Here is a 141015-nt window from a genome sequence, read left to right as displayed (position 1 = left end):
AATTAAACATGTACTAGCTATGCATGCAAGGCAATAAGTACATAGACGATGCACGAGTTAAACTAGATTTTAACAAATAAAATCATAACTCAAATTAAATATCCATCATTCATCAATAAAACATGTAAACACATTTACATAAGGTTCACATAAACATAATGACGAAACTTGATCATTTAATTAAGCATCTAAAATAAATAGATAGAATTAAAATTCCATCTTCACATAAACAAGATTATCTAGATATTAAGTCCAATCTTAAACAATCATACATTATTAGTTAAAATAACGTATCTTGATTATTAGAATTACCTTTTAATACTATTAGGATTTACTTAGATATAATTAATCCATCATTATCCTAAAATTAATGTCTAGGTGTATATCATAAAAGATTAGCTAAGTCTTAATTTAAAATGCCCACTTGGATATATAAATCCACATTTATCCAATTAAGACTAAATCCATTTAAAACACACCAATTAAATTCGAGAATTAAAATTTCTCATAGCTTTCAAATAAAATCACATGACAAGAAGAATCTTATTACATCTTTAATTCAAAATGATGTTTTCTAGATGAAATAAAAATTCACCTTCATCAAAATTAAAGACAAAATTCAACTTAATAAATAATTAAGGATTTTAATAGCAAAATTAATGCTCTATGAATTCTCATACCTTTAAATCACATTTGATGTTATCTAGATGAAACAAATTCACCTTCATCAAAATTAAAGATAAAATTCAAATTAAACTAGGAATTGAATTCCAATTAAAATCCAATTAATCATTTAACACTTTAATAATTTAGGATTTAAGTAGCATGTTAATGCCAAATGAATTTTTCACTTCTTTAATTAAACCGATGTTATCTAGATGAAATAAAATTCACCTACATCATATTAAAGACAAAATTCAAACTAGGAATAGGATTCCAAATAAAATCCATCCAATTATTATATATATGTAATTTTCGAAAATTTTAAGGCTTTAAACAATTGAAAAACTTATGTCTTTTACTTAGGTATATTTCTAGGAAATATTTCCATAACACACCAATTAGACAATTTTCAATTAAACCTTAAAATTAAAACATGAAAGCATATTAGGAGAATATTCTTTAAAATTCCATTCTATTATGGAAAAGCCAAAATTTTAGATCAATCAAAATTGAATTCCCTTATGTTAATTATCATGATATTATCTAGATGGAAAGAATCCATCAAAATCAACTAATTAACAAATTAAATCAATTTATTTGACCTAATTATTCTAATTGGCAAATTTTCAAAGAAGACAATTATTCTCATTTAAATTAGAATCTTGATTTAATTGCAAAATCATTCTAATTCCCACAAGATATTTAATTATTCTAGGTTTAGGATTTTAAACCACAATTATAAATAGCTTGTGCCTTAAGAAACAAAAACACGAAAACGAAAAACGAGACGACGCGACGATGCAACCCAAAACCCTAATTAGGGTTTGGGCCGCCACGGGCCTCGCAGCAGCCGCTGCTGCCGCGCCCGACCTCCGCTGCCTCCCGCGGCTGCTCCCACTGCAGTAGCCGCCGCCGCCGCTGCCTGCCGCCGCCCGAAGACGGCGCCGCTGTTGCTGCTGCGAGCGTCGCCACTGCCCGGAGCAAGGGCTGCTGTCACTGCAGCGTTTCCGCCGTGACGCTCCCACTGGAGTGGCCGCCGCCCGCTGACTGCCTCCCGCCGCCGCCCGAAGACGACGACGCCGCTGCTGCTGCCCGGAGTCGCTGCTGTCAGCCGGAGCTGCTGCCCGGAGAAAGATGACGTCGCAGCTGCCTTTTCTGGAGCTGATCGCCACTGCCGCCGCCGCCCGCCGCCGCCCGAAGACGACGACACCCCAGCCACCGTGGCTGCCTCGCTCAGCCGGATCTGGATCGGCGATCCCCGACAAGGCAAGATCCACAGCCCGGTTTGATTGAACACATCTAGGGTTTTAGCCCATGTAATTTCTTGATTTATCGCGGTCGCTTCGCTTGACCGCGATCTTAAATCTTAATTATTCGTTTCTCAATTTGTAACAATTCTTTTATGTTCATCACATATGCATATTTAAACATCTAGCTTTTTAGCAATTTAAATAGATCTAGCATATTAAGAACATAAAACTATAGATCTATGAATACTTGCTTAGATCTAGAATATTCTTGTGAAAAACTCAAATAAAATTCGAGATTCATAATATTCTTTCATCGATCCAAGTATTCAATCATGGACCACTTTATTTCTTGATTCAAAAACATATATTCACTTAAACACATACATATATGTAATCAACAAACATATAATCTAGTATATATTACTTAGAATATATAGATCTAATGATGTTCATCATAGATCTAGAATATTTTTGTGAAAAACTTGAATAAAATCCAAGATTCATAATATTCTTTCATCGATCTAGAACATCATATCATAGATCCAAAATTAAAATCAAGAAAAACATAGATCCAACACATATTGCATTATTTTCGAAAATCCCAAGTTTTAACACTACAATTTTCGAAAAATTCAATTAATCAAATACATAATCAGAGCCTAAAAATTGGCTCTGATACCAGTTGTTGGGACTACCGCAGCGGAAGACACGGAAACCAAACAGGTCCTAGAACGGATCTATTTAGGTGATTATGCATTCGACTCCAATTTCATGCAATTAACATAGATCTATAGATATAACATCAAATAAACATATAATCATGCATATTCGATGTAGATTCGATTGTTACCTCATAATCCATCATTGGATTGACGTTGCTAGCTGCACCACCCGGAGATCCTTGGTTTATCGACCACGAATCTTCCGTACTATTCCCTCGTCCTTGGTTCTCCATCCGTGTGGGCGGATCTTAGAAAACCAATTAAATAACTTTGAATGGATCTAGGGAAAACCAATACAAACACCAAATTGTCTAGATCTAATCCTATGAATTAGGATAGATCAAGAACAATAATCAAAACCCTAATTCTCCCACAACTATGGCTCGAAAATCGAGACCAAGAGGAAGAGGAAGGAGGCGCCGATTTCTAGGCACTAGGGTTAGGGTTTTGTGTTGTCTTGGATTGTGTGCTAGGGTTTCCCTTTCATTCAATATTTATAGTGGACCTTATTGGGCTAGTAAGGGGATCCATGGAATGACTTAAGTGTTGGGCTCACCCATTAGATAAATTGCTAATTAAATCAAATGACCATGATTTAATATATTATCAATGGAATATTATTTTGTTCCACTAAAGAATAATATTGCACTCCCACTTAAATCACCAAATTACAAATAACTTGGGTCCATTTTATTTTATAATATTTCCCGCGTTTAAGATTATCTTGATCCATCAATTTAATTCTTTTGTCTGCTATGTGACTAGAATTAAATTAATTCTCCAAAGAGTTTTTCTAGTTTGAAACTTTATTTATTATTTGTGGAATAAATTCCAACTGCGCAGATTTCTGAATAATAAATTCCTCTTTCAAACACCTCATTGGGGATCACCCTTTTAGGGATTTAATCATACCACACTGGGCACGCGAATTCTATGAAATAATATTCCAATACCTTCATGTTATTCAATTACTACCACCCAAGATATCATGAACTTGAGTTACGTACAAACTCTCACATATTGATAAGTCAAAGTGGCGTTTGATTGAATAAACAATATTGATATTAATATCATAGACTAGAAAATACTAAACTTTCTGAAATATATTCTTTCAGTAGATAGCAATAAAGAATACATTTCGGATTAGATCCTTTCAGTGCTTTACCACACCGGTGTTACTAATCTCTTCTTAGGTAAGAGAGAATTATCACAAACACCGCAACCGTTCCAATAGGTAGCCAAAGCCTATCTAGGTTGTGAATACGTTTTTCTTCTTACTAGATCTGGCCAAGTCCCCTACTGGAAAACTCATGAGGAGATTCATCGAATTTCCCTACTTGACCTTCTTAGTAAAAAACCTTAGACTTGTTTATTATATTTCAATAATAAACCATTATATTATATTATTTATTCTCATAATTAGGTAAACAAGTGGACGTGGCGTTTCTCGTATACATGCACAAGCTGACTGTACAAAGGCATGTACGCTCGAAGCATCTTTCAGTATACAAACCCCAACAGCTAGGTTATAGCAACACAACATGAATTAAATTTCATTTTTTAATGCATTTAAGATTTGGTACAGTATATAATGTACCAATAGTATTTAATAATGTGCACGGATCATTGAATAATGTACAGACTGAATAGAATAATGTTGAAAGGAAATTGAATTCATGCCCTTTGAGTTTAGCAATCCATGGGACTAGGTTGTAGTACCCACTCACAAACGGAACCATCACAAAGGGCAGAGAGTTTGAATCACTCCCCTTGGGTTTAGCAACCCATGGGACTAGGGTATAGTACCAACACATGAATTAAATTTCATTTTTTAATGTTTGATTTAGATTTGGTACAGTAAATAATGTACCAATAATGTACATTCGTAACAGTGAATAATGTACTGATTACAGAGAATAATGTTACAAGGAACTTGAATTTATGCCCTTTGGATTTACCAATCCATGGGTCAAACGTATATAGTAAACTTATAACATAATAATAGTAGAGATAAAATTATAAAGTAGGTCAACTCCAAAACAATGTAATACTTAACTACTAAATAACGTACGACTTAAAGCAAGTATAAAAAACAATATATCTTGAAAACAAACTAAAAAATGTCAATATTTTCTCTTCCACGTATGCTTCTCCTTGTCATTCTCTATATCTTTCAGTGTTGTAGAGTTTCTCGAATCATGGTGGCCCATCTGATCACAAACAGAATTAGAAAACCATACATTAAAATACTATATTCGTACATTACTCAGTAAGAAATATACATTAAATAAATATAGTTGTACATTACAACTATAATAAATTGGATTATTAGACACGACATTAACAATAATGTACAAAAGCAAGCAAATAATGTACGAAAGCAATCGAATAATGCACAAACGAACTAAAACATCCACTCCAATGCAACAACACAACTCGGGGGCACAGAAAATTCAATAGAATTAATTGCATACTATGCAACCAATAGTTTCACCATATAAAAATAACATAATGTACACAACCGCCTACCACAATGTACAACTACTCCATTACATTCCTCACCTGCATTCTGGGTTGGTTGGCTTTTGAACAGTCTTCCTCTCTTAGACATTGTTTGTTCTGTGATACAGACCAGGAACTACAACACAATAAGACTTCCTCAAAAAAATCAAGCAATACCCAATTGTAAAGCAGTAATTAACTATTAACTTCAATACAGTCAAGTTGAAGTAGATGATTCAAGGAAAAACATAAAAATATTACCAAATGCTATTTCATTTTTCATGCAAATCAGTTATGTACCAACAAGTCCATATAATGTAGCATAAATTAAATCTACCACAATGGCAGATCTAAATGATGCAGCAGATAGAGTTCAATAATGTAACAAACGGTATATATAATGAATTTGTTACAACAGAGAATAAAACCCCAATTGAGAAACCAAAAATCAGGAACCCTACCTTGTTGTTGATTGCAAGTCTTCCACCGATTAAAACGTTGCTGCGTCGAGCGAGTGAGCAAAATCCCGCAGAATTCGTCTTCTCCGTGTAGTTGCTCCGATTTAGCGAACTAATCAATCAATACTGAAGAAAAACCCAATTGAAAAACCCAAAATCAGGAACCCTACCTTGTTGTTGATTGCAAGTCTTCCACCGATTAAAACGTTGTTGCGTCGAGCGAGTGAGAAAAATCTGGCAGAATTCTCTTCTCCGTGTAGTTGTTGATTTCCGGTGGCTTGGAGTGGCGGCTAGGGTTTGGAAATTGGGGAGGGGGGAATTAGGGGAGACGATGTTGAATCGTGGGTTTGAGGAGTGAGAGAGAGAGTGGGTAGATGGAAGGTCTATGAAAATCTCGCTGAAATCTCGCTCCTTCCGTTTTAATGCAATGTTGTTTTACAATTATACCCGTATAATGCACAGAATTAAACTAATAATGCAACACGGGATAATTTTGTGATGCTTCATCAAGTCCGTCCATCCTACTAATCTAATGGTTGATATTAACAAGGAAAAAGATACTAAAGGGGTAATAGGACCCTAATGCTGCCCTATATATATATATATATATATATATATATGGAGATGATCAAAATAAGAATGCATTTAAATCAAGAAATGCAGCCCAAATCTTGGCCCTAGGATTAGATGATCTAATGGTCAATAATTAACCAAAAATATGGAAGGTCATAATTAAGTAGTTTACGGTCATATTATAAGATTTGGGTTTATGTCATGTTAAGATTATTTTGGGTCATGCTTTGTTAGCATGACCTAAAAATAAACTAACTATGACTTAAAAATGCCCTACGTATGACTTTATTCTGCGTTTCTGCATTTAAAACCCTATATATACACATGACCTCAAGCATCGTGTATGTAGACATATTAAAACTTCCCACTCACTGCACTTACTCACACATGACTTAGTAAAACCTCCCACTCACTCCACTTAATCCCACATTTAATAGCTTTTAAATATATATATATAGGGGCATGTTAGGGTGCCACCACCCCTTAAAATAACACCATACCACCATTCCTAGCCAATCATTTGTACACGTGGACGAATAATAAGCTGTCACGTGGCAAAAAAAAAATCTGGAAAAAGACGGGCAGCAATATGCTGGTCTTTGTACATCAATTTTTCTTGAACAGCAATATCCGACCACTATACAACAATCTATAGATTGCTGTGTAGTGTTTGTAATATTATTGTGTAGCGTTTATAATATTATTGTATAAGCGTTGTCACGTTGTCATTTTAAGAGGGGTTGTCATTTTAACACAAACCTATATATATATATATATATATATATATATATATAGAGTCCCATTATCCACAAACCCACTCTTAAAGACCGAACCACCGAACCATACCAAATTAGGATTTTTAGATCTAGTTTTTTATGGATGAGATTCAAAAATTTATAAATTATTTTCTCCTTCATCACAAGTCTATTTTTATTCATCCGAAGGTAAATAAGTCATACTAACACGTTACGAATATTTAACTTCATTCCAGAATATATTACTTCATTCCGGTAGGTTTTTACTTCATTCTAATAGGATTATTACTTCATTCTAGTACGTAAATGCAGTTTCGCCGTCGCGTGCCGTTCTTTCTCTCTACAATATCTATCACCACCGCTACGACGCTGGTATGGTGTAATAAACACATGGAATAATATAATAAATTATATGAATGAAGTATGTGTAGAAGCATTTGAAGTCCTACTGGAATGAAGTAAAAACCTTATCTAATGAAGTAATAACGTTTCTGAATGAAGTAATAAATTCACTTGAATAAATTGCATTTTTTAATGTGAATAAAGTAAAAACTCATGTTAATGAATTCGAACGAAGCATATGTTGAATCATTTCAAAACCTACTTGAAGCAAGTAAAAACATGTTGTAGTTTCAATGTATTACGTACAGAATGAAGTAATAAACCTATACAATGAAGTAAAATTGGCTTGTAATGAAGAGCGAAAAAAATTTACACAGCAACATATCTCATCAAAAAACTAGATCTTATGGCCCAGATTTGTTCTCTAGTTCGGTCTTTAAGAAGGGTTCGACATTGATTACAACTCTATATATATATATATATATATATATATAGGGGAGCATTAAACTCCTTTTACCCCTTTAGATACTATTTCCTTCTTAATTATATCCATTAGATTGATGGAATGGACGGACTAGATTAAGAGGATATATATGATCCCGTGTTGCATTATTAGTTCAATTTTGTGCATTATAAGGGTACAATGGTAAACCAACAGAGGATTCCACACGTTTCAAACGGAAGGCGCGAGAATTCAGGGGGCTATTCATTGCTACTGATTAACATTCCATCCTATCACTCTCTCTCACACACAAAACCTCTCTCATCCCTCAACTCACGATTGAAACCCTTTCTCTCCCATTTTGAAAACCTAGCCGCTGCAAAATCATGGAGATTCCTCTCTAAGCGACGGTTTGTGTTGGAATCACGCCCTACGGTCGATGCACCAACGTTACAATCGGTGGAAGATTTGCAATCGACAACAAGGTAGGGTTCCAAATTTCCGATTTTTGGTAATAGAGCAGTTCCCGATTTGATTTTAGCCATAAAAATTACCTATAGTCGACAGTTCGGAGTTTTCTACTAAATACGGTCACTTTTTTGGCAAACATTTGGACGATTTGATTGTTAAATCAAGAAAGCTTGTTCATTTGTTGTAGGTTTATCTTCATTATTCGCCCCTTTCAGTTCATTGTGGCTTTAGGTCGTTGTATTGGTCGATTTTAGTTATTGAAGTTTCGATTGATTTACATTTGGTGTCGATTTTTCAAAACCGGTGCCATTTTTGCTAAGGTTCTGTACAGTATTGAATTTTTAATGTAGCGGTTTTCATTTGTGGTTTGTCTCACAGATCTATCATGACGAAGAGAGGCCGACCTTACAAAAGCCAACCCACCACTGCAGGTGAGCAATCTTTTGTTATTTGCTTTTTTTTGCATTATATGTTGCATTTAGTACATTAATGTAAGAAGTGGTGTACATCATGAATGTAATATTTTTTGGTGCATTATCTGTTTCCATTTGTACATTATACAGCAAGTAGTATGCATTATTGTAGGGTGTGGTGTAGATTATGTTGTTTTTTGAAGTTACATCAGTTGGGTTCTTAATATGAATGTAATTGAGTGAATATCGTACACGTTTGTGCATTATTTGCTGCATTGAGTATATTATTGTAGGAAGTGGTGTACATTATATATTTTTTTTAATTTAAATAATTCGGTTTTATAAAAGGTCAATAGTTGAGAGAATGTAATATTCCTTGGTGCATTAGCTGTTTCCATTTGTACATTATACAACAAGTAGTATGCATTATAAAATATTAATGCGATACATTACTGATTTTTGGACAGCAGCGAAGCAGCCAAGGTTGGGAGACTTACTTCGGGGAAAGTGAGAAAGATTGGGAGTGCGGCCTCAGCGCCAAGGGGACAAAGAGCTTGGAAATGTTCCGAATAAAGTTTGCAAAGACTTTGTTGACTTATCCACATAACTCCAGAGGTGGCATCAACCAAACTCATGCCACCAGGTATTGGAGAGAGCGGCCGCCAAAGTTCAACTTCGAGAAGTGGGTCGATGATTATGGGTTGGATTGATCGTATGGATAATAATTGGAAACGTTGTTTATATTACTTTTAACCCCATGTTTTTTTGGATAGATCATTTTGGTAGGAAAAAAAGACTACTTGTTGCTTGGTCTGTTTTGAACCATACAGAGTATGCGGAACATCTTGCTAACAGAAGCATATTTTGGTACTAGTGTCTGATGTCGTAAACACAACACAGATAATGGATGTAAAGAACCGTGTAATGTCAATGTTCTTATGTGTAATGTATAAAATGTTTCTAATAATGAACTGTAATGTACAACTTCGTTACTAATAATGAACATTAACAGACTAATAATGGATGAAATTAATCGAATAATGGACAAGATATGCTTATTAATGATGAACTAACCCGGACAAGATATGCTTATTAATGATGAACTAACCCGGAAATATAATCTACATCAACATAAGTCATTGCGTACATAATGTACATCTTCATGAATAATAATGTACATTAACAGTGTAATAATTCAATGTTCTTATGTGTAATGTACAAAATGTTTATAATAATGCCCTGTAGTCGAATTAAGTTAACTACTTGTAAACAATAATGTACGACTTCGTTACTGATAACGTACATTAACAGACTAAAAATGCAAATTTAATAGGCATAAATTGTTGATAGTTGTTAGGATTAGTAACACTAGGATAACGAAATGAATACTAAGACTTAACCGAAAATGAAAACTAATAATGTTTTTAGGTACAAAATACATCAACATTTTCTCTTGCCCTTACGAAGTTCTTTCTCCTTCACCATCTCCAACAGCGCGGGCATATATATCGTAAAACGCGAAAGCAAAATCTAGTGATTGAAACTTTTGACCAACGACGGGCTTCAAATCTGGAGAGCAATCAGGTACAACCAACACTGTGAAAAAATGACAAAACGTGCATTATTTATCTACTAATTTACATCATACAGTACTAAATGTACATTATTTGTAGCTAATAACAAAACACCCTAGTTTAATTAACGTGTCTAAACCGTAACCAAGACAAAATAAAAAGTGCATTATCTATCTAATAATTTACATTATACAGTACTAAATCTACATTAATTGTATCTAATAACACAAGACCCTAGATTAATTAACGTGTCTAAACCGTAACCAAGCCAAAATAAAACATGCATTATCTATCTAATAATACAACATCCCAGACGCCACTTTTCTAAACCCTAGCCCATGCTAACTAAACTGTAAACCCTAGCCGACCCCTTAAGCAAACTCATGCTCCTTGTTAAAGTCAGTTATGGAACAAGTTTTAAATAACACATACAGAAAATCGAAGAGGGGTGCGTTAATATGTGTGATTTGGGACTTAATGAAACGTGGACACAATAATCTATTAATTTTCGAAAATATTTACCCTCGTCCATGGTTGAATCATAAGCTTCGTCCATTATTGAAGAACCACCTTCATCCATTGTAGTAAAGAAAATCTTCCCGGAACTCTCTCGAAAAAAATTGTACACACGATAATTACAACCAACGCACGAACGCACGATTTGTTAAGTTCCAGAATTCTCACGGTCGAATAACAAAAAAAGATAAGAGAGAAGAAATATGACAAGAGACGACAAAATTCTGGGAGATTATGAAAAAAGCGTTGCAAGATTTAGAAGGGGAGAGAATCATGGACTTTCCATAACTACCGATATTGCTAATACCTTAAAAGCCCTTTTTTGATTTTTTTAATTAATAAAAAATACTTGATTAGGCCCTAATTTCAGCCATTAGATCTTAAGAATATATGGTGGGGATTAAAAAGGAAAAAGCATATAATATAGGAAAAGTATATAAATACATCCCTATATATATATATATATAGGGTTTTGATCTATGAAGACCGGATTTAAATACAGAAACGCAGAACGCGGTCATACGTAGGGCATTTTTAGGTCATAGTTAGTTTATTTTTAGGTCATGCTAACAAAGCATGACCTAAAATGATCTTAACATGGCATAAACTCAAATCTTATAATATGACCTAAAACTGCTTAATTATGACCTTCCGTATTTTTGGTTAATTATTGACCATTAGATCATCTAATTATAGGGCCAAGATTTGGGCTGCATTTTTGGATTTAAACACATACTTATTTTGATCATCTCCCTATATATATATATATATATATATATATATATATATATATATATATAATATAATTTTATAAATTAAATGATAATTTTGTAAATTTCTCCAAAACTCCATTTTTATATATTATATAAATAAGAGTTACATTTCTATATAAATTAGCAAATTAAGCTAGTTAATAGCTTAATTGGCCCCTACTAATATTGTATTAAGGTGATTGATGTGAACAACTAAACCATGCATTTATAGCTTAAAAAAACTAAAAGCGCATGGTGAAGTTAGGGCACTACAATATACATGTATGCCGTCTCTAGTCCTCAATATATATTCTTGGTAAAACATATTTTTGACAAAATAGGGTCATGTTAAAATGCATATAGTACTCCAACCCAAAACTAATTAAGACCAATCATACATCATTGGATCTTAAAACGAGTGAATAAGATCAAAACTCACGGATTTTAATAAATAGCAGACAAATGTCAATAAAAGGATAAAATCATCAATTTGTCATAATATAATAATTTTCATGGTTTTTCTGGCACCAACATAGTGTATTACAAATATCAACACAATGAATGAGGTGTGTTAGGGTCCTTATAGCTTCTTAGTGTAAAACACAACACAAATCATAGCCCTTGGATCTTTAGATTGGATGGTTGTGATAAACTACATTGTTATACTCGATATCTACATTATTAGCCGAGGTACATTATTAGACTGGATATCTACAATATTAGACTAAGAATCTACATTATTAGACTAAAATGCTACATTATTATCCGAGCAACATTATTAGGCTAAAAATATAGTACAATATTGGATAACACATGGCATTAATCTACTAATCGTTAGATCACAAGATCCAATGGACGATAAGTGTTTTGTGTTTTCCTAATATTTAGTATTAGGATATGATACATCCCCACAATGATATAGATATTTCAATGTACATACACGTAAACTTCAATACAGTTTTATATATATTTTACATGCATTGTATTGAAACTTTTTTGATGTATTTATTGATATAAAATCTATTTATCACATATACGATAATTGAAATAAATAAAATTTTATCATCAAATTATCGTCGGAACATACGCAATTGAGATCTCGTTAGAATCCTTATAGAATTACCTCTAATTTGATATATATTTAACGAAAAAAAAATTTAAATCAAGAGAGTTATGCAAATTTAAAGTTTTAAGATGATTTTTGAGGAGAAGATAGATCATAAATACTACAAAGATTTGACATTAATATACTGTAATTTTTAAATTAAAAATTATAATATACTTGACATTATTTCAAATCTTCTAGTCTAATAATAAAAAATTAATTTTAGTTTGAGATTATTAATTAGTTAGCCATTGGTCATACTTTTAATAAAATATTCATAAATTTATTAGGCTTTTAGCGCTACTGTTGCCATATATTTATTAGGCTTTTTTAGCGCTAGTGTTGCCAATAACTTCTTTAGGTATTACTTTTGACAAAATGTACTTGATATATCAAGTTGAAATGCTAAAAATATATTGAGAAATGTACAATGTTAGGCTACTTTAGGATATAAGTTGAAATGCTAAAATTAAATTGAGAATTGTACAATATTAGGCTACATGAGGATATAAGTTGAAATGCTAAAATTAAACTGAGAATTATACAATATTAGGCTACTTGAGGCCTAGAACTATTTGCATTAAAAATATATCAAAGCATGCTTGCATTATTTGTAAATATGAAAAATGAGTCGTGTTAAAAATTAGTGACTAGGCCCTTTTAAGTTAAAACCTCGTGTTCACTCAACTGGCTGACAAAACTTTTTACGAAAATTATGTTTCGGCAATGTGCCCACTGAGTATATCAAATCCTCAGCCCTGCATGTTTCTTTTCTAATGTGCAGGTTGAACGTGTACGAGGTGGTGAAGGTGTTGGGAAATGATCATTAATAAGTAGTTAGGTAGCCCAAAATAGTATGTCTTCATACATATTATTTTGTCTTGGACTCTTCCGCAGCAGTAGAACTATATTCTAGAAACTTATGAGTTTAGCCTTGATACTCTGATTCCCTTTTGACTATGTACCCATTTGCCTTCGGAACTATTACCTCGAGTTGAATCATTGCTCTTATGTTTATTTCACGATTGATGAGATTAGTCATGAAATAACTACACTCACTAGTAGTAGGGAGATGTGGTCGTGACAGTCTACTTACCTAAAATAGAATAAAGTAAATGGACTTTACATCACGGACATCCAAAAATGGCAATATGAGACTCTAAATTATGGATGGAGAGCTGTTACGGCGTGTAATAAATCTTGGAGAATAGTACACCCACCATCCCGTCATAGTCGAAGCGCTTCTTTTCGGTATAAAGATTAAGAAAAAAATGTTTGTTTTGTTGAATGGAGGGAGAGAAAAGTGACAGAGTAAAAGGTAGAGAAAAAAAGGTAAGAAAGATAATGTAGTAGGTAAGGAAAAGTGAGTTAATTATAGTCATATACTTTCTTCTTTGGTGCCTCAACTCCATTGACGATCGTGCACCGCGCCTCCATTCACGACTGCTTTCTTCTTCGGCCGTATAGCTATCCACTATTATTGGTAAATGGACCGGACCAAAAATGAAAGAATTTTTATTTTTAGGAATAGAAGGAATATTAGATTCATTGTGAAATGCGAGTATAAGATTTTAACGGAATGTTGGTCCAGTACCTAAAATGGAAAAAAACAAGTATGATTTAAAATTGTGGACGTCCCAAAAATAGCACATTGGGACGTTATTTCATGGCCGGAGTGAGTAACAATTAAATACCACGAAACATGAACATATGAGGATATACAAGAATGATTTGCATAAATTAAAGTACAAACAACGAAGCAGTTGACAATACAAAGATTGAATTATTGGATAAATTTGGCAGCGCCTATTGCCTAAATATAGGAGGCTATCACATGAGAACTAATGTTGCCAATAACTCATCTTGGTATTACTACGTTTTACAAAATGCATTTGATGGAAAAAATACTCCATCAAAGTATGCATCCATTATTAGTAAATATGAATAATTAGAGTATTTAATAATGAATAAATGAATTTCAAATTCAACGCATACATGTAAATAATACAACAAGATTTATTTAATGCCAAAAGAAAGGGGGAGCAAATGCTCTATAAATAGTAGTGCATTCCCTTATATTGAAACACAACAAATCAGAACAGAAACATAATTAAAGATTTGGTGATAGCAAAGCAATGGGTTACACGCAATCCCCACCTTGATTGTGGTGGCTCTCCTCCTCTTGGCCACCGCGGCTCCTCTTGCCTATGGCCAATTGCCAGGGAATCCTACTGGCTTCGTCACTGGTGCAATCTGCTGCACAGCCAACGGAACCTGCACGCCTGGGGCAGTTGTTGGATATTTTAGTGTAATTGGATTAACTTGATTGATCAATTATTGTTATAATGATACATCATTTAAGTATGGAGGTGCGGAGTGCACGCTTATTTGAATTCATTATGATGTTAGGGGCGAAGCTCCTTAATAGATGAACGGGGGTCCGGGGGCAGCGCCCCCGGCTAGCGGGGTCCAAGGGGCAGAGCCCCTGGCTAGGGTCGAGCTGTTTCGAAAATATAATTTTTTATTACCAACAAAGTTGCTGTATCAAAAATGCATCCGAAAATATAATTTCTGAAAGTCAAATGACTAATTTGCAATTTCGGAAAATCTTTTGAAAATCAGTTATTTTCGGTTAATATTCTCAACGGATGCACTGTTTCGTCAGCAGCTACACTGGTTCGTCTTCTTCATAATCTGATCAATTCTTCTGGTTCAATAATCTCGAATACACATATGAATTTTCTGACTTCTCTGAATTTTATCCGATCAAATAAGTTTGGTAGAACCACCGAAATTGATTTGATCTGAAAGTGATTATCACGACTTTCAGATATCCTTTTTTCTGTTCTATATATTGAATCTCCCTAACAAAGATCAAATCAATTATGTCGAACAAAGCATGAAGGAAGGAGCGAAAGGTTTCGCGAAGTTGGATAAGTTTGCTGGCCAGGATTTCAGACGCTGGCAAAAGAAGATGCATTTCATGCTGACAAATCTCAAGGTGGTGTACGTTCTGAGTACTCCCATACCCGAGGCTGTTGAAAATGAAACTCTGAAACAGACGAGGAGGCGGATGAAGTGGGAGAACGATGACTACATATGTCGTGGTCACATCTTAAACGGTATGTCTGATTCCCTATTTGATGTGTATCAAAATGTTGAGTCTGCTAAGGAATTGTGGAATTCCCTCGAAGACAAATATATGGCAGAAGATGCCTCTAGCAAGAAATTTCTTGTTGGTAACTTTCTTAACTATAAAATGGTTGATTTGAGACCTGTCATGGAACAATACAACGAATTGTTGAGGATATTGGGACAGTTTTCCCAATATGATATGAAAATGGATGAATCCATTTCTGTCTCTAGTATTATTGATAAACTGCCACCTTCTTGGAAGGATTTTAAAAATAATCTGAAACACAAGAAGGAGGAATTGAACTTGGTCGAACTTGGAAGTGATTTCCAAATTGAACAGTCCATACGTGATATGGAAAAGAGTTTTGTTGGTAATACTAAAAACATGGTTGGTTCTTCTGTGAACATGGTGGAAGAGGGTGAATCCTCAAAGGCTGGTAAAGAGAAACGTAAGTTTCAAGGGAAACGGATGTTTCAAGGGTATAACAGTAAGGATGGAAATAAGAAGCCTAAATTGACTTGCTGGAAGTGTGGCAAATCCGGGCACTTCAAGAAGGATTGTAAGTCTGGAAAGGGTGGAGGAAAAGGGAAAAACGAGGCTGGTTCAAGTGGATCCAAGGATCCTGAAAAGCAATCAGGTTCGTTTTCTTTACCTAATAATCATTCTGTTGAGAATTATTATGCATCAATAATCTCTGAAGCATTTTATGTGCAGGATGATGATCTGTCATGATGGATTGATTCGGGTGCAACATGTCATGTATACAAGGATCGTCAATGGTTCAAGGATTTTAAACCAATTGAAGATGGATCTTCGTTGAAAATGGGCAATGTTGCAACTGAACCAATCAAGGGAATAGGAACTGTTAGCCTAGTATTTACTTCTGGAAATTCCTTAATATTAGAAAACGTTGTATATGTACCTGGTATTCATAAGAATCTAGTATCTGGCATTGCATTGAATAATTGTGGTTATAAACAAGTGTTAGAAAGTGACAAATACATTCTGTCAAGGCATGGTAATTTTATTGGTTTCGGTTATCTATGTGGCATGTTTAGGTTGAATCTAGATGTCTCTTTTGTTAATAATTCTGTTTGCATGACTTCTACAAGTATTAGTAATCATATTAGTAAATCAGAATTGTGGCATGCTAGACTTGGACATGTACATATAAGAGATTGAAAGATATGTCGAAAATGAGTTTAATACCAGCATTCGAGTTGAACAATGAAAAGTGTAAAACTTGCATGTTAACTAAAATAACTAGACAACCTTTCAATAAGAATGTCAATAAAGTTACTAAGGTTTTAGAACTTATACATAGTGATTTGTGTGATTTTCATTCAACTCCATCACTTGGTAATAAAAGGTATGTAGTTACTTTTATTGATGATGCTACTAGATTTTGTCATGTCTATCTCTGTCATTCAAAAGATGAAGCTCTTGATAAATTTAAAATCTTTAAAGAAAGTGTAGAGCTTTATCATGGTGTGAAGATTAAAACTCTTCGCACTGATAGGGGAGGTGAGTATTATGATCCAGCGTATTTTGAATCGACTGGTATAGTACATCAAACGAATGCTCCATATACACCACAACAAAATGGTATAGCTGAAAGAAAGAATAGAACGTTGAAAGAAATGATTAATTCAATGTTGTGTTATTATGGCCTAAGTGAAGGATTTTGGAGTGAGGCTATGTTAACAGCCTGTTATTTGTTGAATAGAGTTCCTAATAAAAGGAATAAGATAACCCCTTATGAACTTTGGCATAAGAAACCACCAAAATTGAGTTATCTCAGAGTTTGGGGTTGTCGAGCAGTGGTAAGACTAACTGACCCTAAAATGAAAACCATAGGTCAAAGAGGTATAGATTGTGTGTTTCTGGGGTATTCACAAAATTCTATTTGTTATAGGTTTTATGTCTTAGAACCCAATGACTATGTATCTGTGCACTTTATTATTGAGTCAAGGGATGCTGAATTTGGCAATGAGGATAGATTCACGTCTATACCTAAACCTGGAGGCATGATTGCAAGGTCTAGTAACTCTGATGATGCAACTAGAAAAGTGATGGATACACCTCCTGAGGCTAGGAGAAGTAGTAGAGCAAGAAAAGCTAAGTCTTTTGGAAATGATTTCCAATTGTACTTACTTGAAGGATCAAGAAATGAAATTAATTTTCAATATCAATATTGTTTTACTATTGGTGATGATCTAAGGACCTACAAAGAAGCTATGGCTTCAAGAGATTCTGCATTTTGGAAAGAGGCAATCCAAGAGGAGATGGATTCTATAATCCAAAATGGTACTTGGATACTGACGGATTTACCACCGGGTTGTGAAGCTTTAAATAGCAAATGGATCTTCAAAACGAAGATGAAGGTGGATGGAAGCATAGACAAATATAAAGCCAAATTGGTTATCCAAGGCTTTAGACAAAAGGAAGGCATTGACTACTTTGATACCTATGCTCTTGTTGCTAGGATTTCCACAATTAGATTATTGTTAGCACTTGCTGCTATACATAATCTTGTAATTCACCAAATGGATGTTAAGACTGCCTTCTTGAATGGTGAATTAAATGAAGAGATTTATATCAAACAACCAGAAGGCTTTGTCATGCCTGGTAATGAACATAAGGTTTGTAAGTTGGTAAAATCTCTTTATGGACTAAAGCAAGCCCCCAAGCAATGGCATCAAAAGTTTGATGATGTGGTGTGTCGAATGGTTTTGTATTAAACCAAGCAGACAAGTGTGTATATAGCAAATTTGATGCTACCGGTAAAGGAGTTATCATTTGCCTATATGTACATGACATGTTGATCTTTGGTACTGACCAAGATCAAGTTGATAAAACAAAGGAACTTTTGTCATCTAAGTTCGAGATGAAAGACATGGGGAAGGCTGATGTGATTCTTGGAATTAAGATCACACATGGAGAACAAGGAATTTCCATTTCTCAATCACATTATATTGAGAAGGTGTTGGAAAAATTAAACTTCAAAGATTGTTCTTCAGTTAAGACTCCTTGATCCTAGTGCAAAACTCGTGCCTAATAAAGGAGTTGCTATGAATCAGCTTGAATATTCAAAGGCTATTGGATTACTAATGTATGCTATGATTAGTACTAGACCCGATATAGCCTTTGCAGTTGGAAAATTGAGTCGATATACTCATAATCCAAGTTTAATCCATTGGCAAGCAATGAATCGAGTATTTAAGTACTTAAAAGGAACCATGGATTATAGGTTGACTTATTCTGGATTTCCTTATGTTCTTGAAGGTTATTCGGATGCAAGTTGGATCACCAATATGGAAGATCATTCTTCCACAAGTGGTTGGGTATTCCGGCTTGGAGGTGGTGCTATATGTTGGGCATCAAAGAAACAAACTTGTAGCACGAATTCAACAATGGAATCGGAGTTTGTGGCATTAGTAGCAACTGGTAAAGAGGCTGAATGGCTAAGAAATTTAATATATGAAATTCCATTGTGGCCTAAACCGATATCACCTATATCTATCAGATGTGATAGTGCAGCTACCTTGGCTAAGGCATATAGTCAAGTGTATAATGGAAAGTCAAGACACTTAGGTGTTAGACATAGCATGATTCGTGAACTTATTATGGATGGTGTGATATCTGTGGAGTTTGTGAGAACTCATGATAACTTAGCCGATCATTTAACCAAAGGGTTATGTAGAGATCTTGTGTACAAATCGGCTATAGGGATGGGATTAAAGTCCACCACAAATCTTTGATATTAAGATACCCAATTACCATTTAGTATGATACTAGATGCAGAATTCAATGTGGAAGACTTAATATTTGAAGATTGGAACACATTTGAAAATCGTCCCAAGGTATGTGTTCGAACCTACAAGTTAAGGAGGTTGAATGTATATATTCTTAATAGTTCTTTTGAAAAATTGCAAATGTAGGTGTAAGAATAAAGGAGCTATCTATATAAGCATGAAGTTTAGCCGCTTCAAGAAGCGGGACTTGGTTTCGACATGTTTATGAAGGATAAGGATATAGGCTAGTAAAATATAGTGTCAAGATAGAACATATTCGTATGTAAACTTTTGTGTACATTATCTTCGTGTATTCAATGTGAGTTCCCAGGGTTCAATCCTTAGAGACACCCGGGGTATTCGAATATTTGGAATGTGTAATGTACTAATATGGAATTCAATCGTTACGATATTTCATTTATGCAAAAGTTTGAATGTTTGAGATGACTTGTTTTAGTTAATCAAGGATTGCACTAAAATAGGGGAGGATTTTTGGATATTTTAGTGTATTGGATTAACTTGATTGATCAGTTATTGTTATAATGATACATCCCAGGAGTGACGGTGAGGCTGAACTGCACCACTTTCCTGGGAAATGTGGTGACGCTCGCCTAGGGCGTCACCAATGCCACTGGTGCTTTTAACCTCACTGTGCCAAATTTACTTGGCCCGTTGGGCCCTGTCATCAACACAATCCTACCATGTAACGTCGTCGCTAACCTTCCTCTCAATTCCACAGTCTGCCCCATCCTCAGCACCGTCAATGGCACCCTTACCGGCGTTCCCATTCTTCTGAACACCCTCCTTACCGGGTTGCCCGGTCCGATTTTTAATTTTGTTGTGCAGGTGTTTAGCATCGTGAGGGTTAGTTAAGGAGTGGTATACTAATAGTCTTCTCCATTTATGCACCAACTAATAAAATAAAATGTACGTAGATGAACAAGCACTAAGCATGCTTATATGCATGCATATACTATTATAGCTTGTTTTGATGCTTCATTTTGTATAGGTTTAAGTCCTATGATAAATAAATCATGGAGAAGATTATTTGTATATGCTATTCGATTTACAAAGACTACTTCAATGAATTGCATGCAACACCTATTATTTGGATGTGAAACTGTGAAAGCATTCAAGACCATAATTTAAGAATCGAAATAAAAGTTCAAAGCTTAGGATTCAACGATTTTGTAAAGTAATTTTCAAATATAAATTAATTTGACTGTGTTTTTAGTGGATTATAAAAACAATTTACAAACCAAAGTTTGTCCAAGGAATAAAATCACCTATCAAGAGTTTCAAAACATTTGTTTTGGCTAAGAAGTTAATTAGTTTTTGCGTTGGTTTTGTATATTTTTTTTTTCTATCTTGGTTGTTAAACAATAGCTCGCCTGCTACTCTAGCATTTATCTCATAAAAGAATGACATTCCAGTATGTCCAATTGTATTTCTTGTCAGCACAACATTAATAGTTCATCAATACTTACTATACATTTTCCTGTGTGTATTATTATATTTTAGTCAAAATAATGTCATTTTTAGTATGCCTTGGGAATGCAAATAAAGCAAATATAAGAAAAACGAATTTTTATAATATGAGAACATAAAATAAATTACTGAAATTAAATAGTTTTGGGGATTTTGAAAATCGCCCCAAAATTTAGTTTTTGTAAGAAATAAGAGTCATTATTAAATATTTTAATAAATAAACTAATTAAATAGAAATAAATTAAAATATTAATTCAGTGAGTTTGATTAAAGGCCAGAAAGTATTTTGCGGAAGAAATAATGATGCAAATATAAGGCCCAAATTGTAGTCCAATTAGAAAACAAAATTAGAATTTCTCATTTCACTAAATAGATTTTTTCGTGATGAAATAATGAAGTCATGACCAACGAGTTGTAGCGCAGTTGGCAGCGCGGAGTTGTGGTGATCTTGAGGTCACGGATTCGAACTTCACCACCTGTTGGAAGACTTTCTGCCTTTATCCCGGATGAACAAGATTAGTCGGATTGTGCCAAAGGCGAGTTCGATACACCTGTAGTCAAACAAAAAATAATAATAATGAAGTCATGATTCAATGTAAATCGATACACCTGTAGTCAAGAAAAAAAAATAATGAAGTCATGATTCAATGTAAATACTAGTATGGGTTACTTTGATATTTTTTCGTAATGAAATAAATTAAGGAAAAGTACTCAACTTTCTGTAATGAAATAAATTAAAGAAAATACTCCGTCCATAATGAAATAAATTTAAGAAAATACTCCTTCTGTTATAATTACACTCTGACTTAACACGAGTTTTAAGAAACATAAGGAAAAATGGTGAAGTCCACTTTTATATACGCTCTATGTTTCCTAAAATTAGGAACTTTGAAAACAACACGAGTTTTAATATAAAATTGGTATATTAAGAGAGAGGAAGGAAAAAATGGCTAAAGTAAGAGAGATGAGCAGAAAAAGTAGTGGAATTCGTGTTAGTAGACTGTGGGCTCTATTTCCTAAAATGAAAATTTTCTATTTTTAGTAAACAGACCAAAAATGAAAGAATTTCTATTTTAGGAAAGGGGGAATATTAGATTTATTGTGAAATACGAGTATAAGAATTTAGTAGAATGTTGGTCCAGTACCTCAGATGGACAAAAATAAGTATGATTTAAAATTGTGGAAGTCCCAAAATAGCACATTGAGACATTATTTCATGGCTGGAGACATAGACACATATGATGTGGATATAAAAGAATGATGGTATATTCACATCTAATATCATAAAATTTTAAAAAAGTTGGATTTTTCCCACGAACTTTAAAATTGGCAAATAATATCACGAACTTTACCTCATGTTTGTTTTTTCACATGAATGAAAAAATCCATGTTATTTTAATAGATTGAAGAACAATTTTAGAGGGTGTGCTACAAGAAAAACTATCTTCAAAGATTGAAAAACTTGAAGCTCTCAAAATTGTAGTCGAGAAATTACGAAAAAAAATTCCGTATCATAATATTATTTTGGGGAATTTTTTCATTCGTGGGGAAAAATAAACCCCAAAGTAAAGTTCATGACATTATTTGCCAATTTTAATGTTCGTGGGAAAAACTAAAGTACACCCTGTACAAGCGACGGCCCAGTTGACAAATACTTTAGATCCAATTATTGGATAAAATTTGGCATTGCCTATTGCCTAAATATAGAATGCAAGTCTTACATAAACACTAATGCTGCCAATAACTCATTTTGTTATTGCGTTGTTTGACTAAATGCATTTGATGAAAAAAATATTAGCATTTAATAATGAATAACCGAATTTCAAATTCAACGCATACATGTAAATTGTAAATAGTACTCCTAATACATGAAAATGGAGAGAAAATAGCATTATAAATAGTAGTGCATTCCCATAGATTGAAACACAACAAATCAAAACACACACAATTAAAGATTTGGTGGTAGCAAAGCAATGGGTTACAAGCAATCCCCGGCCTTGATTGTGGTGGCTCTCCTCCTCTTGGCCACCGCGACTCCCCTCACCTACGGCCAAACATTACTGCTGAATCCTACTGGCTTGGTCACTGGTACAATCTGCTGCGCACCCAGCGGAGACTGCCCCCCTGGGGCGGTAGGGATCCCAGGAGTGGCAGTGAGGCTAAACTGCACCACTCTCTCGGGAATCGTGGTGACGCTCTCCCAGGGCGTCACCAACTCCACTGGTGTGTTTAACCTCACAAGTTTACTTGGCATTTCGTTGTAGCGTGTCTTCGACACAGAAATACCATGTAACACCGTCGCTAGCCTTCCTCTCAATTCCACAGTCTGCCCCATCCTCAGCACCGTCAATGGCACCCTTACCGGTGCTCCCGTTCTTGTGACCCGCTTCTCTGGCTTGTTGTACCGTCAGATTTCTGATATTATTGTGACTATGATTAACTCGGTAAGGGATAATTCCCTTAACAAGATTCCGACGTCGCGATTGCGATCGGCGGAGGAATAAAAGGTAGTCGAGGTAGTCGCATGAGCTTTGCCCGTCAATTAAAACAAGAACAATACCGAATTGAAGTAAAAGCGTAAAAATAAAATAGGATAATTGTATTTCTGATTCATTGAGAAGGATACAAATACTCCTATTTATAAAATTCTATAGATATATCCGTATCAAAGCTACAATTAAGGGGTGGGATATTACTCTTTACTATTTACTCACCAACTAATAAAATAAAATATTAGAAATGGATCACTCACCCCTTAAAAGGCCTCATAAGGGGAAGGGTTATCCACACTTATATAGGTGAGCTAGGGTCGCTACCAAGCCGATGTGGGACAAGATATTAGAATTTTAACACGCTCCCTCACGTGTAGGCCGGAATGACACATCGGACTTCCATCACGTGGATAGGCAAGAGAAGAGATAGAGAGATAAATCCATCATCGGCTTGGGCCCGCTCTGATACTATATTTGAAATGGGCCACTCACCCCCTTAAAAGGCCTCATAAGGGGCAGGGTTATCCACACTTATATAGAGAAGCTAGGATCATCACCAAGCCGATGTGGGGCAAGGATTTGGAGAATTTAACACGCCTAACACGCCCCTTCACGTGTGGGTCGGAATGACACATCGGACTTCCATCACGTGGGTAGGCAAGAGAAGAGATAAAAAGATAAACCATCATCGACTTGGGCCCTGCTCTGATACCATATTAGAAATGAGCTACTCACCCCTTAAAAGGCCTCATAAGAGGGAGGGTTATCCACACTTATATAGGTGAGCTAGGATCGTTACCAAGCCGATGTGGGACAAGATATTAGAATTTTAACATTAAATGTCCGTAGATAAACAAGCACTAAGCATGCTTATATGATTGCATATAATATTATAGCTTGTTTTGATGCTTCATTTTGTATAGGTTTAAGTCCTATGATAAATAAATCATGGAGAAGATATTTTTTTTGTATATGCATTTTGATTTACAAACAACTACAATGATTGCATGCAACACTTATTATTTGGATATGAAACTGCGAAAGCATTGAAGACTATAATTCAAGAATCGAAATCAAAGTTGAAAGCTTAGTTAGGATTCAACGATTTTGTACAGTAATTTTCAATTGCTATAAAATTTGAATATGTGTTTTTACCGAATTAAAAACAATCTTATGAACCAAAGATTAAGAATATCATTATATTATTATTATCAATTTTACCACACACTATATAATCACAACGATCAATGAAAATGATATTTTATAACATTGGGGCAAGAGTAGATTGTCAGTGCAGAGGCACGGCAAGGATCGAGTCCTACGTACTTTGGAAGCAGGGAGGATATGAATGAACCGAAATACATCTAAAAAAGAGGAATTCCAAGAATATGCAGATACATATTCGAGGAGGGATTAAAAAATTTATTGGTGCTACTGTACCACCTAATTACATGCATCTAAATCTCATAAGATCTTCAAGGTTAAGCATGTATGGGTTGAGGAGATTTTGAGATGTGTGAGCCCAAGTAATTTGTTAGGGAGCGTGTAAGTGAGGAGACCGCACATTCGAAACACTTGTGCTAGCTAGTGGGATAGTCGTTGTTGAGTATGAAATTAATCTCACACCAAGTACCGTATTGCAATGACAAGAGTTCTATGAGTGTAGAAGGCAGTGTTATACAAACACGATACTTTAAATATAAAAGTATACTTTGGTTATTTTACTCACATAAAATTCACAACTAAATATAACGGATTTAGTTAGATATAGAGTAATATTATTATTCGAATAAAAAATAGCATTAGATCGATTTTAAAAAGTCTCATTGAAATTAATTATAAAGGTTTAAAGTTCTATTCTATCAATAACAATAACAACAACTACAAATATAATAATAATAATAATAAGAATAATAATAATAATATTATTATTAATAATATTAATAATAATAATAATAATAATAATAATAATAATAATAATACTTCATCCGTCCCACAATAAGAGTCACATTTTGCCATTTTGGTACGTCCCACAATTGATGTAAAAAACTTTGTTTTTGTTGTAAACTTTGTAAATAGGATGTGATCAATTGCTAACTCATTATTTAATCGTTAACTACAACTAATTTAAGATCATAAGATTTTAGAAAACTTGTGGTCTATAATTTGTCATGTATAATTTCGTTTTTCCTTTTCTAATATTAAAAAGATAATAACAACTATCAAATTTAGGGTTTATGAACTCAATGTCAATATAGTGTATAAAATATATCAACACGAAGCTATGAGAATGTCAACACAATTTTGTATTGACATGTGCAAACATTATATTGACATATTATGTAAGCTATATTGATATTACCTGCTTTATTAAAATATGAAAATTTATTAAAAAAAATTCAATTTTTGACATCGAAACATATGCATGTAGGATCACATTGGAATCCTTATAAAATTATCTTTAATTTGATGTAAGATGCGAAAAAATAATTTAGATCGAGATATTTATATCCATTTAAAGTTTTGAGATATTTTTGAAAATAAGAGTATTTAACGTTTACTATTTCAAAATGTTCAAAATTTTGGACCGAATAGCCCGAAAACCCATCAGTGGGTTACGGTTATGGTTGAAAGTTAATAACCCGAATAACATGCAGTCAAAAAGCCCGACAATCCGAGTGGTTGACCCGAACTTGAACTGGTTATTCCAATTGGCATCAGCATCATCAGCGGTGCACATCCACCGGAAACTGCGGCCCTGGGTTAGTAGGAATCCCTGGAGTGAGGGTGAGCCTGAACATCACCACTCTTCTTGGCAGCGCGGTGACGCTTGGCCAGGGCGTCACCAACTCCACCAGAATTTTTAGCTTTCGTTTGAGTAATACACCGTCCTTGATCGGCCATGTCTCGCCATTTAAAGTAGTCGTTAACCTTCCTCTCAATTCCATCGTCTGTCCCATCCTCAACACCGTCAATGGCACCCTTATTGGCATTCCCGTTCTTCAATTTGCAGTCGGAAACTCGGTCATCGGTCCCATTTATTGTTTTGTTGTGAAGGTGTTTAAGATGTCATGAATAAGAAAATAAATTGCAAAATATAGCGTGAATGTGCTCAATTATTCCTCTTTTGATATGAATCTAAAAATTATATAGAAAAACGGTATCATGGAATTAGCCTCGAATTGAAATTGGGGCCTTCAATTTCAATTCCTCCCAATCCACAATTTCAAATCTATATTAAAAGTTATAAATTGAAATTCCAAATATTTATAAGATTGAACACATTCATACATGTGACAACCCAGTCCTTATAAAGCTTTTATAATCATGAAAATAGTGTCTTAAAGAATTTATATGAAATTCTTTGTGGAATATTCATTAGAGCCGAACATGTAAAACTTTTCATTGAGTTGATTTGTTATGATTTAGGAGTAATCGAAGCATCGTCAAGAACTCGAGTAAGCACAATAGTTATATAATAATAATCCCAAACTAGAGATGTAATGTCCAAGTACATGCAATTAAATAAACTTTTGATTCTTAAGGAGTTGGTTCAGAATCGTGCAAGTCTTGATGAACCTTTTGTCCGATGAATATCCGAGTAGCAGCACGATACACTTATCATTTCCTACACATAAAATGAAATAAAATATAATTTCTTATAATACATAGTATAAAGTATATGCCAAGATATTTGTAACATCCCGAGTTTTCGTGCACTAGTTTTAGAGTATAAAAAAAAAATTTACGAAAGGACGATTGGAATTAAAGTGCAAGAAATTTAAGTTTGTAAACTACAATTATTGGAAGAAGAAAAAGAGAATAAACTAGCACAATACTTTATGAAGAGGATTTACATATATTGAAGAGATTAATGGTAAAGGGCTACACAATGGAAAAGGACTATACAATCTTATTGAGAGGTGTGAGATTTTGCTACATAATAGTTACATTTAGAAAATACAAAAGTGGAAGCTACAACTTAGCATTTCAAAGATGCCAAACTACAATATTCGGATACTAGCCAAATAGAGCAACTAAATCTAAGTGTTTCCCTCATTCCCATCATTCTCGATTTTCGGCCTCCACAAGCTCCAAGAATGCCTCCATGTACCTACAAAGTTTACACCAAATTGGGGTTAGAAAGTGCACACAAGTAAAGAGAGAGGGAAGCACAAGCTAAATAAAGAGATGGAACATTTAATGGGTAATATAGCTAGAAGAGCTACAAGATAGAGCATGAGGTAAGAAAATCTTGGTCACCATCTCTTCTAACATCAAAAGGGAGTCGAGACAAGGGGGCATTGGAGAGCGAGCTCCTACACAAGCCCAAAAGTAGAAGATGAGACAAACTCTCATCTCCCCGTCGATCAAGGCCGAGAAATCAGCCAAGAAGATCAGCCACCATCACCAAAACGGCAAGAATCTCACAGTCATCAAGCTCGAAAGTAAGAGAGCTAGCAAGCCCAAAATAGGAGCCTTTGGCTCCAAGTCTCAAACCTAGCTTCCAATAGCTTAGCACTATATAGGAGCCATCTCCTCACCTCCTCCACCATCACTTTCATCATCACAATTCCACACAACACCATAAGGAGAGCAGCGAAGGAAGAGGGAGAGGGGCAGCGAGTGGTGACGGCAAGGACAGCCACCACCGAGGAGGATTCAACTACGTTAAGGTAATCCCCTCGATACCATTCTCGGCATCACGTTAGAACGCCACGAAATTTCCAGAACTTAGAATCATAGGCAGCATGCTCACGTAGGACAAATCATAGCGATAGGATCAACGAATAATCAGTTGCCATAGCTACTGCCCAAATATCAAGTATAAACATGTCAAGTAACTCCCCTACCAAGAGCTCATTCCAGTGAGCTAATTGTTTCCCAAGATCAAAACTTTAGAACATCGTGATATAAAACAATTCCTCTACTGCCTTCAAGTAGAACAACAAAGCAAATCAGAATAATTAAGGGGTTAGGGGGAAAGAAGACTTAGCTTTATTGCGAGGAAGCGGCGACGCCGCTGGAGCAATAGCACGAACGACGGTGACGCGCCTTGAGTCTCGCCCGAACAGCAGCAGCAGTAGCAGGAGCCTTGAGGAGCAGCGACGGCCTCCGCCGGACTCCGGCAGCGGTGCCGAGCGACCAGGGGCGGACGCGAGCGGCAGAACGAGACGACTGCTCATGGAGGAGCGACACTTCTCTGTCGGTGATTTCGCCGAGCGAGAGAGGGAAACCGACGGAGGGAGAGGCGACGCCTTCTCCCTAACCGGTACTTCACCGGATAGAGAAATCAACGCAGAGAGCAATGCAGGTCGCTGGCAGCAGCGACGGAGAGCCGCGACGCAGAGGAGCTTCTGCCCGCGACGCGAAGTAGAGGTTGGTGCGAGAACCAGCACGCGGCGGAACTCCGAGTTCCCGTCGGGGTACCGACGATCTTCGCTGGAGAAGGGAGAAAGGAGGCGCTGCCTCTCGAAGTCTTCGATCTAGGATCCCAGAATCAAATTTGAGGATGAGTCGAGAAGGGGAAACTGAGAAAGGAGGCGGAGCGGTGTAGTTTTCGCCGGAGGAGGCGTGAGAGAGAATGAGGAGGTGCCGCTGATTTCCTAACTTAGGGATTTCATTTGGGAAGAATGAAGGTGATTTGGGGGAGAAATGCCGATGGATAAGGAAAGGAGTATATTTGGGTCCTCATTAAATTTTGATGGGCCACTACTAATTTTCAATTGGGCCAAAAGAATTAATCCTACACATGAGCTGAAATTAAAGAATAGGGCCAGTAAGTAACTCATGATTTGGGCCGAGAATTATTTATGTTGGGTTGGAATTTATTTAAGGATTAAGTTGGAGCTCAATTAATTAATTCCCGAATAATTTAGTAAGTTCCCAAAGATGGAAAGTGACGAAGATGGAGATGCGAAGGGCCGAACGGTGACGCCCTGCGACGCCATGGGCGGCCTTAAGAAAATTCAAGGAAAAGATTTAAGAAAGAATTTTCCAAGAATCCATATTAAATGCTCAAGTAATTATTTTAAAGATATTGAACTTCTCCGAATTTAGTTTAAGTGGACAAATAAATCCTACAACTTAATGAAGCCCGAGAAAGGACTAGAGATCCTATGAGACAAGACTAAGGATATAGGTGCTATGCCATAGGGTACATGCATTCTTTCTAAGGAGAAATAGTTCGAATACTAATTAGCGCGTCGCGCTATTTATTTTCAAAGGATAAAATGCTCAAAGGGCAAGTGAGGTCAAGGCGAATAATTGAATTGAAGAATAAGCATATCAGGTGGGCTTTCTTTATCCAGCACACTAGTGTGGATATAAATCAAATACTTGTGAAATTATGAAAAATCATATTTTCTTAAAATGGAGCTATGATTCTTTTCAAATTGTTGTCATACCATAAATGTTTTGCTTTGATGATTGTCATTGGATTGTCATGGAATGATGGGTGACCGATGGAGCGACACTTGACTGGAATGAATGATGAATGATTAATGATGAATGATGAATGATGAATGATGAACGATGAATGATGAATGACGAATTCTCAAGTTCCAGCCCTTTTCTTTCCCCCGCTTCTTTAATCCCTCCCATTAGTCGCGGTTTACCCGCTTTCGCTATCCTTAGCAAAATGCGGTCGTGACAATATTTGAGGAGTGTCCAAGTAAGGACACTTGTCAAAAAAGGGATTTTTGTCAAGAATTCTAAGAGAATATATATAGGGTTGGTGTTAGAAAATATAAATAAGGGTGTCGGTCGTTTATACTTGAGATCATCCAACAACATGTAATGGTGAAGGTTATAAAGAAAGTCATATATATTTACAACAACTGCATAAAATGTACTACTACATGTATGCTGGTCGTCTAGTGCTGAATATATTCTTGGTAAAACATACATATAAGAAATACTACATATTTGTATTCTAAGGAATAGTAGGACTTTTGAAAGAAGTAAAGGATTTTTACGTTTGACAAAATGCACTTGATACAAGTTGAAATGCTAAAATTAAATGTTACTACTATTGTATAGTAGAATTTTCCTCCCTTTGTTCCTTGTTAAATGAGACATTTCTTTTTGTTACGAAGATTAAGAATAATTTTTTAAGTGGATGGTGAATAAAGTAAAAGACAATAAAGTAAGAGAGGAGAGTCCATTTTGTCAAAAATAGAAATAACTTAATTATATTGAAACTTCCCAAATTAACAAAAAATAACTCTAGTAACATAGAACAGAAGGAGTACAACATTAGGCTGACTTGTAGCTTAGAATTATTTGCATATTGAAGTAAAAGATAACAAGGCATGCATTCATTATTTTTTGATATGATCACTGGCAGACCCAGTAAGGCCCTGGGAGGGGGTTAAGCCCTTCTCTAATTTTTTTTTTTTTCCTTTTATCCTATTGCTAAAATCTTTTAAATTTTTTAAAAAACAGTCTTAAGTCCTTCCTAAATTAAGGTTTTCGAAGACTAAATTGTGTGAAATTAATGTTGAGAAGGGGCTGAAGTCGTTGAGTTAAATATGATAAATCAAATTTGTAGAAGATGGTTGTTACGGCTGTTTTGGAGAAGAAGATGACCTCTAAAATATTTAATTATAAATATACTTGAAATAATAAGGCCTTGAAAGTAGCGTCAGTTGATTTCAATATACAGTAGCTGTATAAATAATTAAATACTAAGTGGATAAAGGTTTTTACTGCTTTACTTTTTTATTTTCTTTTCTTTTCCTTTTATTTCTTTACAATTCTATTATACAAATATTTATTTGTTTCAAAAATGTTTGTTTAGAGTTTTCATCCTATAATTATAGTTTAAAGTGCTCATATTGAATAATTTGAAGTTGTCTCAAATAATATTTATCTTCTTTTACAACTACTTAGGACAACATTTTGAATTACTCAGTTGGAATATTTTGTTTAATAGGAGTAGTATCTCCTTTGTATGTGATTAATCGTCTTACTATGATTTAATCTGTACTTAAAAAATATATTAAAAAAAAAGTTAGTGCATTATGAGTTACATTTTCATATATTACTATAATAAATTGTGATTGAGACGAGTTAGTGAAATGTGGAGTCTACTTATCGAAATAAAAGAGTAAATGAGACCAATACGCGACACGTACAGGAAATGGAAATAAGAGACGATTATTCACGGATGAAGGAGTATATATATTTCAGCCCCTACCACGATTTATTTCTGCGTCCGCCATTGGATATGATATAATTGCTCTAATCAATAATGAACAGACGACTTTCAAATTCAACACTTAGATGAGTTTCAAATTCAACATTTAAATCAAAACAGTAACATAATTAAAGATTTGCTCATAGCAAAGAAACAAGTTACAATGGGTTACAAGCAATCCCTGGCCTTGCTTGTGGTGGCTCTCCTCCTCTTGGTCACCGCGACTCCTCTTGCACATCCAGCGGAAACTGCCCCGCTGGGTCGGTAGGGATCCCAGGAGTGGCGGAGAGTCTGAACTGCACTACTCTCCTGGGAAGCGTGATGACGCTCGCCCAGGGCGTCACCAACTCCATTGGTGTTTTTAACCTCGCTTTGCCAAATTACTTGGCACGTTGGGCCCTGTCATCAGCACAGTCCTACCATGTAACGTCGTCACTAACCTTCCTCTCAATTCCACAGTCTGCCCCATCCTCAACACTGTCAACGGCACCCTTACCGGCGTTCCCGTTTTTGTGAACGCCCAACTCTTTACCGAGTTGTTCGGTTCGGTTTTTATTAATTTTGTTGTGGAGTCGCTTCGCATCGTCACGATTGATTAGGGTGAAGAGGTTGGCATCGGAAGCGCTCACATAAATCAATTACATAATAATTTCGATCTATTTAGCGGATTATTTAGACAAAATCTATTCGCGTAATTATCACATGTATCATGCTCATAACTCAAATAATAACATGCTTTAAATTAATTGAAACCTAAAACATGCTTTTCTAAGGTTTAGCCATTATACCTTGTTGATTCTCCAAAGAATCGAAGATAGCTAGCGCCTTCTCCACGTGAAGATCTTTAGTACAAAACCACGGATCTTCTGACTGGTTCTCAGACTGTGGACTGATATTAGGGTGGGCTAATCTCACCAGTGCACTAGGACTTATATAGAGAAGACAGAAATCCGTTCCCTCGAAGGAGAGAAAATTCGACCACTACTAGGAGTAGGGGGCCGAAAATTTTAGAGAAAAAATAAAAAAATATTTTATGTCTCATTTATTCTCCTATTTATAATAAGTCACATATTGGGCCCAGACAGGGATCTATGGAAGGCTTTGGATATGGGCTCCTCCAATTAGCTTTTTACTAATTAAATTAAACCCAATTTAATATAAGCTTAAAATTGGAATATTACGAGCAGCCACTACAGAAGTAATATTGCACTCCCCATCCAAATCCGAAATTATAAGTACTTCGGGTTTCCAATACTTTATATTTATTTCCCGCGCTTAAGATAGAAACATCCATTAATTAATTATTGTTTGTTATGGACTTAATTAATTAATATCTTATTTATTCCAAGAGAGGACTCAACAAGAAAATCTTATTTATTATTCATAGAGTAATTAAACTCCAACTAGCTAGGTTCCGAATAATAAAACCTTATTTCAAGCTTCTCTTGAGGATGTTATCAAACGAGACTCATCTCGCGCACGATTCAACATAATAGCAATCCTAGCACCGCTAGATATTAATCACCACTACCCAATATACCAGGCTTATTGGGTTGCGAAAAACCCGCACCATTTGGTAAGTCAAAGTAGTGCATAATCAATACCGTATGCTCAATGCTAACGTACATTGATTGAGAAATAATTTACGAGACCTCGTCTTTCAGTAGATAGCATAAAGACTGTCTCGCTGTTAGATCCATTCAGTGCTATACCACACCAACGTCATCTTATTTCAGTAAGGCTTAGAAATAATCGGACTGACATTGCAACCTTTCACGATAGGTAGTCTAAGCCTATCTAGGTTGTGAAATTATTCTTTTTCTTTGTTTAGAACTGATCGTGTTACCTTAAAGTGAACGACGCCCACAACCGGTCTACTAAAACAAAGACTTAGACTTTGTTAAGTTACTTATACATTTAAATATGCAATAAACATCCATTAAATGTAAAACATAACAACATTATGACAAAAATAATCTGTTTATTCCTTTGGAAAATAAAATAAGAGTTTTAACAGTATTCAATCACTCGAAAGGTGATTTCTAGTATACAAACTCTAACAATCTCCCACTTATACTCAAAACAGCTTTCGAGTATACAAAAAAAATGTGCACTACGTCTAATTCTCCCACTTATACTGAAAGCGAGTTGAGGTCTCGAGCGAGTCGAACTCCCATTCCTTCTACATGGCGTTCGAACGGTTTGACCGCCAATGCCTTAGTAAAGGGATCTGCCAGGTTGTTCTCTGACGCAATCTTGACCACTTGTATGTCTCCTCTCTGCACTATATCTCTGATGATATGATACTTCCTCTCAATGTGTTTGCTCGCTTTGTGAGCTCTTGGTTCCTTCGAATTTGCCACAGCACCAGAATTGTCACAATAAATGGTGATGCTCTTGGGCAGATTCGTAACCACACCTAAGTCCATAAGAAAGTTCTTGAGCCATACAGCCTCCTTTGCAGCCTCCGAAGCGGCCACATATTCGGCTTCCATGGTAGAGTCTGCAATGCATTTCTGCTTTACACTCTTCCAAATTACGGCTCCACCTCCTAAGGTAAACACATAACCAGAAGTAGATTTCCTCGAGTCTTGATCAGCTTGAAAGTCTGAATCAGTATATCCCAAAGGACATAGCTCGCCTGCTTTGTAAACTAGAACATAGTCCTTAGTCCGTTTAAGGTACTTGAGTATGTTCTTTACTGCAGTCCAATGTCCTTGGCCCGGATTTGACTGATATCTTGCTACCATGCCAACAGCAAAGCAAATATCAGGCCTTGTACAAAGCATAGCATACATGAGACTACCAACTGCCGAAGCGTATGGTATCCTTCTCATCTCTGCTATCTCAGATGCTGTCTTAGGACACATCTCTTGAGATAAATGGATGCCATGTCTAAAAGGTAAGAAACCTTTCTTGGCATCTTGCATGCTAAAACGACTAAGTACAGTGTCGATGTAGGGCTCTTGAGATAAGCACAACATCCTTTTCTCACGGTCCCGTAGGACCTTGATACCTAGAATGTGTCCCGCGTCTCCCATATCCTTCATCTCGAACTGGTTTGACAACCACGTTCGTACTGATGACAACATCTTTTTATTGTTTCCAATTAGAAGAATGTCATCTACATATAAAACTAAGAACACCACATTCCCCTTCTCAACCTTCTTGTACACGCAGCTCTCGTTAGGGCATTTTTCGAATCCAAACTTATGAACAGTTTGATCGAAACACTGATTCCATGATCTAGATGCTTGCTTGAGGCCATAAATGGCCTTCTTAAGCTTCCAAACCATGTGCTCTTTGCCCTTGACGGCATAACCCTCGGGTTGTTCCATGTAGATGGTCTCCTCAAGACTACCGTTCAAGAACGCAGTCTTAACGTCCATCTGCCACACATCCCAATCCATGTAAGCTGCTATAGACAATAGTATCCGGATCGATTTGAGCATGGCCACTGGGGAGAAGGTCTCGTCGTAATCGACACCTTCCTTTTGGGTATACCCCTTAGCCACTAGTCTTGCCTTAAAGACTTTAACTCGTCCATCGGGTCCACGTTTACGTTTGTATATCCACTTGCTCCCAATGGCAGTACAGCCTTCGGGTAGGACAGATAAATCGTAGACGTCTTTGTCTATCATAGATTGTAGTTCCGAATCCATTGCACTTACCCATTGGCAATGATCGACATCCGCCTGCGCCTCTGCAAAATTCCAGGGATCTAGTACATTGCTGTCCGAGGAGTGATCCATAGATTCTCCCAAACCAATGTACCTTTCGGGCTCATGAGAGACCCTCCCACTGCGGCGCGGCACTACAACATTAGGTGTAGAAGTTGAAGGTTCGGGAATTGGTTGTACTATAGGTACTTGTTCTTGGTTAATGGAACTTGTGACTGAAGTGAGCTCTTCAAGAGCCACCTCACTGCTGGGTTTATGATTCATAACAAAGTCTTCCTCTAAGAACGTCGCGTGAGTACTCACTATGACTTTCTTGTCTCGGAGACTATAGAATTCATAAGCTTTCGATCCTTTGGGGTATCCTATAAACAAACATACCTCTGTCCTTGAGTCCAGCTTAGTTGGATCCTTTTCCAAAACATGAGCTGGACACCCCCATATCTTGAGATGCTCTAGATTGGGCTTGCGCCCATTCCACAACTCATATGGAGTGGCAGGAACAGATTTTGACGGTAAATTGTCTAAAATATGGCTCGCGGAAAGCAAGGCATGTCCCCAAAACGAAATAGGCAGTCGTGCATAACTCATCATCGATCGGACCATGTTTAACAAGGTCCTGTTCCTTCTTTCAGCTACGCCATTCTGCTGGGGTGTGCCCGGCGCAGTCAGTTGGGATTCAATTCCCTCTACCGATAAGTAGTCCAAAAACTCGGCACTGAGGTATTCGCCTCCGCGATCAGATCGCAGGCTTTTGATACGTTTTCCATGATGCGTCTCAGCATAAGCCTTAAACTCCTTGAACTTGTCAAAAGCTTCAGACTTAAAGCGCATCAAATAAACATATCCAACTTTCGAGTAATCATCAATAAAAGTGATGAAATAGCGAAAGCCGCCTCTTGCCTCGGTTGACATTGGTCCACACACATCAGTATGAACGAGTTCTAGTACTTCCTTGGCCCTATTACCTTTCACCCTAAAAGGTCTCTTAGTCATCTTGCCTTCCAAGCAGGATTCACACGTGGAAAATGATTCAGTATCTAGCCCTTTAAGAAGGTCTTGATCCACGAGAGTTTGAATCCTCTTTTGGTTGGCATGACCAAGTCTAAGGTGCCATAAGTACGTTTCGTTCATTGAACTTGAAGGTTCTTTTCTTTTCTTTGAAATTTTCGATGCATTATTGAGTTCTAATTTGCGATTATTAAATTGTGTAGATATGATTGTGTACAGATTGTTTTCCATGATACCACGACAGATATAAGAACCATCTTTCTTAATAACACAACTGTCATTAAAAGAAATCGAATATCCATCAAAAACCAATTTAGAAACTGAAATTAAATTTCTTCTAAAAGAAGGTATCAACAAAACATTCTTCATAACCAAAAATCTATCACTACTAAAACGCAAATAAACGTCTCCCACTGCAACGGCCGCCACTTTAGTAGCGTCGCCCAGCTGGACTTCGATCTCTCCATCATATAGCCGTCTTGTCACCTGCATTAAGTCAGGATCAAAACAAATATGATCAGTAGCTCCAGTGTCTATAACCCAAGTATGAGATGAAGTCGAAGCCAAACATGACTCAACAACTAGAGCTTGGTGCATACCTGTAGCCTTGCCCTTTTTAGGGCAGTCTGGCTTCCAATGCCCCTTCTCTCCACACTTGAAACACTTTCCGGTTTGCTTCTTTCCCGACCTCCTCTTTCTCTTTCCCTTAGCTTCCTTAGGTGCGACCTGGTTTGTCACTTTCTTCTTTCCTGCGCCAGGCCTAGGGCCAGAGGAACGATGTGACGAACTGACCATCGCAGCCTTAGCTTGGTTCATGAGATCCTCTGCCGACTGAAGTTCAGTCAACAACTCAGCCAAGGTGTAATTTCTCTTGTTCATCTCAAAGTTGAGCTTGAACTGCTGAAAGCTAGGGGGCAGACTCTGAAGGATGATAGTAACTTGGGACTCGGCATCAATGACGCCTCCCAAAACCTCAATTTGATTGAGGTGGCTCATCATCTCGAGGACATGGTCCCTCACAGACGAGCCTTCCTTCATAGTCTTGCACATGATACTCCGAAAGGCTTGAGACTTAGCCGTTCGATTCTGAGTACCAAAGAGATTTGTGAGATTTTCCATAATCTCGGTGGCAGTTGCCATGGCGGCATGCTGATGTCTAAGCACTGTTGACATGGAGGCCAACATATAACACTTAGCCATCTCATTCGCCTTATGCCACCGTCTATGGGCATCTCGCGCTGCCTGCGCGGCGTTAGCCGCCGGCACTGGGGGCCGTGGAGTAGTGAGCACAAACTTGTACTCATCAGCCGTGAGAACGATGTCCAAATTTTGTTTCCATTCTATGTAATTTTGGCCCTCGAGTTTGTTTTCTTTAAGAATTGCAGAAAGAGGATTGAGTGACATGTTGACGATTTAGTTTGCACTGCAAAACAGAATATTTACTATTTGTCATAAACTTATGTGATGAAATTGAGTAGATTAACCATAAAACTTTTCAAATTCTCACAACTGTAAAATTAAAATTTTGTACCCTCAAGCAGAGGTCAATACGCATTAAAATTTTAACATTTTTACTGGTCACAACACCGACGAATAGTCCAGAGACCGCAGCACGGCATGGCCGCCAAATGTTGCCTAAGCACGACCATCAGATTTAGCATTACAGAATCTCGTTTCTACAACACACTCCCATAACAATGCTCATGCGTTGATAACAAGACCAAGCTATCTCGTAAATTCTGTTTGAACTTCTGAAACTTGTAATTTCTTAGGATTATTGTCCCCACAGCATGGGTGGCGATAATATTGGAAACTACTTTCTAGTCCATACTATTTACATTTGAGAAGTCCACCTATATGAACTCGCTATTTCTTAGGATTATTGTCCCCACAGCATGGGTGGCGATAAGATTCAGAAATTAGCTTCATAAGTTGTGGACCAATCGATGGAGACCATATACAAACTTAGTTCGTAATTATCGCTTAGATATTTAAGTTATGGTTTTTCATTAATTATCCTTAGCCTTAGTGCAGATTAAAGGCTTAATTAAATTCTGTTGGTATTTAATTGACTGGATAATTAAATCTTTTATAATCTTTTAAACATCTTATTAAAGGATAATATATTAATTACTAAAGTTTAATCCATATTCATGTCTTCTATAAGATTTATCTAAAATAATTAATTATTTATATCTTTGACTGACATGAATAAATAAACTTAAATTAATTCCTTATTAAGATTGGGAAGAGAATAATATATTTTATTATTTAATGAAATCCTACATATCTATCCTTATTAGGATTCTAGATATATAATATAATTAGGAAACTATTAAATTATTCTTGTCCACATCATCTAGGATTAAAAGATATCCCTAGATATGGTCAATAATCTAAATATTCCTAAAATCTAGGGAAATCTTCCCAAAATATTTTATTTCAATTAAATAATAATATTTTAATGATATCTTTTAATTTAGGAATCAAATAATCAAAAAAAAATATTTCACCGTTATCGCGTCGTACAAGGTTGGCACGGTTGCCCAGCGCGCGGCGAGAGCCACGTTTCTCTGGCGAACTCCATCCCTCCTCGTTCGTGCTCGCCTGAACCAGCCGCCACAGCAAGCTGCGTCGCAACTCTTGGTTCAGCGACGATCGGTTAGGGTTCGACTAGGGTTAGGGTTTAGGCTAGGGTTAGGGTTTCTGGTTTGAAGAACCGCCGCTACTCGTCCGAGAGCAGCGGTTTCCGGTCAGCCTCCCCTTCTGTCGAACGCCGTCTGATCTGGGGTGAGGGCCGCCGCGGTCTCGCCGACGGCGTGGACGAGCCCTTGCTCGTTTTCACGTCGCCGCGCGATCGCTCGCCTTCTCCCACTCGACAGCCGCGATTCCCAAGGCATTCCGGGACCGGTGGTCTCGCCGGCGGCGCGCACGAGGCCACCCTCGTCTGCGTGTCGCCGACCGATCACCTCCCTCGCTCGACAACCCTAATTGCATGTCGCGCGATTCGTCTCGGCGCAAGCGCCGACGAATCCCACGTCTCTTGCGTTCAAATATTTGAGTTCTTCGTTTCGATTGTTCTTAGTTCATCATGCATAAAATATAACAACTAAAAACAAGAACATGCTTCGAAAACAAAAACGCATGCATACATTAATTTCGCGAAATTTAAATCCAAATAATCAGAGCCATAGACTGGCTCTGATACCAATTGACGGGGTTGGCAGCGGAAGCGCTCACATAAATCAATTACATAATAATTCCGATCTATTTAGCGGATTATTTAGACAAAATCTATTCGCGTAATTATCACATGTATCATGCTCATAACTCAAATAATAACATGCTTTAAATTAATTTAAACCTAAAACATGCTTTTCTAAGGTTTAGTCATTATACCTTGATGATTCTTCAAAGAATCGAAGATAGCTAGCGCCTTCTCCACGTGAAGATCTTTAGTACAAAACCACGGATCTTCCTCGATTGATTCCCGGATTGTGGACTGATATCAGGGTGGGCTGATCTCACCAATGCACTAAGACTTATATAGAGAAGACAGAAATCCTTTCTCTCGAAGGAGAGAAAATTCGACCACTACTAGGAGTAGGGGGGCCGAAAATTTTAGAGAAAAAATAAAAAAATATTTTATGTCTCATTTATTCTCCTATTTATAATAAGTCACATATTGGGCCCAGATAGGGATCTATGGAAGGCTTTGGATATGGGCTCCTCCAATTAGCTTTTTACTAATTAAATTAAACTCAATTTAATATAAGCTTAAAATTGGAATATTACGAGCAGCCACTACAGAAGTAATACTGCACTCCCCATCCAAATCCGAAATTATAAGTACTTCGATTTTCCAATACTTTATATTTATTTCCCGCGCTTAAGATAGAAACATCCATTAATTAATTATTTTCTGCTATGGACTTAATTAATTAATATTTTATTTATTCCAAGAGAGGACTCAAGCAAGAAAATCTTATTTATTATTCATAGAGTAATTAAACTCCAACTAGCTAGGTTCCGAATAATAAAACCTTATTTCAAGCTTCTCTTGAGGATGTTATCAAACGAGACTCACGGATTGTGGACTGATATCAGGGTGGGCTGATCTCACCAATGCACTAAGACTTATATAGAGAAGACAGAAATCCTTTCTCTCGAAGGAGAGAAAATTCGACCACTACTAGGAGTAGGGGGCCGAAAATTTTAGAGAAAAAATAAAAAAATATTTTATGTCTCATTTATTCTCCTATTTATAATAAGTCACATATTGGGCCCAGACAGGGATCTATGGAAGGCTTTGGATATGGGCTCCTCCAATTAGCTTTTTACTAATTAAATTAAACTCAATTTAATATAAGCTTAAAATTGGAATATTACGAGCAGCCACTACAGTAAGTAATATTGACTCCCCATCCAAATCCGAAATTATAAGTACTTCGATTTTCGAATACTTTTATTTATTTCCCGCGCTTAAGATAGAAACATCCATTAATTAATTATTTTCTGCTATGGACTTAATTAATTAATATTTTATTTTTTCCAAGAGAGGACTCAGCAAGAAAATCTTATTTATTATTCATAGAGTAATTAAACTCCAACTAGCTAGGTTCCGAATAATAAAACCTTATTTCAAGCTTCTCTTGAGGATGTTATCAAACGAGACTCACCTCGCGCACGATTCAATATAATAGCAATCCTAGCACCGCTAGATATTAATCACCACTACCCAATATACCAAGCTTATTGGGTTGCAAAAAACCCGCACCATTTGGTAAGTCAAAGTAGTGCATAATCAATACCGTATGCTCAATGCTAACGTACATTGATTGAGAAATAATTTACGAGACCTCGTCTTTCAGTAGATAGCATAAAGACTCTTGCATTGTTAGATCAATTCAGTGCTATACCACACCAACGTCATCTTATTTCAAAGGCTTAGAAATAATCGGATTGACATTGCAACCTTTCACGATAGGTAGTCTAAGCCTATCTAGGTTGTGAAATTATTCTTTTCTTTATTTAGAACTGACCGTGTTACCTTAAAGTGAACGACGCCCACAACCGGTCTACTAAAACAAAGACTTAGACTTTGTTAAGTTACTTATACATTTAAATATGCAATAAACATCCATTAAATGTAAAACATAACAACATTATGAAAAAATAATCTGTTTATTCCTTTGGAAAATAATATAAGAGTTTTAACAGTATTCAATTACTCGAAAGGTGATTTCTAGTATACAAACTCTAACATAGGGGGTGGTATATTACATATCACCTTTAATATTCTTATCTTCTCCATTTATGCACCAACAAATAAAATAAAATGTACGTATGTAGATTTAAACAAGCACTAAGCAAGCTTATATGCATGCATATATAATTATAGCTTGTTTTCCTGCCTCATTTTTTATAGGTTAAGTCATATGATAAATAAATCGTGGAGAAGATTATTTGTATATGCATTTTGATTTACAAACAACTACAATCATTTCATGCAACACTTATTTTGGATGTGAAACTGCGAAAGCGTTGAAGACCATAATTCAAGAATCGAAATAAAAGTTGAAAGTTTAGGATTCAACGATTTTGTACAGTAATTTTCAATTATAAATTTGACTATGTTTTACCGGATTATAAAAAATATACAAACCAAAGTTGAAGTATCATTTTTAACACACACTATATAATCACAACGATTATTGGAAATGATATTTTATAATATTGGCGCAAGAGCAGATCGTCAGTGCAGAGGCACAAGCAAGGATCGACTCCTACTTTGGAAGCAGGGAGGATATGAATGAATCGAAACACGTCTGAGAAAGAGGAATTCCGAAAATATGCAAATACATATTCGAGGGGGCATTAACAGATTTATAGGTGTTCTAGTACTATACCACCTAATAACGTGCATCTAAATCAGTGTAATTTAACAGTACTATACAAATTACCACCATGAGTATAGAAAGCAGTGTTAAACAAACACAATACTTAATTGCATCAAGTTTGGTGTTCAATTTGCTTATTTTACTCACATAAAATTCACAACTAGAATATGATGAATTTTGCAACATACTACTACTAGTAAATAGCGTTAGATCGATTTTAAAAAGGTCTCATTGAAATTAATTATAAAGGTTTAAAGTTTTATTCAAATAATAATAATAATAATTACAATAATAATAAAAATAAAATATGTTTTAAAAAATGTAGCTGATGTTCGTCAACTACAGTAGAATCAGATGCACTTAAACTATCAAACCTCAGACCCTAAACCTCCATAAAAAATTTCAATTTACATCCATTTTGATGTGAAGAGAACAAATGAAATGGAGTAAAAATTCGTTGATTCTCCAATGGTGTCGTCTGTAATTGAAATCGAAATTGTAATGTGTATGTGAGCAGCGGGTGTGTGTGTGTGCAGTGTGTATGTATTTGTGTGTGTAGCGTAAGAAGGTGCTCAATTTGATAATTGTATGGAATTTCAATTTTTTTAATTTTGATATGTAATTCAAATTGTAGAATTGAGATGATTGGAATCCATATTCAATTCTAAATTCAAAAATTTTGGAGTATCAAACATTGAATTTGGAATTAAAGATTTTAATTCCAATTCCGCAGGCCCAATTTCATGTAGGCCTGCTTAACTGGTACTCCGGTTCTCGGGTACCCGGAATCGGAACCGGAACCGACCGGGTAATTGAGGAACCGGGAACCGGAGAGCCGGTTCCGATAGATCCGGAACCGACCGGTTCTTACCCGGAACCGAATAATATATCAATTTTATATTTTCAATTTTAGATTTTATAAAATTGAAATTTGTTACTAAAATTTAAGTATAGTAATTAGCGGTAAATTATTTATTAATATTTATCAAGGTTGGTTTTAATTCTTTAGTTTTACTAAATGTATTCTTTTGCTACTTGGATATTGCTTAAAAATAAATGCTAGCTTGGGTTGACCATATGATTTTCCAATTTATGTGTTTGGATATTATACTTCATCAAGGAAACATGCGAAGGAAATATCATATTTCTAGTTTGACATCACAAGCAACTCGTGAGCTTAATTTACGTATAATAATTAACGGTAAGTTATTTACTATTTACCCTAATTTTAATCTAACATCACCAGATTTAGCTTAGATTCAACAAAAATTACACCATCTCCACTAAGTAATAGTAGTATAAAGAAATTTGATCCTCCTACAAATCGGTTTCGGTTCTGAACTGAAACCGTCCGATTTTGGTTCCGGTTCTGGGTCCAAGATTCATGAAAATTAGCAACCGGGTACCCGATCAACTGGACCGGGTAGAATCTGAACCGGCCAAATAAGCAGGCCTAATTTCATGATATTGATAATTAGATATATTGATTTAATCAAAAGATTGAGATAGTGGTGTTAACTTTAAAATTTGTCACAGAATCGATTAAAAAACAAGAGTAAAGGCCAATATTGGTCCTGAACATATTGCAATTTTATCTTTTTGGTCCTAAACTTTATCTTTTGGATTTTTTGGTCCTGCACATATAACAATTTGATCATTTTGGTCCTCCGTCAATAATTCCGTTAAAAACTAACGGTCAACGGGTTTAATCCTGATTTTGACCAAATTAAACTCTTAATTTTGATTTTTAAGTTACTAATTAATCTTCTAATTATTTTAACAAAATATACCCATTTAAAATTAGAATTAAATAAAGAATATAAAAAATTAAAATGAAATTCTCAATCACTCCTGGAAAATTCTCTCAATCACTGCTGGATTCATCAAATTTGGGGAAAGTTTGAAATTAGGGTTGGGAGGCAAATTGGTCCCCGCTAAACCCCTGATCTACAACTCTGAAGCCACTGCTGCCGAAATCTAACTCCGCCGCGCCTCCTCCTCCGATTTGGATGGACTTGCTGAGATGAGGATCCTCCACATCACCCATCACCCAAGGAGGAAGGCCTGCTCCTGGCTAGGCGAGACGGTGGCGGAGTAGGACAGCACGCTCTCCCAGTCCTCCATGGAGAATTTCTCCGGGTTGGCGGTGGCTACTGCTGTTCCGATCTCCAGATTTAGCGGCGGAACGGGGGGGAGTTCAGAGTGAGGAGGTCCGGCATTGGAGCTGGTGGCAGTGGTGGAGTCTTGGTGCCAGTTAGTGTCGGAAACAGCCGCCACGCCGGCCGTGTCGCCGAGAGAGAAAGACAGGGTTGAAGAGGAAGTAGGCCTACTCGCAATTCTTGCAGAGTCAAGGACGGATGTAGGCTCGCCGAAATCTGAGAGGAAATCTTTGTTCTTCGTTGCAAAATCGAAGTCTAACGCCCCCTTCCCCTCAAAATCAAAGGGTTAGGGCATATTATTTAATTTTAATTTTAAAAGAATATTTATAAAAGTAATTAGAGAATTAATTAGGTTGAAAAAAAAATCAGAATTAAAAATTTAATTTAGTCAAAATTGGGATTAAATCTCGTTGACCGTTAGTTTTTAACGGAACAGTTAATCTAGGACCAAAATGATCAAATTTTCATATGTTCAGGACCAAAAAATCTAAAAGATAATGTTTATGACCAAAAAACGTAAAATGACCATATGTTCAGGACCAATTTTGGCCTTTACTCGAAAAACAATAATTAACTTATCAGAATTTGTGAGAAAACCAGATATGTAAATTTAGGCTCACGGTTTGAGTAATACTCCCTCTGTCCCATTAGAAATGAAACGTTTGCTTTTTCACACATATTTTGAAAAAATAATAATAAATAGTTAAAGTGGAGAAAAAATAAAGTAAAAAAGAGAATGATATAAAGGGGACTCTCCTCTGCATTAATCTCTCTCTTACTTTATTTTTTCACCATTTTAGTTATTTATTATAATTTTTTCAAAACAAGTGCGCAAAAGTAAACGTTGCATTTTTAATGGGACGGAGGGAGTATATATCAAACGCAAAGGTGCATTAGATATGAAGTGTTGGTTATCATATAACTATAAACTACTCTAAAATCGAAATAAAGCAAATACAAGGAAATCGTGATTGTTATGACAGGAGAAGTGGAGAACATCTAGGAAAACAAATACTGAAATTAAATAGTTTTGGGAATTTTGGAAATTACCCCAATATTTAGTTTTTGTTGGAAAACGAAGTCCGTATTAGTTTCTAAATTAAATAAACTAACTAATTAGAAAATAATTAGAAATAGAAAAAATAATTAATTTGTGAGTTTGATTAATGGACTGATAACGTTTGTCTTAACTCGTAACTAGCTGGCGATGGTTGAATTTATTTTGGGGAAGAAAAAATGATGTAAATAAATAAGGCCTAGATTGTAGCCCAATTAGAAAACAAAATTGTACTTAGAATTTGTCATTAGCCTAAATAGATATCTCTCTTCTTTTGTAGGGCCTGATCTGAAATTTGCAAATGGAAATTAGGGTATTATTTCCTTCTTAAACCTAATAATTTTACACATACTATATGGTTATATAATTAAAGATTTATTAAAATAATTAATTTCAAATTAATACATATACAATTAAACCTATGAACTTTTATTTTTTGTAAACATCTTATTTTGTTCGGTTTTTGTTTCTAAATATTTTTTTATTTATATCTATTATTGAAAAATTTATTGCCTCGTGCATACACTACAACAAAAAACACATCTAAGGATGTTTTTTTAGTTAATTTGGGACGCTATTTTTTGTTTCTAAATATTTCACCGACGCTTTAAAAAGTGTCCTTATTGGTGGCGTGCCAAATAAGAACAAGGACGCAAATAGCAAGCATCGGTGAATTGATTAGAGACGCTTTTAAATTGCGTCTCCAAAATATTTTCCAACGCAATTTATATAGGCGTCCCAGTTTTCACATCCTTCCTAACATTAAGACACTATTAAAAAGTGTTCCTAAATGGTCTTAAAAGTATCTCCAATTATACATCAAAGATATTATTCATTAAATATAATATATATACTATATAATTGAGAATCTAAACAAATAAAGAAGAAAGCAACAATTGTAGGTGTCTTAAAAGCAATGCAATAACACTCTGTAAAATGAGTCATTAATACAAAATGGAGTGACTTCATATTTGTGGGAATTGACAAAGATAAATATCTAAACTACCATAAGAGGCTAATTGACTTGGTCACAATTTGCATATGAAGTTTACAAAAACATATCTAAACATGCTCCAGTCCTTCCTTAAGGTCTTTGCTTTCATTTTCTTAACTAATGCCCCTGTTCAACAATAACAAAAAAATAATAAATATAATTTTATTAACATATTAGTATACCTTATACTAACATAAAAATACTAATAAATATAAATTCTGCAGACACAAGGCATGTTTCAGCTACTAGAACTTCAACATACATTATGCAAGATTGTGAAGCTGAAGTTCAAATCTTGAATATCACTCATTTAACTAAAATTCAATGCATAACAATATAGATAAAAAAAGAATCAAGTTGTGCTAAAAGACCTTGTAAGATTGTAAAATTCTTAAGTGCTTTGAGTTTCTCGTTGATCCGGCTTCACCTCCTTTGTCAAAAATAGGCTAAATAGGTAATGGTTTGAGACAAATTTGCAATCGAAACCAAAAACTTCACAAACTACATGCAATAAACTAAGATTATCACACACCTTTTCTGATAAATTGTGGAATTCAGCAGCTCTACTTCTCTTCTAAGAACGAGGTGCCACCGGTTTCAAAGTGTGTCACGAGCTTCACTTCCCTAATGAGAAGCTCCCCAATGATTTACATGTTAGAAATTTGGGCTTCCACATGACTAATTTATTGTGTATGGCTATCTTTCAGTTGTCCAATTAAAGTGATCCAATAAAGATTAAAGTTTGGGCTAAAGTGTATTTAATTGTTATGGAAATAAGTGTAGATACCATAAAGTGATTTTCTATTTGATGAGGGACCGAATAGAAAATAAAGGGGTTTATATTTAATATAAATATAAGCTAGGGTTATGGTCCCCACCCAGACGTCAGAAGAACATTCAATATCTCTGTATTCTCTCGGCAGACTATTGCAAAGAATGTCTCTGCGGCAGACTATTGCAAAGAATGTCTCTGATCGTTTGGAAGATCCATAGCCGCTGCAAAGCAATTCCGCTGTTCAATTCATTATGAATCAAGGTACGCTTCCGCTCTACGGTTTATGCTCCTTCTCCGTCGTTCTCGGTTAATCATCATAGAGAGCTTTATGTAATTGTTCATTCAATTATTCCAACAAGTGGTATCAGAGCCACTCTATTGATGATTCTCTGAGAATTGGGAAAAGGATATTAGGTTTATAATTTGATTGTATTTTGAAATTCAAGGAATTAGTTTTCTTGATATTGGGGTTTTATTCTTAAAGTATATTTATAGCCGCCGTTTAAATTAATTGTTTATAAACAAAAGGAATTGTTTATAATATTTTGAATCAATGTTTCGGTGGTTGTGGAATCTGTTTTCGGTGTACTAGAATTGATTCTTCTTATTTCAATTCATATTTTAAAGAGTTCTAATTATGAATGTTTATGCACACTTACCGAGATTGCATGATTGACCTTGTTGTATAAACATGTTTTGCATAATTGACTTCTTTGGTTTAGGAATTGATATTTCAATTCATGTACACGGCGTAAGGTAAGTCTAATTTGGTTTACGAATTGGTTATTACTTGTGTGCTACGTACTTCAGTTTATGTTGAGAATTTGCAAATTTTGGTGGTCTTGGTTGAGAATTAGGAATTACATGTTCAGATTCTTGGTTAAGTTCATGTATGCGTAAATCTAGTCTTTTGGTTTAGGAAGGATATTTCAGTTTTTTGTTGTTATATCCACGTATACATATCGCCTTGGATGAACTGAGAAATTAAAAAATTCTGCATACGGATGTTTGGTCAAAAGTGTCTGTAACTTGTAAACTGCAAATCTCATAAGGGGAGATTAAGATTTATGTTCTTATTTGCTATGTGAATTCATAAAGTTTAGAGTTTGTGTTTTATGGATTTTTTGGTTGTTTTGATGTTGCTTTTGGATGTGTTTATGTTCGTCGCTTACGATCTTGGGAACATCAAAATTCGGATATTTTGTCGATTTTAGTGAAAATCGGATTTGGAAAAATTTTATGAAATCCCATTAGGAGTCAGCAATTTGCGATTTGCTGGGGAACTATAGGGCTGGCCGTCAGGATTTAGCGACTTGCTGAGTTCGCAAGGTATGCGAACCCAGTGACTCGTTGGCTAGCCACTATATTCCAGACAGTTAACAACGACTTGCTTGCAAGCGTTTGTATTCAGTTTTAAAATTTTAAATTCAATCATTTTGGTGCATCTCATGTTCCTTTATTGATGTGTGTGTATTTTAATGCGAATATTAGTCGGCCCACAGGAAGATTAATATTTGGCACGAGATACACACATACCTTTAGTGATAAATACGTGACAATTATTTAGTTTTCGTGTAAGTAATGTGTGATGCCCATAGGTGGACACTGCTTAACATGATCTTATTGTCAGTGTTTGATCATTATAAAGAGAATACCACTTACAAATTCACATTACTGTCAATGGACTTATTGTGAATGTTGTGCTCGGTACCTCGATATAGTTTACTAATGTTCAAATAGATTAGTCGAAATAAGACGTTGCAACAGTAACCTCTCTTGTCTAGACTTCTTTACTGCGAATGTTAGGACGGTAAGTATGTGTGTATTTTAATGCGGATATTAGTCGGCCCACGGGAAGATTAATATTTGGCACGAGATACACACATACCTGTGGTGATAAATATGTGATGATTATCCAGTTTTCGTGTGAGTAAATGTGAAGCCCACAGGTGGACATTGCTTGACATGATCTTATTGTCAGTATTTGATTACTGCAAAAGGTTGCCACTAGCAAGTTCATATTACTGTCCACAGACTTGATTTGAATGTTGTGCCGGTACCTCGAGATGCTACCATTTTATTTGAATTTTATGATGTGAGCATGACAATTAATTTGGTTTTGTTCTCTATTCAATTGTGATGTCTACTTCTGCAGTTTCTTCCAACATGAACAATATGTTAGTATTGAATGAGTCAAAATTTAAGGATTACAAAGATTATATTTTGATTGCTCTGGATTGCATGGATCTAGATTACGCGCCAAGGATTGAATAACCTACTTTTCCTACGGACAATAGTACTTCTTATCAAAGGAGAAACTACGAGAAGTAGGAATACTCGAATCGTGTAAGTCTACTGATCATTGGGTTTAGCATCCCAGAAGCCTTTCAAGGCACTGCATCTGAGTATATCACTAAAGCCAGTGAATACCTTGCCAAAATTAAGGAACGTTTTGTGAAAAACATTAAGGTTGAGACAAGCGTGCTTGATCTCAATAAAGTATAAGGGCAAGGGCAACATAAGGGAGCACATTCTGAAAATGTCTCACGTTGCTTCACTTAAGCTTGAATTCTAAAGACTTGTTTGCGCATTTGGTGTTGCACATCTGGTCAGTATCTCAAGAAATAAAGTAAAGGGCATTAAGAAAAAGTGTATTGAGAATGCTGCTATGGATAAGGGTTCATCACAAAGGTAACAACATAAGGGACAATGATAGTTGTTTCTTTTGTGGTAGACATGAATATAAAAAGAAGAATTGTGACAAATATCACGCATGACGTACAAAGGAAGTTACAATTCTTGTTTGGTCTGTTCTGAAGTTAATTTGGCTTCAGTCCCTAATGATATTTTGGTGGGTAGTTTCTGGTGCTACTGCTCACATAAGGTTATCAATGCAAGGTTGTCTGAGCTACCGAAAGTCAATTGATGGTGAAAGATACATCTATGTGGGATAAGACAAATCGGTGGAAGTATAGACTATTGGCATTGTAGATTGTTATTAAAGACTGGAATTATTTGGTTTTGAAAGACACTTTATTGTACTGTCTTTTAGACAAAATTTGTTTCTATTTCTGCTTTGGACAAATTTGGTTTCTCTTATTCATTCAGAAATAGTAAAGTTCTTCCTTCAAATAATTCTAGTATTGTGGGCACTATTTCTTAAGTGCATATAACAATCTTTGTATGCTCGATTATGTTACTTCATATTCAGAAGCTTTAAATGTTGAATCAAAAGGGACTAAGCAAATTAAATAATGAAAATTTGGTTAATTTATGACACAGGTGTTTTGGTTATATCTCAAAATAAAGGATTGTGAGACTTGTGTCAGATGTTGTGTTGAATACACTTATCTTTTCAAAACTTGATTTGTGTGTTCAATGTATCGAATGAAAGCAGACCAAACTTAAGAAATTAGGTGCCAATAGAGATATAAATTTTAGAATTGATATATACAGACATTTGTGGTTCATTCACTTCGGTTTCTTGGAATGATCAACAATATTTTATATCATTCATAGGCGAATATTCTTGTTTTGGGCACCTACATTTAATCTAGATACCATAAAGTTTAGGTGCCAATAGAGATATAAATTTTAGAATTGATATATACATACATTTGTGGTTCATTCACTTCGGTTTCTTGGAATGATCAACAATATTTTATATCATTCATAGGCGAATATTCTTGTTTTGGGCACCTACATTTAATCTATTAAAAGTCTGGAGCTTTAGACAAGTTCAAAATATTCAGGGCTGATGTTGAGCTCCAACTCAACAAAGGCATTAAGAAAGTCAAATCTGGTTGTTGTTGCGAATACTACGACAGAAATGACTGCCCAGGTGAACAATGTCAAAGACCTTTTGCCTTCTATTTTGAAGAGTGTGGGATCGTCCTTTGTACACCATGACGGGATCGCCTTGCATGAGTGGTGTAGCTAAAAGACGAAATAAAACTCTTACAGATATGTGAAGGAGTATGATTTATCATTCTTCCTTGTCGCATTCGCTTTAGGGAGAGGCATTAAAAGTTGTAGCATATATTCTCACTTTGGTCTTCTAGAGAAAATTTAGGGGTTTTTTAATTTTATGATCTCACAAAAGGAACTAATTTTGGGATGAGAAATATAGTATTCCTTGAGGATGTTGTATTTGGGGGAAGAATGTGTTAAGGAGCATTACTTTTGAGGAGGAGTCTGTATAGACACCTACTACTGCTTCTGACAATGATCAGGTATCGATTACTATCATTGAAGAAGAAGCATATCAAGAACCTCAAGATGATATTGTTGTAAACATTCAATCTCATGCGGATGATATCATTTAAAGTCAATCTCAACAACCTCAATTAAGACTCTCGTCAATGGTACCACAAATTTTATGAAGTAATTCTTTCATTTGGAATCAGAAAGAATGCTATTGATGGTTGTGTGTATCACAAGTTCAGTGGGAGCAAATGCATCTTCTTTTGTATTTGAAATCGAAAGAAATAATTTTCGATTGTCACAGAAGGGATATAGTGAAAAGGTGCCTAAAGTATTTGAGATGCAAAATTGCAAATAAAGAAATACCCCTATGACTAAAGGAGACAAACCTAGTCTCATTCAGTGTCCTAAGATAAATCTTGAGATTTAGAAAATGCAGAAGGTTCCATATGCTTCGGTGATTGAGAGCCTAATGTGTGCTCAAGTGTGTATTAGACCCAATTTGGTTTTAATTGTTTATATGTTGGGAAGATATTTCAATAACCCGATATAGATCATTAGGAAGCAGCAAAATGGGTTATGAGATATTTATAGAGAACTAAGCATTACATGCTCACATACAGAAAATCAGATCATTTGGAGAGATCTTTAGGCATTTTGATTCTGATTTTGTTAGATGCCAATACAGTAAAGGATCCATTTTAGGTTACGTATGTCTGTTGGCTGTAGAGCCATTTCGTGGAGAAGTGTTGAGCAAACACTTGTAGCTACTTCTGCCATGATAACAGAATTCGTAACTTGTTTTGGGGCATCTAGTTAATGAATATGACTGTGAAATTTTGTCACTAGGCTGCATACTGTTAAGGTAATGAAAGACCACTTAAATTATGTTGTGACAATAACTCTGCAGTATTATATTCTAAAACAATAGGAGCTTCCTGATTGTTAAATAAAGAGTTCGGAATGGACAAATACATATAGAGCATAAGGGAACGGATTTGATGATGACAAATCCGCTCATCAAGGGACTATCACCCAAGGTCTTTCATGGGCACGTAGCTCAAATGGGTGTTATGTTGTTTAAGGGTACTTCCGTTCAGTGGGAGTAGTTTTGGTTATTGCTCTATATTGTATTTTGAACATGAAGTTATAAACTCATGTTATTCTCTGCAGAATTAAAGTATTATGTTTTGTCCATTATTTTTGGTTTGATCTCACTTTGGGAGGACCAGTTGGAAATAGGCATGTATGATCACCTTGTATGAAATTTTCATGCTACACTCCATAATTGATCTGTTGTTGATTATATTTGCATATGTGATTACTGATGGGTTTAATCATGAAAAAATATGGTGACTGCCCCTTTAGTCCTATGTCGATATGGTTGATAATAAGATTGTTCGGAAATACACTATGTGATAGCACTTTTGAGCGCTCATTCGGTTTGTACACATTTATTTGGTGTCATGTGTTGCCCAAGTGGGAGATTGTTAGAAATTTGGGCTTCCACATGACTAATTTAATGTGTATGGCTATCTTTCAGTTGTCCAATTAAAGTGATCCAATAAAGATTAAAGTTTGGGCTAAAGTGTATTTAATTGTTATGGAAATAAGTGTAGATACCATAAAGTGATTTTCTATTTGATGAGGGACCGAATAGAAAATAAAGGGGTTTATATTTAATATAAATATAAGCTAGGGTTATGGTCCCCAGACGTCAGAAGAACATTCAATATATCTCTGTATTCTCTCGGCAGACTATTGCAAAGAATGTCTCTGATCGTTTGGAAGATCCATAGCCGCTGCAAAGCAATTCCGCTGTTCAATTCATTATGAATCAAGGTACGCTTCCGCTCTACGGTTTATGCTCCTTCTTCGTCGTTCTCGGTTAATCATCATAGAGAGCTTTATGTAATTGTTCATTCAATTATTCCAACATTACATAAATCGATATTATCAATAAAACTATTAAATCATCTCATGAAGGGGAGGGGAAAGCCGGTGTATGGCAGAAATTATGCAGTTAGCACCATATGATCTTTCCGGAAGTTCTACATAGAGGAATCAATTATCAGACATGGAATTAATAACATAATTTTAAAAATTAATGGGGATGAACAATCATCACCTGGAAGCATTACATTTCCCCCACACCTCCACACACAGCATAGTGCAGAGTGGATGAGACATTATCAAAGTGGCAAGGCATATGTAGTGTACCTCTTCGCATTCCTGCTTGCTCGATTATGCCTTTGAAGTTAGGTATAAGTTCTTGTAAAGCAAGCATTTTCTGATTGATCCTATCTCTTCGCCTCTGTCATGGAACTACCATTATCAATAGAAAAGAAAGCAAAATAGCAACTAATGTATGTTCATAACTAAAGTATTCTCTTTCTTAAGCCCAATAGTTCTACGCATACATAGCTAACACAACATTTCTACGAAATACTACAAAATATTAACTAGTCTCTCAAATATTTCTCAACTAACTAAATTTCAATACTCATCTATATTTATAGTCATAATAATTCTTGATCTTCATACTATACTACAATTTCTACAATGCTAGGTTGCAGTTTTTCGGGCGTTACAAGTTCATGTAGTGTAAGAATTAGAGAGATGTTTGAAATGTATATGTTCGACCACAAAATACTTCGTCTTTGATTATTATTTCGCTAAATTATCATTTTTTTCTAGATATATATATCCTTGAAATTCATACCTTAAAATTCGCAACACAACATTCTCTTAGTATTTCTGTGAATATTATTAATAAAAAGAAAATTCTTGAAATAATGGTGAAATCGCAAGTCTATCTCTTGATATTTTTTTAATTTTATATCTTAAAATTCGCAACACAATATTCTCTTAGTATATCTATGAATATTATTAATAACAAGTGCAGAGTAACAAGTGCCATGAACATGGACATATAACATATACTTAGATTGAATTATTGGATCAAATTTGGCAGTGCCTATTGCCTAAATATAGAATACTAGTCTTACATAAGCACTAATGTTGCCAATAACTTATTTTGTTATTGCTTTGTTTGACAAAATGCGTTTGATGAAAAAAATATCATTGTAAACATGTCTAATTGTAGTAGTATTTAATAATGAATAACCGAATTTCAAATTCAACGCATACATGTAAATAGTACTAATACATGAAAATGGAGAGCAAATAGCATTATAATTTATAAATAGTAGTGCATTCCCATAGATTGAAACACAGCAAATCAAAACAGAAACATAATTAAAGATTTGGTGGTAGCAAAGCAATGGGTTACAAGCAATCCCCGGCCTTGATTGTGGTGGCTCTCCTCCTCTTGGCCACCGCGACTCCCCTCACCTACGGCCAAACATTACTGCTGAATCCTACTGGCTTCGTCACTGGTTCAATCTGCTGCAATCCCAGCGGAAACTGCCCCCCGGGGCGGAAGGAATCCCAGGAGTAGTGGTGAGGCTTAACTGCACCACTCTCTCGGGAAACGTGGCGACGCTTGCCCAGGGCGTCACCAACTCCACTGGTGTTTTTAACCTCACTTTGCCAAATTTACTTGGCTCTTTAGGCCCTCTCATCACCACAATCCCACAATGTAACGTCTTCGCTAACCTTCCTCTCGAGTCCACAGACTGCCCCGTCGTCCACACCGTCGGTCGCACCCTTACCGGCAGTCCCGTTCTTCTGAGCGCCTACTATAACTCGTTGTTCAGTCCGATTTATAATTTTCTTGTGCCGGTGTTTAACGTCGTGAGCATCAGTTAAGGGGTGGTATATAACATATCATCCTTAAAAGTCTTCTCCATTTATGCACCAACTAATAAAATAAAATGTATGTAGATAAACAAGCACTAAGCATGCTTATATGCATGCATATAATATTATAGCTCGTTTTGATGCTTCATTTTGTATATGTTTAAGTCCTATGATAAATCAATCATGGAGAAGATCATTTGTATATGCTTTTTGATTTACAAACAACTACAATGAATTGCATGCAAAACTTATTATTTGGATGTGAAACTGCGAAAGCATTGAAGACCATAATTCAACAATCCAAATAAAAGTTGAAAGCTTATAGGAATTCCGAAAATATGCAGATACATATTCGAGGAGGCATTAACAGATTTATAGGTACTACTGTACCACCTAATTACGTGCATCTAAATCTCATAAGATCTCCAAGATTAAGTATGTATAGCTTGAGGAGATTTTGAGACGCGTGAGCCCAAGATTTTTTAGGGAGCGTGTAAGTAAGGAGACCGCACATTCCAAAGACTTGTGTTTATACGTGGGAATTGGGATAGTCGTGTGTTGAGTGTAGAGGGCTATGCATGAAATTAATCTCACATCAAGTACCGTATTGCAATGACAAGAGTTCCATGAGTATAGAAGGCATTTTTTTTTAGTGAACTACAAAAATGGTCCCTGGACTATGGGTTTATCTCGCCCATAGTCCCTGGACTTTAAAAATATCGTCAGTAGTCCCTGGACTAAGAATTTATCTCGAAATTGGTCCTTTTGGCTTTTTTTGGTACGAAAATACCCTTTGATATTGTTTTGGGGGGTTTTGGGCAATTTGGTCTTTTTACACTTTTAACATTTTAAATCTGATATTATTTTAGTTATGTACTGACTTTGATATTATTTCAAAATTATCATTCTTCTTCCATTTTGTTATCCTTCACTGAATTTGTTTTTTTTTTTTTTCAATATTAGATTTAATTTTATAAAATTAAATTTAATATTTAGATTTTTAAATATCAATAATTTTTTTTAATGAAAACTATTAATTCATGGACACTATAAATATTGATTAAAACTATTAATTTTTTTATTTAATATAATATTCAATTGAATTGAAGAAGTACAGAAAAATAATATTAATCATGATGGAAAAATAAGAGTTATTCTATTTAGCCTCCGTTCGGTTGTTATAATTGCTTGTGATTAAATATTATGAAGTTGACTAAAAATTTGATCCTACTTAAAATTTTATATAGGAGTATTTTTGTTGAAATTTTCTAGTAAATTTTGATTGTTTTCAAATTAATAAACGAAAATTATATTAGTCTTACATTAGATGCATATTTATTTCAGAATAAATTGTGTTATATAATCTATTTATGATTAAAACTAAGGCGTTGTCATACCTTATTGATTACATAGTACTATACACTATCAAATACTCCCTCCGTCCACGATTAAGTGTCCCATTTATAAATGGTGCGGGTTTTAAGAAATGTAAAGAAAAGTGAGTGGAAGAAAGTTAGTGGAATAAGGGTCCCACTTGTATAGATTAGTTTTAAATGATATGTGAGTGGAATGAGTTAGTAGAATGTGGGGTCTCTTTACCATTTATGGTAACTATGAACCGGGACTCTTATTCGTGGACGGACTAAAATGGAAAAATGGGACTCTTATTCGTGGACGGGGGGAGTATTGATTATAACTATTAATTTTTGCTATTTAATAATTTTTATAATTAAAAATTTTTATTGATATTTAAAAATTAAAATTTAAAATTTTGTAAAATTAAATCTAATATTGAAATAAAGAAACAAAGTGAAGGATGACAAAAGGGAAAAAGGATGATAAATTTTAGGGGTGAGCAAAATAACCGAAAACCGAATATCCGAACCGAACCAAACCGAAATTTTGAAATTCGGTTCGGTTTTTTCGGTTTATCGGTTCGGTTCGGTTTTAAAAATATAAAAATTTCGGTTTTTCGGTTCGGTTTGGTTTGGGCGAAAAAAAAAACCGAAAAACCGAAAAACCGAATTATATTTTAAATATATTATTATATATTTTTATCCTATTAATTTAGTATATTATATCACATATATAATATATATTCTTCTAATATATTTTTATATAATAAATATTATATATATTATATTAATTTTATATTATATATATTTATATTCTATTAGTATATATAAAATAAAATAAATTAGGTATATTAAAATATACTATTTTTTTTCGGTTTTTCGGTTTTGTTTTGAAATTTCGGTTTTTTCGGTTTGGTTCGGTTTTTTAAGTTCGGTTTTCGGTTTTTCGGTTTTTCGGTTCAGTTCGGTTTCAATTTTATCCTAAATTCGGTTTTTCGGGTTCGGTTCGGTTTGGGCGAAAAACCGAACCTAAACCCGAATGCACACCCCTAATAAATTTGAAATAATATCAAACTTAGTATATAACTAAAACAATATCAGATTTAAAATGTTAAAAGTGTAAAAAGACCAAATTGTCCAAACCTCCCAAAATAATATCAAAGGGTATTTTCGTACCAAAAAAAGCCAAAAGGACCAATTTTGAGATAAACCCTTAGTCCAGGGACTACTGGCGATATTTTTAAAATCCACGGACTATAGGCGAGATAAACCCATAGTCCAGGGACCATTTTTGTAGTTCACTCTTTTTTTTTTGTTTTTAAGGCAGTGTTAAAAAAACACAATACTTAATTGCATCATGTTTGGTGTTCAATTTGCTTATTTTACTCACATAAAATTCACAACTAGAATATGATGGATTTAGTTAAATCTGGAGTAATATTAGTATTCGGATAAAGGTTTAAAGTTCTATTCAAATAACGACAACGACGACAACGAATTGACAATAATAATAATAATAATAATAATAATAATAATAATAATAATAATAATAATAATAATAATAATAATAATAATAATAATAATAATAATAACAATAATAATAATAATAATAATAATAATAATAATAATAATAATAATAATAATAATAATAATAATAATAATAATAATAATAATAATAATAATAATAATAATAATAATAATAATAATAATAATAATAATAATAATAATAATAATAATAATAATCTTTAGATATTTTACAAAAAATATGCTACTCCAATAAAAGTCAAAATAAGATAAAAAGCTGGCATGTTACAAGAATAGACAAATAAAATGGAAAGGATCAGCTCTGCAGAATGCCACTAGGGTGACTAGGCCATATTTGTTTTTGCACAGGCTTCAGAATTTCTTCAATCTCTAGTAATAGTTCATTTATCAAGAAAATGAATTGTATATATTGTAAAACAGTTGAATTCATTAACAAAATGTTTAACAAACAAGCAATAGCTCGCTATACACTCAATGTACCAACTAAAACAAGACTAGCAATATATCTGAAACTAAAAAATTATACTCTTTCATTTGTGATAAAGAGAAAAAGAAGTAAAACACTATGCTTCACAGAAGATTATGATAAAGGTACTAAGTCAGGATTTACCAACTACCACGCTTTACAGAAGATTGCACAAAAGTACTAGTCTGGATTTACATAGTCTATGTATATATACACACACACATATATGTATCATACATAAGTATATATAACTATGATCACATAATCATGTTTTAGTAGCTAAGTGTGGTATCATTCAATTGTAGGGAGAGCTTTTAAGCGAGCTTTTTTCTTACCTAGTCCAAGCTTCAAATGAGCTTTGTGGTGCAACTTGGATTGTTGATGGTGTTGCAGCACTTTCCACCAGTGAGACTTCTTCACTGTCCTCTTCTGCCCAAACTCACTCGTACCTTTCTCTCGTTTCGGCTTCTTTGAGTGTCGTACGTGCCTCACCAGACCTCCCATCAGCCCACCGAAATTACTCTTCTGCCTTTTCTCACCAGTCTTGGATTTTCCAATCTTTTCAACAGCCTTTGCTCCTCCATGCGCGTCATCATGTCTTTTAGGGCTTGCGGCTTTCCCTTTGTGCTTGTCTAAGGAGGAGCTACGGCTCATATTTGTGTCATCTTTAGTATGACCACCGCGATTATGGTGGTGGTGGTGGTGATGATGATGGTGGTGGTGGTGGTGGAAGACTAGCGCCAGCTTATCTTTCAGCCTCTTCAGTATCCCAGTTTGCTTTTTAAGGGTCGCGCCAGCCTTCCCGACCTTGCTTGGGCCTGATTTCTTTGTTGTAGAGCGCTTGGCCGTTGCATTGCTTCGGATTGGCTGTTCAGACGATGAGTACTCCTCGTTTCTACTGCTGCTACTGGCAGTCGATTCACTAGCTCCCTCTCTGCTAGATGAGGAGTAAACATCTTCCTCACTGGCACTTCCATGTGACAGAGGGGAATCCCAACTTTCACTGCTTTTACTCGAAGTAACATACTGAGGCTCTCTACTTCCATCTGTCACCGAATAATCTTCACTATTGCTATCACGACTGCTTGTTTGCTGACTGCTCGAGCTGGAGTACGAGTCAGTAGCTGTATCGACTGATTCTTTATTCTGCAAAGAAGTCCTTCCTCCAGCTGTGTAGTGCCTGTTCTTTCCAACACCAGCCTTTTCCCGTGCATCCGACTGATTTCCATGGAAGCCTGAGCTCGGTAAAAGGCGAGTCACTTTCTTATTTGTGACAGGTGGATGGTTTTTTGGATTCGCGAAGCTGACAAATGGCTTGCTTTCTTTGTCCTCCACGACAGTTCGGCTTTGACAAATACTCTCAATGTTAGAAGCAGAAGAAGTGGCTGGCCAACAAGGGGTAACATAGGATGTCTGATTCGGAATTAGTGTAACACCACCAGGAACATAACCATTGGAACTCACTATCAAGTTCCCTGGCTCGATTGTCTCCACAAAGGCATTCAGATTCTGAACATAAATCTTATTTACTTTCTCTGTCGGAAACCTGAATCTGTCGGTCGACTCTTCTGATAGGTCTAAGACTTCAGTGTACGGAACTGGTTCATTCTGGATGATTTTGTTTTTTGATTGCTTCAACACAGCCTTAGTAGGCTGAGCCGTCTTGTACCTTTGAATCGAGGAGAAATGTGGCTGGTTTCCCTCTTCTGCTGACATTCTAGACAGTTGATGCATTGGATAAACGAAATCGTCCATATCCCTTTGGCCTGAAATTTCAGACACGGTCGTTAGATTCTCAAGTAAGAAATTTCAGACAACAGATTATTTCTGGTCATCAGATTCTCACCTAAACTCGTTCCAATGCTTGGAACTGCATCATATTTTGTCACAGTTGACTCTGTTTCTCGAACGCGAGTCTGCAGTTGAGAAGAAGAAGACGTCTTCTCATACAAGTCCAAGTGATCTGCTCCCATATGCAATGCGGACATACATGATTCAATCTGTTTGATTGCTTTGGAGGCTTCTTGAGATAAGCAGTCAGGTACATCAGCTTTACTTATGGTTTGCATATTAGAATGGCTCATTTTTGAGATGTCAGTTTCCATTCTATTAGATGAATCTGCATCTCCAACTACGTTCAAATCGGACGGCCTCTGCCTCCGCTTCTCATATTTTGAGTCATCCGACACGCGAATTGATAACCATCCAACTTCTTTCTCACGGTTCTCAACATTATCCTGCCGATGCTGATGATCAGCGTATGTGTTTGAGTTCTGAGTCAGTTCATGAAAATGAGTCTCCCCTGTGGATCCAAGTTGTTTGACAGTGTTCCTTTGACAAACCCTGCAACGTTTCTGCCCAATTGAAGGCACTCTACGAATTGAGTGTTCCGTAGCACCTGCTTGACTCCAGTCAGGAGTATTTCTGCCATTAAAACTTTGATCACCTTCTGCGGCTAATGACAATCTTGAACGTGAAGTAGGTCGTTCCTCAGAGGATGTCTCATCTAGTTGCTGAAGCCGAACAGGTGAAAGTGCCCCTGATGTTTCGGCTTGACCTGCAATGACCTGTAGCAGCACTTGATCAGAGAACTAGTTTGATATGTTTACAGGGATAAACTGAACAGATCCTTACATTTGGACCTAAACATAAAAGAGAAAGTGAGCATACATACTTCTGAATGTGTCTTGAGGACTCTCTTAGTCGCCAAATCCAAAAGATTCTTTAAGATAACCCGCGAATGCGAATCTAGCTGTCCAAATGACAAAAGATAGTCAAGCCTCCATACACATGGAAAGATTATCCTGAATGAATGAAGAAGGCAAACTCTGAAAACCACCTAAGACCCTTGTGTTTTTACTTGTATGCAAGCAGCTACATTTTCTTACCAGGTACACAGAAACACTACTAAAATAAGTACAAAAAACTAAACTACTCCATTTTTAACAGCCTTAAAACTAAACTACTCCATTTTTAACAGCTTCAAGTTCACTTCAAGCTGGCCTATTATTACCGGAAAAACAAAAGGATATAGAACAAAAAGTACCTACAAAGAAAGAATGTAAACATATGTATACACAATTTGATTCGGCAAAAGCAGTCATAATCTGAAATTAGAGATAACATGAGCAGGATAATCTCAATAAGCATAACACAGTACCGAATCAGAGCCAGGGTCTGATGCTTCGCCTTCATCTTTTTGGAGAAGGCCGTAGAGACTTTTAAGGGCATGGAGATCTGATTGGATGTCCTTCCCATCCATTACCTTCTAAAAAATTTTGCCTAATATCACCAAGTTCAACAATAAACACATAGTTAATGAGCATATTATATTTCTGGAAAACACAACAGAATGCGAGTATTCGCTCAAACTACGTACTAAAGCATGCGTCTAGCGACAAAAAAGGGGGAAAATGAACTACATATCTAAAGATAATCCCCACGAAAAATGTTGGCACTGTAATTCAGCAAGTATTTCACCATTCACACCGAACAATTACTAAATAAATGTATCAGTGCTCAAACCCACACAAGTATTGGATAGCCTCAATGTCTGCATCAATTTAACAATCAAAGCATCATTTCTAGCAGCGGGCCAATCATCGATCAAAACGACGATTTGGGGATGCGCAAAGGGAAATCAAATTGTGAATGAAACTTCGAAATTAAGACGACATATTCCAGTTTCAAGGTCTCAAGCAAATCCTCACTCAATTTATAACGAAATTACAAATCAAAATCGCATATAATCGCAAAGGCACATAAAATAACACCGGAGATATTGAAGGATACCTTCAAGTACACTGATACTATTGCGTTCGCCAGTACGAGAGGGATCGGATGGGGGAGGCGAAGACGGAAGCGCAGTAAGAGAGGCGGCGTTGGAAGCGCGGCGGCGGAGACGGCGATCGGCGACGTCGATCAGAGTGAGAGGGTGGCGGGTATCGGATTCAAAAAGGGAGGGAGAATATTTAAAATATTATTTATATTTCAGAAAATAAATATCGGATTCAAAATAATTGATATCCTGAGCGCTCATTTCAAAATGGGAAATTGGTCTCTAGAACCATGAACTTTGCCTAAAATTTGGTATTTCCCATGAACTTTGAAATTGGTATATAATATCACAAACTTTGCATTTTATTTGGTATTTTCCACGGCATATTTATTACTATATTTGACTAACTTACGAGGCTTTTATCATACTTGACACAATTAAATCATCGTGGTTTTCAACGTGACTTTTTATGCTACATGTTATGAACTTAAAAAGTGATTTCAAATATTATAAAACATATCACGGTTGCCTATGTTAAATAAGATTTTGATGAATATATCTTATTTGAGTGAGTTCGGGAAATACCAAACAAAATGCAAAGTTCGTGATATTATATACCAATTTCAAAGTTCATGGGAAATACCAAATTTTAGGCAAAGTTCATGATTTTAGAGACCAATTTCCCTTTCAAAATCTAAAACTGCAGAATTTCAGATTGAGAAAAAGATTAAAAATATATAGAGAAATGTTGAGCTGGGCGACACTATGTGGGCGTAAGGTGAGCGACTGCTGACGTGTTCAATGAACTTTATTTATTTACTGAATTTTCCTTAAATATTCTCTCTCTTTAGTAGTATATTTTATTGTAGTGGGCCTTCAATTCTCTCTCTCTCTCTCACACACATTCTTCTTCTCCATACGAGTGACCAGTGAGTGTTTTTTCACCATGGAATCAATGCTTTGCTTCCTGGATTTAACGACCGTCAAATATTCCTAATCAATTGGAAACCAAATACTTTTATGCAGTTAATTTTCACAAGTTTCTACTTAAGTAATCATAAAATTTCTTTAAAACCAGATAACTTTTGCAATTTTATTTTATAAAAATTGCGCTTTGTAAAGAGACATCCATGGTCATCTCCATTTGAACTCGTTTCTTTCCCTTCGACAACCAAAATCAAATTTTTGCAATCATGTCGATGATAATAATAGCCCATTGTTCAATCTTAAGATTGAGGATATAATTTTCAATAAATTCAAAAAAAAGTATAATTTGCATATAAGAAGGTGGGTAGGAAGGGGATAGTGAAGATGACTACCAGACTTTTGCAGGAGTCTATCAAAAGCCAAAAATTACATGGTCCTAATTGCCTATAAAATCATATAATAACAAGCAAAATATACTTTTTAGTATTGCTTCATTTGAAGATCTGTGGAGCTATCACTCGTATGGTTGAAGAAGAAGAATAGCGTGTGAGAGAGAAAATTGAAGGCCCCACTACAATAAAATAAAGAGAGAATATTTAAGGAAATTCATTAAACAAATGAAAGTTTATTGAACACATCAGCAGTCGCTCACCTCACGCCCACATAGTGTCGCCCAACCGAACATTTATATATATATATATATATATATATATATATATATATATATATATATATATATTGTGAAAAGCTCACGAGTCGCTATTTTTGAGTGCTAGCAAATCAAATCTCATTAATTTAAAGTATTATTTATATTTACTGTTTAAAAATTTATATACGTCTCTACCAAAGGCCCATTTCAAATTTATAGTCCAAATCCAGTAATCAATAACTATTTCTTTCATAATAGAGCCCAATAATAGTTACTACTAAGAAATATAATTCTCGATATTAATTAACTAATCAATATAGTAAAGGATGATTACATTTAAATTATATCCGTCCATGAAATACTATTCAAGTTTAACTTGGGCTCGGTGCGGATTTTAAGAAATGTGAAGAAAAGCGAGTTGAAATAGTTAATGGAATAAAAGTCTCATATTTATATATTAGTTTTATAATAAAATATGAGTATAAAGAGTTTGTAGAAAGTGTGATCTGTTTACCAAAAATAATAAAAAAGGAGAAGTGGACAATTTTTTATGGACGAATCAAAATAGCAAAACTGGATAATATTCACGGACGGAGGGAGTATAAATTTGACGACTTATGCTTCCATAACTATTAAAATCGATAAAACAATTATTTTTCAATATTATGCAATTATCCACGATGTTCAAAATATTAATTTATATTATTAAATATGATGTGACTGAAAGATAACATTATTATATTTTCATTGTATAGCCAAAACTACGTAATTTTATTGCGACAATGATTTTGCCTCGTTAGTTTTGATTTGGACTATTAAGGACAATCGTAAAACATTGAAAAGTTATGGAATCAACTTAAAGTCAATGAAAATTTATAATTAAATGCCAATTATCCCATAAAACAATAAAATGGGGGTTATTTATTCGCTAACAAAATACACTACCTAATTTTATTAAAACGTGTACACTAGAGTTTGGATCAATAAAATTCACTATATGAAATAAAAATTCATTATATGAAACAAAATAACCAATGTGAACTATTATATGAAGATATACATGACCATTATTGATGTCTGTTCTTTTCAAAGTATATATGATGACAATAATATATTTGACTGCCTACAATGAGATGTATTTTCTACGGTCACAATGTAAAATAACAATTACTATATCACTATATAATCTAGAAAACTACAAAACAATGATGCAGAGTGGTAAATATACAAAATTATCTAATCAGCCGATTATTTCCCAAAAATTAAAACTTTCATCATAAGACATAAATAGATACGTCGTTGTAGCATCTTCTAGAACATGAATTATATATACGAGTACTACTTAGTAGTATAGTTTAATTATAAAAAAAATCGTCATAGTGACTTCAAGTGTGCGTAACAGTGTAAGGCTAAACTAATATACTAATAACATTTATCCAAATTTTACTAAACAAATCGTAATTAAAATAATTATAAAGCACATTTTGTTCATTACAAAAAATTATTTACTACTTTCGTTAATGTCTTCAACGTTTGACTATATGCCAATGGCCGCATTTCCACTCACATTCACACATATTAATTAATATTCAACTAAATAAAAAAATTGTTTAACTTGATTTTCAAATCAAGTAATCGTGCTTTAATAAATACATGGACAGTGATATCTCAACATAATAATAATTGTATTACGAATTAAAAAATTCACAATTCTTTAATTTTTTACATCAAGATCTGTAAGCAATTTGAATTCGTCGAGTCAATTTCTTGGGATTAAGACATAGTTAAATATAGGAGTCATTATTAATTAATTATCAATCTATTTGGATTTTGAAAACGACAAAGCTTTGTCTCTATTGATAGCTTAAGACATTTGATTAGCATTAGCATAATTCACGAGATATTGCAAAATAATAGGGACTTTTATTACTCTTTTTTATAAGTTTTATAATAGAGCGTTGGATTTTGAAAACGACAAGACTCTGTCTCTTTATAGATAGCCAAAGACATTTGATTAGCATAATTCACAAGATAATTGCAAAATAATAGGGATCGACTTCTAATATTCATTTTAAAATAAAATTAAAAATTATTATTAGATTATGCAGTAAAGAAGACATTCTGTTGTCTACAGATGGAACATTTATTTTGTCTGCACATATATGGTAGCATATTCATTATATTCTTAGTTTGTTTATTATTCGATATATGTTTTTCAGGTCTATTTTTACACTTTTTATTTTTTATAGAATCTTTAAATTTATCCAAATTTTATGTAAATTCTTATACAAATATTCTTGGTAATGAAATGATAATTTACCTAATAATTGTATTTTTGAATAACTTTTAGTTTAGTTCCGGCCACTAGTGCCTTGTGATTTAATATAATTGTAAAATTAGGTGATGACTATTTCTTACCAATAATTCAATCACACAATTTGCAAATTGTAGAATTAAAGTATTAAACTGTCGCAATAAACACATAACATTGGATATGACGTATTAACCCCAAATGGATCCTTCAAGATTTGGTAATTAATCTATACTGATAATCTAATTAACTTTTGTTTGAGAAAAAAAAAATCTAATTAGTTAACTTTTTTACTAAATACAGTATATAAATAAATTGTAGAAAAAGAAGAAGAAATCATTATTTAATAACCTTTTCTATACTAATGTTAGATAAAAAAAAAAATACTGCAATATTGCCATGCTAATTAATCAATCACATCATGTTCATTATCTTTGTTAATTAATTTGTTTATTTTTGCGTGTATGCTTGTTGATTGTGATTGTGCTGGTCTCTTTAAAGGTATATTCAACTACCTCTTATAAATTAATCTGTATTATTAATTAAGTTGCATAAGCTTTCACACTATATACATCTATAATTAGGAGCCAATGTATTTTTTTCTAATTAATCCAACAATTTTATAATCTACCAATTGACAATGCCTAGACCAATCAACGTGAACTATAGAATAAGTATATTGGTCGAGTAATTTGGACGATCAACATGCATCTATTTTAATTATGGGTTAGTTAGGGTTTTAATTAAAATTTTATAATTAAATTACTAATTAAAATTAATTAGTACAAATATGCCATGCATTCGAACGCATAGTGACTCTTAGTTCCCCAACATTTTTTGAGTTCTTAATATATGACAACATCATATCTAACATAGTACTCCCTCCGTTCCAGTCAAGATGATTCATTTTTTTACATGTGTTCTGGGAAAATGATAATAATAAATAGAGAAAATGGAGAAAAAGTAAAATAAGAGAAAAAATAAAGAGGAGAATTTATTCTATATTATTCTCTCTCTTACTTTAATTTATCTTCGCTTTAACTATTTATTTTTATTTGTTCAAAACAAATGCAAAAAAGAAATGGGTCATATAACTTACAGAGGGATTAGTTTCTACAAAACTATCTCTTCCAATTTCATACTCCCTCCGTCCCGGATAATTCGTTTCAGTTTTCCATTTTTACCATTTTTGGTAGAAGACCTCATATTCCACTAACTCATTCCTACTCACATTTTATTATAAACTAATATATAAAGGTAGGACTCACATTTCACTAACTTTTTCAACCCACTTTTCATTACAATTCTTAAAACCCATGTTCGATCAAAGTGACCCGAATTATCCAGGACGGAAGTAGTATCTTCCAATTTCTCGCATTTCATATTTTGAATTGATTGTAAGTTACTGTAGTATGTTCCCAATTTCCAGTTCGGGTCCCTGCCCGTCTCATCATATGCCACTATAAATTTCACTATTATCAAATGTATAAAAACGTTTTATCAATAAAAATATTATATATGTATAGGAGAGAGATCAAGTGATATGATAAATATTTGTGAGAACTGAGAATTAAACATAAATACGAATTATGAATATCAGCTAACGCATGGCAATTCATTGTAGCAAAAAAGGCGATTGCGTTGCTTTGGCGGCCCCCACACTCCGGTCCGACATATGTGAGGGGGTTAACTCAGGGTACGCAGTAGTCCGTTAAGGGAAAGACCTTAACCCACTGGCTGCCAGAAGCTCATCTCCCAAAGCTTCACACTTGTGCCTAAGAGATGGAAGCAACTACACGACAGCAATGGAATTTGAACCCAGACTCATTGCAGCAAGATCTACCACTCCGTTGCCAACTGCGCTACGCCCCTGCGGGCAACGCATGGCAATTTATTGCATAAGAAATCAACGAATAAGTACACATTATTTGAGAATTTGTTATGCGTGAACTTTATAGTGTTATGCACATGTAATTTGTATTAATGGGTTCTCGATTATCATGCATAATTCTGACTGGTATTGGCATTTGGCGGTGAACAAATTGTTTGGATTCATGCATTCTAAATTCTAAGTTTCAACTTTTATTATTTTCATTATAGTTTGCAGGATGCATATAGTTTTTGCGTGGCAATTAAAAGTTTATTAGAAGTATATCCAAACAATTACAAGGGGACGTTTACATTGAGAATAGTCTAGATTGATAAAAACAGTATTAGTTAAATCTATTATAGTACTATTTACTATTTAGATGGATTAATTGAAATTTTGTGATATTCAAAGACATTTGATAATTTCTATCATTTGAGCTAGTTTTACTTTATTCATGTCCTTTGAATTAGTAAATTTATTAGAAATAAACCCCAGTGATAGAGCTAAATTTTAACACTCAATCATCTATAGTGTCAATCATAAAATTTTGTGTATTTAGTGCATAACACAGTAAAATTTTGAATTTGATTACAAAAAATATCTTCCACGAATTGGTCATGATTGTATCTGAAATGCAGATTATTAATCTTTATGTAACATGTTTCTAATTCTAACTATGAAACAACAAATTGTGAAACACATAGCTAGATATCATTACTGAACAAAACAAGTGATGATAACATTTTACATAGCATAAAGAGACCAAATCAAGAACAAAGATTCTCAAAAGTCTCAAAAAACACAACCACCTTAACTTCCTGTCTCTCACCATCCACCAAAATGAAAACCCTAGCTAACTAGGCTATGAGGTAGTTACAACAGAAGGGTATGTATCTATAGAAACATGGCCAAAACTATTTTTGGAACCATGAAAAAAACACCAACTCATGAGAGAGTTGGGAAAAAAGAAAACCCTTCTTCAAAATAAACCCCATAACAAAACTCTAGAGGTGATGATCGATGCCATCAAAAATGGTGGATAGCTACTCAACAGGAAAATCAAGTAAAAAGACTATATAGATATAGAAATATCGTCAGCGTGCCATCAACAACTTGCATTCCTTCATACGATAGCACTGCGTAGACTCTTCACCAGTTCCTTCATGTTCACACTGGACCTGCCATCCTTCTGTAAATAAACCAACATATCAGTATAAAGAGAGAACTGACTATTTCACTATTATTCTCCTAAACTATTCCAATCATCAATTGATCATAATATGGACTAATTAGACTGAAACTTTAACCGAGCCAACAGTATATCTAGGAGAGTGGTTTTAAAATGGATTTCTAACATAGTATCAGACTGGATCGTCGACTGTGTGCTGAAACTTTAATAAGGTCAACAATATATCTGAACAGGTTCGAAGGGTTTGAGGGAGGGTGTACTGGCTAATGAAAAAAGCAAACAATATCCGACATCGGTGTATACCTGTGCAATTATTGTTATGCTGAGGGAAGAATCTCCGAAAGTCATGGCGCTGCTGTTGACAACTGACAAATGGAGCTTCTCAATCTCTGCAACGATTTTCTCCAAAACCCCTTTCCTCTTCTCGCAGTGGATGCTAATCAGCACATCCTTGTCGCAGAATCTCGCCTCGATTTCCGGGAGCGGCTCGCAGACGGCTGCCTCGTTGGAGGAATCCCGATCACCGGTGCCATCTCCACCGCTCACCTCGTATTTCTTGACGAACACCACGGATTCCACGGTCGTCTTCTTCGCCTTCTCCTCTAGCGCCTTCACCTTTTCCTGGAGCTGCTTCATGTACTTGATTGCATCTCCAAGAACCGAGGCCTTATCCATCTACACGAGCGGACGCAGAAAATTGTTTTAGTTAAAGCTATATATTCTCAATTTCAAAGTGGCAAGACAGTAATTTTCTCAAACTTTTTTTTTTGTTAAGGAAAGAGCTTCTACACAGTTATTTTTAAAAAAAAAAAAACTAAAATTCGCCGATATTATATAAATAAATAAAAAATACTAATTGTATGTGAAATTAGGATATGAATTTTTGATCAAATTCTGATTTTGCATACCAACTTTATTATACGAATTGGGGCTAAATCCAACTTGTTAGCAAAATCAGATGAAATCGAAACCTCGTATTTACCTTTTTGAGGCCGGGGACTAGGGCCGACAAGGCGATGAACCGTTGGCTAAGCTTCTCCCTCCTCTTTCTCTCAGCCAAGATGTGATCTTGTGCTTGAGCAAGCTTGGTGTTGGACGGATTGATCCTCTTGATCCCGTGGCATGGCTTGATCACATTATTCGAGGTTTGGTCAATGGTTCGAGGGAACCATGTCTCCTCTTTAGGCCTCACAACTCCCACAATAGGGCTATGTGCAAAGCTTGTCAATGGAGGCGGTGAATTTGACATCCTCTCTTGCTTCAGCTGCTTCGACGGCCGCGTCTCCCCGCCTGGGCCCGCCTCTGCCGCCCTCTTGAGGTCCGGCAGAGGCGGATTCGGGATGTAGGAGTGATGAAACCCTTCCGAAAAAGCACAAGAAATTGAGTTGAAATCATCCATTATTGGCCATTGCTGGAAAAAGAGAGAATCATCCATAATTCCCTGCAATTAATTATACAAAAAATTAAATAATTTACTTGATGAATTGTGTAAAAATTGGAATAAATCAAAATCGTTCTTACGAAATCAGCTATGTTTCTGAAGGTGGAAATCTCCATTTCTTCACAAGAAAATTTATAATTAAGGTAACCTGCATAAAAATCAAATAAAAATCAGTTTGTGTGACTTTTTTTTTCCTTTCAAAATTGTCAATATTCTCTCAAGGCATAAAGTCTCAAGCTTTGAAAAAAATGAACAACTTACCTCCAAATTCTATGGACAAAACCGCACTTTTTTCTGTCTTTTTATGTTATTTTCCACTCACGAATTAATCTCTTCAAATTGATAAGAACATGTGCTGGTTTTATAGGTCTAACTAATGTGATTTGGTAATCTTTGTATCATTAATTTATTGCAAAGTCTGCTGATGTGAACTGGCGTTGTGGACATTTAATTAATTTCAACGTATCTTTCATCAATTATATATGAACTTGTTGTAATAAAGTAATAATTCCGTTTTATTGGGATCTAAAAATGGGATAATCCAAAACTTTAAGGCAGGTGTAAAGCAGCGATCAAGTAGAGCTGTCTTATTAAGAATTTTTGAAGACTTTTTAGAAGTTGGATTTGAAATTGCTAGTGGAAAAGCTTTACCAATAATCATACCTGTTTTTGTTTCTCGATTTCAACATTTTATTTCAGCCACACCAATAATTAGAGGTGGCAATAAATTATTCATTGATATGAAAATCCAAAAATCTAAAAATTAGTAATTTTCTATAAAGTACATATAAACATATATATGAAAATTCAATTTATGACTACTTCGATTTTTATTCACCCAAATCGAATCGATTTGAAAACTCAAAATGTACCAAAAAATTAAAATCAAATTGAAAAAAATTCAAAAAATTAATCAAATTTTAAAATTTTAAATTAGGTTTAGTTTGGATTAGATATTTGGTTTTCACAAATTTTGATTTAGAGTAACCAATAATGATGATTAGTAGTGTAATATTTCCAATCAAATTTCATTAACTCCACATTTCTCGGGGGTTTCCTATCCACATCGTGATGACTCATATATTGATATTAAATAATCCAATTTGGGCACATGATCAAATATGCTCATCTTGATTAAAATATAAATTAGAGTTTAATTATTAAATTTTGAAAGTTCTTTTCATAATAGTCAACTAATAGATTTGACTCTCCGGCCAAATGATTTCATTGCCATTACAACCGTGTGTCAAGGTTTGTGTGCGGTAAATGGGTCGGGTTGAGTCCGAAACATCGTCATCCACACTTTAGACTATATTTATATTTATGATATTTTTTTTATTATCGGATATTGGCACCTAATATCATGGAACATTAAAAAAGTTAGGTTTTTCCCACGAATTTTGAAATTGACATATAATATTGCGAATTTTACCCTGAGTTTGTTATTTTCCACCAATAAAAGAATTTCGCCTATATTAATAGATTGAAGAATAATTTTGGAGGGTGTGCTTCAAAAAAAACTATCTTCAAAGATTGAAAAACTTGAAGCTCTCGAAGTTGTTGTCGAGAAATTACGAAAAAAAAATCGTAAAATAAAATTTTTGCCTTAACTTTTTCATTGGTAGGAAAAAACAAACTCAGGATAAAGTTCGTGATATTATTTTTCAATTTCAAAGTTCGTGGGAAAACCCAACTTTTTGAAAGTTCTATGATATTAGGTGTCAATACCTATTTTATTACTCCCTCCGTCCCGACTAAGATGACACATTGCTTAGTCGGCACGGGATTTTAGGAGTTATTGGTTAAAGTGTTTATTTGGAGAGAGAAAAGGTGGTGTAAGTATTAAAGTAGAGAGATAAAGAAGGATGGATGTTTTAATAGGAGTGAGAAAAAGTGGTTGAGTGTATTAATTGGAGAGAGAAAGTTACCAAAAAAGGAAATGTATCGTCTTAGTTGGGACAAGCTAAAAAGGAAAACGTGTCATCTTAAGCGGGACGGAGGGAGTATATAGTACACCCTCCGTCCACGATACAAAGAACTCTTTTGCCATTTTGGTTTTTCCACGATTTATAGAACCATTTATTTTATTCTACTTTTAGTATGCCGATGCCACATCTCACCAACTTTTTACACTCACAATCCAATATAAAACTAATACTTTAAATGGGTCACACATTCCACTCACTTTCTCCCTTTACTTTTTTTTATAAAGTCAAACAATTTCTTAAAACTCGTGCCCAGTTAGAATGACTCTTTAAATGCTGGATGGATGGAGTATATTTGTTAATTTTTACTTTGAGTAGTGTGGAATATTTTCTTCCACCTTAGTTGGGGGAAATTGTCACGATAGATTCTGTGAGTATTAAAAAAATTTCAAGCTTTACTAATAAAGAGTAAGAATATATTCTACATTAAATTTGCCGCACCATATATTCGTGTCTTAGTAGCTAGTAGTTCTCTTTCGTATAAGATTAAAAGCTATGAAAAAATATTCTAAATCAGAAATGGGACAACAAAAAATTAGGAATAAAGTTGTTTAAACACGAGAAAACTGAATTAACATATCTTTACGTCGTCTACCGATCTCATCCACCTGAGAAGAGTAGTTTTACATATACGTTTAAGGAGAAATTCTAATATCATCATACGTTTCTTAGTTGTCTGTTTCTAATTTACTACTCATGAACCCCCACTTCTCATGGAATACTTGAATTCGAGACCATTGGGTTCGGTTTAGAGATCCCTAGAGAAGTAGACTATTTTTAGGGCAATCTTTTAGAAAATATTATGTGAAGTGATACCCATATAAAAATGTCTCATTAATTTAATTGTAATTAACAAATGAAAGATTACAACATCATTTAGTTGGCAATCAATTATCCCTATAATCTATTTGGGGGAAACACATTATGCAACAGGAAGTGTTGGAATCATCATGATATACTATCATATTTAGGATTTGGATCCTCCCACAGCCTGCATCTTGTCTGTCATCAGCATTTACAACTCAAAATTCTTAGCTATAAATGTATATATTTATTTTTATTATGCACTAGGCGACAATGAGCCGTGGTTATGTATAGGTGATATATGTGCGCACGTAACAATAATTATTTAAGAAGACCAAATTAATGCAAACAGACAAATTAAATTAAATTAAATTAACACCAATTATTAATTACAATAAGCCAAATAATTAATTTATACACGCATTTACTATTTAGGGGAGTATCGTCTACAGGATACGATGTGATTATGTTACCATTATTTAGTGGTTTAGCAAGTTGATTTGGTGGATAATTAAGCCTGCATATTATATGTACTAAAATCAAGTAGGCCGTGCCCATATCTTGTAAGACATGTAAATAATTCAATAAGATTAATTTTATAGAAAATTTGGTGGAGCAATTGATTAATTGGATGATTTTTTTAATGTTTTCTGTAATTTCCTAATTACAATTACATTTGGATGTATTCATAGTACAACTAAAGTACAAGAAATTAAAGATGATAATTAAGGTGATCTTAAGTCGAGATATATATGTTGTTAACATTAATTTTGGATTGATCAATGTGATTAATTATCGTAAATTGAAGTTTTTTTTTTCTCTATTTAAAAGAAGAAATTTGCTGTCGGTGAATCGGTGGTTAGATTTATTTGGCTAGAAAAAGTTACGCATTGAAGCATAATGATTTAGACTTTAGAAAACCACAGGAAATTTCTTGAAAGCTGGCATCAAAAGGCATACTATATAGTAAAAGTAAAAGTAAAAGTAAAAGTTTAAGAGTTGAAAAGTTGATTCTTAGCTACTATTCTATTCTTTAAATTAATTTAAAATCAAATATTCTTTTTGTGATGAGTATATAAAATCTTGAATGGGGTCCTTTTCCAATTTTCCAATTTTCTTAGTGGTTTTTTAAATTTCCAATTGAAAATGAAGTGCTTTAATTCTTCCTCATCATTTTTAATCTTGATTTTGTTTGGATGTTCAAATTTTCTCTAGACCTTTCTTTGATGTAATAAGGATTTGTATTTGAATTATTTTCTCAATGTATTATATTATCACCCAGAGTCCAAAAAGAAATCATAATTGAACACGATATAAGACAACTTATAAGTTAATTGTATTAATTTCATTCAACCAATAGATTAAAAGTTGGAATCACTGCGACCAGCTCATATTTAAAGCACAAGTGACAAATGTATAATAAAACTTCTTGTTCCTTTTGTTAATTTACAAATCCCAGTGTTCAAGAAACTTCCGACAATTAAGATTATTAATTAGGTGTGGTTAGTAAAAGGAATATACATGGAGGTTCGAATTGCAAATCCGATCGATGGATAATCCATCATTATTTTTTAGACCGGATAATTTTTTCGGGATTATGATGATGGAACAAATCTAAATTTAAAATAAATTAATAGTATAATTATAGTCACAATACTAACCCAACAGATTTTGGCAATCAATGTATAGTTTCTTTTGAACCCCAAAATGCAACTAATTAATTCATGGTATATTGCATTGTATACGCTAGTTGGTAAGAGTTGGAATTCTAGTATCCATGGGCACCCGATCCGAAAAAACTGGATACCCAAACCCAAAAATTCAAATGCATATTCAATATCCTATCCGATATATTTTTCGGATACCCAAATACCCGCCATGGGTATTCAAATCATCGGATTTTCAGTTTATAGTCACTTTTATTAGAAAAAGATGAATGTCAGGGTCGAATTTTTAAAAAAATAGGGTACAATTTAAAATTTATATATAATATACTAGAAAAATATTACTAGTATTATTTAGGATTTATTATATTTTTGACAAATTATTTATTTATAATAGAAAAATATTAAATTAATTAATTTAGTGGTGAGATATTGTAAATGATAAAAAAAAAGTCTTAATGATTCTCATATGCGTGACATAAATGCAACACTAATTATTGTCTATACAATGAAATTAATCGCACTGAAAAATGAGTTTGTATCTCTGCACGAAGTTCGTTCCCAAATGCTTTATTTATTAGAGCATCCACAATGGGCCGGAGGATGCGACGGACTATGCATCCTTCGTCCCTTAGTCTGCCACTGCAGCACCACGGACGATGCACATTTTATCCTCCGCGCCCTAAGCATCGTCCGCGGACTATGACACGGAGGATGCATCCTCCGGCCTATCCTCCGTCCCTTAGTCCGCCATTGCAGAAGGTGCGGACTATAGGGCGGAGGATGCACACATTTTATTTTAATTTTTAATTTTTTTTGTATTTTCTTCTAATATATATCACCAATTTTTTTACTTCATTTCACACATTTCACTCCACTCTCTTCCTCATCTCAATTTCTCTCTAAATTCAATAATGAATTCCGACAACTTTTCATTTTTGCAAGCCCAAAAAATTTAAATAAAAGATAAATATTGATAATAGGATTTGCCTTTAATTTATAGTGTTTTTATATTTATTCTTGCTAATTGATATGTTTACAAACATAAAAAATAAATATTGTAGTGTTTAAATATCCAAATAATAAATAAAATACTTAGGGCGGGGCTTAGGGCGAGCTATAGTTTGCCTCATTGCAGGTGGAAGGGGTGGAGGATAAAATGCTAATGTGGCAGCCATAGGGCGGGGCTTAGAGCGTCGCATCCTCCACCCCATTGTGAATGCCCTTAAGATACACAACCATTGATCTTCATTCTTCATGATCAAATGACCGTTAATAATTAGTTATGAGTTATGGCAATATTTAAGAGTTCTCTATTCTATACTCTCACGAAATTAACACAAGCGCGCGCGCGCACACGTATACATATTTTTATAAGTAAATGAATTTAAATTTAAAGGACGCGTCACGGGGGACTCGAATCTGAGTCCTTTGGCCACGTGTGAGCACTATACTGGACATATAAAGTTTATTGCATTTATTATAAAATTAATTGTATTGAAAACAACAAAATTTTCCTATACTATAACCCTTGAGATTCAAGTATTACATTCATCCAGATCCAGTGTCGCATTACCATAGTTCTTCACAATCCAAGAGTTGAAAATGGTCTTCGTGTTCTCACAATAAGAAGAGTTCCAGTTGGAAGTTGGAATCCTGTATACAGTATATACATATAGTTATTTCAATAGTGTATGATTAAGTTTCTAGATGAATCATATACTTCCCCAATACATATGTGTACTATAATTAATAATATCCCAACCAACAAATTTTCATGATAAAGCATGACTTAATTGTAAATTTATAATCAATAATATTGCTTGACTTCATTATAAAGCTCCAGACGCAATTATGCCGTTTCATACCCTCTCAAGGATTTGAAACTGCATAATACTCTGTTTATATTCAAGGACAGATATTATATTACTTCTCAAGGTTAATTAATTGATTGTGTTTTTAAAAAAATAGGAAGAAATTTTTTTTGAACTGTTTGATTGAATCGTAAATTAACATACATATTTAAGAAAATATGTTAACAAGAACTTCCACTGCCCTTTTAATTCTTTAACTAAATCGAGGCATCAAACTGATTATGGCTACAATGATCCATGAAGCCCAACAACAAAGGATGTCTAGATATCTATATTGGCTATTTGTCTACTTTCAATTGGATATATTTAAGTGATTGATCATATGATAAAATTAAAGAGATATTTTTTCGATCAAGGACAAGACACAAAAAGTATAATACAATTTAAATTAAATGAAGGAACTTTAGTGTTACAAATTGTTGACGTACACGTGGTATAATCTAGAGTATCACTTATATTATTCTGATTCATTCATTCAAAAGCATGATAGAAATGTCCCACAGCCCGCATCTTAATTAAACCTACTTATTAGACCTAAAGTAGAAGCATTAGTAGTTAATTTTGTTGTTCAATTAATAGTCCAATCACAATTGTCGAGTAATTTAGAAGAGTTTTCATTAGTTTTTCAGAACTAGAAAAGTTGTTTATATATGTTGATTGAGGGATATTATTAGTTTTGATATGTTTCTTGTATAACATCTTAAAATCATTATACAAATTTTCTTTACATTTTATTTTATCAAGTGTTGAAAATTAATTTTATTAATTTGGTAATTTAAAATAAGTTTGTGGTAATTGGATATCATCATTATTATTGTTGTAATTATTATTCGATATTTAAGAAAGCATAAATGAAAATTCGGGGTGAATAAAAGTAAAAGATGGAGGAGATGTCGTTCCACTAAAAATGTCCCTTGTATATTTCCATTTGATAAAATCTCATATAAATTGATTAATGTTGTATTATAGAATGAATAAAAAAATCATATAAAAACAAACTTTGTTAATTTAACTTTTAACATATGCACTCACATTAGTTGAAATTTTCAACTATGAGCCAAAGCAAAGATTATGAGCTTTACATCAATGAGATTTAGTACATCATTATTTGTACATATAAAAGCAAAGCAAAGATTATGAAAGGGATCTACTATGTCTATTACTATATATTTATGCAATATGTTGTATGGTCTTTGAAAAGGAAAAAAAAAAGGATATTATGAATTCAAGGAATGCATTAATATTTCACAAGATCATTTTGAGAAGACCTCGTAAATTCTCCACAAGCTTCTCAATGTTCATGTTGTCTTCTTCGTCCTTCTTCTGTAAGAAAACAAGAATTAATCCATAAACATCGTACTAAAACACACACACACACACACATACACACTTAAGATTAAATAAGACCTATTTGTTTCATACTTTTATAACGGCACTCTTGCATTAAAGCTACAAAATAATTGCATCGAACAAGCATGTAATGATATTTTCTTAGTGTATAATTGTTGACGATTGAAACCAAAAATAAAAATATAACCATCACATCGGTGTAAAGAGAGAACTGGAACACTTTATAAGTTTAATGAGCCTCTCTACCTAAAACCAGTTGGTGATAGGAGGAAAGACCTATTAGACTCATATAATGGCTAGTGCAGTTATTTTATCAATTTAGTGCAGTTTAATTTATAAACCCAACATATGTTGTGTTACGCAAATTCACAAAAGATGTCGGGACAAGTTTCACTGCATGGATCTCAATCGACCCGCCTTAGGGGCCAACGCCTCGTTGGTCACGGTTGACTCATTTCCGATGCCACCACTCCAAATTGGCTCCTAAAGTCCGTTATCAACCCACCTTAGGGGAAACATCTCATTGGTCACAGTTGATTCTTTCCCTGGGCCATCTTTTCGATTTAGCTCCTACAGTTCGTAACAATCGATTCCAAAAGGTCAATGTCTTCGCCGGTCAAGATTGGCTCCTTCCCCGGCGCACCACTCTGAATTGACTCTTCGTCCTCGTTGATCACGACCTACTCATTCCTAAATGACCACTTAATGAGCCACTACACCCAATCGTCAGGCCTCTCAACGAAAGCACCAGTGTTACATAAATGAAACATGAGTACTCATCCTAAAATTAGACTATTTTGTCAAAGATAGAGAGCTTATTTAACCTATAAACCCCACATTTATGTTGTCTTACACAACCCATATTAGACAAGTTTCCATACACTAGAATGAGAATCCATAACCTGCTTTATTTGATCAATGCAAGACTTTGTAACTTTGACTAAAGATTAGGTTTTTACCATAACCCAAACACTATGATAGAGCATTACCTCAGCAGTAAGTGTTATACTCAGGCAGGAATCCCCATAACTCATAAGGCTGCTGTTAACAACACAAAACTGCATATTCTCAACTTCACCAACAATTTTCTCAAACACACCTCTCCCCCTCCGGCAGTGAACACTAACCATCAGCTCTTTGTCACAAAACCTTGCCCTAATCAATGGAAAATCGTCGTCGCCGCCTTCCTCTTTCTTGACATCAAACACCACTGGCTCAATGCTTCTCTTCCTAGCTCTCTCCTCCAACCCCTTCACTCTCTCCTCCAAACCCTTCATATGCTCAATTGCATCTCCCAAAATAGAAGCCTTGTCCATCTAAACAAATCATTACACAATAGTATTAATTAATTAGGTTATGTTGAAATAAAATTAATTTAATTAATTATTCACCTTTTTCAGTCCAGGGATCAGAGCAGACAAGGCTGCAAACCTCTGGCTGAGCTTCTCTCTCCTCTTTTTCTCTGCTAAAGAATGGTCGGTGGACGACAAACGAGCGACATGCTCAGACACGACGAACGCTTCTTCCTCTTTAGGCTTCATCATGCTGAGCAGTTTGTGGTCATAATAAGTTGGGATAGCATCAACCTGAAGAGCACTTGGGACGTGGTAGCTCGTTCTGAGCTGCTTCAGTGGCCGATCTTCATCGTATACAGATGGTTGCTCGAAAGATTCGTAATGAAATGAAGACTCCATCTCCTTCATAAAATCATGACTCAATAATAGAGAATAGTGTAAGAATTATTGCTAATTTTGAGGAGTTTTCTTACCAAATCAGCTAAGTTTCTGAAGGCTGAAATATCCATGATCTATAAAGATTTTAAATGAAATTCAATTTAGATTTATGGTATTAGCTAAATGTTTGAGAATAGAAGGATTAATTGCCCTTCAAATTTTCTTGGACAAAGCATTCTAAACTACTTTAATTTATCTTATTCTAGCAATATTAATAAAAAATAAGTTAAAGTTTGACAGAAATGATCATCAATTAGAAATTGTGATGGTATCTCTTTAACTATTTTATTGCAAAGTCTATCCATGGAACTTGCTCATGATGTGTGACTGCACCTAAACGTGTATATTTAGTTTAATGAATTAATCTTTATATTAATAATATATATATATATATATATATATATAGTGGGTAGCTATAGCTTTATGGTCAGGGTGTAAAAGCAACAGAAAAATTAAAAAATTCTTTACCGAATAATTAAAGAAGGATATTAATTTTTATATGCTTTGAAATTTGAAGGGGCGCAGCTGGAAAACTGATCTCCCACCAAAAGTGGATACACAAATCTTGATGGGTCATGGGGTGTGAATTAATTTCTTGATTTTATTTTATTAAAGTAAATATAATTAAAGATATTAAATGTGTATAAAATGTCTTTTAGATGCCAAGTGGGCTGATTTTCCAAGCCAGCCGAACTATAGCAGTTTTTTCATTTAATACTACTATTTGACAGATGTTAAAATAAGATGCAAGATCAAAATTTGGATATTGTTAATACTATATGTTTGAGGAGCCATTGATATACAAATTTCAGTCATTCCTGAATTTTATCCACAAAAACATAGTATTATAACCGACATTGTATCTTTAAAATTAACATTTTATGCGTATATCGTTGATTGTACTTACATAGAGTAATAAATAACAAAATAAAATTCTGGAAAAATAGCAAAGATATATAGTGTATTGAATAAGAACACGTTGTATATATCTTTCGCACGCAAGGAAAATCGCATACTATAAATCAAATAGACAGACGAAACATCAACAACCGCGACCTTTTGGTTATATTATAAATTTATACTAGTAATAATCATATAATGGGGTTATTTCTTTTATGTTATTTATAACAAGAAGATTATCTGATTTGATATGATATGATTTGCTCTGATATGATATTATCTATGTTATGATAATACGATATGGTATGATCTCATTATCATTTATATATATGAAATAAATTCAATTAAAGAAATGAAAGGACTAATGAAGATTAAATTAGAGACTAGAATTATCACTAATCCCATGTACAATAATGAGTTTTCAATGTATGTATATGCCAAGTGGTTAGCATGATTACTCACTAGCAAATTAGTAATTACAAACTCGACGAATACACCAAAACATGCCTCCTCGTTAATTTACAAACATAATACTTCGAAAAATACTAGACATATCGTTAATTTTCATTATTCTTGAAGTGCATTTTCATTATACTAGTTAATACGACCACTGGTTCACCCGCGTGATACGTTGACAACTATTACCAAAATGACATTTGACGAAGAGACCATAGACGAGCCCGTGAATGTGGGGTGCCCAAATGTGTGATCTACCATATTTTGGCCTATTTAAACTACTTTTGCATGTAATTGACTCGTATATCACTCAAACACCTTCTACATATATGAATACCACATGATATGAGAAAATGGAAATGATCAAAAATGTGTTAATGTATCTTTTAAGCCCAAAAGACTTGAGACCAATACATGGGCCCAAAAGTTTTAAAATTGAAAATGAAAATGCAAATGTCCATACAATTAGGCCCATTAAAAGAACATTGAATATTTTAGGGGAATTTCTTGGCCCATGTTAATTTTAATACTACTAAAGATTGCCATATACTACTATGTTAAATTGTCTCACCGATGTGGAAACACATACCAGGCTCGATTAAATTTCATAAAAACTGAAGCTCGATTTGATATTTTATTTATATATTTAAAATTATAGAGAAATGGATACTATATCAAACTTTAATTTTAAATAATTTGTAGAATTAACGACATCAACATTAAATTCTGAGGTATTCGAACAAAAATATTATAAACAGAACAAATAATACTAATAACGATTAAACGAGAGCACTGCTGATGGACGATCGATATCTAACTACTAACTAGCTCACATGTGAGCATACATGCATGCATGATTTCCTACTTGAAGTTAATTTATATTTTGAGTGCAATATGTAATCTATTCACTACTTCCTTGATGTTCATACCATACTCTTCCCCCATCTGCAACAAAATCAATTTTTACACAAAATCAGCTACACAAATTGATAAATGAAGTCAATATATTATGACATGTATATATGCATACCTCTGCAATAATTGTGATATTGTTGAGATCAGACTTTCCAAAATTGACAACATTGCATCTATCAACTGATAAATGGAGCTTCTCAATTATGCCAACAATTTTTTCCAACACCCCTTTCTTACTCACATAGTGATGATCAACACTGATTAGCACCTCAGAATCATAGCTTTTTGCCTTGATTAGAGGGAGTGAAGGCTGAGTATTTGCACATAATAACCTCTCATTTGAACAAGATCTTATGTTTCCGCCGCCGCCACCGTGGCGGCAGCTCTTGGTGGTCATTTTCTTCTCAAGAGTGTCCACTTTTTTTTGGAGGTGTATGATGTGATTGATAGCCTCTTCTAGAATAGAAGCCTTGTCCCTCTGAAATTAACATTAAATGTTCAAAAAAATTCAAGTATAGAGCTTAACATATTGCCAATTAAATGTGTGTGACTATTTTTAGGTGGCTCAGTTAAAATTAAAATGATTGATTAAAATTAAGGATATAAAAACAAAAACGAGTTTAAAATGTAGATATCGTGTAGTGTATGTTTCTGCATTTAAGATTACCGCGTTGCATATCTCGGATTATCATCGTACGACGGTGTCTTGTTGTGATAGTTAGAAAATTCTAAAACTAATCCCATATACTCCTTTTGTCTGCCATTAAATGTCACATAATGCCATTTTGTGGTGAACAGGTGCTCACTCTTGAATGTGTTATTTCGTTTTTACTATTATTGGTAAAACGAACTATATGCATCGTACTAATTCATTTCAATCACATTATAAAAGTAGAAAACTCGTTTCACTAACTTTTTTCACTCATTTTTTTTACATTTCTTAAAATCAGTGTCGTATCAAAATGAGGCATTAAATCACGAACAGAGGGGGTATTAGATTTTGAATCAAGATATTAATAAATTAGTTGAAGAACTATATCGATATGGAGTACATAAACACTAATGCATGATGATATTGATGAATGTGTATTAAGACAAGAGTGAAGTTTGACATACCTTTTTGGATGGAGGGAGAAGAGAAGACAATGCTGTGAATCTCAGACTCATCTTCTCTCTCCTGTTTCTCTCAGCTAAGTTACGATCTTTTAATGAACAATTTGTGTTTCCAAATGATGAACACTCTGAACTTCTTCTCAACTGCTTCACCGGCCTACTTTCTTCATCGGAAAACATACAAGCCATCATCTCCTCTACTCCCCAATTCCAATATTGCTGCACAATTAAGATTAATTGTAGAGAGAAGAGAGAGTTAAGTTTTTTGTTTATTTGTTGTGGAAGCATAGAAATTATAGTAGTAGTAGTAATTACCAAATCATTTGACCTATTGAAGCCTGAGATCTCCATCAACCAATAATATACAAGTATGTGATTAACCTGCATTCATAAAATCAGAAAATATGAGATTGGGGTTGAAATTAATTAATTATTTATGTATATGTAAATGTAAATGTAAATATAACTACTACCTAATTTATCCGATTCAAGAATTGGATACGATGAAGAGTTCCAACTTTGTTGGGATGCATTTATAGTGCCAACAAAGTCATTAATTGCAAAAGTCTACTTCGATTGCGGCTAAGGTAAATTAAAAATATTAATATTAGGTGGAACACATGTTCTCGAATTAACATTAAATTATGATTTCATAGAATGAATTGGATTTATTTCTAGATACGAAATCTCGATTGTGTCTAGGTTGACACCGCGTCTTGGATAACGACGTTGACATGGTATATGTTTTTCAACTTTTATCTTTGTATATTATACAAATAATTATTACTGCAAACTTTCAACTTTCAAATAGTTACAAATAGTTATTACTGCAAACTTTCAACTAAAAAGGCTTTCAATTTGTTAACATAACTCTAAAATCTTCAAATTTGAAGTGGATCGAGTAGATGTCGGAATTGGATTTCTAATCTATGTGCATATGACACTCATACTTATTTTAATTATATTAGAACTGAATTATAAATTTTATGATAATATTTTATTGTTAATAAAAGGTACTACTACATCATTAGACCATCTCCAACCATTTACACCAAACTCAAACTCATTTTTGAGTATACGTCACACCAAAAATTAGTTTTACTCCAACCATTTACACCATTTTTGGGTTTTTGTCTCATAAAATTTTTGCAGTAACATCATATTTGGTGTTGTTTCACAAAAAACACTAAAAATGGGTTTGAGTTTGGTGTATGGTTGGAAAAGATTTCTACACCAAAACTCATTTTTGGACTACGGTTGGAGATGGTCTTATGTCATAGAAACTATAACTATATACGCATTTTTTTTAATATATTATTTGACCTGACACGGATTTTAAGAAATATAATAGAAAGTGAGTTGAAAAAGTTGTTAGCATGTACGTCCTACTTTTATATATTAGTTTTATGATAAAATATAAGTGTAAAAGAGTTAGTGGAATGTAGGGTCCACTACCAAAAATGGTAAAAGTGAAAGGTGAAATTTTTATGAACGGACGGAAAAGAAAATATGTGACAAATTTTCAGGGACGGATGATTAAAATGTTTTTAAGTTAATAATACTAACTAGCTGGGTGTCAATATACCAACATTTTGATCTTATATGCACTTCATCATTTCATGATTTAATGTTTACTTTATAATTATATTGAAAATTTCGTTTTTGTTCTCAATGTTCTCCGATTCAATTTTAATTATATCATTTCTAAATAAATCTTGAAAGGCAGCATTTTAACTGATTTAAATTTATTAGTAATTCATAATTAAAACAAGAGTATGACGTCATTTTGAAGTTTTATCCAAATGGAAGCCACGTCATGCTCTAACTCTTTGACTGAGTCACATGAACAATATATATTCGATGATGTACTTTACTTTATATTATTATATAGCGAGTGATATTAACCAATAACCATAATACAAGGACTTAAAAAAAAATCAAAAGGACGTCGTTATTTCGTCATATTAATTAACATTGCTGCATCAAATTGAATTTTTTGGGAGAAATTTTTTACATGAAATTACAAATATATCTTCCTAAATTGCAATCCAATTTTTTGTTTTTCTCTACTTACTATTTTTAAAACGTAATTATTAGTATATCATATATGACGCGCTTATTTACTAGCTTCGACTATGGTCAAAAGACGTAAGAAAAACACAAGAAACTTCAATGAAGATCATAGGAAATTTCATTTGTACCAACCTAAGTTACCTAACTAATACTATTAATTCTTTCACTTTAGAGCTTTGACTAATTAATAGCTATATTTTATTTAGCATTTATCATAAAGTTGATGTTTGCGTGGCGAGTGTCAATAGGTCGTGTTACGTTGTTATTTTTTACATTTTGATTAGTCATTAAGTTTAAGAGATATCCTTTTCGCACTTTTTTCTTTTTGATAGTCTAAAACTCTTAAACCATTTAGGAATGATTCATTAAGTTTAAGAGATATCCTTTTCGCACTTTTTTCTTTTTGATAGTCTAAAACTCTTAAACCATTTAGGAATGATGAGGTAGGAGTAAAAATTTCATAATCCTTCCGTACCAAGTTGATATAGTGACTTGATATACCTCATCAATAATTTCATGACAAATGGAAATAAAAAAATTCACATGCCACATCAATTAAACAATAAAACTAATTGCACAATATAGACGTCCATTAATTGTGGAAGGTGACATTATATTACTACAATTAAATATAGCTTACATTCATATAATAAGCGTTCAATATACTACTATAATATATATGTATATTAATCTCTTAATATAATAGGAGTAATATTTTACATATAAAAAAGTTATCATATAACTATACTTTTCACGTGAAGAAAATAAAATTATTCCTTGATAGTGTACTAATTTGAGATTTTATTGGTGAGACTATTTTCTTATTTTATATTTATATATACGAAATGTTTATACAAAAAAAATTATGACTATAGCTTATAATTTCTTATCATACTCTTAAGTATATCTTGATTTTTTACATGATGATAACTTGCAATATATTTCTTAACTACATGTTAATAAGAAAATATTAAAAATATAATTGATGACTTAGTATTCTAACAAAATCTTAAATGGTCATAATTTATAGTCATAATTTTTATTTGTATAAAAATTTTATATATATATAAATATAAAATAAGAATAAATGGTCTCACTAATAAAATCTTAAATGCTATCAAAGAGTTGTAATATAGTAATTATTTTACATGAAAAATAATGTAATATGATTACTTTTTTTTATGTGAAATATTATTACATTAAGAAGTATATAAACGTATTCCATATTTAACACTAGTATACATATATATTGTAGGAGCAGTATATTGCAAGCCTAATATAATGCCACTTTCCATAATTAATGGGTGTCTATTATGTGCAATTAGTTTCATTGAATTTGCATGTGGGTGTTTTTAATTTCCATTTGTCAAGAAATTATTGGTGAAGTACACCAAGTCACCATGCCAATTTGGTATGGAAGGAGCATGGAATTTTTACTCATAAGGTAGAGTGTACTATAGCAAAATACTCCCTCCGTCCCCGATTAAGAGTCACACTTTTTCATTTCGGTCCGTCCCCAATTAAGAGTCACACTTCATTTTTACCATAAATGGTAGTAGGTCCCACATTCCACTAACTCACTTCACTCACATTTTATTATAAAACCAATATAAAAAAGTGGACCTCATATTCAACCAACTTTTCTTTATATTTCTTAAAACCCGTGCCCGGTCAAACTGTGACCGCTAATGGGGGACGGAGGGAGTATTATTTTTAAATTTAATATTTAATAAAAATAAAGTATTATATTTTGAAATTTATAAAGTGTCATAAACATGAAGAAAAAATTTGTTATTTATATAATTAAAGTATATTAAGAGAGACAAATGTCATACTATAAATCTTATGTAAGCACATGAATCTGGATCATTTAGTTAATGCTAATATTAGTTTGTTTTTATTTTATCCATTTATTTGGATTGTCATAAAATTACTCCCTCCATCACAGTTTAAGAGTCACAGTTTGTCATAAAAGTCTGTCACAGTTTAAGAGTCACATTTAGAATCTTCCATATTTGGACATAAAATTTTACCCCATTATTCATACACCCAAATTAGGGCTGGCAAATCGTGCGGAATATTGGATCGCTATTGGGTCAATCCAATATCGACCCAATCTTATCGGGTCCCAACCCAACCCAAATCATCGTGTTCTTATCGGGTTCAACCCAAACAGATTCGTGTTGGATTCGTGTTATCCAAAACAATATCAGTCGTGCGGATTCGTGCAGATTTCGTGTTATCCAAAAAAATATCAGTCATATTTTTATGATAGTAAGTTACTACACAATATAAATGCTATACGATTACGACATGCATATGATATTATATAATTAAAATTTGATATTACACGATAAAATAAGATATTACAAAATTAAAATAATTAATTTGAACAATTTTTAAATCCAAATAATAAAATTAAAGTATATTAAAATTAAATCTAACTAATAAAGTTAAAATAATTATTTTTTAATAAAATTTAAGTATGCAGCAATATTTTTTTTATCATAAAAAATAATTAATAATAGCATTAATCATATTTTTACTAATAAAATTAAAAATATAATATTTTTTTAATTAATAAAAATAATAAAAATAAAAATTTTATATATTATTTTAATTAAAAAAATAATCAAAATAATTTTTTTTTTTCTTAACGGATAACCCAACCCGACCCAACCCAACCCAAAATTTTCGGGTTCTTATTGGGTCGGCCCTATAAGGACTCAAATCCTAAACGTGCGTGTTCGTGTCGGGTTAACTTCGTGTGGATTCATGTCGGATCAAAAATTGTCAGCCCTAACCCAAATACCATTATCTACAAAAAAATAAACCAAAAAGAAAAATGAAAAACCAAAAAGTCAAAACATCTCACTTTCCACTAATTCACTTCATTTATTACACCCTCACCATCTCACTTCATTTATTACACACTCCACAAATTTCTTAAAATCCGTATCATAACTAATTTCAATTCCTAAACTGGGACGGAGGGAGTATTAATACTCTTATTAATTTTATGAAATACATTAAAAAATCAAAACTTGATGTGTCCAAATTCTTTGTAACTTCAAAAAAGTTGATATAAAAGAACAAACCAAATTTTGAGTTTTAGGTAATGTTTAAAAATTAACTGACATCAATAACAATTCTTAAGGTTATAGAATCAAACCAAACAGATAATTCAAAAAATTTAATGATAATATAGTTTAATCTAGGGGTGTTGAAACGGGTACCTGTGGGTGTACCCAAGCCCAATTTTGCGGATACTCGTATCCAAAAACTTCAATATTATACTACTCAATCCCAACCCGTATAGTTAAACGGGTAACCCCATATCCGCATCGGGTATCCCAAACCCGTAGTTGCGGGTACCCAAACCCGCAGGCATAAATTGAATTGTGTATTATATTATTCAATGGTATTATGTTTTTAGTTTTCGTTTATCATCAATGCTAGTCATCTAATACAATAATTTTATGTACATGTTTGAAATTCTAGAATAAATTTTGGGATTGTTGCTAGTTGCTACACTATGATTTTAGATTTGTATCTTTTTTTACTTTATTGTATTTGCATAATTTCCAACTATTAACTACGCACAAATATGGTGATTTCTCATCTCTTAAATATAAAATGACTACGAATGAAATATAATGCAAATCCAAATTTCAAATAATCAAATATGATAGAAACATCAAGCACGTCTAAAAGTAGATCACCATTCAAAATTTAATATAAAATCAAAAATAATTCACTTTCATCAAAAGTCTAAATATTTCAACTAAAAGTATAAATATTTTAAATCTCAAAACTAAAGACACTAAACTAATAAAAGTTTCACTTTCACAAAACTTGCAATCCTTCATTTGGCAGCGGATAAATAATTGAAAATAAAGTGTATCATTGGGGAGTATAAATAGATTTGAAATTAATTAACTAAAATAAAAAATTTGAAAACATAATCCTAAAAATAACAGGTATTATTGGGTTTAACGGGTATATCCGCACGGTTAGCGGGTATACCCATACCCGCAAAAAATTTAAAACAAACTACCCGATCCCGCCCCGTTTTCCATTGTCGTCGGGTAACGGATAGCGGGTCAAGTTGAGGGTTTCCCGCTACCCGTTTCAACACCCCTGGTTTAATCGAGTACGAAGCTCGTAACTCATGTCCACATAATATATGCAGAATAATATTTCTCCATATATATTCTTGTATCAAATCAAACCATATGATAGTAAAGAAACGATCCAATTCATCGAGAAACATCAATATTAATGATTTAAATATCACGAATTTAAATATCCTATCACAATCGACGTCGTATCTATGCACACACCACCCCAGTTTTCCCGCGCAACCACGTCACTCTCAACCAATCACATTACTTGGTTTACGCCTCTCTCAATTCCTATTGGCTGCCCACATCCACGTCATCCATTTTAATTTTTAACCAATGGCCGCGCTTTAACAGAAAAACGTTAACAGGCTCCGATTCAGTTTTCCTTCTCAACAAATCAAAGAAGAAATTTTCAATCATCAGCAGCCCCTTGATTTTCTGCTCAGAATCTCGATTCTTTCCTCATCCATCAATGGACTCAGAGCGGCCATCTACGGTCATTGCTGCCGCCTTCTGTTTTGTTCTGATCGGAGCTCAATTATCTAAATCGTCGGCTTTGGTTGCCGCCCCAGATTTCAATCCTCCCTATCCGAAAGCCATTTCCGTGAGTTTTGATTCCATTTACTTTGGTTTGTATAGGTGTGATTGATGAATTGAGGTCCTAATCAATCTAGGGTTATTTTTAATTGAATTAAATTGCTCAAATTCATATGGTTTTATGTTATAGGATTTGAAAGAAGCGATTGTGAAGGGATTAGGGCTCCAAGCTGACGATTTCAAGGTATCAGGCTTCGATTTGAGAGATGCGCTTGTGGGGAGATCAGTAGCATACGAATTCGACGTGGAGATTGAAAATAATGTTCTTCCCTTGAAGCTTCTGGAGGATGTGAACCGATGGGAATATGTGGATTTGCCCCTTTTCCAAATGGAAAATCCTGCGAGGCCGGGCGAGGAAAATGTGTTGTCTGAGAGACAGAAAGTAGACGATCAGATGCCCGTGCTCGCTCCATTCCAGCTGGCCGGGCCGATGGAACTGTGGATTCAGGATGCCAAAAACATGAGGATATCCTTGCCTGTAATAGAAACTGACCATTGTTGATATTTCCCCTTTTTGATATCTTTAGTTGGTTGCTGATTTTGCTCGATTTTCGTTCAGCACGATGTGGATGCTGGTGTGCTGAAGAAGGTGATCCTAGCAGATGGCGCTGTTGTCACTGTTAAAGGGGCTAGATCAGTTAGTCTGCGCCATCCGGTTGAGCTTCCACTTCCTCTCAATGTCACAGACAATGGCTTTGCCTCAGGCCTCTTATCTCTGGCTCAGCGGCTCCAAGATGTTGCTCGCTCCCAAGATGCTCCTGTCCTTTCCCTTCGTATAGTTGGCCCGACATCGCTCACATCCCCTGCCCCCTCACCTTCCTCCTCCAGCAACCGCCTCAAGCTCAAGCGCCTTGCGCCTGGCCTAGTGGAGCTGTCCTCTGCTTCGAAGAACCAGGCAAGGGGAAGTGATGCTATATCTCCCGTTGATCTCCAAGGAGGAGAAGCCACAGCCCTTCTTGCACCGGACCATTTTAGCACGCTGTGGCCCGTTGTGTCCCTCAATGGCTCAAACCCGAACTTGCTTGGCTTTGAGGCACTGCTGTCTTCTGTGTTGGGTCCTAGAGGGGGCAAGGAGGGGTCTTTCAAGGTGTTGAAAGCGGATGTGTCGGCTCAGACTTTCGTGAAGATTGGTTTTGGGGTCGAGAAGAGGCTGAGAGAGGGCGATGTGGTTGGCATGCCTGAATGGAGGACGAAGCCCTCAACTATGAGGATGCACTTTGAAGTGCTGGGTAAGGTTGATGGGGACAGGATTGTCCCGGAGAGGGTGGCGCAGGTCAATCCCGTGATAGCAGAGGATTCCGTGGCGCGGAGCGCACTCTTGGGCAACGTTACTATGTCAAAGATGCCTGCTGTTCATCACCCTCCAAATCCATTTATGTTGTGATCTATTGTGGAGGATGAGGAAACTGTAAATATTGTAAAGATTCTTTTTTGTTCCTTTTTATAAGTAGTTTAGGTAATATAGTGTTTATTTTTCATGGGTTTGCCTTGCCATCGTGTTCGTGTTTATACTTGTTGTATTGAATAATCCCGACCATTGCTGGTAGGGCGGGCTCAATGGCTTTGTACGAATTAGCAGCTTTTGATCCTTCATGAATTCTATAAGCATGTATAGTTGTCTCATTCACTTCTACTGTAGGACACAGAATACATCTTAAAAAGGGGTTCTTGATGCCATCTCCATTTTCATTTCTTGATGAAGGAAACTCCCTTTTGAATGCTTACTGCAAGTTCTTTTGCTTTCTCCAATCCAATCCTGTCCATATCCATCCACCAAGCAGTGAATTGAGGTTTTCACCAAGCAACTTTTCATGTCACAAACATTCCATACCTCTTATACTGAGGGACGGAACTAGAAATTGAGATGAGCCGGTGCTGAAAATTAACGACAAATACGGCAAAACATGTGATGCTTTTGAATCTCTGGTAGTGACTAACCTTCTCTAATGTACTAGTAGTCCACAATGGTGCATCTAGTATTTTCGATTTGAGAATCCGAAGAACATGATATCTTGATATCCTAAGAGTCCCAAATTGAGTTGTTATAATATTAATTTAATGTATAAATATGGTACTTCATATATTTGATAATATTTAGACTTGCCCAAGGTTTATCGAACCGGCGGTTAAAATCGAAACAGTAACCGCTGGTTACGGTTTCGAACCGAAACCGTTAATTTTTGAACCGTGGTTCGGTTCAGGTTCAAATAATTTCGAACCGAAACGATGCCGGAACCGTCGGTTTCGAGCAGTTCCAAATCGAAACCGCAAAAAATCGCAGAAAAACCGTGAAATCAAGCTTGAACCGCAAAAAACCGACGGTTCGAAACCGTGAAAAACCGTAAAAAAATCACCGAAAAACCACCGGTTCGGAACCGGAACCGTAACCGTAACCGCGAAACACCCTCACGGTTCGGTTTTGGTTCAACAATTTTCAAAACCGAAACCGGCGGTTCCAAATCGTAACCGTCGGTTCCTGAACCGTGGGCACCTCTAATAATACTTATCCCACTGTGGCTCATTTCAAATATTAAAAATGTAAAGAAAAAAGTTAATGGAATGTGCATATTTTATATGGAGTATTATCTTATAATAAAATAGGAGTGGAATGTGAAACCTATTTTAAAAATTAGTAAAAAATAAATGAATATGTATTAGTAGACAGACCGAATATAAAATATGAGATGAATAATTACAGAAAAAAAAATTAATAATAATTTGATTAAATACAAAAGATTATTATACAAATAAAATAATAAAACTTTAAATAGTACAATTTGATTCTCCAAACGTTTTTATAGTAGAAGAACAAATATTAATGTATTCCTAAAATAATAGACTATTAGTGACTTAAACGGCAGAAAAAATTAAGTCAATGTCTTCTTTATTAGTACTACTCATTTTCCACCATTAAATTATACTTCGTTGTACGTTTGGATTGGCAATATATCCATGTAAATATATTGGATTTAATTTATCAAATCAAAAATTTGGTAAAACAGAATTTATTGCTGCCTAAAAAAGGGAGCTAAACTATGTCAATTTTTAATTTTTTCCAAATCCCACAAAACAAAAGAATGGTGCAAACGGTGCTCTCTTATTCCCAACGTCATGACTCATAATCATACTCCTTTCTCCCCTCTCTTTCTCGACCATCTTCTTTCATCAATTCCTTCTATCTCTGTAAAATAAAGCATAAAAACACACTAACCGAATCTACAAGGATGGCACCGGCCAAGCCCCTGCTGAAGCGGGGGCTTCGCATAGGCTATCTCCGTCCCTGCTTATACTCATTCAATGGCCCTAGATGGTAAACCTTCTCAGCTCCTCCGCGCCCAAGCAGCCAAGCCTCACCTTGGTTGCGAAGTACAGGAGGTTCGTTACCTACAAACCGATCATTCAGAGAGACATGAAGGTGGGATTTCATGAAGCTCAGGTAGAGGTACCTGTGAAGCCACAAAAGCACACTCAACAACGCCAGCATCCCCTCTTAGGCCGCGAAAGCATGCGTCTGCGAATTTCACTGCTGCATATGCCTACATCATTGAACCTTCTTCTCTTACATCATTGAACCAAAATCATTGTTACCATTGATAGAGTTGCTGAGCCTGCACCAGCTTTTGCCTGAACCACTTCAGCCCCACCATCTTGAATTCGCTTGGTTAAGTATTCCGTCTCCTCCGGTGTCAACGAGCAAGGAGGCTTCACCTACAACACAACTTCGCTCAGTAACATGAAGATGGAAACAGCAAAATTCAATCTTTAGTACCTGTGAGAGAAGGGGCAGAATTGTGACTCCAGCATGCCCACCAACAACAGGAATACTAACCTCTCTAGGATCAAGTCCCAAAACTTGAGCCTAAAATTCATTTTTGTACAAGAACATAGATCAGCTCAGTTGAAACAATATCCTAACCATGAAGCTTTCTTGAACTGAATCTCGAAAGGAATGATTCAAGGCTAAAAGCACAGCACCATGGATGTGTTGGCTCTAATAGCATCAAGCATGGTGACTCCCAAGAGCTTCTTGGGGTCATAGATGTCAGCATTCTTGAAGACCTCGGCTGCAATGGGGACAGTGGAGTTCACCGGGTTGCTGATCAAGTTAATGAGCGTATTAGTGCAGCTCATACCAATGCCGTGACAGAGTGTCCTAACTATGCCGGCATTGATATTGAACAGATCGTCTCTTGGCATCCCCGGCTTCCTCGGAAATCCAGCAGGTATGATCACAAGATCCATACCTTCCAGAGCACTCTCCAGCTGCCCCTGCCCCAGAAACCCTCTCACCTATAACCAAACATGCCAATATCCCATTTTCAGTTTTCTTCAAGAAATACAGAGACATACATAAGGGAAAATATTATACTCCTCCGTCCCACGATATTCATTTTCGTGGAGTCCCGAGCCATTTCCTCTTTTTGATAAAAAATCAACACTTCATTCACTAATATTTTATTTCTCTCTACACTTTAACTTACTAAATGTATCATTTGACAAAAAATATCTATAAAGAATTATTACTGAGGCTCAGAAAATAGTACCTTTGACATGGCAGAAGCAATGACTTCTGAAATTGGCTCAGTTGTGTCACCAATTCCAAGGCTGATAAGTTTAGCATCTGCATTTTTAGCAATGTGTGCATTTCTCCATCTTGCTATCTAATAAAGCATATGCATAATGAGATTCTAATCAACTACACTTGCATTAGATAAAACAAGAATTATCAAACACAATTAAAACAATAGTCATGAAACAGACCTCGAGAAAGAGATAGCCAGCTTGAAGTTTAGCTATGTTTTCATTGCACGCCATATTTGTCTTGTATGCTTCATCAAAGTAGCATCAACAGTCAGAATACTGAAGTGAGGTTAATGTCTTGAACAATCTCTATATAGTGGAAGAAACCAATCAAAGTGCATTCAAGAATTACATGTTCATCCTCATGCCTAAAACTCTCTCTTTAAGGTCAACTGCAATATTCGTCTTATCTATTTGTTGTATTGGTCACTACACATTCATAGCTGCCACATCTCCTTATTGTATTTGCTAATTCAAGCAGAAGTTCCAAATTGGTGAGAGTACTCCATCAGTCCATCTTCTTTCTAGCAGTGAAACATTGTTCCTAAAATTTAGCTTTCTCTCTTTCCAAGCTTCCTTACTCCGATTTAAACACAAAAAACAAGTTTTTAAGGGGGAAACAACAAATTTAATTGGATAAGGCATGCAAAATTAAACATTAAATTTATACAGATGTGAAATCACTAACAACAGGAGAAACTAAACTGATATAAACTTACATCAGCCAGTTATGGGGTTGTTCTTCCCTGCAGAGCTGAAACCGGACAGGAGATTCGACAGGAAACTGCCTCCATCCTTCTTAGTGGAATGGCTCAAGTTGCTTATCAGAGACCAATGTGTGTCAAAGTCTGGCTCATAGCCCTTCTGCTGCATCACTTTCAAGAGCTCCGATGTCTTGCTAATGTTTTTCTCTGACCGATATCTATTAATCACGCAGTTGAATGCCTCACGCTGTGGAGTTTCACCTAACTGGATCATGGATTTAAGCAGATCTTCTGCTTCCACCACTCGACCACCTGCACTCAATGCACGAATAAGAGTGTCCCAAGTAGTCATACTCGGTTTTAAGTCCCTACACAGCATCTCCTTATGAAAATCCAGAGCTACATCCAACTTCTGGCCATTGCAGAAACCTTGAATGAGGCAGTCGTAGCTGGTGGCCTCCGGATGGCTTCCTTTCTGCAGCATGACATTCAAAAGGTTGACTGCTTTATCCACATGGCCATGCTGGGAAAATTGTTTGATTAAATTATCATACTTGATGTCGTTCGGTATCAGACCTTTCAACGCCATTCTGTCAAGAAATCCTACAGCTTCATGGAGTTGACCCTTACTGAGAAGTGCCTCAACGATGTCGTTCTGAATGGCCGAACCATGGATCCAACCTCTCAATTCCATTTCTCGACTCAAATTCAAGGCTGGCTCAAGCTCTCCTTTGTGGCAGAGAGAATTGATAACTCCTCGTAGCGTACGATTAGTTGGCTTCAGATCTTTCCTCATCATAGTTGTCAGGTAGTGAAGAGCGTGTGATACATCTTTATGCAACAGGAGTCCTCGAACGACAAAATTGAAAGTAACATCATCAAAATGTAGTCCTTTATTCTGAAGAGCACCAATCACTGTATCCAATGTCTTCCGCCTCGATGAAATGTGAAATATCAGAATATTATACAGCACGAGCTCTGGGATGCAAGTTACTCGAAGCATAAGCTCTTTCAAGCTCAGTGCAAGAGAGAACTTTCCATCTCTGCATATGAGGCATACCATACTACTGTAACTAGAAGGGGAGATACTTAAATCCTTTCGTATCATTACCCCGAGGGTCTCTCGAATTTTCTTCAAGTTATTTCGTTGACAATATCCTGTAATGAAAGAGTTACACATCTCAGCATCCAGAACTAAGCCCTTCACTTCCATGAATATACGAGCAGCTTCTTCAAACCTTCCCAACTTGCAGAGCCCATTCACGAAAGCAGAGTGGAAAGGGAGCTTTGCAGAAGACTGATTCTTCAAGCACATATTTCTCAGTTCAACAGCGTTCTCATAATTAGTCCTGCAGAAGTGAGAAATTAAGCGAGTCAATGCATCCATAGGCGGAGGCAGGCCCTTAGGGATCATAGTTTCGAGAACCTTGTAGGCTTCTGCGAACCTTTTCTCCTGACAAAACCCACTCACAATACAGCTATAAGGTATGTGGTAATAAGACAAGGTGGCGTGCTTCGAAAACTCGTCTATCAAAACACAAGCAGTACCAGTGAATCCTTGACGACAAAGCCCTTCAAGTAATGAGTCAAAAATATCCAAAATATCACAAGAGCTGACAAAGAGCATGGCCTCAAATAACTCTAGTGCCTCATTTAACAACTTGTTCTTGCAGAGATGACGTAGAATGGCCTTTCCATCTTTCACTTCAGGCGACCAATTAGATTTGCGTGCAAGATTCAAGTAGAAGTGAAGGCTCGCCAAGTCACCTTTTTTGCATGCATCAACCAACAACGCAGAGTATGTACCATTATCAATTTTGTAACCCCTTCGTGTCATACCATCAAAAAGTGTCCTTGCCCTAAAAGTGTATCCCATTTTGCAGTTAGTCCGAACGAGCAAATTTAAAGTGCTTTCATCGAGTTGATAAGTTGATTTGGAGATGGTCTCGAAATGATGGTTAATGACCTTGGCATTGTAGGGAGCTCGATAGAGGCAACAAAATAACGAACACAAGGCAGGTAAAGATATTTCTTGGCCCCACCGTGTCATTTCACCCTCCATTATGAGAATATTTTCTGTGCCTAAACTATGTATTTTCTCCATTATATAGGAGTTGAAATCCGGCATCATGGCATCATCGAGAACTTGAGTAATTGCTCTCTCATACTCATTCAGATCCGTTTGTAAATAGAGTCCATTACCAAGTTTGTCAAAAAACTCTGCTTTAGTAAATCCTTTGTCATTGTCCCTTCTAATCTTCACACTCAATGGACTCAGCCCCAAGAGCTCGAATCCTTTAGCTAGTGGATCTTCCGTTGCTGAGAGTTTTACTAAGCTATGATCCAACATCTCACAAACTATTGCCTTTACTTCGTCAAATTTTCTAGCTTCACAAAATCCAGCCACGAGTACTTTATAGGTGGAGAAATCGGGAGCCACTCCCATATCTTTCATTTCAACAAGTATGCCGCGAGCATGTATCCACATACCCTCCTTAAACAAACCACTCAACAGTGCATTATAAGAATATAGATGCGGCTTGAGACCTCTTGACAAAATATCTGACATATAAAAGAAAGCATTCTTCAGTCTCCTCTCACGACAACTGGACCCGATCAAGATACCTATCGATATTTCATCAGGGTGAAAACCAAGTTCTTCCAAATCCCGCAAGAACACACTTGCTTCCTCAACACCGAAGTTTCTGCACACTGAAGACAGAATCTTGTTCCCATGTATAGCATCCGGTACAACTTTAAAGTCAGCGAAAAAACTCAACAGATCATCGTAGTCCTTCTTATCACAATACCCACTAACGATTGCACTTATGATTAAACTACTTGGTTTCATTCCAAAACTCATGACCTTCCTAAACAGATCTCTAGCTTCCTGCACTTTCCCATCCACACAAAGCCTTCGAATCACATTTTCATGAATCCATTTTTCCTCCAAACTCCCTCCTATCCCCACATTGATCATATCCTCGTAAACATGATACATCAACTGTGCTGCATCAACCTCAATCAAATACCTAAGCAGGGCTCGATAACTCTCCCTAGACGGCACTAAACCTAGGCCCCTCATTCTCTCATAAACCAACACAGCCCTATCCAATTCAAATTCCCCCACATACCCTTCAATCAAACCACTGAAAACTTCCTCATAAGCCAACAGAAATCCTTGGCATTCCCTCCTTGACAACAAGTTCTCCACCTCCCGATAAAACCCGGCCTGCACGAGCATCGAAGCCATAATATTACATGAACGATGTAAATGTTCGAACTCTCTAGATTGATTGCTGGCCCACTTGAAAATTCCCCACAAAGATTCGACCTTTCTAACCTCAATCTCAGATTTCTCACTTCTACATTCAAACCCCACCAGTAACTCAAGAACATCTTGAGGTCTTAACACAGACACTCTCCAAAATCGACGCACTATCTTAGGGGATATGTCAGAGAGTCTAAAAATATAATCTTTGAGTAAGAGAGAGGTAGATTTATCACCTTTGTTTGAAGCCTTGATATCTGAACACTTTGATATCGCAGATTTTGCGATTCCAGAGAGAATTTGTGGAGACAAGTCTTCGTGGGCGAGATCAGTTTCAGTGGGAAAATGGGTTTTACGTAGGTGAGTGAGAAGTGGTGGAATCCTGCGAGAAGGCTGTCTGGAAAGGTTTCGTGAAAAAACAACATACATTGATGAAAATTTACCAGCTGCAATAGAAGTTGCAATATTTGAGAAGAGGTTATTCTCTGTCGGTGTATTTATTTGTAATCCTATTTTTATTTATTCAATGCAGAAATTTTATCACATGAAATTTATCTCACATTTCAATGATATTTAATTCATAATGAAATTTTTCATATTAATTGAATAGAGAATTTCGATATGTATAATTATGAGAAAAGATAGTAGATGAGTGTAATAAAAATGATAAAATAAGATTAAAAAAAATTTAGTATCATAATTTTCATCGAAGTTCGTGGCTTTTTTTAATTGGTGAATATAATGGCTAATTTCCCAATTGAAATTGATCGGATTGAGCAATGAACATTGGTGTCGCAGTTGTCCCTCACAATAATCCTCTTTGTCTCTCTCTCACTCATATTTCTTCAACTCCCGCTCTTCCTCCGATCAATAATCCTACCACTCAAGGTCACGATCTCTCTCTCTCTCTCTCTCTCTCTCTCTCTCTCTCTATAGCTCACTGATTTTTCCTTGTGATCATCGTAACATAGAAGAAAGAAAAACAAATAGATAGGTTTCCTTTTGTAATTAAATGGGTAATGATTATTGGGGGCGAAAGGGATCAAGATTTGACCGTCCCAGAATTAGATAACCACAAAGATTGAATTTTTAATTTCTCCATCAATGGTGGTAATCAGTGCTTATGCTGCGTTAGATAGAGCATATGCACACACATACTGAAACAAGTGAATGACTGTCAGATTGATTATTTCTGTGGTATTGGATTTTGCATTCTGTTAATCTTGGTTACTAGAGAAATTGGTTGATTAGAGAATCTTTATCTTCAGATTATTTACTGTGAAAATGGTTATCTTTTGTCTGTCATTGGATGCTTCGTTGGTTGACTTTGTGAGGGGTGTGTCATGTGTGCAGGAAGGAGAAGAAATCTAGCGGTGCTCAGTCGAAACCGTAATCTTGATTACCATAACAGTGATAGGCTAGTGATCTCAGAGACTATGGCATCCAAGGGAGTGTCTCCTGAAGTGAATACGAGCCTTTATGCGGATATAGAGCCGTACAACACTGGCTTTCTAAAGGTTTCGGACATTCACACAGTATATTATGAGGAGTCTGGGAATCCAGATGGGCATGTGAGTTTTTGTTACCTCTCTACATCATGTGTACCTGTCTTGTGTCGTAGCTGCTATAAGATTTGTGTTAGTATCGAATGCACGTGGATGTCTTATGTGTAAATTCCTAACTTGGGTCATGGCAAGGGTGCAACTGTTTTAATTATTGGGAGAGTTCTTAATTTGGCCCAAATTTTGTTAGATGGGCACTAATTAGATGCTTGAAAAATGAAAAGGAACATATGATCAATTTCCGCATTTAAGATCATGCTTGGTGGAACAGAATTGGTGTCAGAAGGTTGATGCATTCCCAATCAGTCTTGATGAGAAGGAATGTGTATGAGCCGCAACCTGCTTCTCTAGATTTTGCTTTGAGTCTTCTTCCACTAAGCTTGTGAAAAAAATGCTATCTATATAAGGCAGAGTGTCAACAGTCACTTTTTCCTCTCTAACTTAACTGTCTGGATCATTTCTACTGTGATAATTTATTCTCAGTAGATTACATTATATAGGGTGTTGTCATGTTGTGCAATAATGAATTTCTCAAAGTTTTGCTTTGGCATCTTATGGATTAAGATCAACTATGTGCTGTCTTTTTTATGATCTTTTATTCGTGCAGCCAGTGATTTTCCTGCATGGAGGTCCAGGGGGTGGTACTTCATCTAAGAACCGGAAATTCTTTGATCCCCAGTTTTATAGGATCATTTTGTTTGATCAGGTTTGTGATTTTAATTATTTGGTTTAACGAAGCTAAGGAACACAATGGGTGACGTTTTCAATTTTAAATATTTCTCTTCCAGAGAGGCGCTGGTAAAAGTACACCTCATGCATGCTTGGAGGAGAATACAACTTGGAAACTCATTGAAGACATTGAAAAACTAAGAACACACTTACAAGTTTCAGAATGGCTGGTAACTGCTACTTCTTAATGCTTTGGTGGATGCCGCTTTATGTGTTTCATATCAATATACATTTACAGGTTTTCGGTGGTTCATGGGGAAGCACACTCTCCCTAGCGTATAGTCAATCACATCCTGACAAGGTTTCTTGTTTATCCTTTTTCATACTTCTCAAAAGAGATTATAGTTTTTTTGCATATTATAATGACAAATAATCATCTCGTTATATTGAACTGACTGTTGATTGCCTTTAACTTGCATTATATTCAAGGTGACTGGCCTTGTATTGAGAGGAATTTTTCTGTTGCGCAAGAAAGAAATTGATTGGTTTTACGAGGGTGGAGCTGCTGCCATATATCCTGATGGTATGCTACTCATTTTCTTAATAGTTCACCTAGAAGTTGTAATCTTTATAAAGGTATGTCCGACATGGCAACTAGACTAGTGTGGCTTCTGGCTTGTATGTACAGAGCTCTTGATGATTGAAAAAATGGGAACATAGTATTAGGTAGAAAGTGTAATGCATATTCTCCATTGTGCTGTTTGGTTTATCTGGATTTCTCAAGTTAATTCAAAATCATTGTTTTTGTAGCCTGGGAACCATTTAGAGATCTTATTCCTGAAAGTGAAAGAGGATGTTTCGTTGATGCCTACCACAAGAGGTTAGACTCCAGCGACAAGGAGACACAAGTAAGTATTGACATTCTCGTTTTGCTTTCTACGCAGTTGTTTTGTTGATTGCTTGTTGTTACTAAATATCTCCATTCTCCACGAAGCCATAAGTTTTGTCAGAAAAGCCTTTGGAAAAAAGTGTTCTTATGAGATCCTAGTGCCTTTTTTGCTGAAGTTGGTCATGCTAAGTTGTTGTTCTTTTTCTTATTCCTTTCTTAATTTTTGTGTTTTTTCAATCCTTATCTTTAACATTATGCATCCCATGAAATTGTGGGTTTTGGAGAACCTACAGTTACACATCTTAATTGGATTTGGGCCACATTATCTTACAAGTATACTTAGAAGCATTTTTATGGTCTGCCTTAAAGTTGTTTATCTCTATCTCTTGATAATGTAGTATGCAGCTGCTAGGGCATGGACCAAATGGGAAATGATGACAGCTCATCTTCTGCCCAATGAAGCTACCGCTGGACGAGGAGAGGATGATAAGTTTTGCTTGGTGAGTTCAGATGCATGTAATTAGCATTTTTTTCTCATTCTTTTATGAAAGACTTATAAAGCTACGCAAGATATGTAGAAAAGCTTGAATATCAAATTAGTTCACATTTAGTCATCTTCTGCCAGAACCATTTGTTTCTCTTTGGAATAACAGTTAGAAAATCTTAAATGGAAGTACTCTGTGTCTTATATTGAGTTGCATATTTTAAGATGGGATTCCAAACATAATCAGCCACAAGTACTTACTTATTCTCCCAAAATGTCAAAACTTGTTTCAATTAATGCATGCAACTGAAGCAACTTTCTTGTTTTCGAGAAGTGATGGATGAAGTGTTGGTATTTCGCCCAATGATTATCAATGTTTTTTAGTCTAGGACATCAATGTTTTAACTATTGATGAAGTGTTGGTATTTCACTCAATGATTATCAATGCCACCAGATCTATCAGAAATATGTAATCTTCGTGAAAATAATTATTTTCTTTTCAGTTTGCTGGATTCATTTGAACACAGTAGTGATGTAGTCCAAATTTCATGAAATTGCAAGGTTTCTGCAAATGGTTTCTGTTCCTTCAGTATCTGCAACATAAATTTTGGCTGAGAGCTTCCTGCTTTGGAATTTTGTATCTGTCTAATTGTTTTTGTGATTTTTCCATTAGATTAACTTTTTCCTCTTTCTCCAGGCTTTTGCAAGGATTGAGAATCACTACTTTGTCAACAAAGGTTTTTTTCCTTCAGACTCCTACCTGTTGGACAATCTTGACAAAATAAAGCATATCAACACTGTAATTGTGCAGGTTTGTTTACTAATACCTTTTTAATGGTAAAATATATAAAATCTTTAAATATAATTCTTGAATGTGGAGAATAATATTTGCAGTCCAGAGACTTCGATATGGTTATTCAGAATGTTGAATTATTTTGAGGAACTATTATATATCGATATTTTGTAGCATATGTGTTTGCGTGCCAGATAGTTTTTCTTACATTGTCTTGTCATAATTGGGAGCGTTTGAGTTTACGCCAGAAGAAAAAACATACTGAGTTTGAGACGCGTGATATTGAAGTCTCTGATTCATCGTGCAGGGGAGATATGATGTCTGCTGCCCCATGATGTCAGCATGGGATCTTCATAAGGCTTGGCCTGAGGCTGATTTTAGGGTGAGAATGCATTTCCACTTTTTCGACATTTTTGTCAATTAAAAAAAAAAATCCGCGTGATAGGACATCAGTACTATTGTTTTTTCTGATGCTGAAAATATCGAAGAGATATGTCTTGCAATGACTAATGAAGCTAACATATAGGTAAATATGACTAGTACAACAGAATTACCAAATTTTCTAAATCCTTAGGACTGAGGAGAGTTATTTTGGAGAAAGGAAAATACATTTGAATAGATGAAGCTTTTTTGTATGAGAAATTGAAGGATGGAAAAAGAATAAGTTTGATTTATATGAGTGAATTTGTTGGATTGCACAGGTGGTTCCTGATGCTGGGCATTCGGCTAACGAACCAGGAATATCGAGAGAACTTGTTGCTGCAACTGAGAAGATGAAGGTTATCATCAAGGGGGGTGCTCCCTAGACCTATTCTTATAGCCGGTGTTGCCTTTTCTAGTTCTGGTGATAATGTCGAATCAAACAGATTCGGTTGGGAATTAGTGTATTTCTGGTTCCGAATATTTCGACTTTGGTCTTTGGAAGGATTATAAGTATGATTTTGATATACTACTGAAATTATGAATTTCATCTTCTAAAGTTAAACAACTGAGTTTGTATAACACACTTGCCTTAATGCATAAAACAGAATCGACCAATATGCCGGTAGTTTGGTTTTTACACTTTACAATAACAGAAATGAAGTATGGCAGCAACCAAATAATAATTCAATAAATAATTGAACAAACAGGAGCAATCGTGGTCACAAAACTGTGTCGCTGTGTGTGCTCAACTTAGGTTCAGCGCCAACCGTTCCTCCTCACAGTCGCACCTGCCTTTCCAGTGCTCTGTGGTTCCGAAACTTGGGGTGAAGTTTCGTGTATCACGTCCAGCTTTTGACCGGGAATCAGCAATGAAACCAATTCCTGCTTTTTCGATTCAACCCTGCAAATATCAAAATATCCATTTTTATCTATCAACCATCTAAGTAAAGGCATGTTTGATTGAAGAGAGAGACTTACCCCTGAGGCCTCACGCGTTTGGGAACAGAAGATGATGTGAGTTTCCTGAACTTCTCCAACCTCTGCATAGCACTACTCTTCACCTTTTGCTCTTTAGGTTTATTACTTTCTGGTGTCATCGGAGCTGCTGATTTCAATCTCTCCTGCCGCTTTGGAGTCTTTGAAACCACTGCCGGGCTCCCTTTCTGCAAAAGTTAAATTCGCATCAGCTAAATCCTCTACTGCTACACTTGAAGGAAGTCTGAATTACTCCTAATGAATGAAAAATGCTTACTTGAATATCACTAGCGTTTTTCTTCTGTAACTTCCCACCTGGGGTGCTCACATTTGTATTTTCACATTGGCTAGCTGGGGAGTCTACACCGACTCTTCTATCCAAGGTGGCTTCTTTAAGAACACCTCTCTCCTGAAATTACAATGTGATTAGATCTCTGTTTGCTTTAATTTTCAAAAATTCAGCTGCTATGTGGAGATGGGTCCTCACATCAGTTCGTAGTCTAAATGGTTTAGGATTTGTGGCCTTTGGTTTCTTCAGCTTCATCACCGGACCACTCAAACCCTCTTTCAGAATATCATGTGCTTGCGTAACCTATGCAATCAATAATTTATTGCAATCGGTAACATGTTGCATGAAAAAATGTAACCAACAACAAAGTCCGAAAAAGAAACCTTCTTTCTAACTTGGTCGCATTTCTGGTGCACTCCAAAGATTTTTCTTTCATTTTGCTTCAGAATGTTGCTTGGCATTCTGCATACAATATGATACTGATTATTATCACTTCAAAAAGAGCTGAAAATATTTTTTCAACATGTTTATAGAGTTTCGAACCTGTTCTCATCAGAAGCTGCAACGTTTTCTTTGTCATCTCCATCCTCAAAGTCAAGTCCGTTTCGTTCTCCTTCAGAAGAATTGTTTCCATGATGGTCTACACAACTTTCTGAAGTAATGTTTTCATTCCCATTACACTCCTCAGCTTTTGCAACTTCTCCCTTTGAATAATCTGGTGAGGCAGAATCCAAGCACTGTGTCGCTGGTGGCACTGTCGAATGTGCTTCTTCATGACTAGATTCTTGAAGTCCAGACTCTTCACTGACTTTTGTGTCCAACTGTTTTCCAATAGCACAACTTTCTTCTTTCTTCAAGCTATGTGTCTCATCCCTTCCCAGAAATTTCTCACACTCCTGCTTCTGAGATAACTGTCCTTTGGTCTTTGTTCTAACTGATCTTCCCAATTTATCTTCTTGGCCTTTGCAAGTTTGTAGTGGTTTTCTTCTCTGACTCGAAATCTCAAGCTTATTCATCCCTTGGCATAACTTAGAGACAGGTGTACGCAGCTCAAAAGATGTCTTCACCTTGATGGCTTTCTTTGGAGAGCGAAAAACCAACGCCTTCGCCACCATTCGACTCTTTGGCACTTCAACATTGATACGCTTTGGATGCTGAACACTTCTAAACGAACTTTGATCAGATATGCTCTTCTTATTCCTTGGAGTGGTGAGATACTTTGCAGCAACCGGTTTCGTCTTTGTCACTGGTGTAGATCCAGGCTTCAAAAGGGGCCGAACGACCTTTTTCTTGCCCTCATCCATCTTCTTAGACATTGATGAAATGACAGCCATCCTTGACAGTCTTGGTTTGGATGATTTCGGAGGAGCTGAAAGTGGGCATTTTGTAGGTGTTCTGCAAAAGATATCATTCAATTAACAAGATGACAGTGTAGAATGGCTACCAAAAAAAACCTGCACGATGAGACTTAAAACATACCTCGAAGCATTTCTATCTAGTGCTTTTCGAAGCCTTACATTGGGACTCCTAGCTGCCATCACCTGTTTGAGCAGAACAAAAGAAGATTTAGTAATCCACACGAGAAGAGGCAATGCAGTGGTGAAATCAATGATTTGATGACTAACCCTAAGGACAAAATTGTTGTAGATTGCTTCAGAATCCATTTCTTCCTCATGCTTTTGGTCACATCCTGAAACAAAAATCAACATTCTTCTTCTTAAACACTAATATTCAAAGATTTTTAGGATATTATCCTGAAAATTGAAGATCAATTTCAACAGAGAGTTAAAAGTGATACAGAACCAAAGATCAATACATAAATCTACTTTGCTAACCGCAGCAATTCAATCAACAATACAATGAATAAGCTCAGAATTCCACAAAATTTGCAGTTAACTGAGGAAACCCCTCTCTTTCGCTCTCATTGCAAAATTACCACCAACAAAAACAAAGCCAACTGCAAAACCTAGATTCAGAAAAATCAAAATTCGGAAAGTAGAGAAGAGAGCCGAGATCTGGAATTTGGGAACTAACCGACGCGGAGGCAAAACCAGTAATGGTCGTCGGGGCTGTAGTGATCCGGAACAGTGAAGTCCACAAACTTCGGCGCCTCAATTTTATCGTAAAATTCGTCGTCCTCTCCGCCGTTGAGTGACCCGATCGAGTCTCGGTTTTCCGATGATGAAACTGATGAGAATTTAGTCGGAATTTCATTACACTCCTCCATTTTCAGTGAGATTAGTCCTTCACCGATATAAACCTCTCTCTCTCTGTGAATTATTAACGGAGCAAAAAGGGGTGGAGATGGAGCGTTGTGCACTTGTGTGAAGCGACAGCACAAGAAGAAATGAGAAAATTCAAATAGGAGCAGTCGGAAAGTAGCCGTTGGGATCTATCCTACGTGGCTGCTGGTTGTAGGAGAAATGCAATTCATTGGGCCTTCAGCCTATTGGGCCAGAATGTAGTGACCCAACCGAATTTATTGGCCCAATCCGCAAAATTGATTATAGAATTATTTGTCATTTTTCGCATTGTTTTTTCTACATTTTCCGATGTCTTAATCTTACCACGGACTAAAGGCCATTTATGGTCCTAAACATATGACGATTTTACGATTTTGGTCCATAACAAATGAAAACGCTCCGGATTTAGTCCATTTTTTATGGAGCTGTCAAAATTTTAACGGTCAACGACAATTAAATGAATTTTGACAAGATTAACAACTTTTTATTAGAATATTTAGCACCGCAAATGGCTTTTAGTCTTTTTATAACAAAACAATAACAAATGATAGGTTATTGTAGTATTAAAAGAAAATTGAGCGGTCTCGTACTTCATATTCTAATTAAAAGTTGTTAATCCAGTCAAAATTCACTTAATTGTCGTTGACGGTTAAAAATTTGACGGCTCCATCCAAAATGGACTAAATTCAGACCGTTTTCATTTGTTCAAGATGCAATAATTTAAAAGATAATGTTTTTGACCAAAAACGTAAAATCAACATATGTTTATGGCCTTCAGTCGTTTACTATCCAAATTTTTTTGGGATAAATTTGAAACTAAATTCAAATCGGCGCAAAATGTGTAAAATTTTATGTCAATTCATAGTAACATAAATTTGTATTAATATGACAGACGTGGATAATCAGACAACGTAGTTTTGTGTCAAAAAATTAAAAAATATATGAAGAATAAAATACGTTAGTAAGATTGAACGATTGAGAATTTTTAAAATTATGATTTATTATTTAAAAATTGTAGAACAAACTATTAATAAATGTGATTTTATAAAAGTGATCATCATTCCTAATAAAATAAAACTAAACAAAAAAAGTGAATGGGTCCAAAATTGATGTTGAGAAAAAAATAGAAAATTCCAAAATCTAAAAGTTAGAAAAGAACATGAAAATGTCGAAAGCTAAAATCTTGACCTCTCCCTCTCCTTCTCCTTCTCCTTCTCCTTCAGCCCTATTCCTTTCTTCTCAAACCCCAATCCCACCTCACTCTCTCTCATCGATCACTCCCCACTGTAACTCTCAGGTCAGTATCATACTCCAATTCATTCCCTCTTCGTCTGTTTAGCTCTATTGTAACTTTAATTTCATACAATTTCCTGTTTTCTGGGGTTTCTCTATTAATTTCCATGAAAATCTCCTCTCAATTTGATTGCAGCAATTCGCTTTCTTTTCGAGTAGTCCGAGCTGTTTACACTCTAATTAGCCTTTGTGATGAATAACAGTAATTCTTGTACTACTATTTACTTATTATTAGTATTATTGTGTTTGGATTTTTTTTAAGAACACAAAATATGAGGTTATTGAATCTTTGGTGTGTTTGGTTAAAATTATCATTTTATGTGTTAATGTTGCTGATTTCACCATTCTACCATTGGAATGCAGAATAACACTGTGTTTATTGTTTGTGATTTTGTGGACTCTAGAGTGTTTGTAGAGTTGCTAAGGAAATCATTGAATCGAATAAGCGGATTGGTTAATGGTTGTGTTGAAGAAACAGAACCTTTCTGTTGATACTCTGTTGTATGGAAGATCGCGATTTTGTTGTTGGCCAGGAGTTTCCAGACGTTAAGGCCTTCCGCAGTGCAATCAAAGAGGCCGCCATTGCACAGCACTTTGAGCTTCGGATTGTTAAGAGTGATCTCATCCGTTACATAGCTAAATGTGCTGCTGAGGGCTGCCCATGGCGCATACGTGCTGTGAAGCTTCCAAATGCTCCGACTTTCACTATAAGAAGTCTAGATGGAGCACACACTTGTGGGAAGAACGCGTATGCTGGGCATCATCAGGCTTCTGTGGACTGGATCGTCAGCTTTATAGAGGAACGGTTGCGTGACAACATAAACTACAAGCCAAAGGATATCTTGCACGATGTGTATGAGCAATACGGGATCACTATACCATACAAGCAGGCCTGGCGTGCCAAGGAGCGCGGACTGCAAGCCATATACGGCTCTTCTGAAGAAGGGTATTACCTCCTTCCGGTGTACTGTGAGCAGATCAGGAAGAACAACCCGGGAAGTGTTGCTGAGGTGTTTACCGCTGGCTCTGACAACCGGTTCCAACGTGTGTTTATTTCGTTTTATGCTTCTTTGAAGGGGTTCTTTGAGGGTTGCCTCCCTATCGTTGGGCTTGGTGGTTTTCCGCTAAAAAGTAAATATCTTGGCACGTTGCTTTCTGCAACTTCCTTTGATGCGGATGGTGGATTATTTCCGCTTGCCTTTGGTGTTGTTGATGTGGAGAACGATGAGAGTTGGATGTGGTTCTTGTCTGAGCTACGCAAGGCCTTTGAGATGCACACGGAGATCATACCGCATCTCACCTTCTTATCCAAATGGCAGAAAGGTATCGGGGATGCTGTGAAAAGGAAGTTCCCGGCTTGCTGTCACGCCGTTTGTATGAAACACTTGAGCGAAAGCATTGTTAGAGAATTCAAGAACCCCCGGCTTGTCCAGCTGCTCTGGAAAGCAGCATACGCCACTACTGCTTCTGCGTTCAAGGAGAAAATGGCTGAACTCGAGGAGGTCTCGGCAGAAGCATCGAAATGGCTACAACAACACCCACCTTCTCGTTGGGCGTTGTTGTATTTTGAGGGAACTCGCTATGGCCATCTCTCATCCAACGTCGAGGAGTTCAACCAGTGGATACTTGAATCCCGGGAGCTGCCAGTGACTCAGGTGATCGAACAGATCCACTGTAAGCTGATAATGGAGTTTGAGGAGAGGCGCGCCAGGTGCAAGTCGTGGTTCTCCATTCTCGCCCCGTCAGCGGAGAAGCACATGATCGAGGCCATGAATCGCGCTTCCACCTATCGAGTTCTTCGATCAGATGAGGTGGAGTTTGAGGTCCTCTCAGCTGAGCGTTCTGACATCGTCAACATCAGAACGCATTCGTGTTCTTGTCGTGACTGGCAGCTCTACGGGCTGCCATGCTCGCACGCTGTGGCAGCCCTCATCTCCTCCAAGAACCATATACATGCTTTCACAGCAAAGCACTTCACTGTGGCTAGCTACGCTGCTGCATATGCCGAAGAGATCAATCCCATACCGGGTAAGATCGACTTGAAGAAGGAAGGCGAGGGCGAGACCACCATGGACGATGAAACAAGGACTGTACGGCCTCCTAAGGTTAGGCGGCCTCCCGGACGCCCCGAGAAGAAGCGAATGTGCGTGGAGGATCTCAACCGGGAGAAGCATACCGTCCATTGTAGTCGATGCAATCGAACCGGGCATTATAAGTCCACTTGCAAATCGGAGGCTTGTAAGAGCATACAACAGATGTAGGTTTCTCAGTTTTGTAATTTAGGTTGAAGCTGTTCTCTTCTCTCCTGTCTCTCTCCAAAATAGGGAGTAGTAAATGTTTTGTATAATAGAATTCTTAATGCACTTCAAATGTGCCTAGATTATAACAAGAACTCAAGAAGGGTTGTTTGTATGTATGTAAATATACAAACTTTCAATATTTTTCTTTCAACTTTTTTAGTGTTTTTGCTTCTACATTAGTTTTTCCCTGAATCTTATTTTTCTAATCTAAATAGAAAGGTTGAGTCTTTACATTCAAATCATTTTCACTATATGAAAACATGGTTTCCACTGTAAAATGGAGTTGATACTTTTTATTCAAAGAAAAGTGTGTTAAACAGTCTGTTACAACACAGGCTTTTTACTAGTGATGGAGAAAACGAACAAAGCATGTAGATTCAAGATTCAAGATTCAATTCAAGCATTAGAGCCATTGCTGATAGGGTTTTACTTGTACAGCTCCTTGAATCTTCTACAGGCTTCGAGAACATTCTCCCTGTGCCCGAAAGCGCTGACCCTGACGAAACCTTCGCCACCAGGCCCGAAGCCACTTCCGGGGGTGGTGACGACATGGGTCTTCTCCAGAATCTCACTGAACACATCCCACGAGCTTCGGCCGGGAAAGTGCACCCAAACATATGGTGCATTTTTGCCTCCATAAACCTTAAACCCGAGCGAATTGAACGTGTCAACGATGATAGCTGTGTTTTCCTTGTAGAAACCAACCACCTCATGCATTGCCTGCACATAGAAGAGTCATGCTCATCATTCCAAGGATCATTCATTTTCTTCTAATCATCTTTAAGCTTTCTTGAATGTGATGTTCTTGAAGAAATTGCTAAAGATTGAAAATGGGGAAGAAAAAGAAAAGATTTGGACAACGAATCGACCTTGATGCCTTCAGGTGAAACGCAGGCGAGACCACCAGCTTGAGCAATGTTAGATGCACCGTTGAAACAGGTACACACTATGCGGTTGAAGTCCTTTGCCACTGGAAAACCATCAGAATATTGGAGCTCTTTCGGAATGGCTGTCCAGCCAAGACGAACTCCGGTGAATCCAGCATACTTGGAGAAAGAAGAAACTTCAAGCGCAACCTGCAACCAATAGGAATGACCAACTTAGGAACAAAAGATTAGTAAGGGGAACTCTATCTTCATGAACATGTTCTCATCTTCAAACATTTTTCATGCTTTCTCTTGAAAAATGTGAGAGACTACAAATTTATGACAAGCGTACCATTATTGCAGTGTATGTAGTGTAGAAATAAAAGAAAGGATGGATCTAATAACATCTTATAAATATAAGACACAAGCATACAAATAATAATTTCGTTGGATTAGAAATTTTGGATATAGCACAAACCTCTTTAGCTCCAGGAATCTCAAAAATGGATCTCGGACTATCATCTGAGACGTACATAGCATAAGCAGAATCATAGACTATTATAGAACCATTTTCTTTAGCGAACTGTACAAGCTTGGTTAGTTGCTCTCTTGATGCAGCAGAACCGGTAGGGTTATTTGGAGAACAAAAGAAGATGATGTCTGTCCGGCCAACAGTGGACAAATCAGGAAAAAACCCATTTTCTGGCGTGCACCTCATGTACTCAATATTGGCATACTTCTCCACGTCCTTCTGAAACATCCCAGTCTGGCCCAGAATAACGCTAGAATCCACATAAGCCTACAGAGAGGCAATATTTCATAAAATTCCAAAGACGATAAAAGGTAAATTTTCTATGTGGGACAGCCAATAGATCCTCATGCTGCTAACAGTTACTCCGTATAACAGTTCATTAGCAGCAGACAATAAGGAGGCAAGCAAGAATAAAATAAAGCATAATATATTTACCGGGTAAGATGGGTCTTGAACAGCCATTGTCACATTAGATCCAAAAAGGACCTGCCAAACAAGAATCAGATAAAAACTCTAAGCAACCAACAAGCTATATCCAGTAACAAATGCCCTTGTACATTGCAGACCTTTACCCAAAATAGAAGTGAAAAAGGCTAACCTGGAGGCGAGATATGTCACTTTTCGCACCATCAGATACAAATATATCATTCTCTTCGATGCCAAGGCCAGCGTAATAGGTTGAAGCAATGGCAGCTCTCAATTTCTGTTAAGAATTAAGTTAGAAAAAATATGTGTATTTGTTTCTCCATATCTATGGCCACCAAACCTCTCACTCAGATTGGAAAAAGAAAAAAATGGGATACTGGTGGAGGGGGAAAGGGGGCAAAAGAAAACAAGGAGCATAAAACAGAAGAGATATGAAGATTACTACCTGTTCACCTTGTTCGGCACCATAACCGCTGTAACCAGAGACTGTCGACAGCACTTCTGATCTCTGATAATAAGAACAATGGTCATCATAATATGTGGAAGAGCATCAATATTCAATAAGAAATAAGAGCACAACATAGTTACATACTATGCTAAACATGTAGAAACAATAGTGTCCCAATCTACCAAACCCAATTGTTTTCTGACAATTTTGATTAAACTAGTTACTAAGTACAGCCTTTGGGACCAGGACCATAATTTCTACTGATGCAAACACACACAAGGGGAAGATACAAGAAGAGATCAATCTCGCCTTAAATTTACTTCTCAGGGGAGTGAGTCCACATGCACACCCATATAAGAGTAAGCTTCAATCCCCACACGCATGATATGGTGATGTCCAATCGACATATCAAGTTTACCCTCGTAAAACAATAAATCTATAAAGAATTATTCATGAGGCTCAAAACCAATACCTTTGACATGGCAGAAGTAATGACTTCTGGAATTGGCTCAGTTGTGTCACCAATTCCAAGGCTGATAACTTTAGCATCTGGATTTTTAGCGATGTGTGCATTTCTCCGTCTTGCTATCTAAATAGCACAGGCATAATGAGATTCTAATCAACTACACTTGCATTAGATAAAACAAGAATCATCAAACAAAATTAGAAACAACAGACCCGAAACAGACCTCGGGAAAGAGATAGCCAGCTTGAAGCTTAGCTAGATTTTCATTGCGCGCCACATTCGTCTTGTAAGCTTCATCAAAAGTAGCACCAACAGTCAGAATACTGAACTAAAATTAATGCCTTAAACAATCTCTACATAATGGAAGAAACCAATCAGAGCACATTCAAGAATAACATTCACATCCTCATGAGCAAAACTCTCTCTTTAAGCCCAACTCCAATATTCGTCTTATCAATCTGTTGCATTCGTCACTACACATCCATAGCTGCCACATCTCCTTATTGTTTTTGCTAATTCAAGCAGAAGTTCCAAATTGTTCTTAAAATTCAGCTCTCTCATCTTACCAAGCTTCCTTACTCCGATTTAAACACCAAAAAAAAAAAAAACAATTTTTTTAAGGGGGAAACAAACAGAATTCGTAAATTCCAGATAAAATTAAAAAAAATTGCAACTTGATTGATAATTGATAACAGAAGGATTGAAAAAAGAGAGGACGTGATTGAATAATGAGAGAAATGAGGCACCAGTTTTCTCAGCTGACGGCGTAGCAACACATTTGACAACTGCACTCATTCTCCCCGCCACGGAAACATGAGAAGGCCTGAGGGACTTGAGATTGTTGTGAGCGAGGAAAGTGGAGGTGGATGCGGAGAGAGAAGTGGAAACATTTTGGTGAATCGCCGACATTTTGAGCTCAGAGTGTGGAGGATGAGAGGCTGAGGCTGCTGCTGTGTTGCAGAGTTATACAGAGTTCAAAGCCGCCAATTGTGATGATTTGCAATTTTTTAAGGTTTAATTGAAACCCTAGACTCAGATGGACTAATTCTGTTTTTTTATGCTTCTTTTACAAATTTGTTTGATCGGAATACTGATTAAAGTTTGTCTAGATGTTATTTTGGTAATAAAATTGCAGCTTAGTTGATAAAAAAAAAATTATTTATTTAGTAAGTAAAATACTTTTCTACACTATGTAAAAGTTCATAGAATAAATTAAGAATCATTATTAAATAGGGGCATTTATTTTGATATTTAGATAAGTGTAGCAAATTTGAGTTATACTAGTAGTCCCTTCGTCCAGTGGATGCGTTTTTTTCGGCACATAATTTAAAAGAATTATGCTAAACGAGTTAAGTACATAAAGAATAAAGTAGTACTAGAAAATAAAAAAATAAATAGAATAAAGTAAAAGAGAGTAAAATAATATGTCATTCGTTTCAACTAAGTTGAGACTTGAGACATAACTTTTGGACACGAAACTTTTGGACACGGAGATTAAGAAAATTGTGTTGAAAAGTATGAGAGATAAATAAAGTAGGAAAGATAAAAAGAGAGCAAGTAGATAGTGGAATAAAGTAGGAGTGATTCGATGTTTTGTTTTTTTTTCTAAAAAAATGATTCAACTTATTTGGGATATCCCAAAAAGAAATGCGACTCCATTTAGTTGGGAGGGAGAGAGAATAAATGAGAAGAAATATGTTAATTATTAAAAAGATACTATGGAACTACTAGGCAAAAAATTACCTAACCAATCTATACATATATAAAGCCACAGTTTTGGCTGGCCCACTTTTCCCTCCAACTTTAATAAAATGTGTACTGATCATATCATATAAAATTTTCTCATATTATATAATTATCTTTATTCCATGTTTCCATTGTTTTAATACAAGAAAGCAATTTCAAATGATAAAAACAGCTTTAAAGAATGATGTAAAGGAACAAACATTTAAGATCCAATAGATATATAAATAAGTCCAAGTGAAACAGCTATTAAAATTACTTCTTAGACAATAGATAAAAGACCTGAACTGTGTAAAGTGGTATATGAATGACAAACTGTGTAAATTGGTGCAATATGAATGACAGAAGTTAAGCTGTCAGATTCTGTGTAAAGTAAGTGGTACATTTCATATTCCCTTATACATCTATAATCTAAAATAAGATATCTTTGGCTTAGTCTTTAACAATTCAATCCACTGAATTCCTGCACAAAAACAAACAAGAGGCAGGGAGTAATAAGACCAAAGTAATAAGATCCAATAGATATATTAATTAGTCAAAAACAAACATGAGGTACGAGTAATAAGAAACATTATACAGACCTTATTATAATTAACTAAAACAATGATATATTTAAAAATAAATCTCAAGAAAGAAGTTAACAGGTATACACCTTAACAATTTCACAAGTACATACTAATTGTATGTAGTACAACACTAAGTTTTACATGATAAATAATAAGAGCAAAAGTTGCAACAAAACTAAAAACATCACTAAATCTGAGGTTAAACTATGAGCTCAACAATAAACAGTGCTTATTACACATGATTCTATTGAAAAACTAATTTTAATCCAATTATCCAAAGGATATATGTAAAACCAGATTCAAATTCAAATTTCAAAAAATGAGCCAAAGCACACACACTCCTCTATATATAGAACAAAAGACAAGGACCAACAATGCCTCTGTTTACTTTGCTCAAAGATCTTCAACCACACACTTCAAAGTGGGTAATCAAAACTAGATGTGTTAGAGCATATGAAGTTTCTGCAGGAAGCAACAAGACAAATATAAGCTCCCTTGATTGTGTTCTTGAAGATAAGGAGGTATGCATCGAAATTTACAGATTTACAGCTTCATTATCAGTAATAAGATATTCTAATTTTTACATATTTTTATTGCAGGGGACTCAGATTCATGCAAGTTTCCCACGTGATATAATGCATAAATTCAAAGACCAAATCAAAGAAAACAAAGTGCTATGTATTCGCAATTTCTTTGTGAATAGAAACCGTGTAACAAACAGAGTCACTACAAACGAACACCGCCTATTTATGAACCCAAAAACTGAAGTTCTTGAAGTGGAAGACCAGAAATTTCCAGAACATGTCTTTCAGTTCAAAAATTTCAAAGAAGTGGCAGAGATAAAAAGAATTGACAAGGAGCCACTATTTGGTATAATTCCTTTAATCTTTTGTGGTTTTTGTTAAAGCTTTATACAAATTATATACAAATACAATTTATTTATTGACACAGATATAATGGGTGTTGTGGTGGATACTGGAAATGTGGTGACACAAGGAAACTCTAAACTCCTAGAGTTGCAGATTATGGATAAGTAAGACATCTTTGCTTTGATATATGTTTTAAACACATACTAAGTAACATATTATATTTTCTATGACTAGGCACAAGAAAATTTATTGCACATTGTGGGGAGAACATGTAGACTCTTATTTACATCAAATGGAGACTTTTAAAATTGAAACCATTCCAATCATAATTGTGAGATTCTGCAAAGTCAACATGTTTAAAGGTAATGATTTGAGTACAGTAACATATAGCATTTTTTATATATCACAGAAACTATATATTTTGTATTCTAATATTTGTATGATAAATGCAGGTGAAAACAGGGTTGGAACATATTTTAATGTCTCTAATGTGCTACTAAACTTTGACTGCAAAGAAGTACATGATCTACGCAAATGGTAAACAACACTTATTAGAAAAACATTTTATAGACACAAGTTACAAAATCTATTCTAATAACCATATTACACAGGATTTCTGGAGATACAAGGATTAGTCTTACAAAACAGAATGTTGGAAAAATTATCAAAAAGGCTCTTGATGAATATGAGGATCTAAAAATAACAAGCCTTGAGGATGTACTCTGCTTAGAGGTTCTTTGCAATATAACTTACACATTTGCAATCTTCTAATTGCATAGTAAATGAAAAAAATTATTATGTAATTAAGTTTGTTGATGCATGGACACAGGAAGGAAACTACTGGATTTGTGGAAAGATAGAGACAATGCTTCCTCACTATGGGAAATGGTTCTATTTGTCATGCAAAATATGTGGCAAAAAAGTTGATAAAAAAGGAGAACAATACTACTGCACCAAATGCACAAAACACTATCATGAAGCAATTGAAAGGTACTCTTTCTTTTAAAGCAGTTTATTTGTTTCATATTTGTATTTCAAAAAAGAACTACTAATAAAATTGTTTATTACAGATATAGGTTTGTTGTTAATGTAGTAGATCCAACCTACAATGCATCACTATTGATATGGGACAGAGAGAGTCGCCAAATGATGGGAAAAAAAGTTGGAGAAGTTGTACTAGCAGATAATGAGGTATATATATAAGTATTATATAACAATATTTTAGGTTTGTAAACCAATATTATTTATTGAATAATATAATTTTATTTTCAGATAGGAAAAGAGGACTTCATACCATCAGAAATTGAAGAGAAAATCCTTGGAAAAACTTTTCTATTCAAAATAATCCTGCGTAATGACATGGAATACAGAGTGAATTACCCTTTTAGTGTTATCAAAATATGCACTATACCACATGTAATAGAGAAATATGTGCCAGCATCTCTTAACTCAAACAATACTGAAGTAGGAGAATCAAGCTTAAGTTTCAGTGACCTTCTCTTTGGATCAGACATTCTTAATGAGGTATATATTCTCAAATACAAAAAATTTATATAATAAATATTTCAAAGGGCTAACATAATTTTTGGCTGTTGTATTGGCAGATGGGAGATGATGGCATGCATAAACCAATTGCATCAACTAAAACATGTGCAAAAGGTGAAGAATGGATTATGAAAGCATCACTCAAAAGAAACTTGGAGGAAGATTTTGATAATTGCATGCAGGAAAAAAAGCTTAAGAGTAATGATGAGCAGGAGGGTTGAAGATAGATGCTTAGGGTTTAAAATCAAGGAAAGGCCAATCCTTTTGTTTTTTGGATCTGATGTTTTATTAAAAGCATTAGACTGTAAATAGAGGGTATTAGTAATACCATCACTTAGATGTAGTGAATGCAATTAAGATTGGCCTGTTATGTATTAGGATGTTCCTGCTGCTGTTTTAGTATGCTCTTTTAGTATGTGGAATATAAGTAATGTCTATTAGTATTTTAGTTTCAATTGCTAAATATAATTAAAAACTATTTTTATATATCGATCTATAAATATAATAATTTTATAAAAGCAGAATTTAAGGGAACAAATAAACAATAGAATAAATATTATGTTAAGTAGTTAATTAATTAATACACTTAGGTATTGTGAAACATCCAAAACTTGAAACAATGCAGTACATAAGAGAAAAAACAACTCAATCAATAATAAATGAATTTAATTTATTTATTAATACACTAAGGTGTAGTAATTTATTTACTAATACGCATCCAAAAGTGGAACTAAAGCAACACATATGATAACAGATAATTCAATCAGTAATAAATAACATGTTTAGTTTATATACTAATACACTAAGGTGTAGAAATTTATTTACTAATACACTAAGGTGCAATGTTACATCCAAAAGTTGAACTAATGCAACATATAAGATAACAGAAAATTCAATCAGTTAAAAATAACATGTAGTGGAATAAAAAAATAAATATTTTAAACATGAGTTTAATTTGTTTCAGAACATAAATAGACCTTTGAGGATTCTTATTCTAAATGAACGGGTCATTTTAAAGAAGAGAGTATTAACTAAATTGAGTTACATATTATAATAGAAAAAAAGTTTGAAAGTAAAACAATCCAACATAAAAAGAAATAATATAAACAATTAACAAATAATCTTAATTCTTAAACTTACAAGCGTACATATAGACTAATTACTAAAATTTAAGTGGACTCTATATTCACCTAATAAAAGGTGATATATGCAGATATTTTGACCATTAGTTATCTAATAAGTTAGAAAAATTGTTTAAAATTGAGTTAACTCTATATTACACTAAAGAAGCATTCATTGACCAATGGTTATTGGTCACTTTTAATACAGTTGCATTGTTAACCGTGATCTGTGATAAACCCTAACTAATACCTATATCAACTAAGAATTACATAGGTGATCACAATTAAAATTTAAAATATTTATTTATCAGTGGACAACCATAAATACTCTCAGAAGAAAATTTTTAAAATCACATAGAAGACTCAACCCTCAGTTAATCATTTAGATATTCTGCTACTCCTTTATTTCGTAATAATAATACCATTACTAAGTATGCGCATGTTTGTTGTTAACAGAAATCAAAGATTGAGGAAGAAGACATTATATGCCACACTCTGCAACTATGAAAAGGCTTACAAAATCTACAAAGCTTACTTCATCTATTGAAGCCCAGACACAAAACAAGACAGGTATTTTCAATATATGTTTTAAGCTTTGTAAAATGAAAATTATGCAGTTAGGAAGAAGTTTAGGACATACCTATTGCAGCATATTAGCCTGAATTTGGAAGAAAATCGATACTGATCGTTTTCTTATCTGGTGGTTTCTCTTTAAGCTGCATATATGTAGTTTGATGTCAATACCTAAATGTTAATGAAATAGTTCCCTAATAGAGAGTAAATACTAATGAGTAGAAGGAATAAGAAACTTAACTTATTGATACAATAGCTTGTATGCACGGCAAATTAGTCTCCAGATCATCTTCTTGGCGTTGTTTCAATCCTAAAGAGACATAGATTAGATTGAGGTCAACATCCATATGTGCAAAATCTTAGAAAAAATTTAGAATGCGACTGGATATTCAAAAAAAATTCGTAGTATTTCGCAAAAATTCCAAGCGGAATGAGCATACTTTACATGCCCATATAAATCACAGCTAGAATACGACCGAACTTCCATCGCATAATCAAGGAAGCTCTAACAATAGTTGTAGATTTATGCTTAAATGATAGATCTACAGCCGAGATTAATGTAGAGTAAAGTACAAAAAGGTAAAAATTATAGATCTGGAGTATGAATGTTAGATCCTAACCATTGAGGGGCAGGAAATTGGCAATTCCATCATTTCTAGAAAAAATTCAAAATTATAACAAACACTTACAAGTTCAATATAGATCTAAATGTGATGCGCTACAGTCAAGCTAACAATCGCAGTTGTCATAGATCTATGGTTATAAGGTAGATCTAGAACCGAGATTAGTGTAGGATGACCTTTTCTTCACAGATCAGGAGCATTTTTGTGGAATCCTACCCATTGAGGTGTAGGAAATAGCCACTTCCACCATTTCTGATCAAAAAAATCGAAAACTATAGAAAAGCTTCAACTCGATTGTTCTTAAAAATAAGCAATCTGGGTTAATCTTTGAATACTATTTTAAAATAAATCTAACAAAAATAAAAAAGGATGCATTTCATATAGAGTGAATGTGAATATTGCAACAAGACCTATATTAAAAAAAGAGAGAGAATCCGTTTGATTTGAGCACTGGAGAAAATATGAATCGATATTATAAATGAAGATAAATTTAGGGTTTGCTCATATTAATGAGCATTTATTTTGTGGGCTTTTGGTAGATGTGGCGATTTTAGTCCATTAGGGTTTGCTCATATTAATGAGCATTTATTTTGTGGGCTTTTGGTAGATGAGGCGTTTTTTAGTCCATTACTAGATAAAAATAATGCCTAATTGTTTGCATTCACTTCTCTCTCATCACATGTGTATAATATTTTTGGGGAAGAATCCTATGCTACGGATTAGTATAGGTGTAGTATGTGTATCGATTATTTTGGGAAGTAATATGTGTATAATATTTTGGGGAAGAATCCTATGCTACGGAGGAATTCACAACACCCTTTCCATTATATTTTCCATTTTCCTTTTTTTTTTTGACATATCAATCAATCAAAATAACAATAATATTCAGTGTTTTGATTTATAATTAGTTATTTTATTCTTTTAGTTTTTTGGAGGTTTTATGCATGTTTTATTAATTATATATCTTTACAACATGTCTAATGCAGAAAAAAATATATTATGCAATGTATATAGTTGGTATTACTATAATTTAGCTTACATAAAAAACATTAACTAATGTCAAATTTGAAAATTAGAGTTTATGGTTATATTAATAAATTGATCAAATTTAATGTGAGAGAGAAAGTGTGAGGGGGAATAGATATTTAATGTAAGATAAATTAAAAAAGAAAAAGAAAAGAAGAGAGCGTTGGTTTTGTGTCGTCGGCTACGGCAATTTGGTGGTTGTGTGTTGGGAGAGAATAGCTTTTATATGGTTGTATAGATTATGGTTTTAATCACAAGTATATTAATTTAATTAGTTATAGTCTAATTCATTGAATTAATTTCGTACTAATCTAATGTAATATATTTGGGCTCATTATTTGAACTATACTATTAAATTTTTATAGTTAATAAGTTTGGGCTCATAATTTTCTATAATTTGGTTTATAGAAGTATTCCTTGAATTATTTTTTGTTTAACTCAAATGTACTAATATTATTATTTTTTTGAAGTTTATGTTGGTGGATCCGTTGAAAGTCCTATTATTATAAGTGATGTTGTTCGTGATGATCTTACGGAAGAGAGCACTATTGTTTCGTCTTCATTGTATCAATGTGGAGGTATTTTTTTATTTCTATTGGGATTTAATTTTATTATTTTTTTATTTATGTAAATGTAATGCATATGAGTATACTACATTTGATAACTATTTTTATTGTTTATCTTTGTTAATATTATTATAATAATTGAAAATTAAAATTATTATATTGAACCATTTCATTGCTCCTAACGTTTTTTAGTTTTTGTTTTCTATTTTCATTTGTAAATATGTTAATAGAAGTACAAATTTAATGATATTTAATTTTTTATTTGTAGATTATTGGGATATTGGTGATGCTTTGTTCTCCTGTTCGTATTGTGGTGCGTTGTTTTGGTATGAGGAACGTCTTGGCAAACCGAATAAACCCAAGAGTCCGAGATATTCCCTTTGTTGTATGAATGGGAATATTGAGCTTCCTTTGATGATAACTCCTCCCGAAGTTTTATTGCGTTTGATGTTCTCTAACGATGCCAAAAGTGTTCACTTCTTGAAAAATATTCGTTCATATAATTCTATGTTTTGTTTTACTTCTTTGGGAGGTAAAATTGATAATAGTTTGAACACCGGTCGTTCTCCTCCTGTTTTTCGTTTATATGGTCAAAATTACCACTTAATTGGTAGTTTGCTACCACTGCATGGTGCACCTCCCAAGTTTGCTCAATTGTATATTTATGACACGGATAATGAGATCAATCATAGAATGAAGTCTGTGAGGTATGTATTTATATTTATATGATTTCAGTGTTAAAATTTAGTTGAATTTTTTATATTTAATTTTAATGTAGTTATTATCTTTGCAGGGAGAGAAATATTGTTAATGATCTTCACTCTGAGATTGTATGTGACTTACAATTTATGTTGGATGAGTATAATGTGCTGGTAAAGTCATTCCGTTTGGCTAAAGAAATGATCAATCAACAAAATCCATCAAATGTGAAATTGAGGTTGCTTGGTAAAAGAGGTAGGGATGGAAGGACTTATAACCTACCTTCTGTTTCTGAGGTAGCCATGCTTGTGGTTGGGGATTTTGACCACGCATTGGGTGATAGAGACATTATTGTTGAAAAACAGTCAGGGAATCTACAACGCATTAGTGAACTTCATCCTTCTTATCTTGCATTGCAATATCCGTTGTTGTTCCCTTATGGGGAGGATGGTTATACAGAATTCATAGGTTTTTCTGATTCTTCTACTTCCTCATCGACCAATAGAAAGAGAGTTAGCCCTAAAGAGTTTTTTTCGTACCGCATGCATGATAGAGTTGCTGAGTGTTCTATTATTTTGTATGCGAAGCGATTGTTTCAACAATTTATTGTGGACGCATACACTATGATTGAATCTGGACGATTGACGTTTGTTCGAACCCAACAAAAGAAATTGCGTGCTGAAATTTATAGCGGGTTGGAGGAGGCCGTTCTACGTGGTGAAACTGATAGTTCCAGACATGGGAAACGAGTTATCTTGCCTTCCAGTTTTGTTGGTGGTGCCCGGTATATGATTCAGAATTACCAAGATGCGATGGCTATATGTAGATGGATTGGATATCCAAATCTTTTTATAACATTTACGTGCAATCCTAAGTGGCCTGAGATTGGGAGGTTTGTTGGGCCTAGGGGTCTAAAATCAGATGACCGTCCTGATATCGTTAGTAGAATGTTTAAAGTGAAGTTGGATGGTTTCATAAGGGATGTTAAGAGTAAAAAAATATTTGGAGCCGTTAAAGCAGGTTCATTTGCATTTTTTTAAAGTTTTTTTAAACATGAATTTAAGTACTTTATTTTATAATTAAACCATATTCTTTTTATGTATTGTGATGCAGTTATTTACACCATTGAGTTTCAGAAACGTGGATTGCCCCATGCACATATTTTATTATTTTTAAGCAATGAGGATAAACAACCTCATCCTCGACGCATTGATGAAATTATATCTGCTGAAATTCCTGATCCATTGATTGATCCTTATTATTATGAGTGCGTCAAAGAACTTATGATGCATGGTCCGTGTGGTGTTGTTCGAAAATCATCCCCTTGCATGCGTGATGGACGTTGCACTAAGTATTATCCCAAGAAATTTGTTGCTGATACAATCTTTGATGACGATGGTTATCCCATTTATAGGCGTAGAGATAATGGTCTGGTTGTGTTGAAGGATGGTGTTTCTTTGGATAACAGATATGTTGTTCCTCACAATCGTTTTCTCCTTATGAAATATGGTGGTCATATTAATGTTGAGTGGTGCAATCAGTCCCGGTCAATCAAGTATTTGTTCAAATATGTACATAAGGGTTATGATAGGGTGACAACATCTTTTTTCCAATCTGGAGTTGATGGTGTTGAAAAAAATCTGGATGAAGTAAGTTTGTATTATGATTGTAGATATGTATCATCTTGTGAAGCTGCTTGGAGAATTTTTGGGTTTGAGATTCAATACAAGGATCCTTCAGTTGAACGGTTGAGTTTTCATCTTCCTAATGAACAACATATCATTTTTGATGAAGCCGATTCGTTGGATAATGTCCTGAATCGTAGGACAATTCATGAGAGTAAGTTCTTAGGTTGGATGGAGGCAAATAAGATATATTCTGAAGGGAGAAATTTGACATATGGCGAATTTCCAACCAAGTTTGTGTGGAAGAAAGATCATTGGCAACCTAGAAAACAACGTTATTCGATTGGGAGGTTGTTTTATGTTGCTCCTGGTTCTGGTGATATGTATTACTTGAGATGTTTGTTGAATGTCGTTAAGGGAGCTACATGCTATGAGGATCTTAGATTTGTTAATGGTGTTCAATATGATACATTTAGAGATGCATGCTTCGCTTTAGGATTGTTGGATGATGATAAGGAGTATATTGATGGAATTGTTGAGGCTTCTTTTTGGTCATCTGCCCATTCACTAAGATTGTTGTTTGTAAGTCTGTTGTCATCAGAATCTGTTTCTCGACCGGATGTTGTATGGCAAAAGTGTTGGAAACATTTATCCGATGATGTTGTTTATAACCAAAGAATATTAAGGAATCAACCAGGTAATTTTTAACTGAATATTTTTGTTGTATTTATTAAATATTTTTTATGTCGGCCTAATTACATACATATTTTCATTACTCCAGGTTTGGTGCTGAGTGATGATGAAATTCAGAATTTTGTGTTGGCGGATATTGAGAAATTGTTAATGAATGTTGGTAAAAGTTTGCGTGATTACCATGGTATGCCGTATCCAGAATCGCAGTATTTTGAAACATCTCAAAATACATTGATCAGCGATGAGTTGTGTTATGATCGTGAAGCTTTAGGAAGAGAACACTTGGAATTTCTTTCAAAGTTCACGGATGAGCAACTTCATGTTCATGATACGATAATGTCGTCTGTGAATTCGACTGAAGGAAGAATGTTTTTTGTTTATGGTTATGGAGGGACTGGAAAAACATTTATCTGGAGGTCTTTGTCAGCAGGGATTCGTTCGAAGGGAGGTATTGTGTTAAATGTGGCGTCCAGTGGCATAGCCTCTTTATTGTTACCTGGAGGTAGAACCGCCCACTCACGCTTTAAGATTCCTATCAATGTTAATGAAGATTCTATGTGCAATATAAAACAAGGTACGGATCTTGCCGAGCTTATCATAAGGTCGAAACTTATCATATGGGATGAAGCTCCGATGATTCATAAACATTGCATAGAAGCCGTTGATAGGACTTTTAGAGATATTCTTCGTGTGTTTAGTGAGTCCAGTATGGACAAACCGTTCGGTGGAAAAACTATAGTTTTTGGTGGTGATTTTAGACAAATATTACCTGTTGTTCCTAAAGGGAGTCGACAGAATGTTGTGAATGCCACCATTAACTCTTCATATCTTTGGAGTAATTGTACAGTGTTGAGGTTGACCAGAAACATGAGACTGTTGAGTGTTGAATCTTCTTTTGAAGCTTCTAAGTTGGAGGAGTTTTCATCTTGGGTTGCTTCTATAGGTGATGGAGTTGTTGGTGGTCCGAATGATGGTGAAGTCGTAATTGATCTTCCCTCTGACATTTTACTGTCTAATATTGGAGATCCTCTTAAAACCATTGTTGAGAACATATATCCTTCTTATATGGATCCTGAAGAGTTGAGCAATTGTTTGCATGATCGTGCTATACTTGCTCCCACGCTTGATGTTGTTGATGAGGTTAACCAGTTCATGATTTCGATGGATCAGTCTCAAGGTCGGGTATATTTGAGCTCTGATAGCATTTCAAATTCAGATTCCACATCGAATGGTTTAGCTGAGATACATTCAGTTGAATTTTTGAATAATTTGAAGTGTTCAGGTACCCCTAATCATGAATTGATGTTGAAAGTTGGAACTCCTGTAATGTTGTTAAGAAACATAGATCATTCTAATGGTTTGTGTAATGGCACCAGATTGATAATCACCCGGTTAGGTGATTATGTTTTGGAGGCCCGTGTCTTGGGGGGGCATAATATTGGTCATAGAGTTTTGATTCCGCGAATGTCATTGATACCGTCTGATCCAAGGCTACCTTTCAGATTCCAACGACGCCAATTTCCTTTGGCTGTATCATATGCAATGACCATTAACAAAAGTCAAGGCCAATCTCTGTCTCATGTTGGATTATTTTTGAAAAAACCGGTCTTTAGTCATGGACAACTTTATGTTGCTATATCTAGAGTCACAAGTCGTGAAGGTTTGAAGATTTTAGTGTGTGGGGATGAGAATGATAGTAGAAGTGATTCTACTCTTAATGTTGTTTACAAAGAAGTCTTTCAAAATGTATGAATTATTGGTGTTAGAGAGATGTTTGTAATGATTTTATCGAGAAGATGTTTGAATTCTATGTTGTGTTTTGTTTACTTTGGCATTTAGTATTTCTCAGTCTTTTTAATGTATATCCTGTTTTATTTCTATTTTTTTTCCACATGTTCTTTCGCTACAGTGGTTTGACAGACTTATAGATATATAAGTAAATGTATGATTTTTAAATCTTCATAATCTTATGAATATAAAATTTAAATAGTTTCTATTCTTGATTTGCAATAATTTTTTTTTTATATATAATTTTTTATTTTGATTTAATTTGTTTTAAATATATTTTCTTATTTTTTGAAAATTATTTGGCCCTTGCATAGCACGGGTGGTAATACTAGTACTATGAAATGGAGGGGTTGCTATATTTCCATGTGTTTGAGAATTTATTTATTTTAATAAATAAATAACGAAAGCTCCAAACCTTTTAACTATAAAAATAACACAGATAAGGAAATTATTTCAAAATGAGCTTTCCATATTAGATTAATTTAATCAAATTCAACAAATAAAAGTACATTATACAAACGCTAATTATCGAAAGAGAAAAAGAACCCTAGAATCGTGCTAGTACTCTTTCCTCTCTAGATTTCTCGAAGCTCAGCCCTTTTCTTCGTCGCGAGGTTTTTCGTCCAGCTTCTACTTCTCCATCAAGGTAATTCTCCTCCACTCTCTGTTATTTTGATCCATAAAGATGCCGGTGTTTCTCTTCTTCTTTTTATTTTCCTCATCTGCAAATTCGGGACATGAATGAATGATGGTACCCTTGACTACAGAGATTTGTAATTGGGTAACCTAATACACTCCGAATCTCGCGATCGATATTTGTAATTGGATACAGAGGGAGAGATTGAATTTACAGAACTCAAATTGTTTCAAACTTTGCTTGTAAAAATTGAAAACAACATCTATTTAAAATTGTTGAATTCGTTTCTGGGGCAGAGGAAACTCTGGGTTTAATGAAAATTAAGTTATTTGGGTGGATGAAAAGTTACTTATTTTAGGATGAAAAATTGAAATTCATTGAGAGCTTTTTTGCTGAAGTTAGAATAAAGGGGAGTTGTGGATTAGATGTTATGGGCAGAAAAATTGGGGAAGAATACTTTGTTTTAATATACTCCATTAAATATAGTGCATTATCACCACCGATTTCAGTTTGCAGCTTCTATCATCTGAGATACAGAGATAAATTGTCTATAGAGAGGAAGAGATAATGTATTTCTCAATCTCTGATATGAATTAGACTTAAAAATCTGTTCTTTCAGCTGAAAGTAGTTGGCAAGATATTGTGAATACAGTTTTTATACCTTACACCATCAAATCTCCTTTGAAGTTTCAACTGTAAAGAAGTTTTTTTTTTAAGTCATTTTCTTGATTCTGCCTGCTGCCTGGTCATGGTTGATTTGTAGTTGCAACATCTAAGGTTTGCAAGATTGAGATTGTCTCCAGATATGGAGAGGAATTTTTGTAGATGCATCAGTTTGAATTATGGGCATCTCTTTATTTTCTTTTACCTAGTCAAAGTGCACCCATCTGTGAAGTGCACGTCTTGGGCATGTAGATTTTGTATTCACCTGCCATCTTTGATAAGTGAGAATGCTCAAAATCTGCTTGTGCTATATGCAGGAATATCCTCTTTAGCTGCCTTAGTGAACATCCTTGTTGAGGTTCAATATGGATTTGGAGACGGAAAACAGAATAGCTGCCATTCTCTTAAAGCAGGCTGCAGAATTGCGCCGTGAGGCTCAGAAGGAAGGTGCACTTGCTTATCTTCGTGAGCCCACAGTTAGGTGCAGGCCAAATTCTCGTTTCTTGACTGCAACTGTTCGTGGAGTACAACAAGGTGAGTTTTGCTGCCTATTTTCTTGTTTGGTGTTGGGATGGGCTATAAATTATATGTGTGGGGGCTTCTCTTTCTTACTGTCTATAGTGGTTGTTGTTCTTTAGGTTTGTGCTTATATAGGTACTGAACTGTGATAACCACAATTCACGATGCTACTGAACAATAGCTTTTTTTTAGCTAAGCTGGAAAGTTGGGTGTTGTTGTCTTTTAAAAATAAATCTTTTTCTTGTTTTGTGTGAGATAACTATGAAGCACAAGTCCTAAATCTTTTTTAAGATTATTTACTGAATTGAAGCTAGACAGACAATATTTATTTAGATGCATTCAGAAATTATTTTCTGCTTTATATTTTACTCTGAATCAAGATCTGAGTACTGATTCAGCAAATATAACATACTAATGGAGACGATAAATCCTGTTTATTGGCCATTCAACTAAAGAATTCAAAATCACTTTTTCATGCTTAAGAAGTTTGTTTCATCTCCTGATGTTAGTTGCAGGACAGTTAATTGAACTTTCTCCTTTTCTCTTTCTTCTTTTTCTGGTTGTTGTGGGGAAAAACCTGAGTTGTGCTACTGTTGATGTATTGAGACTGCAAGTAGCTTTTTTTGAAAGTATGGGAATCTTCACCGAAACATAGTTGTCATTTTTAGCCAGTTCTTTTATCTCATGTATCTCAATAATATCCTAACTCCCGTTCGATATTTGGTGCTGCAGCTAATCGTGTAGTTGAAGTTAATGAGATGTGGCGACTAAGAGATAAGCAGCTCGAACTGGACAACAAGCTTAGAGGAATCAGAAGTGAGAGCAATAGTGGAAGGGGTCACAAGGACATTCGTGAGTCTCGCACTTGTACAAGTAGAGCCAGCGATGAAGTGGATAACAGTGCAAATTCTTCTCGCTCTTCAAAGAAAAGAGACCGTTTGGATCCATTGGAGGATGAAGGTCTTAAGGATGCTGAAATTGACCAATTTTTACACTCCAGGTTCGTTTGCTCATTCACGTTATATTCTGAATACAATTTCGTCGTTTTAGCAGCTTTCATGAGTAGATGGTAATCATCAGCCGTACTGATTGCATCATGTTTCGACCTATAGAATCAAGCGAGGCAGGGGTTCAGTTGGGTCGAGGATGGATGAAACCGGCCCTTACCTCCCCCTTAGCCCAGATTCTAAAAACAAGTTCGATAGCGATAATGAGACGATTCCATACAAAGCAAGAGTCGCACTTGGCCCAGAGAAGCCTTATTCCCTGAAATCCAGTGAATTGTCTTCGGATGATGAGCCACATCCACACAAGAACAAGAAAGCCTCGAGCAAACGCCATTCGAGGAAACACAAATCGAAGGAGGCGTCGAAAGACAAGAAGAAAAAGAAGAGAAAGGAAAAGAGAAGTAAACATCACAAGTGATCATGTAACAGTTTTCAAATGGAAATCAGATTATTCATCTATTTATCTATCTTTATATGGTTGCCATTTGTTGTATGTACATTAATTTAAATCTTTGTTAATCTGACTTCCGCCATTGATGAAATCTCTAGATTTGTCTTATGTTGGATTGCAACTAACAAGGATTAAATATGAATGGAATTTGGTATCCGTAAAAATAAATGAGATTTTTAAGTTAAAATGAATCAAAATAACAAATCAAACAAATCAAACTGAACAAAGGATCATATCCATCTTCAGATTGATTCATACTTGTGTTGAATTTTGATTGAAATAACAAGGATAGCTATGAATGAAATGAAATAGCAATGATTTCAAATAACATTGATATATTTATACGAGATCAAACGGCAGAACAAAGATGAAATCAACAGCAATAACATCAAAACAAACTACCTAACCCTGATTAACACCAACAGCACGATTAAAATGATTAGGCCCTCTCACCCCTAATCCTCCTAGCCAACTGGATATCCTTGGGCATAATCGTCACCCTCTTAGCGTGAATAGCGCACAGATTGGTATCCTCAAAGAGTCCGACAAGGTACGCCTCGGCCGCCTCCTGCAGCGCCGCGACGGCGGAGCTCTGGAACCTCAGATCCGTCTTGAAATCCTGCGCGATCTCACGCACGAGCCTCTGGAACGGGAGCTTGCGGATGAGCAGCTCCGTGGACTTCTGGTACTTGCGGATCTCACGGAGAGCGACGGTGCCGGGGCGGAAACGGTGGGGCTTCTTCACTCCGCCGGTGGCCGGGGCGGATTTCCTGGCGGCCTTGGTGGCCAGCTGCTTGCGCGGCGCCTTGCCGCCGGTGGATTTGCGGGCGGTCTGCTTGGTGCGAGCCATTTCTAGGGTTTGTGAGAGGGAAATGGAGATTTGAGATTGGGGATTTGGGGATGAAGAGGGAAAGGAATTTCAGTGGTGATTTATAGTGAAGTTTGTGTGAAATTTGAAGTGGCGGGAGGGAGGGAGAATTGGGGCGGTTGGATTTTGAAATTTTTGGTGGACGGCTGAGATTGTGTATTGAGATGGAAGGATGAGAAATGTGGATTGTCGGATGGGAGCTTATCAACGGTTGAGATTGAGAGTGGGGCGGATCGCGGATTGATGATGTGGGCAACCTGGATGCATTAGTAGAGTATTATCTCTATTAGTAATATCAACCAACTCAAAATATAATTTCACTTAAGTAAAATAGTTTTATTTATTTTATCTTAATATGTGAAAGTTATCAATATTTAATTATATCAATCACATTCTAATTTTTAACTTATCAATTTTGTGAATTTTATTATTGAAACTTTACTTTGGAATTGCGACGGAGAAAATAAATCAGATCAAGAAAATATTCCCGAGTCTAAGCATACTATGGTGGCAATATGAGGTGGTATGCCCCATCGATACTTCTTTGACATGTGGAACTCAAAAATGACTCACATTTTATATATGAAAACCTTCCAAGTTAGATTTAAACTACAACTACTATTAACATGTTGCATCGTGTCACGTTTGAGTCTTTTTCTAATACTAATATTAATATTTAATAACTTATAAAATGATATTCAAACTTACAATAATTTTATAATTAAGTCCTCAAATCAAATTAGATGATTTTTAATGTTTTACAAATTTAATATTCTACATTTCATTAAAACCTTAATTATGTCTTGATAGTATAATCATATTTGTCCTTTTAACTTTTTTTTCTCCTCACTTTATCTTGTCTTAATATTTAATATTTATTACTATTTGTAATGAAAAATAATAATTTATTAAAATTTAATTGAATCATATCCTAATTCCATCTTTCAAATAAAAAACCTATAAATGTGTTTGACTCCTCTCCATATAATTAATATCCGGTAAAATTGAGATATGATTCAATTAAATTTTAATGAATTATTAATTCAAATTATATAAATAATAATGAATATGATAAGAAAATTTGAGAGGGAAAAAATAAAGGAAAAATGTGATATTAATATCAATTGACAGATATAATTATGATTTTAATAAAATATTGCATATTAAATTCATAAAATATTAAAAATCATCTAATTTGATTTATTGGCATAATTATAAAATTGTTATAGGATTAGATAATATTTTTGTAATTTATTAGACAAAGACTCAAGCATGACAAGATGTAACATGTTAAGGTTGTATTCGGTTGCTTAAACTATAAATTAGTAGTTGGATCGGTTGAAATGGGCTTTCTATAAGACTAAATAAATATTGGAGAGAGATAATGGAGAACAAAAGAGAGATGCGGAGAGATAAAATAGTCGGAGGGTTGAAGCTCCGATGAATAGTCGGTATTGCAATGCAGAAAATTATATCATGTAGATGGGCAAACCACTGGCCTTTATTTGTATTGGGCCGACATAATTTCTAATATTAGCAATTGAACACGTTAAAGTTGTCAGCCAAATTATATCATGCTAATCTCTCCAATCGAATGCCGCCTAATAGTAGTTTAAATCTAATTTGGAAAGTATCCATATGCAAAATGTGAATCAATTTGAGTTCCACATGTCAAAGCAGTATTGGTGAGGCATACCACCTCATATTGCCATCATGGTAAGCCTAGACTAGAGAATATTTTCTCAAATCGAGACGATGATCTATTATATTTTTCAAAAAATAAAATGTATACGCAAACTAATGTTTTGTTTTTATTTTTTAATAATTCGCTAAAAAAGATTGCTTGAAGTGATATAAATTGAAATGATTTGGATAGAATTGTTGACTGAAAAACATGAAATGGAATAATGCAATTGCTAAAAATTGTATTGTAGACGAATTTTAAAGTTGGGATATAAAATTAGGGATGGATTCGATCGATTAGCTCTTAATCAAATTTGAACCACTATAATATAGCATTGCATTGCCTATGACTGAATTTTACTCACTACTTACTTTCACTTAAAACTAACTTTTCATTATTAAGTAAAAAGTTGCTCCTACTTTACATATATATGTAATGACTAGTTTATTAAATAAATACCTACATATCACGTATACAATTAACTAGTAGCTTAGTACATATACGATAGACGACATAAAATGCTATTTTGAATAATACAGATCACATGAAATATCATTAAACATTTAAACACAATAAACATTGATCAATTAGTGACACCGATACCTTAGATCATCTCCAATGGCGGCTAGCGGGCCGGCTAGCCGCTCCGCGCGCGCTAGCCGATCATTGGGACCAGCGAGCGCGAAATCGGCTAGCCCACGCCGCTCCGTTGACCGCCATTGTATGGTCCCGATCGCTAGGCTAGCGATCGGCCAGCCCCCCTCATTTTTTTTAAAATTTTCGAAACTCTATATATGCGCGATTTTAACGTTATTTTCATTTGCACCACTTGTTTTAACGAGTTTCTCTCTCTCTCTTAATTTATGTACAAGAGCAATATCGCGAAATGAGTGATGCGGGTGGCAGCGGCGTGGATGGTAGTGGTGATGATGCTGAGGAGTTCAACCGACGATTTAACGAAGAGTTGGCGGCCTATACGTCCCGCGAGATAAATTGGCTGATACAAAGGGCCTTGCAGCCGCAGCAGCCGGCGGTACCTTGACCCATTGTCCACCACCGAAATGTGGTTGATCGGGATCACGTCGCTGCACATCAGCGGCTATATGACGACTACTTCGCTCCGGAGCCGCAGTTTGGGGCCAATCATTTCATGCGGCGTTTTAGGATGAAGAGGCCACTGTTTATGCGTATCGCTGACGCTTTAGAGCTTCGATATATGTGTTTCCGGTTCAGGTATGATGCGGCTGGCGAGTCTGGCCACACACCTATACAAAAGTGCACTGCGGCAATCAGGCAGTTGGCATGCGAAGGCTCGGCAGACATGTGGGACGGGTACTTCCACATCGGTGAGACGACTGCCCTAGATTGTCTGAAGTATTTCCGTCATTGAAATATTCCTTGAGCAGTATCTTCGAAGCCCTACCCCCGAAGACTGTCAGGATCTGATGCAGATGCACGGGGAGAAGCATGGGTTCCCGGGGATGTTGGGCAGCATAGACTGTATGCATTGGGAGTGGAAGAACTGTCCCACCGCCTGGAAATGGTTCTACACGACCGGCTACAAGGGAAAGAATCCCACGATGATCCTCGAGGCCGTAGCCTGATTACCGGCTGTGGATTTGGCATGCGTATTTTGGGGGAGCTGGGTCGAACAACGACCGCAACGTCCTCAACTCGTCGACCCTTTTCAACGAGTAGTGTCAGGTCGTCGGTCCGACCATCAGTTTTGTCGCCAACGACAACCGGCATGATATGGGCTACTACTAGGCGGATGAGATATACCCTAGGTGGCCCGTCTTTGTGAAGACGATCAGATGCGTAGCTGATGAAAGGAAGGCCTACTTTGCGGAACGGCAGGAGTCGGCGCGCAAGGACGTGGAGCGGGCATTTGGTGTGCTCCGGTCTCGATGGGCGGCAGTTAGGGGTCCAACGCGTTTGTGGCATGTCGACTGCATTGCTGATATAATGTATACTTGTATTATCATGCACAACATGAAAGTCGAAGATGAAGGTGTACAACTGACTAGTTGGGCCAATGACGATGCTGATGCAGCCGGTCCAAGCCACGACATGGCCACCCCCAACGTACGAATGGGGGTACCTCACGATGAAGCCGACCGCCTCAAGGCACATACCGACATGCGCCAAGTGGATGCTCATATTCAACTCCAAAAGGATTTAATTGAAGAGTTGTGGGCGCGGAAGATTGCACAACGATAGATTTTTTTTTAATTATGTCATTTTTTAGGATGTACTTTTTCTATTTAAATAAAATTATTGCATTTTCCCGTATCTGTGTCGTAAATTTAATTCTGTAATTTGCGTGATTGTAATTTATTTGTTTTTCATAATTTTGTTGGTCTATGGCTAGACTATTGCTTGTCCAGATTTTTGTCCTGATATATGACAGGCAGTTTCTAGTCCTAGATAATGTGGCAGGAGGAGTTTTTTGGCTAAGCTATTGCTGGCGTATGGCCATTGGAGATGCTCTTATAAACATTTTTCCTATTAAACGTGTAGTCCATATATATATTAGATAAAATTACATATAATCACGACGTGCCATTATTATATGTGGCACGATTCACCTTGATTTTTTCAATCGAATTTCATTAATCAATGAATAATTCTTTCAATTTCTTACATATATTCAACCAAAACTAATACTCCATACGAAAAAAGTCACAACAACATTTTCAACGTAGTATCAATGTTGCATATCTAGCTCTCGCATATAATTACGCTATGTATATATGGTCACGACTCATCGACATGGTGATCCGTTTCATCGAATATCTCTTCCTGCAAGAAGCAATCCACCAAATAATGTAAGAGAAAGTGAAAATTAAGGGTTATGGATAAGCACATTATAATGTATTAACTTCACCTGCAGAAGCTCTTCTATCACATCTTCCATGGTAATAATCCCTACTGCCTCTTCTTCTTCGGGGAGCTTCGGCAGCGGACTTCCATCCATTTGCAGAATGTCCGCATACATGTTTTTGGTCCATTTCTTGGCCCTAGATGGGTTTTTGAAAGAATCGTTTCCATTGTTTGGGAAACTCTTCCATTTCTGTAGGGGTCTCTTTGTCTTCACAGTTTTTTCACCGTCCACGTCTATCCTCACATCCTTGGTTGGATCTACAGGGTGTAATAATAAGTGGTTAAGTTTTTTGTAACTGCATTGACATTTATCTTACAACTAGAAACCAACACGGATTGCATGTGACTTACTATCTAGTGGCGCCTGGCTAGCAGGCTTGTCGGTTGTATTGGTATACTGCTTTACGACTACAGCCATGTGACTGTGACCCTTCTGGAATTCATTCAAGATGTCATATAGTGGCAAGGTTTCTGCAACCCTTAAGAGGAAGTAGAGGTATTAGCACATTTTCCATATGTCAAAACTAATCGGGAGGCGTTCACTTTTGGTGCAAATTTAAGTTCAAATCCAGCTGGTATGGGGTAGATTCTATCGATTCGAGCTACACCTCATCAAATGATAAATGTGCAACTATCAAGTATCAAGACTTGGATTGTTTAGTTCACTCTACATATTAGGCCACATATATGTTCACCAACAATTAAACAACAATAGAAGAATGCCTAAGGCTCGAGCTGGAGCGTTAAACAGAAATAGCCAGGTAAAGTAAGTGCATAAGTAAGAATAGCTGCACATGTATCCAGTTGCTAGCTCATATGACTAACAACGAGCAGTATTCTGATGATAATCGTCTTAATGAAGCATAGAAATAACTAATTTCTGGTAACACATTCAAGGCCTCATTTGTGGATAAAAGTTTTGGAGTTTCAGTGTTTCAAACGTACCTTGGAATTCTGCGAATTGTGACACTTTTTACTGGTACTGTATCTTCTGGATGAATGGTTAACAAGTTTTTTACCTGGAAGGACATAGGTAAACAAGAAAAGTTGGAGGTACTGCATATTAAGCTCTCTAGTAAAAATTAAAAAACAATGTAGATAAAACTATATATGCAGATGCCGTGTGAAAAAGAATGTGATAGCTGAGGTAATCTGATGAGAATTCTCATAAAAGTAGGTGAGTATGTGAAATACTATAAAAGTCCCATTACTAGTTTACATTTGTTACTACTTCATGTTTTATGACTTGCTCATTTACTGATTCTCCTCTCATATCTGGAATATTGACTGAGGATCACTAAATATTGGGATCCCACTACGTAAGAAAAAAGCTTATCTAAAGAATTTAAAATTACAGATCCTAGTCAATGCCCTGATTGCTTAGTTTGTGGAATATTAACATAATAATGCATCCAAATTCATAAGAACTTATAATCTGAAACCAAAATACAAAACATGTACCAGAACAAGCCCGATGATATTTGTAGGTTGCTCGTAATAGACAGGCACTCTGCTATGCCCTTTCTCCAAGATGAGATTCATCATAGTCCTACAACAGAGGAAGAATAACACGATTTCACAACACATATAATGATCAAAGGAACTAAGTTGTTGAGTCCCAAATCATCCATATACCTATCAAGCTTGGCATTAATGTCGATTGAAAAGATGTCCGATATCGGGGTCATGGCATCACTAGCAGTTTTGTCACTGAGTTCAAGCGCCCCAGCAATAATTGTTGTCTCATCATGTGTCAGCTCTCCACCTTTACCAGCCTACACACACCACCAATTAGAGCAACATCTGATGGAAATTACACAGCCAAAGCATTAACATACATGTCCTTACCTCATTGCCATGAAAATTAACAAGTGTTTTCAGCTCAGCGCGTCGAAACAAAGTTCTATGGCCATCACCAAGCAAGAAGTCCAACAACTTCAAAAAGAAAAATACAGATTATAAAAAAGTGTAAAAACTTATGAAAATCAAATATACTCCACATAGGAGAGTGAAGAAGAGGGAAATGCTACCTTGCTTATGGGATATGCAAGAGGAAAGCAAATCCAAACAAGAACATGAACGGCTGGGGCAACAGTTGCTCCAATAGCAAGCCCATGCCTAGTGCAAACGGATTGTGGTATAATCTGAGATAAATTAGGTATCAATCATTAGATTATCAGACTCTTACATAATTTAATCGCAAAAGGTAAAGTAATTAGCAATCACACGAGCTTCTTCAATAGTTTAATCGAAAAAGCCCTACCTCACCAAACAGAAGAATCAGAGTGACGGATACAAGAATCGCAACCCAAGCCGAAACGATGCCGTCGAGGAAAATAGGAAGCGTCTGATTTCACAAAAAACACCTAACACCGTTAATCTCAGATTATTGAATTCCGCATCATAATAAACAGAGAAGAGAAATTACTACTCTACCTCCATAGCTGCGGCATTGCAAATCAGTAAAGTGCAGAGCAATAAGTGCTGGTTTTTCACAACCGGAAGTATCTTCGCTGCAAATAACAACACAAAATCGATGAAATTCCATCTCCCGACTGAAATTTTTTCCGAATTTGTGCTTCAATTTCTGCCTAATTAGAGTGATAATAAAAAAGACGCACCGGCGTATATCTGGTCCCTTGGAGTTCCAGACTTGGCGAGGACTTCGAGATCGACGAGGCTGAGGGACATGAGGCCGAGAGTGAGCCCCGACATGAGCCCTGCGAACAGCACCAGAAGCACGATCACGGCAATGTGAATGAAGAATTCCGCCTCGCAGCAGGTGTACTCCACCCCCATTCACCGAATTTCTGGATTCTGCCTGTGTAAAATGGAGGAGATTGGTGAAGAAGAGAATGGACTGGACTGAAATTTTATTTATTTATTTTTATTTTTTAGAATTGGAGAATGGATTGGATTGGATTGTGCTTCTTCAATTGGTGCTGATTCTCTACTCTTCTATATACTGGAAGAATGTGGTCCACGTGTCATTTTCTCATTATTTCTGATTTGTCTTTTACTATCAATAATTTTGTAGTACAACTATTTCAATTAATTTTAGTGATTTGTTTCCTGCCAAAATTTTATTTCCACAATTTATTTTATTTATACCACATTTTTGTTGAATGAAAAGAAAATAATTTCAATCCAAATTTAGACTATAACAGAAAATTGATTAAAGAGTTACGTACGTAATTAGAAACACGATTATTATCAGCCATAAAGTTACAGTTATACGGGAATGGGGCCCCACAGATCACAATCACTATTGCAACTAGGAAATTAATTTAAAAGGAACTTTATTTAATTTGTGGGGCAATATTTCGCAAAGGCCAGCTAAATCTCCACGGACAAACTTACATTCATATTTAATACCAGCAATAATTTGTCTGAGTCAAGTAAAATTACATTTAATACTACTATCATAGTGAAAAAACGTATTCTCGAAGATATCATGCTAAAATTAAAATATCTTGAATTTATATGACGTCACAAAGGTAACCTTATTTATTGTGATTTCTAATTTCAAATTCCATAAGGTAATAATTTATTTTTGAGTTACTTATTCAAAACTAACGTAAATTTTGATTATTTGGCGACTTTTAGCCTACTAAATAATATATGGCCACAAATACTCCTATAACAAACTTCTCATCATTGCATTTGCATACACCGCCAAAATTGATTTAATTTATAAAATAAAATAATAATGACATCACACATTCATGATAATTTATGTTGAAATGGATGCGATGAAGGGAAAACGTTTTATATGCGGCACTTAGGTAAAAGTCTAACTCGAGTTAACTAATAATCATTAGGTCAAAATTGGGGCTATTTTTTTATTTTTTAATAATAGTAACCTTTTAATTTCACCAAGAGGGTCTTATAGTCAATGTTATAGCTATTCTCTCTTATAACTTATTATAATATGATTATTTGTCTACTTTTGGTATTAATGGATTTTTGAATTATTTACTTAAGTGCCAAATTTTTCTAAAAAATATTCACTAGATACTAAAAATAACTAACATTTCACCTAAGATCATCATAAATAGTTGCTGTTTTTAATTATTGGATTTCAAATAATTTCGCTACAATCGATTCGAAGTATTGCATGACATAATAAGATTAAGATGCTACCATCGAATCACAAATATTTGGGCGCATGTGATTCGAATAATACATGCGTGATGACATATTATTATTGACCATTAATAATGACACTTTACATTATGGCACAACTTTCATCCACGCAACCGCTTATTTTAAATTAATAGCTTAAGTTAGGCTCACAGCATCTCCAATGCAAATAGGCCAGCCATACGCCAGCCACTCTCTCTCCCTGCCATGTCAGCAGCACTAAAAATCCACCTATCACATCAGATTTAAGCCAGCCATAGGCCAACCGCAATAAAAATAATTCAAAATATATTATATTTACGAATTAAAATTACGATTAAATTACGGAATTAAATTTACGACACATATACGGGAAAATTAATCCATTCCATTCAAAAAAAGTACAAAGATTTAAAAAAAAAGTACATGATTTTTTTTTTTAAAAAAAAAGGGCTTCCACACACGAGCCCCGCCACTCTCTACTCCTCGCCGCCACCGCTGCCGCCACCCGTGGTATCTGAGCCCACGTCGGAACCCCCTAGCCGTGCCATCGCGACATCCAAATCAACCCGCATGCTCTCGAGCATCGAGTGAAGAAACATCTTCTCCGTGGGGTCAGTGGCGGTCCTCCAATCTTGGAAGACCTTGTACATCCGATCCCGCGTTTGGTTACGCGAATGGAGAGTGTACTCGAGTGGGGCGGGTGGGAGGGCGGAGGACTGGACCTCGCGGGGCGATAGTGGGGATCCTCCCCTCGCACCCGTTGCGCCCCGCTTCGTCCGAAGCCGGGCGAGGGCGACCCAACAAATGAAGGAGGGGGTTGGAAACTCCTCGGCATCCGGGGAGAGGTCGTGGGATCCGCCTGCTGGCGCCGGCCAGATAGTCGCGGTATAGTTCGGCCTCTTCCGGCCACCCAACGTCGCAGACCCCGCCCGAAACTTCTCGGAGTCCTTCAGCAACTCATAGCACTCCCAAAAGTGGAACTCCTTGTACTTCCCCGCCAAGGGAACTCGACTCTCGGCTATCCTCCGGGCGTCCTCCTCATTCTGCCCACTAGTGAGCTGACGGAGGGCGTTGGCGTACAACGCCAAAAACGGCCGACCGCGGCCTTGATGCGCTCCCATCCCTTCCGGACCTCCTCCCCGCCGAAGTCCTTCCCGTGCGGGCAGTGCCTCCTGTAGGCTGCTCTAATCTTCGCCCACATGTTGACGACCGGCTGGTTGTT

General features: G+C 35.4%; 14 protein-coding genes, 2 long non-coding RNA genes and 1 pseudogene across 20 annotated transcripts; 5 read left to right on the top strand and 12 right to left on the bottom strand.

Annotated features, from left to right (window-relative positions):
* Positions 1 to 27341: 27341 nt before the first annotated feature.
* LOC125223465 lies at positions 27342 to 28439 on the bottom strand. Its single transcript, XR_007176719.1, has 2 exons — positions 27712 to 28439; positions 27342 to 27562 (listed from the first exon to the last, which is right to left on the bottom strand). It is a non-coding gene; the product is annotated as an uncharacterized LOC125223465 (long non-coding RNA).
* Positions 28440 to 58638: 30199 nt separating this feature from the next.
* Positions 58639 to 61814, bottom strand: LOC125220622. Its single transcript, XM_048122777.1, has 4 exons — positions 61713 to 61814; positions 61227 to 61304; positions 60399 to 61119; positions 58639 to 60318 (listed from the first exon to the last, which is right to left on the bottom strand). The coding sequence occupies exons 1-4, from the start codon at positions 61812 to 61814 to the stop codon at positions 58844 to 58846; spliced, it is 2376 nt and encodes a 791-aa protein (XP_047978734.1). The 3' UTR covers positions 58639 to 58843.
* Positions 61815 to 68776: 6962 nt separating this feature from the next.
* On the bottom strand, positions 68777 to 71062 carry LOC125219733 (transcription factor bHLH25-like). The gene is made up of 5 exons (XM_048121784.1): positions 70979 to 71062; positions 70798 to 70865; positions 70259 to 70717; positions 69580 to 69951; positions 68777 to 69276 (listed from the first exon to the last, which is right to left on the bottom strand). Exons 2-5 carry the CDS (start codon positions 70831 to 70833, stop codon positions 69211 to 69213), a joined length of 933 nt encoding a protein of 310 aa, XP_047977741.1. The 5' UTR covers positions 70834 to 70865; positions 70979 to 71062; the 3' UTR covers positions 68777 to 69210.
* Positions 71063 to 78072: 7010 nt separating this feature from the next.
* On the bottom strand, positions 78073 to 80302 carry LOC125224291 (transcription factor bHLH25-like). Its single transcript, XM_048127669.1, has 4 exons — positions 80163 to 80302; positions 79786 to 80091; positions 79384 to 79710; positions 78073 to 78367 (listed from the first exon to the last, which is right to left on the bottom strand). Exons 1-4 carry the CDS (start codon positions 80196 to 80198, stop codon positions 78290 to 78292), a joined length of 747 nt encoding a protein of 248 aa, XP_047983626.1. The 5' UTR covers positions 80199 to 80302; the 3' UTR covers positions 78073 to 78289.
* Positions 80303 to 82359: 2057 nt separating this feature from the next.
* Positions 82360 to 83700, bottom strand: LOC125220621 (transcription factor bHLH25-like). Its single transcript, XM_048122776.1, has 3 exons — positions 83515 to 83700; positions 82514 to 82876; positions 82360 to 82428 (listed from the first exon to the last, which is right to left on the bottom strand). The coding sequence occupies exons 1-3, from the start codon at positions 83698 to 83700 to the stop codon at positions 82360 to 82362; spliced, it is 618 nt and encodes a 205-aa protein (XP_047978733.1).
* A 6388-nt stretch (positions 83701 to 90088) lies between these two features.
* LOC125221850 lies at positions 90089 to 92029 on the top strand. Its single transcript, XM_048124143.1, has 3 exons — positions 90089 to 90312; positions 90436 to 90783; positions 90865 to 92029. The coding sequence occupies exons 1-3, from the start codon at positions 90181 to 90183 to the stop codon at positions 91687 to 91689; spliced, it is 1305 nt and encodes a 434-aa protein (XP_047980100.1). The 5' UTR covers positions 90089 to 90180; the 3' UTR covers positions 91690 to 92029.
* Positions 92030 to 93254: 1225 nt separating this feature from the next.
* Positions 93255 to 95374, bottom strand: LOC125221851 (annotated as a pseudogene).
* Positions 95279 to 99313, bottom strand: LOC125221849 (pentatricopeptide repeat-containing protein At5g15280, mitochondrial-like). 2 transcript variants are annotated; one of them, XM_048124142.1, is made up of 2 exons: positions 95606 to 99313; positions 95279 to 95410 (listed from the first exon to the last, which is right to left on the bottom strand). In XM_048124142.1, exon 1 carries the CDS (start codon positions 99288 to 99290, stop codon positions 95607 to 95609), a length of 3684 nt encoding a protein of 1227 aa, XP_047980099.1. In that variant the 5' UTR covers positions 99291 to 99313; the 3' UTR covers positions 95279 to 95410; position 95606. The 2 variants fall into 2 exon arrangements, with proteins under 2 accessions (XP_047980099.1, XP_047980098.1); XM_048124141.1 differs by having other exon boundaries at positions 95344 to 95466.
* A 305-nt stretch (positions 99314 to 99618) lies between these two features.
* LOC125224034 (proline iminopeptidase) lies at positions 99619 to 104205 on the top strand. Its single transcript, XM_048127375.1, has 11 exons — positions 99619 to 99749; positions 100215 to 100432; positions 101031 to 101129; positions 101212 to 101322; positions 101391 to 101453; positions 101582 to 101675; positions 101903 to 102000; positions 102380 to 102481; positions 103163 to 103276; positions 103566 to 103640; positions 103960 to 104205. The coding sequence occupies exons 1-11, from the start codon at positions 99641 to 99643 to the stop codon at positions 104062 to 104064; spliced, it is 1188 nt and encodes a 395-aa protein (XP_047983332.1). The 5' UTR covers positions 99619 to 99640; the 3' UTR covers positions 104065 to 104205.
* Positions 104206 to 104270: 65 nt separating this feature from the next.
* Positions 104271 to 107269, bottom strand: LOC125224033. Its single transcript, XM_048127374.1, has 9 exons — positions 106980 to 107269; positions 106571 to 106635; positions 106425 to 106486; positions 105489 to 106340; positions 105329 to 105407; positions 105144 to 105248; positions 104934 to 105065; positions 104660 to 104844; positions 104271 to 104582 (listed from the first exon to the last, which is right to left on the bottom strand). Exons 1-9 carry the CDS (start codon positions 107170 to 107172, stop codon positions 104438 to 104440), a joined length of 1818 nt encoding a protein of 605 aa, XP_047983331.1. The 5' UTR covers positions 107173 to 107269; the 3' UTR covers positions 104271 to 104437.
* A 1089-nt stretch (positions 107270 to 108358) lies between these two features.
* Positions 108359 to 110955, top strand: LOC125221666. 2 transcript variants are annotated; one of them, XM_048123859.1, is made up of 2 exons: positions 108359 to 108485; positions 108886 to 110955. In XM_048123859.1, exon 2 carries the CDS (start codon positions 108985 to 108987, stop codon positions 110740 to 110742), a length of 1758 nt encoding a protein of 585 aa, XP_047979816.1. In that variant the 5' UTR covers positions 108359 to 108485; positions 108886 to 108984; the 3' UTR covers positions 110743 to 110955. The 2 variants fall into 2 exon arrangements, with proteins under 2 accessions (XP_047979816.1, XP_047979817.1); XM_048123860.1 differs by having other exon boundaries at positions 108370 to 108485; positions 108845 to 110955.
* A 90-nt stretch (positions 110956 to 111045) lies between these two features.
* Positions 111046 to 114520, bottom strand: LOC125221668 (LL-diaminopimelate aminotransferase, chloroplastic-like). The gene is made up of 9 exons (XM_048123861.1): positions 114266 to 114520; positions 113743 to 113810; positions 113526 to 113642; positions 113051 to 113113; positions 112778 to 112882; positions 112615 to 112665; positions 112126 to 112446; positions 111651 to 111857; positions 111046 to 111501 (listed from the first exon to the last, which is right to left on the bottom strand). Exons 1-9 carry the CDS (start codon positions 114426 to 114428, stop codon positions 111208 to 111210), a joined length of 1389 nt encoding a protein of 462 aa, XP_047979818.1. The 5' UTR covers positions 114429 to 114520; the 3' UTR covers positions 111046 to 111207.
* Positions 114521 to 116045: 1525 nt separating this feature from the next.
* Positions 116046 to 120908, bottom strand: LOC125185561. 2 transcript variants are annotated; one of them, XR_007170171.1, is made up of 4 exons: positions 120626 to 120908; positions 120178 to 120246; positions 120004 to 120079; positions 116046 to 116290 (listed from the first exon to the last, which is right to left on the bottom strand). It is a non-coding gene; the product is annotated as an uncharacterized LOC125185561 (long non-coding RNA). The 2 variants fall into 2 exon arrangements; XR_007170172.1 differs by having other exon boundaries at positions 120557 to 120645.
* Positions 120909 to 122844: 1936 nt separating this feature from the next.
* LOC125220620 lies at positions 122845 to 126920 on the top strand. The gene is made up of 4 exons (XM_048122775.1): positions 122845 to 122858; positions 122945 to 123870; positions 123964 to 125172; positions 125257 to 126920. Exons 1-4 carry the CDS (start codon positions 122845 to 122847, stop codon positions 126918 to 126920), a joined length of 3813 nt encoding a protein of 1270 aa, XP_047978732.1.
* A 533-nt stretch (positions 126921 to 127453) lies between these two features.
* LOC125222450 lies at positions 127454 to 130324 on the top strand. The gene is made up of 4 exons (XM_048125072.1): positions 127454 to 127602; positions 128574 to 128790; positions 129508 to 129775; positions 129888 to 130324. The coding sequence occupies exons 2-4, from the start codon at positions 128622 to 128624 to the stop codon at positions 130198 to 130200; spliced, it is 750 nt and encodes a 249-aa protein (XP_047981029.1). The 5' UTR covers positions 127454 to 127602; positions 128574 to 128621; the 3' UTR covers positions 130201 to 130324.
* A 224-nt stretch (positions 130325 to 130548) lies between these two features.
* LOC125222451 (histone H3.2) lies at positions 130549 to 131139 on the bottom strand. The gene has a single exon (XM_048125073.1). It carries the CDS (start codon positions 131081 to 131083, stop codon positions 130673 to 130675), a length of 411 nt encoding a protein of 136 aa, XP_047981030.1. The 5' UTR covers positions 131084 to 131139; the 3' UTR covers positions 130549 to 130672.
* Positions 131140 to 135374: 4235 nt separating this feature from the next.
* Positions 135375 to 138591, bottom strand: LOC125222449 (DUF21 domain-containing protein At4g33700-like). 2 transcript variants are annotated; one of them, XM_048125070.1, is made up of 11 exons: positions 138290 to 138591; positions 138105 to 138181; positions 137932 to 138015; positions 137699 to 137812; positions 137517 to 137603; positions 137304 to 137443; positions 137130 to 137217; positions 136614 to 136687; positions 136020 to 136147; positions 135673 to 135926; positions 135375 to 135587 (listed from the first exon to the last, which is right to left on the bottom strand). In XM_048125070.1, the coding sequence occupies exons 1-11, from the start codon at positions 138465 to 138467 to the stop codon at positions 135543 to 135545; spliced, it is 1269 nt and encodes a 422-aa protein (XP_047981027.1). In that variant the 5' UTR covers positions 138468 to 138591; the 3' UTR covers positions 135375 to 135542. The 2 variants fall into 2 exon arrangements, 1 of the variants encoding a protein (XP_047981027.1); XR_007176563.1 differs by lacking the exon at positions 135375 to 135587 and having other exon boundaries at positions 135786 to 135926; positions 136020 to 136139.
* Between the last annotated feature and the right edge of the window lie 2424 nt (positions 138592 to 141015).

Source organism: Salvia hispanica, chromosome 4, assembly GCF_023119035.1.
Source record: "Salvia hispanica cultivar TCC Black 2014 chromosome 4, UniMelb_Shisp_WGS_1.0, whole genome shotgun sequence".
In the NCBI taxonomy this organism is placed as follows: domain Eukaryota; kingdom Viridiplantae; phylum Streptophyta; class Magnoliopsida; order Lamiales; family Lamiaceae; genus Salvia; species Salvia hispanica.
The sequence above is the reverse complement of the archived record's forward strand: the minus strand, read 5'-3'. Positions and strand labels throughout refer to the sequence as shown.

Excerpts from the sequence above, each read along its gene's own strand:
- LOC125222451 (XM_048125073.1), bottom strand. The coding sequence starts at position 131,083 with ATGGCTCGCACCAAGCAGACCGCCCGCAAATCCACCGGCGGCAAGGCG.
- LOC125224291 (XM_048127669.1), bottom strand. The coding sequence starts at position 80,198 with ATGGATATTTCAGCCTTCAGAAACTTAGCTGATTTG. Across the intron at positions 80,092-80,162 it reads TCAGAAACTTAGCTGATTTG|GAGATGGAGTCTTCATTTCA; the intron begins GTAAGAAAACTC and ends GATTTTATGAAG. Across the intron at positions 79,711-79,785 it reads TGATCCCTGGACTGAAAAAG|ATGGACAAGGCTTCTATTTT; the intron begins GTGAATAATTAA and ends TGATTTGTTTAG.
- LOC125224033 (XM_048127374.1), bottom strand. The coding sequence starts at position 107,172 with ATGGAGGAGTGTAATGAAATTCCGACTAAATTCTCATCAGTTTCATCA. Across the intron at positions 106,341-106,424 it reads CTAGATAGAAATGCTTCGAG|AACACCTACAAAATGCCCAC; the intron begins GTATGTTTTAAG and ends TATCTTTTGCAG. Across the intron at positions 105,066-105,143 it reads CATTTAGACTACGAACTGAT|GAGAGAGGTGTTCTTAAAGA; the intron begins GTGAGGACCCAT and ends TTGTAATTTCAG.
- LOC125220621 (XM_048122776.1), bottom strand. The coding sequence starts at position 83,700 with ATGGCTTGTATGTTTTCCGATGAAGAAAGTAGGCCGGTGAAGCAGTTG. Across the intron at positions 82,877-83,514 it reads TTCTCCCTCCATCCAAAAAG|AGGGACAAGGCTTCTATTCT; the intron begins GTATGTCAAACT and ends TGTTAATTTCAG. Across the intron at positions 82,429-82,513 it reads ATATCACAATTATTGCAGAG|ATGGGGGAAGAGTATGGTAT; the intron begins GTATGCATATAT and ends ATTTTGTTGCAG.
- LOC125222450 (XM_048125072.1), top strand. The coding sequence starts at position 128,622 with ATGGATTTGGAGACGGAAAACAGAATAGCTGCCATTCTCTTAAAGCAG. Across the intron at positions 128,791-129,507 it reads TGTTCGTGGAGTACAACAAG|CTAATCGTGTAGTTGAAGTT; the intron begins GTGAGTTTTGCT and ends TTGGTGCTGCAG. Across the intron at positions 129,776-129,887 it reads GACCAATTTTTACACTCCAG|AATCAAGCGAGGCAGGGGTT; the intron begins GTTCGTTTGCTC and ends TTCGACCTATAG.
- LOC125222449 (XM_048125070.1), bottom strand. The coding sequence starts at position 138,467 with ATGGGGGTGGAGTACACCTGCTGCGAGGCGGAATTCTTCATTCACATT. Across the intron at positions 137,813-137,931 it reads TGATTCTTCTGTTTGGTGAG|ATTATACCACAATCCGTTTG; the intron begins GTAGGGCTTTTT and ends AATTTATCTCAG. Across the intron at positions 137,444-137,516 it reads TTAATTTTCATGGCAATGAG|GCTGGTAAAGGTGGAGAGCT; the intron begins GTAAGGACATGT and ends TGGTGTGTGTAG.
- LOC125220620 (XM_048122775.1), top strand. Across the intron at positions 123,871-123,963 it reads ATTTGGAGCCGTTAAAGCAG|TTATTTACACCATTGAGTTT; the intron begins GTTCATTTGCAT and ends ATTGTGATGCAG. Across the intron at positions 125,173-125,256 it reads AATATTAAGGAATCAACCAG|GTTTGGTGCTGAGTGATGAT; the intron begins GTAATTTTTAAC and ends TCATTACTCCAG.
- LOC125221849 (XM_048124142.1), bottom strand. The coding sequence starts at position 99,290 with ATGTATGTTGTTTTTTCACGAAACCTTTCCAGACAGCCTTCTCGCAGG.
- LOC125220622 (XM_048122777.1), bottom strand. The coding sequence starts at position 61,814 with ATGGATGGGAAGGACATCCAATCAGATCTCCATGCCCTTAAAAGTCTC. Across the intron at positions 61,305-61,712 it reads CAGACCCTGGCTCTGATTCG|CTAGATTCGCATTCGCGGGT; the intron begins GTACTGTGTTAT and ends TCATTTGGACAG. Across the intron at positions 61,120-61,226 it reads TCCTCAAGACACATTCAGAA|GTCATTGCAGGTCAAGCCGA; the intron begins GTATGTATGCTC and ends GTGCTGCTACAG.
- LOC125221666 (XM_048123859.1), top strand. The coding sequence starts at position 108,985 with ATGGAAGATCGCGATTTTGTTGTTGGCCAGGAGTTTCCAGACGTTAAG.
- LOC125221850 (XM_048124143.1), top strand. The coding sequence starts at position 90,181 with ATGGACTCAGAGCGGCCATCTACGGTCATTGCTGCCGCCTTCTGTTTT. Across the intron at positions 90,313-90,435 it reads CCTATCCGAAAGCCATTTCC|GATTTGAAAGAAGCGATTGT; the intron begins GTGAGTTTTGAT and ends TTTATGTTATAG. Across the intron at positions 90,784-90,864 it reads ACATGAGGATATCCTTGCCT|CACGATGTGGATGCTGGTGT; the intron begins GTAATAGAAACT and ends ATTTTCGTTCAG.
- LOC125224034 (XM_048127375.1), top strand. The coding sequence starts at position 99,641 with ATGAACATTGGTGTCGCAGTTGTCCCTCACAATAATCCTCTTTGTCTC. Across the intron at positions 99,750-100,214 it reads CAATAATCCTACCACTCAAG|GAAGGAGAAGAAATCTAGCG; the intron begins GTCACGATCTCT and ends TCATGTGTGCAG. Across the intron at positions 102,482-103,162 it reads AGGATGATAAGTTTTGCTTG|GCTTTTGCAAGGATTGAGAA; the intron begins GTGAGTTCAGAT and ends CTCTTTCTCCAG.
- LOC125219733 (XM_048121784.1), bottom strand. The coding sequence starts at position 70,833 with ATGGAGATTTCCACCTTCAGAAACATAGCTGATTTC. Across the intron at positions 69,952-70,258 it reads TAGTCCCCGGCCTCAAAAAG|ATGGATAAGGCCTCGGTTCT; the intron begins GTAAATACGAGG and ends CCGCTCGTGTAG. Across the intron at positions 69,277-69,579 it reads GCATAACAATAATTGCACAG|AAGGATGGCAGGTCCAGTGT; the intron begins GTATACACCGAT and ends GTTTATTTACAG.
- LOC125221668 (XM_048123861.1), bottom strand. The coding sequence starts at position 114,428 with ATGTCGGCGATTCACCAAAATGTTTCCACTTCTCTCTCCGCATCCACC. Across the intron at positions 112,883-113,050 it reads GTGCCGAACAAGGTGAACAG|AAATTGAGAGCTGCCATTGC; the intron begins GTAGTAATCTTC and ends AATTCTTAACAG. Across the intron at positions 111,502-111,650 it reads TTTCACCTGAAGGCATCAAG|GCAATGCATGAGGTGGTTGG; the intron begins GTCGATTCGTTG and ends TTCTATGTGCAG.